Here is a 124,540-nt window from a genome sequence, read left to right as displayed (position 1 = left end):
ACAAAATGATTCTGGGGATTAAACCCAGGCCCTCGCTCGCTCTCACAGGCAAGCTCTGTAGTGCAGAACTGCAGCCGCGGTGGAGAAGGGAGCTGGCCATGTTCCTGTTCCCATGCCGTGAGGTGAGGCGGTGGGGGCTCAGGAAGCTGGGCTTATCAACGAAGTCTATCACCCACCCACAGGCAAAGCCCACAGTTTGTTTCTTTGAACTCCCCAGCCACAGCTGGAGTTGATAAAATCAAAGACCTCAAAGCCAACTGACTCTAGAGGCACACACCTGCAATCTCAGCACGCACGAGATGGAGGCAGGAGGATGGTGGACCCTGGGCTCCATGGAGAGACCTTGTCTCCACCCCCTGCACAACCCCCACCCCCCCACCGCTGCCCAGAGAAAGACTGCAGCATTGGGGAGGCCCTGTGCCGCAGGAGTGCGTGGGGACACCGTGTGTGGGGACCCGGTGTGGGGCAAGCGTCTTGAGGCCCTCGATAGGGTTAGGCTAACCTGATACCACGCACGTGTGATGTGATGATCTAAAACTGGAACCTCGGGGATGTCCCACAGCAACACGAACCCCAGCAATATGCGGGGGCTGGGGCAGGGTTCTCCATCTAGAGATGGGTGGGGAGCTGGTGGGGCGTGGGGAGCCAGGCTTCTGAGGGTGGTGGGTAGAGTGGGCACTTCTGTGCCACTGGTGTCCTCCAGGAAAGGGGCAGTGAAGTGCTGCCGTGCTCACACCTGTAATCCAGGCTCCTCAGGTTGAGAGCTGAGGATCACAGTTCAAAGCCAGCCCAGGCAGGAAAGTGTGGGAGACTCTTACCTCCGATTATATGGCACAAAGCCAGAAGCAGGGCTCAGGTGGGGCAGTATCATTATTGAATGAAAAAACAAAGCAAGAGCAGACGTCCCTGAGTTCAAGCCCAAGTGCAGGCCCCCCAAAACCCAAACAGACAAAACAAGAGCAAGGTGGCTATCGGCACAGTGCTTGGAAATGTGAGGTTCCCCAGAGGATGCTAGGGGATGAACCATTTCCTCCTTAGCAAAGAAAATGTAAATCTGTCAATTCCAACTGTATTTTTTTTTCCAGCCAAAGGGGAAAATGCTCCACAGCCTCGAAGGAAGCTTTGACTAACACTCGTTCCCTTGAGCAAAATGTGCTACTACTGGAGAGAAAGCCAGGCGGGTCCTCACTCACTAGGCCGGGGACCCAGTCCAGAGCACCATGCCGCCTCACCACCAGAGAGTCAACCCCACAAGACCCATCTTCTCCCAAGGGACTTTGTGTCCTTTGTTGATGGTGGGAAGCTTCTGGAATGTACTCTGCCACAGCCTGTAAGTTACATGTTAGTGGGCCTCTTCATCAGTTCTTGACCATTTTCTATTTGTGGCATAAGTGGAGATGTGGCTCAGGTGGTAGAGCACCCACCTTGACTGAAAAGCCAGCAAAGGGCTTGAGGCCTTGAGTTCAAGCCCCAGCATCAGCATGGAAATGAAAAGAATCTCCACACAAGTATTCATGAATGCACGTTGGAGGATCGAAGACAGAATCTGATGAATTTTTCATTCTGTACCCAAAAAAGGTATTTTTAAGCCACCAATTCTTTCTGTGAGAAAAAAAAAAAAGTCTGATCTGCTGAAGGGAACATATTTCAGAGAGAATAAGTTGAGGGTGTCCAGGGACCTCAGGATCCATCAAAAGTGGAGAAGCAGAGCCGGAGACGGTGGGCACGGGAGCTGCATGCTGGGCCGCCGCCCTCACTCTCTAGGACAAACAGCAAGTGCCTTTCACGAGGAAGATTTGCGCTGATGGGTCCAGTCTGAGTGCATTGTGCTTGTTTTCTCATGTTTAATGTTTGAGGATCACGTCCTGCGGGAAGCCTTTCTGCAGTGTTTCCGTGGACTTTAGGGTGATGGGCCAGCCATTTCTGACTCACCAACCTAGGCCTGGCCTCCCACCTCTCCTAGGAAGCCCAATAATTCCATAATTCAGAAGATTTACCGATGACGGAGAATCTGATGGGGTAAAACAGGAGAGCGATGGTAGCTCTTCTTAAGCTTCAGTGAAATAGGGTCTCAAGAACAGGGTTTCCCAGCAGAGCATGGTGGCACATGGCTGTCATCCTAGCACTGGGAAAGCTGGGGTTAGCAGGTCACAAGTTCAAGGTCAGTCTGGCTGCCCTTGCCCAGTGCTTAGCACCATCTTAGAAATGCTTTCTGACACCTTGTCAAGTGAGCTTTGTCCTGCTAGGCCCACAGATGAAATACTTGTCAGCATTTGTTTCATTGTTAAATCTACCCTGGACCATTCACAAGATGAACTGAGCTCGTGGCCAGCAGGCGCCTTCCTTATGAGTTCAGATAAAGGCCTGCAGAGATTTGTTCCTTCTATCTTTTGTTGTTAGTAAAAAGGGGTTTTGTTTGGTGATATTTACAGCCATGCACATAATAAGGCACTTTGGTTAAAAATGCCTGGCTATACTACTTTTAAACTCTCAGCCCTCCCCTCCAATTCTCTTTAACATTTTTTTTTTCTTTGTGCCAGTACTGGTACTTAAACTCAGGGCCTGGTGCTGTCCCTTAGCTTTTGCACTCAGGGCTACACTCTGCCACATGAGCCACAGCTCTACTCCCAGCTTTTTTGTTGGTTAATTGGAGATAAGAGTCTTTGGGATTTGTCTGCCTGGTCTGGCTTTGAACCTTGATCCTCAGATCTCAGCCTCCTGAGTAGCTAGGATGACAGGTGTGAGCCACAGCACTTGACTGTCCTCCATCACTGAGAGCCACCCCTGGGGTTTCTGGAGTGTGAGCCAGGCTGGCTGGGCCCACTCGCAGTGTGGGGCTGACTGCAGGGGTGCAGTGGTCCGGCACACTCTGGCCGCTCCCTGCTGCTGGTTTATTAAACATGTGGGGCAGCCCAGGCTCAGAGGGAAAAGTTTTATTCATGGAGGTTAAACCAGGGCCAACTGATTACAAAACATACATCATCGCCAGGCACTGGTGGCTCACGCCTGTAATCTCAGCTACTCAGGATATGAGTATCATGGTTTGAAGCCAGCCTGGGAAGAAAAGTCTGTGAGATTCTTATCCCAATGAACCAGCAAAAGCTGGAAGTGGAGCTGTGGCTCAAGTGGTAGAGCACCGGTCTAGCAAGCCTGAGTCCTGAGTTCAAACTCCATGGGCTGACAAAAACAAAAAAGACAGCTAGGCAGGCCATAGAGTCATCTAAAAATTCATCAGCTGGTGAGCAGAAACACAAAATGAGGTATGTCCCGATCATGGAATATTATTCAGCAATTAGAAAAGGAGCCACTGATCTTCATGCCTTGTGAGTCTGGTAAACAGGGGGCTGGGAAGGGTGGCACAGAGGTGCCGCCGCACGTGGCTCTCCTTTAGCTGAAATGCTAGCCGTCCTGGCTCCCCCACCAGCCAGCCGGCCAAGCCTGCACCAGCCTCAGAGCACTGGGCGCCCACAAGAGATGGGGCCAGCCTGAAGGAGAGCCACAGGACCAGGGTGGCCAGCAGGCCAGGGTTATGTGGGTGATGGTGAGGGCCCAGCTGCACAGGGACAGCCTGGCAGAGCACCTGTGCAGTTGTAGCTGCACAAGGTGGAGGGAGGAGAGCCTGCTATGCTTTCACTCTTGTGGAACCCTCCCCTTCCTCCTCTCTCATCCCTTGTGGGACCCTACCCTTCCTCCTCTCTCACCCTTTGTGAGATCCTTCCCTTCCTCCTCCTCTCACTGCATCACCTCCAGGAAACCCAGGGAGGGAGAGGAAAGACTATGGTGATCGGGCACAGTCAGTCCTTGGGGCCCAAGTTAATGATAGGAACTGCCCACCGTCCCTTGGTGTCTGTGTGACACAGCATGCCCTGCAGAGCCTGCGGGCAGCCAGCCCACACGTGCCCACGATGCTTGTGTGGCGGAGAGTCACATTCACACGAAAGCTGTAAGTACCTTCCACACTTGTTATAGAAAGGGTCACAGGGGGCTGGGAATATGGCCTAGTGGCAACAGCGCTTGTCTCGTATACATGAAGCCCTGGGTTCGATTCCCTAGCACCACATATATAGAAAAGGCCAGAAGGGGTGCTGTGGTTCAAGTGGCAGCGTGCTAGCCTTGAGCAAAAAGAAGCCAGGTACAGTGCTCAGGCCCTGAGTCCAAGCCCCAGGACGGGCAAAAAAAAAAAAAAAAAGGGTAGGAAGCCAGGTTGTTTCCCCCACTGACCCAGTACTGGGACTTGAACTCAGGGCCGAACACTCTGCACACTCTGCCTTGGCTCATCTGCTTAAGGCTGGCACTCCATCACGTGAGCCACAGCCCTACTTCCAGTTTCCTGGTGGTTCACTAGAGATGAGTGTCTCACAGACTTTCCTGCCTGGGCTGGCTTTGAACTGCAAGCCTCAGATCTCAGTAGCTAGAGTGACAAGTGTGAAGACACTTTTTAACAGATGAGAAACTGAGGTCCAGAGCAATCACCCTGCTTGACGTCACAGTGCTGCACTACAGCCCTTCACACTGGCCTGGGGCCTTGGCTCTCCACTCCGCTGCCTCCTCCTCACCTCTGAAGAGCCCCCCCCCCCCCGCTGCCCCTTCCGCTTTGCAGCTGGACTCAGGACCAGGCAGGGCCACGTCTCCGGGCCTGTGGTTTGTCGTCCTATTTGTGTTGAGAATGGCCCTCTGAAAGCCTGGGATTTCTTTCTACAGAAATCTTCCAGCCTCCATGAGACAAGGGCCTGGCTGCCGGCTACTTCCAGGCCGGTGACATCGAATCAGGTCTGAGTAAATATTTATGGTTTCTCTGGAAATGTGACGATTCATGACACAGTAATTAATTTTACGGTAGGTGACTTTGAAATGGCTCTGCTAATGTATAAGGAGGTGTGTAAAATGTTTAGAAAGCTTTTCAACAACAAAAAAGAAGAAGCCCAAGGCTTCCGTGAAACCTTAGTCAGACAAGCAGGGAAAGATAAGATTGCAATTCTAATTTTGTTGATAGAATGTTTGCGGAAGCCAGGAATTTTAGCCACTGCTTTTTATTGCGGAAAATCAGCACCTGCCATGTATTTGATGTACTGTCCAACTGTCAGAACTTCAAACACACCTTTCAGAAATGCATGCTTTGAGCAATGTGAAGAAAACGGGCTTTGGCTTAGGGAAAAAGCTAAAGAGAAATTGTTTCATACTTTTGCAAGGGACTAGTGGGGTATTTTCTCCCAAGTCTTCTATTTCTGGACCCCCACTTTGGTTGGCAAATCTTATATTTCCTACTTAAAAACATAGCTTGGGGCTGTGAATGTGGCCTACTGGTACAGTGCTTGCCTTGCACGCACGAAGCCCTGGGTTTGATTCCTCAGTACCACATACACAGAAAAAGCCAGAAGTGTCACTGTGGCTCAAGTGGTAGAGTGCTAGCCTTGAGCAAAAGAAGCTCAGGGACAGAGCTCAGGCGCCTAGTTCAAGCCCCAGGATCTGCACTGGGAAAAAAAAAAAAGTAAACTGGGAGAAACTCCAGGAAGATCAGAAGCGCTGTGTCTGCATAGCCATGTACTAATTTTGTTGTTGTTGTTGGTGGTGGTCATGGTGTTTGAACTCAGGGCCTGGGTCTGTCCGTGCGCTCTTCAGCTCAAGGCTAGTGCTCTATCACTTGGCCACAGCACCACTTCTATTTTTTTCTGGTGGTTCATTGGAGATAAGCATCTCACAGACTTTCCTGCCCAGGCTGGCTTTGAACCACGATCCTCATATCTCAGTCTCACAAGTAGCTAGGATTACAGGTGTGAGCCACCCACACCTGGCTGCTGTGTACTATTTAAAGGATGGCAATTTGGGCTGGGAATGTGGCTTCGTGGTAGAGTGCCTGCCTAGCATGCATGAAGTCCTGGGTTTGATTCCTCAGTAATACACAAACAGAAAAAGCTGGAAGTGGTGCTGTGGCTCAAGAGATAGAGTGCCAGGGACAGCTCTCAGTTCAAGCCCCAGGACTGGCAAAAAATGAAGCAAACAAAAACCCATAGGAGAAATCTGACTACTCCTCACACTCCACGTGTGCTCCCTATTGGGGCTTACGCCACCCTGCTTCATGACCACCTTCCCATGGTTCTAGCACTGGGCCTCCAAGAGCTCCTCATCCCCACTGCCTGCCTCCCCATCCACCCTGCGCCTCCTGTGGACACAGCCACAGCCCCCCCAGGCCTCACCTGCTGTATGGCCCCCTCTGCCTCCCAGTTGCTGGCTCCCTCCTGTCTCGGGCCTTCAGCACTGCCTACTGTCTGGCAGCTGTGCCTCCAGTGCCTCCCTGCATGCCTCAACAACTCCCCACATGCTCCAGATCCTCCCTACATGCCCCAGCTCCTCCCTGCATGCCCCAGATTCTCTCTGCATGCCCCAGCTTCTCTCTACATACCCCAGCTTCTCCCAACATGCCCCTGATTCTCTCTGCTTGCCGCAGCTTCTCCCCACATGCCCCAGCTCCTTCCCACACTGGTGCCTCGTCTTCTCAGGAAACCCCGGCTGACCTTGCCTTAACATGCGCGTGGCCTGTCCCACCTCCAAATTTCCATCCCCTTTGCATTATGTTGTTTCTTGAGCACTTGCCACCATCCATATTTAATGACTTTCATATTTAATCTGAATACCTGTTTTATTTATTACTCCATTCATGGTACCTAGAATAGTGTCAAATCAATAGTAGGCATAAGAGTCCATGTATTTATTTACAGATGGAGGGACAGAAGGATGGTGGCTGGTAGCAGAAGACAGTGTGGAAAGCGGGAAGGAGGCGGGATGGGTGAATGAATGAATGAGTGATGGATGAACAAATGAAGGAGCAGGTGAATGGATGGATGAGGGATGGGTGAATGAGTGCTTGAGTGCTTGAATGGATGCAAGAGGCTTTGGTGCAGTGGTGGATGGAGGTAGGGATGGAAGGGTAGATGGTGATGGATGGATGGAAGCAGAAACGACTTCTGTCACTAGGCCAAGTACCCCGTTGGGCCTTGAAAGTGGAGGGGTGCAGGAACCTCTGGCGGGGGTCCTCCGTGGGAGGAGCAAGGGAAGGGTGGCTCTACCTGGGCAGAGGCTCGGAGGGAAGGTGACTCCCAGGGTCAGGGGTCCTCTCGGGCTGTGGAGCAGGACCCATGCAGGACTGTAACTCCATTAGTGTCGGCACCGACAAAGGTTGATTTCAAAACCCCCAACCCCGGTGCTGTTTTGCAGTTCACAAAGAACTATTGCACAATGACACAGAAAAGTGTTCCCGTGCAGGTACTTCGCTCGCACTTGGTCTGCTCTGGCGCTGGTTTACTGTCCCCAAGAGCTGACCCACTCAGCATCATTTATTGAGCATCTATGATTTGCCAGGCAGGGTTCAAAACTGGATGGTCCTGCCTCTGGGGCTCAGCCAACAGTCCCACAGAGGGGTCTAGCGGCGACTCACAGTGAACTGCTGGGTGGCCTGGATGGGGTGAAGGCAGGAGACACATGGGCCCCGGGACAATCAACTCATGGCCCCAAAGATCCCAGTTTTTCTGTTCCTAAAATCTGTAAAGCTCTTTACTCTTTTCCTCTATGGAAGTCATTTTGCCAATATATTTTTGTTGCTGTATTTTTATTCTTCAGAGCCTGAAGTTGGGCTAGAAGCTGTCCTGGGAGGGGCTGTCCTCTCTTAGCTCGCCTTGCCTTGCAGAGTCCTTTCAAAGAAAGCCTGGGCCCAGCCCTGGGGTCTCACCCCTGTAATCCATAAACCCCCAGTCCCCCACTCGGTACCTCCCTTCCACCTTCCAAAGAAGGATCTGCCCATCCACCTTGCGAGTAAGTAAAGATGGGGTTTTTCTAGAGTTTCTGGCCTGGGCCTCCTGATCAAAGCCCTCTGCAGGCCAACCCCAGGTCCCAGGGCTGCCCTATCACCTGGGCTCCTTGATGAAGTTGTCCTGCCTCCTACCCCATATGGGGGTCAATGGCCAGCTTTCTCCACTCCTTTCTGCCCCTCTCTCGTATGTCTCCACCCCTCTCTGTGTCCCCACCCCTCTCTCCCCGCCCCTGTCTATGGTGTCCCCCCCATTCCCATGCCCCCCTGACCCCCTTGGCCCAGGGTGTCAGGTAATGGGCACGCAGATAGATGACATTTCCACAGAGGCCCTGGCTGGTGCAGAGGCCTTTCCTGCAAAGCGCAGCAGGATGGTTCGGAGCAGCTGCTGCCCAGGCCACCGAGGCAGAATGCCTGACTCAGGTTAGCAAGGGGACAGGGTCGCCCACAGGTGGAGACTCCCTCGAAAGGAACTAACCAAAAAGAGAATGAAAACATCTGCCTCTTCCTAGGAAAGATGTGGGAGAAAACAACTCCACATTTTATCTGTCTCCTTCATTCTACCACTTAGATGCTCTTGTCATTTTTATTTAGTTTTGAAGTGTTGAGGATTGAACCCAGGGCCTCGAATTTGCTATGCAAGTGCTTGAACACCTGAGCAAACCCCCTGATTCGCAAATGCTCCTTTTGTGTGTATGTACCAGTCCTGGGGCTTGAACTTGGGGTCTGGGTGCCATCCCTTAGCATTTTCACTCAAGGTTGGTGCTCTACCACGTGAACCACAGCTCCACTCCTGGCTTTTTGCTGAGCCACACAACCCTGGCTGCAGTCCAACATGTGAGTAGCCACTGGCTTTCTACCAGAGTCAGTGTGAAAACCAGTGTGATTCATCAAAGAATCAGAGAGACCTTGGGGCCGGGGGCAATGCGGCCAGCCTCAGGGCTGTGTGCAGCGGGCCTCTGGGCTAGGTGGCAGCCTCACTGGTCGCCCCTGGGGAACGTTCTCTGAAAGTGAAGTGGAAATTCTGGAGGCATTGTTTGTGAAGACTCAAAGGCCTCCTCCAACTCGTGAAGGAAAACTGAGCCGGGCACCGGTGCTCATGTCTATAATCCTAACTGCCCAGGAAGCTGAGACCCAGATAATCAAAGTTTAAGCAAGCCTGGGAAGAAAAGCCTGAGACTCTTAATACCAATGAAGCTGCAAAAAGCCAGAAGTGCAGGCGTGGCTCAAGTGATAGAGCACTAGCCTTGAGCAAGAAAGCTGAGAGAGGGGCTGTGAGCTCAAGCACAGGTTCTGGCACAAGGTAAAACGATCTAACTTGGCTGGGAATATGGCCTAGTGGCAAGAGTGCTTGCCTGGTATACATGAAGCCCTAGGTTCGATTCCCCAGCACCATGTATATAGAAAACGACCAGAAGTGGCGCTGTGGTTCAAGTGGTAGAGTGCTAGCCTTGAGCAAAATGAAGCCAGGGACTGTGGGGCCTGCCCTCCCAGATGTCTTGCATCGTTAAGAGGCGGTTCTAGCTGGCCCCGTCTTCCAGCCTTGGGACCACGTATAGTCAAGATGGCGCCTGGTGGTGAACTTGGAGGTGGTCCTGTGGGCCATGACATAGATGTAGGCCGCCCCTTAGGGAGGTCTCTTGGAGCTCCACCCTGATGGACAGCTCAGGCATCAAATCCCAGTAGGTGCACGTACCCCTTCTCTTCCGCCACCCTCTGGCCCCTTTAAAAGAACAGCTTATTGCTGCCATTAAACGAGTCAGCGCTGACTGGCTCCCGGACTGTCTGTGTGTCCTCAGTCGAGAGGGGGGCTGGGTGGCAGTCTGTCAGCCCTCTTTCTTATCCTCTTCCTGGACCTGTCTGCGTGGGGTGTGCTATCCTGTCTCTCCTGCAGGACAGGAGAGTGCGGGAGGCTAAAAACCCCCAACAAGGGACAGAGCTCAGGCCCTGAGTTTAAGGCCCAGGACTGGCAAAACAAAAAACAAAAACAAACAAACAACAAAAAAAACAATGTAACTCTCAGGTAGGTGGTAGGTAACGAATAAGATCACTACACCTTTTCTGAACTTTGACTCCATCCTTAGTTTCTCTTCTCAGTGGAATCTTTCTTTTTGTGTGGGTACAGGGCTTGAACTCGGCCCTGAGTTCTTGCTTGGCTTTCCCCCTCAAGGCTGGCTTTCTACCAGCTCCACTTTGAGCTATCTGCTGCTTAATTGGAGATCAGATCTCACAGCATTTTCTGCACAGGCCAGCTTCAAACCATGATCCTCTCATGGCTCCCGAGTAGCCTGGGTGGTAGGCGTGAGCCCCTTGTGCACCCCTTGTGCCAGTGTGCTCTCTCTCTTGCTCTCTCTGTGTTTCTCTCTGATGTTATTTTCTGTAAATTCTCTGAGCATCCTGTTATATCTAACTCAATACAGAAAACAATGATCAGCTGTGTCTCCCCCACCTTGGTGCATACTGGAAGTACCACCTCTGATGGCCTTTTGGCTGGTCACAGCCACCACCATTTCTCCAGGATTTCCTGCGAATCACCAAACAACCACATAAGTGATGTGTTTTGCACATCAATAGGTCCAGGTTGGATGGCCCAGAGCTTCCATGGAAAATGAGGTAGAGGAATTTATATACCTAATTACAAGGAGCAAAGCCTAAAATCTAGATCCATAAATTCACTTTTAGAGTTCTGATTGCTCAGAGGCTAGCAAACGAAAGAGATTTGGGGTGAGAGGTCATTTTTCCTCTGTCAGTTGGAATCAGCCGGCACTTGAAAAACAGAAAAGCTTTGCTGGATATTAATCAATCTCACTTACAATAAGAACTATAAATGTAATCTTAATTTTATGACTACTTATAAATCTGATTTATGGAAATCCACCTGGGAGACAGTGGCCTCAGAGGCCTAGTGCAGATTTTACTTGAGATACGCACGTGATTGTTTCTCTGAGAAACTTTGGAGTGTGCAAAGCATGGCACATAATGCTGCATCACGGCTGGTTGCTCTGGCCTTGTGTTGCTCCATTTTATTCTCCTTGTGGGACTTGCCGAGGATATAAAATTAATGCTTAATCACAAACATAAACCGGGATGACATATTCTGTCTTCAGAAGGCTCTTAAGACCAGGAGTACCTTAATATTCTCTTGGGAAGCTGGGCGTCAGTGGCTCACGCCTGTCATCCTAGCTCCTCAGGAGGCTGAGATCTGAGGATCCTAGTTCAAAGCCAGCCCAGGCAGAGAAGTCTGTGAGACTCTCATCTCTAATTAACTACCAAAAAGCTGGAAGTGGAGCTGTGGCTCAAGTGGTAGAGGGCCAGCCTTGAGTGGAAAAGCTCAGGGACAGTATCCTGACCTTGAGTTTAAACTGCAGGACTCTTGTGTGAGCATGTGTGTGCGTGTGTGTGTGCACGCGCACACACACACACACACACACACACACACACACACACACACACACACAACTTGATGCTGGGGCCCACTCTGTCCACCTCTGGTTCCCAGCTGCAGGCTCAGTGTTTGGCACAGAGCAGGGTTCCATGAACCTGGATAAGTGAATTCTAGGACAACCCCCCCCCCCCCATTCAGCCCTGACAACCCAGTCACTGGGTGAGTTATCAAGTGTCTAGAAGCTTCTGAAATGATGCTATGGACAGTTATAGAATTTGCATGTTTTGTGTCTTCTGACTATAGGACTTCAGTGTGTGTGTGTGTTTGTGTGTGTGTGTGTGCATGCCTGTGCATGTGTTGGTACTGGGGCTTGAATTTAGAGCCCTATGCTCTCACTTTGACTTTCTCACTCAAGGTTGGCTCTCTACTACTTGAGCTGCAGCTCCACTTCTGGCTTTATTTGTTCATTGGAGGTAAGAGTTTCATGGACTTTCTTTTCTGGGCTGGTTTGCATGGTGAGCCTTGGCTCTCAGCCTCCTGAGTAGCTGGGACGACAGGCTCAAGCCACCAGTGCCGGGCAGGATCTGGTCTCCTCCCTACTTGAAGGGAGGGTTTCAAGGCAGAGGCTCTGCTGGCAGGGGTGGAGGGTTCAGAAGGATTCCAACGAGCTCGGCCAGTACATGTGCTACCGGAAGGAGGCAGGGCCTCGGCAGCCAGGTCGTCTGAGGGTCTCCAAGGTGGCTTTGAGCGGGAAGAAGGAGGATGACCGAGCTGTCCATGAGGTTCCCTAAGCAGGTGCCTGCTGAGCATTAGGTCCACATGACTCAGTCGTGCTTGCAACCTGGAAAATAGAGTCGCAGGTGAGGCAGTTGTTGGAGATGGGATGGGGGTGGACAGGCCAGCACTGGCTGTAGCAGAGGGCCCAAGGCATGGGTGTGGTCCTCCCTCCCTCCCTCCTTTTCTCCCTCCCTCCCTCCCTGCAGGTGCAACAGGCCTGTTTCTGTCTCCTCGCTGACTGCACCTCAGTTCCCCCAGCTGCATGGTGCCCTGGACACAGTCTCTCTCCTCCTCCTGACCTCCACTGCCCTGTGGATAACTCCATACTCAAGGCAGATGAGGACGTGAATCCATGCTGAAACACTGCGCAGATGGGAGACAGAGGGCTGGCCACAAGGACGTGGTGGAGGCTCCGCTCCTCTGCTCAGCCAGTTCAAAGCATTTGGGGAACCAGCACTGTGGTCCTTAAATGCTGGCACCACTGCACCACTTTAAACCATGCCTCTAGCCTGGCTTTTTGTTGATTAACTGGAGATGAAGACTTTTCTACCTGGGTTGGCTTTGAACTGTTATCCTGCAGATCTCAGCTTTCTGAGGAGCTAGGATTACAGGTGTGAGCCAATGGTGTCCAGCTACTTCGTGTGTATGTGTGTTTGTGCGTGTGTATGTGTGTGCATGCACACACATGCCTGGACTAGGACTTGAACTCAGGGCCTTGTTGTCTGGTGTGGCTTTTTTGTTCAAGGCTGGTGCTCTACCACTTGAACCACAGCTCCACTTCTGATACTTGATACTTTTTGTGCTCCATTTCCTTACAGAAAAGAACTGGAGGGGAGCCTAGAACAAATGACACAGAGTGACCCAGAGCTAAGAGTCTAAAGGTAGCAGCCACGTAATTAAAGGGAGATGGTGGCAGAATGACTATGCTAGAAACTCTGGGGAGAAGGACTCGACCGGAACACAAAATAGCTGGAGAACGGAGCAAGAATAACACTGGGGAGACTAAAATGAAGCAGTAAATTGTATGGTGTCAGCTCGAAGAGTTCAAGGTGCTGCTGTCCAAGTTCAAGGCAGAGTTTGATGCTTTTCCTTGCTTGGCTGTGGGCAGGGCCTTCCACGCCTCAGCTGCTTTTTCTGGAAAACAAGACGAGGGCCTAGGAGGAAGCTGACAGAGGCTGTGTTCATATGTGGTGCTCAAGTCTCTACTTAAACGTCTGTTTCTGTCCTTCAGGCAGAAAGGACAACAAAAAAGCCATGGAAGCTGGGGTCTGGTATTCTGGTTCTAGCTACTTGTCTTTGGGCAAGTGGCTGGCACTCTGGTAATCCTAGATACTCAGCTGAGATCTGAGGATCACAGTTCAAAGCCAGCCTGCACAGGAAAGTCCATGAGATTCTTATCTCCAAGTAACCAGCAAAAAGCCAGAAGTGGAGGTGTGGCTCAAGTGGTACAATGCCAACTCGGAATAAGAAAGCCAATTGAGAGTGCAAGGCCTGGAGTTCAAGCCCCAGTACCAGCATGACCCCCCCCCCCCCAAAGAAAAACCTCAAACCCCAAGCCTCATAACCTTGAAAAGTCTTATGTAAATCAGAGCCCTGATCACAAGAAGAGAGGTTTAGAAAGTTGGCATGGGGGCCTTTAAGACTCTGAACACTGAATTCCCGCAGGCCTTCTTTATCAGTATGCTGAGAGCTTCTTTTTGCTGTCCTCCCCACCCCTCCCCAAAAGCACTGGCAGGGTTACGTGACCTCTGTAATGGGATCTATGGACCCTGCCCTACCCCCTCACAGCTGCTGGGGTGAATGGAGCACATAACAATATTGTGTAACTATCATCTTATAACGCAAATCATAGCTCAGTCTCTCTCCTGAACTCCACTCGTGTCTTCAATTGCTTTTACTTTTTATGTTTATTTCTGGCAGTGTTGGGGGTGGAACTCAAGGCCTTGCACTTGATTGGCAGGTGCTCTACCACCTGGGCCATTCCACTAGCCCTTTGTGCCTTGTTATTTCTTTCCAAGAGGGTCTCCCTTTATGCCTGGGGCCAGCAGGGACTGAGATTTTCCCATTTATGCTTCCTGAATCAAAGGGATGGCAGGTGCACGCACCATGTGAGATGAGATCTGTGAATTTTTTGCCCGAGCTGGCTCTGAACCAAGGTCCTCCAAATCTCTTCCCTCCAAGTAGCTGGGATTACAGGGTTGACCCATGCCTGGCTTGCTTTCTCTCCTCCTCCTCCTCCTCCTCCCTTCCTTCTCTCTTCCTCCTCCTTCTCCCCCCTCCTTCCCCCTCCTCCTTCCCCAAGTCATGGGGCTTGAACTTGGGGCCTGGGCACTGTCCCTGAGCTCTTTCCCTCAAGACTAGCTCTCTACCACTTTGAGTCACAGCACCACTTCTGGTTTTCTGGTGGTTAATTGAAGAAAGTCTTATGGACTTTCCTGCTGGGGCTGGCCTTGAACCACAACCCTCAGATCTCAGCCTCCTGAGTAGCTAGGATTACAGGCATGAGCCACCAGTGCCTGGCTTTCAATGCCTTCTTCAACTCTGTGTCTGGTTACCTAATCCCTATCTCAAAATGATGGAATCAAAGGTGACCCCTTTTCATTGCTCTCCCACTGGGCTTCCTTGCCGTTTCCTGTCTCAAAGTTCCACTTCTTCTCCACCTCTCATAGTCACCTCTAAAATACTCTCCAACCTAAGTCCAGAGCCTCCCCTCCTCCCCTCACCACTTCGGGCCAGCATCTTGGTCCTTCCATGGGGAGGGGCTTGGCTGCTGGGCTGGCCTTTAGGTCCTCCCCAGCGAGCTGTTAAAGGCAGACCCAGTTTCTCCCTGGCTGGAAACAAAAGCGGGTGCTGGCACAACAGCCAAAAGTGCCCAGTCCCTCCTGGTGGGTGTTTTCTGATTGGTCATTCCTCGCTCCACCCCCCACAGAGGCTCAATGACTGCTTGAAGCGGGAGCATCCTGATTGGCTGTTCAGACTTAGAGAAGCATTCTGATTGGACGGAGAAGTAATATGTTAAAATTTAAAAATAATAGCCAGGTGCTGGTGGCTCAGGCCCAGAAGGCTGAGGTCTGAGGATCGAGGTTCAAAGCCAGCATGAGCAGGAAAGTCCAAATAACCACCACAAACTCAGAAGTGGCACTGTGGCTCAAACTGGTGGAGAGCTGAGGGACAGTGCCAAGACCTACAACCCCTCTAAAAGTAAGATATCTTGAAAACTGCTGTAATCAAGGCTGGGCTGTCAGTACCTACTGCTGACAAAATTGACATTCAGTAATGCTAAACTGCCAGGATGTCAATCAAGCTTCTACACATCCTGCATTGTGTTTATGAACAGAAACATCTAAGTGCACTTGAAAATGCACAGTATGTCTGGGAGAGGTGTGTGATGGTTTCAGTCTCTAGGTAGTCCTGTCCTCAAATACGAAAGCCCTGGCAGCACCCAGCGTGGGAACAAGGCACACTGCCAGGATGAATTGGCGCCTTTCAAACCAAGATTGGAAACAGCTCCATTCTCCTAAGAACAAGGACAGTGTCAAGTAAGGTACCACAGTTGGGTAGGATTTCACAGGACACTGAGAATTTCAGATCACAGAAGGAGAGGGTCTTGCTCTGTGAGATGCCCTGGGCTTTGATCTTAGTATTCTTTCCAGGGACTCATGAGCTCAGGGGATCTGGAATTAAGCAGAGCTGAAGAGTCAGGGTGGTCTTTCTATCTTCATAGTAGAAAGGAAATTTGTCCCAGCATGGGACTGAGCTCAGTGTCCCAGACTCAGAGAAAGGATGGCCTGGAGTGAAGGGACCATGGAGGGCTGAGGCAGCTCCAGGCCTGGGAATGCTGCCACTCACATGGGTGTAGACACTCAGTAAGGATGCATGTATGGAGCTCCTACTGTGTGTGGGCACTGCTGGGTCTTTCCTTGGTACCATTGTGCTTGGTCTTCACAACAGCACTATAAGGTAGAGGCCTTTCTGTCCCCATCAGAACTGGTAGATGACAAGAACTGTCCACAGTTAAGGGAAAGCCTAACCAAGGCAGGGAAGAAGGGGCCACCTGGGGGCCCGGGCTCCTGGGATTCTGTGGGAAGGGCCTAGAAGCAAGATTATTTCACTGCCACTTTTCTTCTGTGCTAGTACTGGGGCTTGAACTCAGGTCCTAGGAACTGTCCTTAGCTTTTTTTACTCAAGACTGGTGCCATACCACTTAAGTCACAACTCCACTTCTTATTTTTTAGTGGTTAACTACAGAGAAGAGTCGCATGGATATTCCTGCCTGGGCTGGCTTTGAACCACAATCCTTATATCTCAGCATCTTGAGTAGCTGGGATTACTGATATGAACCCCCAGTGCTTTCCACTTACTTATTTTGTCGTGAGGCGTAACCTTAGGGCCTGGGTGCTGACCCTGACCTCTTTTGCTCAAGCCTAGCACTCTATCACTTTGAGCCACAGCACCACTTCTGGTTTTCTGGTAATTGTAGAAAAGAGTCTCATGAACTTTCCTGCCTGGGCTGGGCTGGCTTCGAACTACCATCCCTAGATCTCAGCCTCCCAGTAGCTACGATTTCAGGCATGAGCCATCAGTGCCCAGCCTCCCACTTACTTTTATTTAATAAATATTTTCCATTTCTTATATTCAAGATGTGAGGAAAACATCTACCAGAAAATGACATCATAATGAAAAAAAGGAATCCAGAGAAGCTGAGCTTCAATCATCAAAAGAGTAAATAAACGATAAATTTAATCCGTTTACTAAATCATAAGTAGACCTTTGAAAGAATTATTCAAAACTCTATGCAAAAAATCCCCTCAACCCACTAGATACTTTAAAAGAAGTTCTGCCAAAAACAGGACATGGTCTTAAAGCTTGAATTTGCAGAATTTATAAGTTTCGTATTAGGGAATTAAAATTGTATATCAGTAGTAAAAATGACTCTCCTTAAAACTTCAAGCAGACCTTTAAAAAAATCCCCCATCCAATTGAGTTTTTTCATTCTCCCAGAAAAAAATTCTTCTGCAGAGAACGATTTATTCCATGAAGCTAGCTTGTCACAGTCCTGTTAGAGGGCAAGACTTTCTACTTAATAAGACTGAATGTTTGAACCAGTTCTGTGGAATTTGGAAACTTTTCGTGTGTGTGTGTGTGTGTGCATTTTTGTTAATTGGAAACAAAGAGTTAGCTATGACAACACCAATAAAAGCAAATGCACCATTTGCAATAACTGCTTAACTTGACGAGTCTGATCTGTATGTACTCTTTCCTGTATGTACTCTTTGCCAGAAAATGAGTTGGGTCCATCTGAGGGCCTGAGGAGGTAAGAAAGGAAATCTCTTGCTTTCTGGAAGCCTCAGTGTACCCGGCTGAGGTTTCTATCAAGGGGCAGGGAAGATGCCAGCACTTTGGTATTTTCAGGTGACATCAACACAAACTGTCTAGAAAGGGACAAAATTAATGGAGGATGTTGCTCTGAGGATGAGATGCTCAAGCAGAAATGAATCCTTAGAGGGACTAATAGATGTCACTAGCCTACGTGGTGTGGGACCGACTCTGGGCCTACACAGGACCAAGAGTAGAAATCATGATCGGTGAGTTGGACTCATGAGGACAGAATGTATTTCTCACTGTCCCCCCTGCACCAGGCAGGTGCTGGTCTGGGAGGCCACAGGGAAAGTGGCTATGTGTTTCTTTCATACTCCTTGATCCTCCACTTTCATAGCCTGGGTCATCTTTGTGGAACAATAGATTTTCCCAGGGCTTCATGGGTCCACAGCCTCCAGGGCCGTTATGCACCTGAGGCCTCGCCAAGTGCCTGAGGTGGCCACGTCCCACACCACAGACCCCCTCCCTCAGCAGCTCAGGAAGACCACCTCCTCTCACGAAGAATTCTAGAAGACTCTGGAGGCCACTCTCTGGGATGATTAGTTTTATATGTCAATTTGCCTGGCCTGGAGGACACCCAGATATTTGAGCATACATTATTCTGGGTGCTTTGGTGAGGTGTTTTTTTTCACTTAAATCTTCAGCCTAAGGCAGTTTGCCCTTCCTAGTGGGGGTGGACCTCTTCTCATCAGTGGTAGGCCTTAAAAGAACACCTAATAGACTTGCCCCAAGTCAGAGAGAATCCCCCCTGCCTACCATGGCCACTAACTACACTGCGTACTTCACCTTACAAGCCTCAGCTGGGAATCTTGGCTTGGAAGACTTGGGCCACAAACAAAACACACATAGCCACAAAGAATTCTGGGACATTTATAGCTTTTCAGCTAGTTAGTTGAGGAAGGCCCTATGGAAGGGGTTGGCAGCAGCCTTGAATGACATCAAGTCGATGTCAAGCCTCTAATTGTGGGGGACACTTGGCTCTGCGTGCTGCTCCTGCCGGGAGGGCAGAGCATGTCCCAGTCGGGCCAAGCTGAGAAGAGATAGGGCTGCCGAAATCCCTGCCCGCCCCCAGCCCCCCTTACGTTTAAGAGCAGGCACTGGACACGGAGATTCCGGGGGAGCTGTGTGATGGTCTACTGGCTTCCAAAGGGTTTTATTCAAGGGTAAGGTTTATATAACAGTAATGGCGGCAGGAAGAGGAGGGATTAACTGGGTATTAATGATTGGCTAATGAACTGTCATCACGGTGATGTCGCGGAACTTCCTCTATGGGCGGAGACCACAGCCCCCCAAGGACCGGGCCTCTGGGGTCTCCGCGCCATTACGAGACATGTGCTTGCAGAGGACAGGGTGGGGCTGGTTTGGCATCTCTTCCGGTGGAAGGAGATGGGAATGGCCAGCAGCCAGGTCTTAAAGGTAAAGCCATCCCCTACACTGTGTCATGTCACAGGCACGTGGGAGGAACGTGTGTGTATGCATGCATGTATGGGGGGCCCTACTCCAGGTTGATCCTAACTTTATGTGTGGCAGGGGCCTCAAAACCATCCCTCAGCAGCCTTCAAATCCTGGGACTCCTACAGGCCTGGGGTGTTAGGGACATAGCTGTCAAGGAGAGATTGTGGGGAGACCTCCCCAACTCTCACCATGCAGGACCCTGCACAGCCTCGGGGTTCTGCCCATGTGGGGCGCACTACAGATGCAGCCCTTGACCTTGGCCAGATCCTGAGTCAGAGCAAACCTGAGCCCTGTGTCACTCTCTCTGTGGGGGAGAAAAGACTGTGTTTACATCTCAACAGCAATGACATTTGTCCACCTCCAAAGATGGTCCTTGGTTTATTTCCACCAACAATGCACAAGCTGTGCCTGGTGCCTCACTCCTGTATCCCAGCTTCTTAGGGGGCCGAGAGAGGACTGAGGGTGGAAGCCTGGCAGAATAAACAAATCTGAGAGACTCTTAGCTTCTGTGGCTTAAGCGGTAGAGAGCCACCTTTGAACAGGAAAAGCCAAATAAGAGCTTGAAGCCCTGAATTCAAGACCCAGTCTGAGCACACATACACACACAAAGAATTTTTTTTAAATGCACAAAATGGTTGATTCTCTTCACCATTACCAGTTCCAAGATTATTTTAGTGACTGTGTGACATTCAATCATAATATGTGGATAATTTATTTAATCAGTTCTCCTGATCAAACATTTAGTTCTTTCCTTCTCTCCCCTATTATAAACAAGACAAAGGTGAAGAAACCTCCTGGCAGGTAAATCCTTTCACACTTTTGTGATGGTTTCCTAAGGGTAAATTCCTAGAAGGAGAACTTCTTTTTTTTAAAATTTAATTTATTTATTAATTGAACACAAATTTTTTTGACAAGGTGTTGTGCAAAAAGGGTACAGTTACATAGGAGGGCAGTGTGTACATTTCTTGTGATATCTTATGCCCTGTAGAAGGAGAACTTCTGAGTCACAGACTTTTAAGATTGTTGAATATATCATGTCAAATGATTCTGTAGTAAGTAAAAACTTTAATTTTGCGGAAGGCCCCATGGGGTCTGCTGGAAACCGTGTCCTGTGATCATACCCAAGGCTGGGCTGGGGCCTCACTGAGAGAAGCGCTGGCACCGTGTGCTCTTCTCGGTCGGAACATCTGGCAGGAGAAGGTTAGCACAGCCCACTTGCAAGGGTTCTCAAAGCTCTGTGTGTGTGTGTGTGTGTGTGTGTGTGTGTGTGTGTGTGTGTATTGGAGCTTGAACTCAAGGCTGTCCCTTAGTTTTGTGCTCAAGGTTAGTACCCTACCCATTGAGACTTTTTGCCAGATATGGCTTTGAACTGAGATTCTCAGATCTCAGCCTCCTGAGTAGCTAGGATTACAGGTGTGAGCCACCCGGGCCCCGTTTCCTAGGCTTTTTCTGAGCTCTTTATTTTATTTTTTCCTGGTCAGGGCCTTTTCTGAGGCCCTGCATTTCCCCAGCTACTTGTCATTCTTCATCTAAGTAAAGCAGAGGTAGGTAATTCAATTCGTATGCTAGCTCAGGCAAGTGTAAACACTGTGACTTGTGTTTGTAATGACTGCTGCTGAGTGACAGGCTTTTATTTAGCTTCAGCTTGGATTCTCCAGGCTGACTGAATTTTGTGATACTTGTTCACCTTGCATGGATAAGTCTGCACAATCTTAGGATAAAAAGGCAAGCGATTTTCTTTCCTAAGAAAGTACTACGAGGCTGCATGCTGGTAGCTCACACCTGTAATCCCAGCTACTCAGGAGGCTGAGATCTGAGGATCGCAGTTCAAAGCCAGCTGGACAGATAAATCCCCAAGACTTCTCCAATTAACCGGCAGAAAAGCTGGAAGTGAAGGTGTGGTTCAAGTGGTAGAGCTCCAGCCTTGAGCGAAAAACCCAAGTAAGTGAGAAGCCCTGAATTTGAACCTTAGTACCGGGGCACAAAAAGAAAGTGCTGTAATGGTTGCTTCTTTGTGGTCCTTTTGGCATATTACCTAGAACTGTATGTGGAAGCAAACTGACTGGGTAACAAGAAGGTAACATAGCCTAAGTCAGCCAATCTACAGGTGGGTGGGAGGAAGAGCGGCCTCCCAGATCAGAACAGGAAGGTGACTCAAAGTGATTTCCAAAGGTCAGATTCACAGCACCCCAAGAGTTCACTGTCATCATCCCCAAGATAAAGCCCCAGGAGTCCTCCAGCTCTGTGGTAGTTGTGGTTGAGTGTCAGGATTGTGTGCTCTGTGTTGTTGGTAGCAGGCGGGCTGCAGGCTGCTCCTGGTCACAGGATTAGAGTATATAAGGACAAATCTTCTGTGTCTGACAGTGCATCTTTGCTGAATCTAAGGCTAAACTCTTTTTCCATGTGATGGTAGACTCTACTAATGGACAATTTTAATTAATCAATTAATTTATCTTGATTGATTTTTAAAATTTGTTTTTGTGCCTGGACTGTGGCTTGCACTCGGGGCCTCACAATTTCCCTTAGCTTTTTTGCTAAAGGTTGGCACTCTATTCCTGGAGCCACAGCTTCCCTTCTGGTCTTTTGTTAGATAACTGGAGATGAGATTCATGGACCTCTCTGCCTGGGCTGGTTTTAATCTTGGATCCTCAGATCGCAGGCTTCTGAGGAGCTAGGTGTGAGCCATCCGTGTCTGGCAACCTCCTTAATTTAGGAGTGGTTTTAAAGAAAATAAGAACTGGTTACCTAAAATCACCTTTTCTCTGGAGCTCTGAGAGATGGAGGGCCCAGCGCCCCTAAGGCTTGCAGTGCTGTTGAGGGGTTGGGGTGGGGAACCTGGAGCCCAGAAGCTGGAGTTCAGGGCCTCCCACTCCCACTTCACTTCTGTGCTCAAGGCTGGTGCTCTACCACTGGAGCCACAGCTCCACTTCTGGCCTGTTGTGTTCATTAAAAGACGAAAAGGATAAACATGTGTGCAGCTCACAACTCAAAGGCTGCAGAGCTTTTGGATGTGGCACAGAGCACATGTGGGTGCAGGGCCAACACGGGCAGAGTGGGCATGGGGCAGACTGAGCGGGTACAGGACGGGCAGAGCAGGCACGGGACGGGCAGAATGCACACGGGATGAGTGGAATGAGCGGGCAGTACCAGATGAGTGAGCCTCGCTTTGACTCCCATCGCCTCCCCATCAGCAGTGTCAGAGCAACCATGAGGGTAGATGCAACCCTTGGATTATTACAAAATATTGTTTTTACCTTAAGGACCACCTAAGATGGGGAGTCTCGGGCCCCCTAGACAGCTTTGGGGAGCCTAGGACCCCCCTAGTTGGCCTCTGGGAGCTCAGGATGGTCTGAGGGAGCCCCATATCCCCTAGATGGCTTCAGGAGTTCCTGGGCTTTCAGCCCATGACGTTCACTTCAAGGCTATTGTTGAGGAATTTAGATGGAAAGAATGGACACGTTACATTATTTTCTAAATAAAATGTTCTCGAGCTTGGGGAAGTTTGTGTGCTTCCTTCTGGGAGCTTTGCTTCCCTCCTTTGATGGTGCTGCAGGCTGGAGGAGAGGTGAGCTGGGCCTGGGCTCTTCATGGTGGTCTTGTCCTGGCCCTTCCTGTCTGGTGGAGGCAGGTGACTCTGGGGACCTGGGTTGCCCCAGGCCGTGGGACTGCCCCCAGAGCAGCAAGGGCTGTCACAGACCCTGTGGGCCAGCCCAGCGTTGCCTTGCCATTGGCTAGGATCACTGTCATTCTGAGACCCTGCTTTCCCCACTTCCTAGCTGTGTCTCCAGACCCCACAGACTATCCTCTGCCCCCAGAGCCTGAGCTTTCAAACCCTTCTGTCTACCCTTCACTCAAGGGGTGAAACCAGAAGTCTGCCCCATAGATATTTGTTTTAGAGTTTTGAAATAATTGCCAATATTTAAAAACCTACACATTTGTAAACAACTATACTACCCATCTTCTCTTAAAACAGCACATCTGAGGCGTGTCCCATTTGCATTTCTACCAGGGCACTTGGCAAGTGCCCTGAGGGGGCCCCGACCACTCCGCATACATTCCAGAGGACTACCAGGTGCCTGTGCTCACAACTATAATCCCAGCTACTCAGGAGGCTGAGATCTGAGGATCCAGGTTCAAAGCCAGCCCACACGGGAAGAGCTGTGAGACTCTGCTCTCCAATTAGGCAGCAAAAAGCCAGAAGTTGAGGTGTGGCTCAAATGGTAGAGCACTATCCTAGCATTGAGTGCTGAGTGTGTTTGAAACATCTGCTGGCTTCAGAGCTCCATGGCACCAATGAAAACCCAGGCTGCTCACTACTGTCCAGCCCTGTGCAAGGAAGTCTTGTTTCAGCACTGTGACAGTGTCCTGCCATCAGTCCTGAATGACAGTGTCCTGGTATCATCCCTGAGTGATGGAGTACTGGTGACAGCCCTTAGTGACAGTGTCCTGCTGTCATCCTTGAATGACAGTGTCCTGGTGTCTGCCCTGAGTGACGGTGTCCTAGTGACAGCCCTGAGTGACGGTGTCCTCACGTCAGCCCTGAGTGACAGTATCCTCGTGTTAGTCCCCGGCTGTTCCTCATGGTGTAAGTGTTCTGATTTTCCTTCAGCTGGGCTGGGAAGAATCATGTCCTCTTAGACCCAGCAGGCCAGGGCTGGGTGGTTATGAACAATCTACGTCCTTCCTCTCGAGTAGCCCATGGCTTATTTCCTGGCCCCTAGTCCCTGCCACGGTCTGTACCTAGACCAGGCAGCTGAGGGAAATGAGATGAAGGGGAGAGGCCAGGGAGCCCGCACCTCTCTTTCTCTCTCTCTCTTCCTTCCTTTCCATCTCACTCTTTTCTCCTTCATCTTTCTCTCTCTTCTTTTTTTTTTTTTATAAGATCAATCTCATGCCTAATTCATTTGAAATCTTTCTACTTCTCTGTGTGTTTTTTTGGTAAAAATAGAAGTCTCTAAGGATTGCAGACTCCTGCTGAATTTTATGAGCAACTTTTCAAAGCTTGGTAACCAGGTTCTTCTAATCTTTCCTTGAGTGAATTAGTCACCAGTGGGAGGCCCGCTTTCTGGATGACTGCTTTGAATGAAAGACTTTTTAGCGATGGGGGTAGGAGGCTTTTAAGGTCAATCAATCAATCTGTAGACCACAGAAAAGTACAACTGAAGCAGTGCACAGGTGGGCTTCCAGGTGTCTGCTCCCATCCCCATCCCCTGCTCACATCCCTGTCCCCCTGCTCCCATCCCCGCCCCCCTGCTCCCATCCCCATCCCCTGCTCCCATCCCCATCCCCTGCTCCCATCCCTGTCCCCCTGCTCCCATCCCTGTCCCCCTGCTCCCATCCCCATCTCCTGCTCCCATCCCCGTCCCCTGCTCCCATCCCCATCCCCTGCTCCCATCCCTGTCCCCCTGTTCCCATCCCCATCCCCCTGCTCCCATCCCTGTCCCCATCAGCTCCCATCCCTGTCATCAGCTCCTATCCCCGTCCCTTGCTCGCATCCCTGTCCCCCTGTTCTCATCCCTGTCCCCCTGGTCCCATCCCTGTCCCCATCAGCTCCCATCCTTATTCCCATCAGCTCCCATTCCCATCCCCTGCTCCCATCCCTGTCTCCCTGCTCCCATCCCTGTCCCCTGCTCCCATCCCTGTCCCCTGCTCCCATCCCTGTCCTCATCAGCTCCCATCCTCGTCCCCTGCTCCCATCCCTGTCCCCCTGCTCCCATCCCTGTCCCTCTGTTCCCATTCCTGTCCCCCTGCTTCCATCCCTGTCCCCCATCAGCTTCCATCCCTGTCCCCTGCTCCATCCCTGTCCCCCACCTGCTTTCCATCTCTGTCTTCCCCCTTTCTCCTTTGCTCTATCCATCCATGCCACTTCTATTGTTCCAGCCATTAATGTCTTTGCAATAGACCTCCAATCTTCTCTAAGCTCGTCTAAGCTTTCTAAAAGACACATACAGCAACTTAAAACCCTTGGTCTTCTGTTTGTGCAGGTAACTTACAGCCTGTACTTGTTAGGAGGCTGAGATCTGAGGATCATAGTTCACAGCCAGCCTGAGCAGGAAAGTCCATGAGACTCTTATCTCCAGTGGACCATAAAAATGCTGGAAATGGAGTTGTGGCCCAGGTAGTAGAACACCAGTCTTGAAGAAGCCAAGTGAGAGCAAAATGACCTGTGTTCAAGCCCCAGTACTGGCATAAAAACAAACCTTTGTGTTTCTCTTATCTAGGCATTTCCATGGTGTTAGGTTACCTGTGACAAGGAGAAAGAGCGGGGTGAGGCTGGGCCTGTGGAGGCCTTGTCTCTGTGTGGTTCTATGTATGGTCACATTGAGATCGGGTATGCTGTCACATCTTCTGGCAGTGTGCATGTCGCTGTACACCTTCCTGAGGTTGGTGGTTTCGCATTACCCTTGAAGGGGAAATGAAGAATGTGGTTGGTGGTTTCATATCCCCCGTGAAGGAGAAGGGAGGCATGGTATTAGGCATGGGGACAGGGCCGTTGGGATTCCTGGAGAGAGTCACTGTGTCAGCTTGAAGTCCGAGTGTCAACCAGCAAGTCTGTCTAATGAGTGGTGCCATCCCAGCAGAGGGCTGAGATAATGGCTATTCCAAGAAGCCTCTGGAATCCATTGTACAGGCTGTGGTTTGGGTTGAGTGTGGAAAAATATTACTGGCCCAGTTCCCATGGAAGACGGGATTTGATATGGAGGGAGGTTGATGAGCCGTGGGCTCAGCTGGGTGTCAGCTTGTTCATTAGGAAGATTGCCTGACATGTGAGATGGGATGGGAGCCCACTGGGACGTGAGCCCAGAGGGGACAGGAACCCATGGGGACGGGAGACCACGGGGGATGGGAGCTCACAGGGATGGGAGCCCATGGGGATGGGAGCCCATGGGGGACAGGAGAGGGGGACAAGACCCCACAAGTTCTAGACACTGCCAGACCTTCCTCGGGTCATGCTTGAGGAGGGGCCTTTATGGTGGTGAGCACCGCTCTGGAGGAGGCCAGGGTGTGGGCTTCTCCTCACTGTCCCAGAGGCGCTGAGGCACGAGGTGGGGGAGGAATCTGGGTCACAGTGAGCTGTGGGAGTGGGCAGAGAGGAGATGGCTCACCTTGTGGAGTGAGTCACTTGCTGAGCAGTTGCTGTCCTTGGAGTTTTTGCTCATTGCGTTTCAGGGGAAGAATGTTCTTTGCTGTCTGGATCTGTTTCTACTCCCTGCCTGGGGTGGCTCACCACGATGGAGAAATGGCCCTCTAGCATCGCAGCTGAACCACACGGTCCTGGCGCCTGGGGATTCATAGAATTTCCCTCCCTCCCTCCCTTCTCTCCCTTCCCCCTCTCTCTCTCCCTTTCCTTCCTTCCTTCTCTTTCTTTTCTTTTTTCTCCCTCTTCTTTCTCTTTCTGTCTTTTTCTCCCTCCCTCCCTCCCTCCCTCCCTCCCTCCCTCCCTCCCTCCCTTCCTCCCTTCTTACCTCCCTCTGCCTCTTTTATTTTCTTTCTTTTTTTCTTGTGCCAGCATTGGAGCTTGAACTCAGGGCCTCATGCTCTCACTTGACTTTTCACTCAAGACTGGAGCTTTACCACTTGAGCCACACCTTCACTTCCAGCTTTTTGCTGGAGATGAATATCACAGATGTGCCTTCCCAGGCTGGCTTTGAACTGTGGTTCTCAGATCTCAGCGTCCTGAGTAGCTGGGATGATGGGAGTGAACCCAGGGTACCTGGTAACCCATGACCCCTGATGTTTGGGCACAGTCGCCTTTTGACAGAAGATAGGAAGAACATTGTCGGGGAACCCAGGAGATAAGAAGAGGACGGTCCCAAGACTTGAACCCTGTCCTTCCAGGAGACGCATTTGTTCATGATGATGTCTTGTTCAGTGCAGCACTGAGTCTGACATTTCCTTTGTGTTTGAGGTGTGTGTGTGTGTGTGTGTGTGTGTGTGTGTGTGTGTGTGTGTGTGTGAAATGTGAAGATGCTGGCTTCTCTTAGTCTGGAACAAAGGATGACAGGAGTGGGTCTGCAGGGCTGCTGAACTGAGCGTGAATGCGGGTCATTAGCGCTTTCTTGCTCTCTTGCTGAGCAGCATGCCGTTTGGTTGCCACAATATTAGGACTGCGAGCAGCTGGATAGTGTTCAGGAGCAGTGAGGCTGCCTGAAAGCCCTGGGCAGCACTGGAGGGCGGAGCGGGAGGGCGGAGCGGGAGGGTGGGGCCGGAGGGCGGAGCTGGAGGGCGGAGGGCAGAGCTGGGGGGCGGAGCTGGAGGGCAGAGGGAGGAGCTGGAGGGCGGAGGGAGGAGCTGGAGGGCGGAGGGCGGAGCTGGAGGGCAGAGGGTGGAGCTGGGGGCGGGGCTGGAGGGCGGAGTTCCCAGGCACCAGAAGATCCACGCGCCCCAGGACACTACTCTGCCTCCCCTTAATGACTGGAGGACAGGTGGACACAGAGAAAAGAGCATTGAAGCCCGGCCCCAGCCACTTTCCATAGAGACAGGTCACCGGCATCGGTGGCGACGCCTGTGAGGTGGGCATCAGCCCAGACGCGTGGGTTTACAGTGCCGCCATCGAGCCGCACTGCAGGCCCAGCCCGGCGGGCAGCCGACCCCACACAGGCTCAGCTCCGGGCAGGTCCTGTGTGTCCACGCCATGGGAGAGCAACATGGCCAGGAAAGCACGTTGAATAAGCAGGGGAACCAAGGTGGAGGCTGAGTTCTTCAGGCCCTTCCCGGTGAGGCCTGCGTCCCTGGGCCTGGGGATATCTGCAGCTTGGGTTATTGGTGAGGTCTTTGGGTGTGGTGACTCCCTCCTGTAATTCCAGCTGCTTAAGAGGCAGAGATTGGGAGGATCTAGGTTGGAGACAAGCCTGGGCAAAAAGTTCACAAGAACCCATCTTAACCATCTCAACTGGGTGCTGTCCTGTGTGCCCTTCACGCCAGTTGGAGGGAAGGGCAGACAGGAGGATTGCCGTCCAGGCTGGGAACTTACTTCAAAAACAATGAAAGAAAAAGGGCTAGGGGGCACGGTGCCTGCCTCAATGCAAGCATAAGAACGTGTGTGCGTGTGCGCGCATGTGGGCACTGGGGCTTGAACTCAGAGCCTCATACCCTCACTTGGCTTTTTTGCTCAAGGTTGGCACTCTACCACTTGAGCTAGACCTCCATGTCCAGCTTTTGGCTGGTTCATTAGAGACAAGGGTCTCTCAGATTTGTCTGCCCCGCTGGGCTTCATACTGAAACCCTCAGATCTCAGCTTCTGGAGTAGCTAGGATTACAGGTGTGAGCCTGGCGCTGGCTCAAGGATCTCATTAACTGAGTGTTGGTTAAATCTGGGGAGCCCAGAGCCAAAAGGAAAACCAGCCTGGGGGGAGGGGAGGGGATGAGGAGCTGGGGAGGAGCCGGTACTGCAAAGAAAAAGCCAAATGGAAACCATCAACCAGAGCAGCTGGTACCTGTGAACACTGGGAAGCTGTTACTTTGAAATAATAACAGGACCACACAGTCTCACTAGCGGCTCTAAAGGGGCCAGAGGAGGGACTGTGGCCAAGCTCCGCCCTCGTCCTGCAATGGCCAGCGGAGTTAGAAAGTGTCACTCCATAGGTGTGGAGTCCTTCATCCCACCACGGCCAGTTCCTTCATTCCTCACCGCTCATTCACTCACTTGCTCATTAACTTGCTCACTCACTCACTTGCTCACCCACTCACCCGCTCACTCATTCACTTACTCAGTCACTTGCTCACTCATTTACTCACTTGCTTACTCATTCACTTGCTCACCCACTCACTTGCTCACCCACTTGCACATTCATTTGCTCACTCCTCACTCATTCACTCACTCGCTCGCTCACTCGCTTGCTCTCTTGCTCGCTCACTCGCTCGCTCACTCGCTCGCTTGCTTGCTTCCTGGGCTCTACAGCATGTTTGGGTTTGGAGGTGTGAGTCAAAGGGGTGGCAGAGCTGCCCTGTGCGCTGGCTCCACTCAGCCTGCCGGCATCGGGTGTGCAGGGAGTGGGATGAACGGGGTCTCACTGTGGTGCTGGCCCAGGAGCCGGGCAGGGCAGACGCAAGGTGGAGTGGCCCTGTGCGCTGGGGGGAAGCAGAGCGGCAGCTGCTCAGGGCGGGGCTGCTTGATGTTCACATTAAACACTCCTCTCAAAGTCTGCGGGACCCCAAGCTCGTGCCATTAGCTCTGGTTGTTGTTTGGTTTTGTTTGCACATTTCTCCTCAGATCACCCTTCAGGGCCATTGGGTCTGGTGGAGCCCTAGATTGTCCACTTTCATCCTGGGCTCCAGAGAGGCTGGGCAGAGGTCTGGGCACACAGCAAGCCTGTGGGAGGCAGAAAGTCTTCCTTCCAAACAGCTTGTTTGGTTAGAGTTGTCTTCCTTCTCACCCTGTCTGTTTACACACACAGGCACACTCCATATACTCAAGCACCATCCCAAACAACCCTACCACATTGACACACACATACACACACACACACACACAGAGCAATGGACCTCACAGCACACGATACCTGGCACACCCTGTGTACATACCCCTCCTCCCCCATTGCCACCACATCACCAGGCCCACAAAACCCCATTCCCCCGACCTCTGTCCCCTATTCCCCATCGCCCTGTCCTGGTCACCCGGTCACCATGTCCCCCATCCCCTAACCCCAATCCCCCCCCTCCCAGTCTTTGCCCCCTCCACCCCGCCCCCCAGGTACCATTACCCTGCCCTGCACCTCCCCCACCCTCCTTAGCCCAACCTCCAGCCACCTTGAACTTTAATAGATAGTTAGTGTGGAGACACAAATGAGGATGGATGGGCCCTGGTCCGCCTCATTCCCATCTTTGCAGGGGATGGGACTCTGCTGTGGATCACAGGATTAATTAAAAATTAGTGATGTTTGCTGGAGCCATCTCTCTGCTCGCTCCTTGTGCAGCTCGAGGAACTCAAGCTGGAGCAGATGGGGTTGAGGGCAGATGGTCAGAGCCGGACGAGAAGGACCTGGAAGCAGCCATGCTTCCGGTTCCTTCCAAGTTCCTCCTTCAAAGATAAAGAGATTTCAAACATGAAGTCTCCACAGTACACAAGAGCTGCCACTACACAGCCCTGCTAACTAGATTGTTCTGATCTAATTGGCACAGCAGCAGCCTTACAGATGATTGGAGGTAGCATTTCCCGCCACGGTGGCTCCTAAGCCCTCGCCCATGCAGCCGGAGTGTTCTCAGCAACTGAGGAATGTACATATACATACATTTATTTGTGTGTGTGTATGAGAGAGAGAGAGGGAGGGAGGGAGGGAGAGAGAGAGAGAGAGAGAGAGCAAGCTGATACTGGGGCCTGAACTTGGGGTCTTACATTCTCACTTGCTTTTTCACTCAAGGCTGGTTCTCTACCACTTGAGGCACAGCTCCACTTCTGGCTTTTTGCAGGCCAATTGGAGATAACAGTGTCACAGACTTTTCTGCCCGGGTTGTCTTGAACTGTGATCTTCAGATCTCAGATCCTGAGTAGCTTGGATCAAGCATCTCCATCTGCTTTGATTACAAGTGTGTTCTAGGTTTCTGGCTCAGAACCCTCCTTTAGAGCTGCCCTGGCCCTGTTCACCCTCTGCAGGAGGAAATGGCTGTCAGCGTGCTTCAGAGACTAGGTCGCAGAATGTTCCCTCATCTCCATCTCCCTGTCCTGTCACCAGGGCACAGAATAGTCACAGTGTGTGACCAGCAGCCTTCCAGGGGGACCCCCTCTCTACCTCAGCTCTCACTCGTTACGCTGAGTCGGCAAGTCCTTATTACTATAGTGATTCCTGCTGTCACAGCTGGTAGCTCTCCACAGTCAGTTATTATTATCATGCACTTGGTCAAGGGACAAAGTTGCAATTTGTAAAGGCCAGATAAAGCAGAAGAGTAAAACTTGATAGTAACAGCCACTGGAGTTTCCAAGATGCATCTACTTTTTAGCACATAGGAAGGGGTCCAATGTACACCCTTGACTGGGAAATCCTGGCATTGCACCTTAAAAACCACGCAAAAGGCATTAGATGTAGTCATATGTGTCCACCTATATGCGATACATACACTCTGTGTATACACATATACACGATATGTGTATAATGTACATGCGTGTGCTCCTGCTCCTCCCCGTGGATTCCCCTCATCTCCTTTCATGCCAGTCCCATCGTCACCACTGTCACCTGCCTCCTGGTAGGCCCAGATTCCTCTTGTGAGTGAAAATGCCATTTTGTGAGCATTGTGATCGTTTGGCTTATCTCACTGAGCATCACAACCTCCATTTCCATGAATTTTCCTGCCAGTGACAGATTCTGATCTTTCTGGTGGTTCACACCTCCGTGGTACACGTGTGCCACCTCTCCTTTGCCCCCAATACTTGCTGGGCAACTGGCTTGTTTGGGCAGAGCTGGGCACATGTGGGTGTGTGGCACCCCTTTTCCACATTGATGTAGGTGCACACCTTGGGGTACATACCCAAGAGTGGCGTGGGGAGGGCATAGGCGGGGCTCGTTTAGATTTTAATGAGCCTCCGTGGTGATTTCCAAGTGGCTGCGCTCCTTTCTGCTCCCATGGCAGCATGCAAAGGCTCCCCTTAGCTCTTGTTCCTGACTGCTGTTCTGACTGGGGTGACATGGGATCTAGTGTGGTTGGGATTTTTTTTTTAATTATTTAGCAGGTATTATACTCCTTGAGCCACATCTCCAGTCCTGTTTCTTGTTGGCGATTTTCCTCCCTCCCTTCCTTCCTTCCTTCCTTCCTTCCTTCCTTCCTTCCTTCCTTCCTTCCTTCCTTCCTTCCTTCCTTCCTTCCTTCCTTCCTTCCTTCCTTCTCTTCCTCCCTCCCTCCCTTCCTTTCTCTATCTCCCTCCATCTCCCCCCTCCCTCCCTCCGTCCCTCCCTCCCTCCTTCCCTCCCTCCCTCCCTCTCCCTTTCTCTCTCTCTTTCCTTCCATCTTTCTGTTCTGAAACTGGTACGTGAACTGTACCTGATGCTTTGCTTCTTGGCTGGTGCTTTACGAACTGAGCCATGCCAACAACCCCTCCACTGGTGATTTTTGAGATAGTGCTCCCTTATGCAAAAAGCCAACCCCACCCCCATGCCTGAGCTCCCCCACCCCCTATGCCTGACCTCCTCCACCTCTATGCCTGAGCTTCCCCCACCCCCCATGTCTGGGCCCCCATCTGTCCCTCACCCTGTGCCGGGGCCTTGGGCTGCCTACTGCTTCTGAGGTTCCGCATGGACGCCGGTGAGTCCAGGATGTCTCCTCTAGGCTGTCCTTCATGTGTTTATTTGCCATTTGCAGTTCTTGCTTTGAGAACTGTCAGTTCAATTCATCTAGCCGGGATTGTTGGTTCCTTTGGTGCATAACTTTTTGAGCTTTTTGTATATTCTGCATATGAGGCCTTGTGCCTTTCGTTCTGTTTGGAGCCCTGAATTTTCAGCTCACATGGTGCTTTGAGAATCTCTGCACTGCCTCCTCCTCCCGGTGACAGTGGTGGGAGCCGACCAGAGCTGGCTGGGGTGAGATGGGGCGGCTTCCTCACAAACACGTTCCTCTGGCCCCAAGGAGGCAGCTTCTTTATGACAGCCATGTATTATTTACAGAATGCTGCAGGTGAACACGGCCTTTTATGAGGCTCAGAGGCCAGGTCCCTGGCCTGAGGGCTGTGCGGTTTTATCCAGTGTGCGTCTGTCTGGGCTGTGAGCACAAGGCAAGCGGGGAGGGTGGAAGGAAGGGCTTCTGAAGGGGAATTTAAGTGGGGAGGTAGAAGCTGGTGCCACACAGCTCTCAGCATCATGGGGGAGCCAAGGCTGAAGGCTGTCCTGCATTCCAGCACAGGGAAGACAAATTCTGCCCATGGGCCTGGCCTGTGGGCGAGGAATCCAGTCAAAGACTCCAAACACTCTGGTTGGTTTTTTGGTCTCACCTTGCTTTGCAGAGTGGTAGAGACAGGGATCAGCATTTCATTGTTTAAAAATGTATTAAAAATGATGAGATCATAGTGTTGCTTCAAGCAGACTCATTTCCCTCCTCATGAAGGGGGATGTCAGGCTCCTGCAGCCTCCGTTTCTCAGGGACCTCTACCAGGCAGGCCTTGCACAAAGCCATCACCTGTGGCGCTGCCCTGTGTCCATTGCACTGAGCCTGGCTGAGCAGCCTCAGCTGGAACAATGACCAGGCTGAGGCCTTGTCCCTCAGAGACGAGGGGTCAGGGATGTGGACAGACAGAGGCCGGGCTCTGTGGACATGTGTGCCTCCCTGGCTTCCAGTCACATCTGCTTGGGCCATGCCTGGTGCCTAGCCCCTGGAGCAAAGGTGCAGCTCCAGGCGGCTCTGACATGCAGCCGGGCGGGGGAAGATCTGCTGGCATCCTTGGCTGAGTGAGCTTCCTGCTGGAGCTCAGTCCTGGTCCAACACCAGGCAGGTCTGGCAGCCAGAGACACATAGACACTAGGCTGGCAGTGCCAGGGAAGCAAAGCGGATTCTGAAATATGCTGACTCGTGTCCCAGATGTCTCTGCTTCCTACAAGCCCTGAAAGGCTGATTAACAAAACCCACTGCCCATGGCCACCACTACCACCACCACCACCACCATCATCACCATTATCATCACCACCATCATCACCATCACCAATCATTATCATGACTACAATCACTACGATCTTATTGAAGCCTTCAGATATGGCATTCCAGAGCATTCTGAGTCTGATGTCTAGCTGACCTATCTCTGCTCTCTTGCCCCCGCCCCCGCCCGCCACTGCCCGCCATCTCCTCATCACGTCTGTGCCCTCCTACAGCCCTCTATCCTTTTGTCTCATTGCACTCACCACCCTGTTCCATCTTCATATTCCCTTCCTCTTTTTTTTTTTTTCCTGGATTGTAAAGCTTGGGCTTAGGGCTTGGGTGTTGTCCCTGAGCTCTTCAGCTTAAGGCTAGTGTTCTACCGCTTTGAGCCATAGTGCCACATCCAGTTTTTCTGGTGGTTAATTGGAGATAAGAGTCTCATGGCCTTTCTTGCTTGGGCTGGCTTTTTAAAAAATTTTTTTATTTTTATTTTTGCCAGTCCTGGCCCTTGGACTCAGGGCCTGAGCACTATCCCTGGCTTCTTTTTGCTCAAGGCTAGCACTCTGCCACTTGAGCCACAGCGCCACTTCTGGCAGTTTTCTATATATGTGGTGCTGAGGAATCGAACCCAGGGCTTCATGTGTACGAGGCAAGCACTCTTGCCACTAGGCCATATTCCCAGCCTCCTTGGGCTGGCTTTGAACCACGATTTTACATCCTGAGTAGCTAGGGTTACAGGCGTGAGCCACCAGAGCCCAGCTTCCCTTCCTCTCTTCAAGCGTGGCTCTCACTTCTTTCATGTCAGACTCTTCCAGGGAGTGTGTTAATGTTGCAGATTTCTGGGGCTCACCTCCTGCCCTGTGCCAATTCAGAATGCCCAACAGTAGTTGATGGACATTTGCATTTTTAATGGCTTTTTGTCCCATAGTTTCAGCAAGAGTGACCCACATTCTTTTTTTTCAACAAGTGCCAAAGCCTTGGTCTCTGAGCTTCCCCATTCCAGGATCTGTACCAGACACTGGTGCTGGGGGGTCGCCTTGGCGGAGAGCTGGGCTAGCTTGCATAAGCGCAAAGCAAAGTCTGCGGAGATGTATACACAGGCTGTGACCCTTTAGAAGCCAGCAAGTCAGTGGTGCAGGGGTTTTTACACCTTAGAAGCCACCAGACTTGATACATTATAGCCTGTAGTTAAGCAATACTGTGCGCCTAATACTGCCTGCCTCAGGTCCAGATGCACAGGCCTGTATAAGGTCCTGAGCCAGTGGCTGATGTGGGCCGTGGGAGGCCCCATCCCCTTACAAACCCGCCATGCCTGCCGGCCTTGACCGGACGTTCTGGCTGCTCTAGGAGCGGCCCATCTGTGGCTCTGCATCACTGAGCTTTGGTCACAAGGGCAGGTCCAGGCTCCCCTAAGCAGAAAGGAAAGGTGGACCTCACTCAGACCCAGTGAGGGCAGAGGACATTCTGGAAGCAGAGGAGGGCCTGGCCTTTTGGGGAAGTGTTGGTGGTTGAGCCAACTTCCAGCTCTCTTTCCAGCCTTGTTCGCTTGGCTCCAAACTAGGAGTCTTTGTCTGGTCACCCTCAACCTGCGCTCACTCCTCCATGGGGGTAGCCTGGGCTTCCTCCACGGCCCCCAAGATCTCTTCCCACCAGCCAGGCTCCATTCCCCTGAGAAGAGGCAGCAAAGGCTAGCGAGCTAAAGCTACCACACACACATGCACACCCATGGGCACACCTGCGCCCATGAAAACACACACACACACACACACACACACACACACAAATGCATTTGGCTGGGAATTCCACTCTTACCATCAGGCTGCAAACGCCAGTGGCATCAACACTGGTGGGTATTTGTGCCATGCTATCACATGGTGGAAGGTGGGCAAGAACAGATGAGTGAGAGGCCACCAACCCACTCTCAAAACAAGCAGCCCAGCCTCATGACAGTGACCTTAATCCATTCATGCTTCCTGTTAGGTCTTGCTGCTCACACTGTTGCATTGGAGTTACATTTCTAACACAGGAACCTTTTTAAAAAACCTTGTTGTTATTATAAAGGTGATGTACAGAGGGACTGCAGTTACACAAGTCAGGTAATGAGCACATTTCCTTTCCTACAGAGTCTTCCCTTCCAGTCCCTCCCATCCCTCCTTCCTGGCTCCACCCATGGGTTGCATAGTCCACTTTCTTGAGTGTCTAGTGAGCTCCACTGCTGAGCTTTTCCCCCTCGAGTTCTGTGCCTTCCCCACCCCAGAAGATACGATAGACACATGAATAAGCCATCCTGGAAGAAAAGGAAACAGAAACAACAAAAACCCTCTTGTTTCCATTCTTGAAGTTTATATACATAATGATCAGAGACACAGAGGCATTGTGCCTTTCTGTTCCTCTCCTAAGAGTGTCCTTCTTTGGTCTCCTGTGAGTGAATGCCTAGAGGCCTATATAATTTATCATGTCTTGGTGTATTTTAGATCTGCTTCCACATATAAGAGAAACTATGCACTGTTTGTCTCTCTGAACTTGGCTTACCTCACTTAACATTTGTTCTAGCTCCATCCATTTCCCTGCAGGTGATATAATATTCTAATGGCTGTGTTAAGTTCCACTGTGTATAGGTACCACTTTTTTATTTTTTAATTTAATTTAATTTTTAAAATTTATTTTATTAATTAAATTTTGTTGACAAGGTGTTGTGCAAATGGGATACAGTTATATAATAAGGCAGTGAGTACATTTCTTGTGATATCTTAAACCCTCATTTTTCTTTCCTTTCCCTAGATCAGGTAGGCATATATACAATATCCAGTGTACCAAAATCATGTACAGTAACCACGTAGAGTATGCCAAAGGGAATTTACCTAGAACTTTAAATGTAAAGTCAACAATAGAATCTTACTGTGTCCTTCTCTTAGAGTTGTTTTTGCTTATCCTCGTCTTACATGATCATGTATACATAGCTATTGAGCTATTGTGATCCACTGATAGGTCTATTCTAGTTTTTTGCCTACCCTGGGGCTTCGACTCAGGGCCTGAGCACTGTCCCTGGCTTCTTTTTGCTCAAATTTAGCACTCTATCACTTGAGCCACAGCGCCACTTCTGGCTTTTTCTATATATGTGGTGCTGAGGAATCGAACCCAAGGCTTCATGTATACGAGGCGAGCACTCTACCACTAGGCCACATTCCCAGCCCCTGATGGGTCTATTCTAGACCTTTTTATGTTTAGTAGTTTGATTTTAGATACATAATGTAAGGTCACTGACCCAAACCTGTGGAAATACATTTGAAAAGAAGTTTTTTGTTTTGCAGACTTGGTCTCTACTGTCCCCTCCCCCACTTCGCCAACAGTCATATATCAAGGAGGCCATGCCCCTTTGTTCTCTGTGTTCTAGGCTTGTCTTACTCAACATTATTTGTTTAAGTTCTGGCCATTTCCCTGCGAATACCAATATTTTATCATTTCTAATTGCTATGTAGTATTTCATTGTGTATAGGTACCACAATTTTTGTATCCATTCATCTGTAGTGGGGCATCTGGGTTGTTTCCATATTTTGGCTATTATGAATTGTACTTTTTTTTTTTTTGCTAGTCCTTGTTACCGGGGTAAGAAATGTTACAGGGTTCGAGGGAGGGGATTCCCCATCCCTCCAAGAGTCCATCACTCAGAGTCTCAAGCAAAAAGATTTATTGAGGAAGCAAAAAGCTAACTGACTGGCCAGGGATGCAGCACAGACTCAGGAGCTGAATTGTGACAGTGAAAAGCGATCTGACCAGCCAGGGACACAGTGCAGACAAGGGAGCTGCCACCATGATCCCGAGCAGTCCTAAAATTGGGGTTTATAAAGGTAAAAGTGTAGCACAGATATAGGGGCTTGACGCAGGGGGTAGAGCAAGCAACATTAACAAGCAAGTGTGGCACAGATGTAGGAGGTTGACACAGGGGGTAGAGCAAGCAACAAACAAGCAAGCCATTTACAGAAGCAGAATTTTTGGGTCAGATTGACCTAATCTACTCCCCCAACATTTCCTACCATGTTTCCCTAATCAAAATGGAGTCAGCTCTGCTCCCTACAACAGTCCTGGGGTTTGAACTCAGGGCCTGGGCCCTGTCTTTGAACTTCTTTTACTCAAGGTGAGTGCTTTACCACTTGAGCAACAGGCCACTTCCAGCTTTTTCAGACATTTTATGGGAGATAAGAGTCTCTCAGACTTTTCTGCCCAGGGGTTTTGAGCCCTGATCCTCAGATCTCAGCCTCCTGAGTAGTTAGGATGACAGGCGCGAGCCACAGGAACCAGGCAGTTACCACATTTTTTTTGATCCACTCATCTATTGTAGGGCATTTGGGCTAACACAGGAACTCTTGAGGGACCACCCTAGCAAAGAGGTGTGGCTCTTGTGTGTGTCGGAGGGGCCTCCTTGGGGGGGCGGGGGTGACCAGTGCTTCACTGTGGGTGTAAGGGGGATGCCGCAGGCTGTGGGCTCCATCCCAATGTGGATGCAGGTTATTTGAAGCAATAACACTAAGCCACACATATCCTACTTAAAGATGACACAACCTGGTGCTGAGGAACAACTGGACAAATTGGCTAAGATCTCAGCAAGGTAGAAATAACAGGTGCTAGGCGGGCCCTGGTGCCTCAAACCTGTAAACCCAGCTAATCACCAGACTGAGATCTGAGGACTCCTGTATGAAGTCAGCCCAGGCAGGAAAGTCTGCGAGACTCATATCCAATTAACCAGCTTAAGCTCAGGGAGTGTCTAGGCCCTGAGTTCAAATCCTAGTACTGGCACAAAAGGAGTCCAGGATCCTGAGTTCAAGCCTCAATACTGGTGCACACGTGCACACACACACACACACACACACACACACAATCACATACATTAGACATTCTAGTGTAGGAAATGCAATGACAGGTTCATTTTCTCTGAGATTACACCAAATCTTGTGTCCAGGCCAAGTAGGACTGTCCCCTGTCTCCAAGCCTGTCCCCAGGCCATGCAGGCAGGAGCATCTCCTGTCCCCAGGCCATGTGCTCCATGCCAGGCCTGAACAGCTAAGAGGCTCCCAAGGAGCCACCTTCAGAAGGTGCCAGCCACACCTGGCACATGGACAGGGTGGCGGCTGGTGCTGAGCTGGGAAACTGAGTCACTGGAGAACTTGGGCAGGACATGGGGGCCCTGTGGAGTCTGTGGAGATGTGAGCTGTCCTCATAAACCCCAAGGGCTGCTGTGTGAGGAGGGAGCAGCTATGCCAGGGACTCCAGATGGCACAGCAGGACTAGGAGGAGAGACAGGAAGCTGGTTCCAGAGCCGGTTCAGGAAGAACTTTCTAACAACCCGCTGACTGCCAGGGTGGCCGCCTCCCAGGTGCAGTGGAGTCAGGCTGGGATGCAGACCCCAGTCAGCAACACAGAGGCCCGTGCACCACCGCAGGGGGGCGCTGACCCCACCACCCCAAGTCTCATCCAATGCAGAGGTAGAAACAGACTTCTGACACAAGGGTCACAGAAGTATTCAGTGTGAGTGTGTGTGTGTGTGTGTGTGTGTGTGTAACAGTCACACCCTGGGTAATTATTTTATCTTACTTTATTTTTGAGGGGTTGATACTGGGATTGAACTCAGGGCCAGTCTCTCTTGCTTGGCCTCTCCCCGCAAGGCTGAAGACACAGCCTCTTTTTTTTTAATTTAATTTTTTTATTAATTGAACACAAATTTTTTGACAAGGTGTTGTACAAAAAGGGTACTGTTACATAGTAGGACAGTGTGTACATTTCTTGTGATATCTTACGCCCTGTTTTTCTATCCCTTCTCTAGGTCAGGTAGACATATATACAATATGCAATGTATCAAGAACATATACAGTAGCCACGTGGCCACGCCCAAGAAAGTTCGCCTAGGGCTTTAAATGTAATGTCGATATTAGACCATATGTCGACAGTAGTCTTATATGAACGTACGTACATAGCTTTTGAGCTATTGTATTCCCCTGAGAGGTCAATTTTTGACCTTTATATGTTGAGTAATTGTTTGGTTTTAGTTACATACTGTTGGGTCGCTGCCCCAATCCTGTGGGGAGTACTATTTGACAAGCAGTTTTTGGTTTCACAGACTTGGTCTCTACTGTCTCTCCGTCTCCCTTTGTTAACAGTCATATATCAGAGAGATCATGCCCCTTTGTTTTCTGTGTTCTAGGCTTGTCTCACTCAACATTATTTGTTTGAGTTCTGACCATTTCCCTGAGAATAACAATATTTCACCATTCCTAATCGCTATGTAGTATTCCATTGTGTATAAGTACCATATTTTTTGGATCCATTCGTCTGTGGAGGGGCATCTGGGTTATTTCCATATTTTGGCTATTGTGAATTGTGTCGCGATAAACATGGAAGTACAAATGTCTTTTTGATATCTTGGGGTTTGCTGTTTAGGATAGATGCCTAGGAGTGGTATGGCTGGGTCATAGGGTAGGTCTATATTGAGCTTTTTGAGAAACCTCCATACTGTTCTCCAAAGTGGTTGTACTAATTTCCACTCCCACCAACAATGGAGAAGGGTTCCTCTTTCCCCGCACCCCCTCCAGCATTTGTTGTTGTCTGAGTTCAGAGTATAGGCCATTCTAACTGGGGTGAGGTGGTATCTCAGGGTTGTTTTTATTTGCATTTCCTTTACTGCCAGGGATGTTGAGCATTTCCTCATGTGTTTCTTTGCCATTTTTATATCTTCTCTTATGAAGTCTCTCTTTAGCTCCTTTGCCCATTTCCTAATAGGTTTATTGGGCTTGGAGGGGCTTAGTTTTTTTAGTTCTCTGTAGATGACAGATATCAGGCCTTTGTCTGTTGCTGTGCTGGTATCCTTTCCCATATCGTTGGCTGTCTTTCTATTTTGGTGGCTATGTCCTTAGCTGTGCAGAAACTTTTTAATTTGTAGTAGTCCCATTTGTCGAGTCTTTCCCCTATTTGTTGTGCCCCTGGGACTATATTCAGGAAGTTCCTTCCTGTGCCTATAAGTTCTAGCGTCTTTCCTACTCTGTCCTTCAGTAGTTTCAAGGATTCAGGTCTGATATTGAGGTCCTTGATCCATTTTGAGTTGATCTTGGTGCATGGTGATAGGCTTGGGTCTACTTTGAGTTTTCTGCATATGGCTGCCCAGTTTTCCCAGCACCAGTAGTTGAAGAGGCTATGTTTATTCCATTGTATGTCTTTAGCTCCTTTGTCGAATATCAGCTGGCTGTAAGAGTGCGGTTTTATTTCTGGATCTTCAATTCTAATCCATTGGTCTTCTGATCTGTTTTTATACCAATACCATGCTGTTTTTGTTATGATGGCCTTGTAGTAGAGCTTGAAGTCTGGTATTGTGATACCTCCTGCACTGCTTTTTTTTCCTAGAATTGCTTTGGCTATTCTAGGTTTTTTGCTGTTCCATATGAATTTATGGATTGCTTTCTCTATTTCAGTGAAGAATGTGGCTGGGATTTTGATAGGGATTGCATTGAATTTGTATAACAATTTGGGCAATATGGCCATTTTCACTATATTGATTCTACCTACCCATGAGCATGGGAGGTCTTTCCATCTCCTTGTGTCTTCTTTGATTTCCCTTATTAGATTTTTATAGTTTTCATTAAATAGGTCCGTCACGTCCTTGGTTAAGTTGATCCCTAGGTACTTTATTCTTTTTTTGGCTACTGTAAAGGGAATTGTTTCCATAATTTCCTTTTCTGTTTGTATATTGCTGGTGTACAGAAAAGCTGCTGACTTTTGTGGATTGATTTTGAATCCTGCTACTTTGCCAAATTGGTTTATTAGGTGTAGGAGTTTGGGTACTGAGTTTTTGGGGTCCTTCAGATATAAGATCATGTTGTCTGCGAATAGGGATAACTTGATTTCTTCCTTGCCGATGTGGATCCCTTTGATGTCCTCCTCTTGCCTTATTGCTATGGCTAGGGATTCCAGCACTATGTTGAAAAGAAGTGGGGAGAGTGGGCACCCTTGTCTTGTTCCTGAGTTTAGGGGGAATGATTTAAGTTTCTCTCCATTTAATATGATATTAGCAGTTGGTCTGTTGTATATGGCTTTTATTGTTTTGAGGAATGTTCCATCTATTCCTGTTCTCTCCAAAGCTTTAAATAGGTATGGATGTTGTATTTAAGACACAGCCTCTTGAGACACAGCTCTGCTTCTGCCTTTCTGGTGGTTCACTGGAGATAAGAATCTCAGGGACTTTCCTACCTGGGCTGGCTTTGAACTGTGATCCTCAAATCCCAGCCTCCTGAGTGGCTGGGCTTACAGGGGGAAGCCACCAGTGCCTGGTAGAGCCTAGATTTTTTTTTTTTTTAAGTCAAGCAGACACTGCCCTAAATTTACTCTTTGAATGTCCATCAGCAGCTCTGGGTCACGGCATCTGAGGCAGGCAAGGGCCTGACAGAGAGCTGGGAAGTGGAGTCAGGAGCCAGGGGGCCATCCCAGCAAGTCTGCAGGGTCCAAGGGAGCCAGGGAGGAGGCTCTGCCCAGCCCTGGTGTAGAGGCAGGGGAGGTAGAGCACTCCCCACCAGCCTGGCACAGCTGCTGTCCTCAGGTTTCTGACCCCATGCAAAGAACTCTCTGAGTTGACTCACAACAGGCACTGAACTGAGGCCGAGTATGTGTGAAGAATGGAGGAGAATGTATGGCGAATGTGCTTCTTGGTTGCATGAACACAGCAGAAACAAACTCTCATCTGTGCTTGAAGAGAGAGTTCATGGCGAGACCCATAAGACTGGAGGCGGCGCTCTGGTTTGAAAAGGGTTTATTTGTTCTGAAAACCATGTTGAAACTTAATTCCCACTGTAAGGTGGGATTAATAGAGCAGAACCTAGCCCAACCTTGGTGTTGGGGGTGGTGTCTGAGGGGACTCATGTTTCACAGGTCATCACGATGGCCCTCATGGTTGTACACAAGTGAGAGAACACACACAAAACACATGCCTGGCTTCTGCCAATAAGACCACCATGGCTAGCTGGGTGCTAATCACATACCTGTCACCCCAGCTACTCAGGAGGCTGAGATCTGAAGATCATGGTTCAAAGCCAGCCCAGACAAATTTGTGAGACTCTTATCTCCTCCAATTAATCATCAAGAAGCCTGGAGTGGAGCTGTGGCCCAAGTGGTAGAGTACCAGCCTTGAGTGAAAAAGCCAAATGAGACTGCAATGCCCCGAGTTCAAGCCCTAGTACAGCATGTGTGTGTGCACGCACACACACATGCACACACAGATTCCAAATTCTAACTCTGTACTTTAAATCTTCAGTTAGTTCTCATCACACACTGAGCGATTCAGCCATTCTCAATTAACCTCTGTGTTATCTTTATGCAATCTAAAGAATGCTGTCTCGTGAGGGGAGCGAGCCGGCCCACCTTTGCTCGCAGGATGTTGGCGTCCAGCGTGGGCTGTGCACAGCCTCTGGACCAGCAATGCACCTGCCTCCTGACCCCCACCTGCTGCCTCCTGCCTGCCCTCAAGCCCCAAGAATGGAGAGTCCCGGCAGCCACGTTGGTGGCTGAACAATCTCTAGGCCAATTAACAGGCGAGTCCCATTCCAGTTAGGCAACATGTCTTCTAGTGCTTAGGCAGTGACTGCTCCAGTGTGATAAGTGAGGGTTCAAAACTCCCCTGCCCAATGTGTGGAGTGTGAGTTCAGCACTGCTGCCTCAGGGCTCAGCCATGCGGAAGCTGCGGTCTCAGTTCCCCGGCCGGCAGTTCCTCTGAGCGGCGAGTGTGCCTGTCTTCTTCATCGTTTTTCTGTTGGTGAACTTTTGGTTGTTTCCCCCTCTTGGCTATTGTGAACAACAAACTCTGACTCTCCCTCTTCTTATATGATACTACATTTAAAATACCCAGAAAGCAAGATAAGGAATTGAGAAAATAAAGCTCCTGTTTGCCACAACGGCAGGAAAAAAAAAAAAAGAAAGAAAAGGAAGAAGAATCTGCTGCCTACTTTGTCACTCATTTTGGAAGCTGCTTGCTAGTGTGAAAGTTATTTTGCATAAAATTATTAACTCAAAGCTTTCAACTCTATTTAAAGCTTCACTTGAAAGTTTAACTTTTTTTTTAGTCCTTCTGAAGTTTTTTATATAAAAGAATTCAGAATTATCTCCATTCATATGCTATCTTCAGCATGCTTTATTCTTGAGCAAGGGTATCCTGTAATTCATACTATGATGTGAGTGACTACTGGACACCTTCTCCAAACAGCTTGAGTTTTTAGAGCCAGTATTTCTTCATTTGGTGAAGAGAATGGGTATTGAGGAGGAGGCTGTGGACAGAGATCTTTCCTGAAATCAACAGCTCCCAACCCTTCACCAGTTGGGTACACAGGCCAGGAAATCTCCCATGGCAGGGCGCAGCTCACCACAGACCATGCTTGCTTGCTTTAACCCCCACTCAGAAGGGCAGAACCATTACAACTGAACACACTGAGTGTTGTGGTAGGGATAATTCCACATTTTCTCTGTATTATGATTATTGCTAGTACTGGGACTTGAACTCAGGGCCCTAGGCTCCCCACTTCAAATATCATCTAACCTCCCGACAGCCATTTTGTGAAACTGTTCATTGTTCAAAGATTTTGTATTGTGGAAATCCACCCCAGCCAGAACCATACATCGGAGCTGGGTGGTGTGTGTGCATAGGAGCCTGTGTGAGTCTCTGTGGAAGCTCCATTTTAGAGTCACACCCACATGTGAGATGAAGCAGGCTCCCCTGTCCTGCGGGCCCTGGCTTCCATTGTGTGTGTGTGTGTGTGTGTATGTGTGTGTGTGTGCACGCGTGTGTCTCATGTTTCTCCATCCACTCATCCATTGTGGGGCGCTGGGCTGTTCCCACACACTGGCTGTGGTGAACAGGGCAGCCATGAATGTGGATGTGTGAGAGTTTTTACTGCTTCCTGACTTGTAATCATTTGGGTGCATGATGGACCATAGGGTAGTTTTATTTCTAGTTTTTTGAGGAATCTTCGTACTACTTCCCACAGCACACTCCCATATTTTAAGTGTGAAGGACACAACTTAAAGAAAGCCACATCACAAACATGTCATCAGGGTGACAGCAGCCTGCTTCACAAATGCTGGGAAGGCTGGCAGGGCCAGAGCCAGGGGCAGGGACCAGGGCCAAGGGCAGGGGCAGGGCCAGAGCCAGGGGCAGGGACCAGAGCCAGGGGCAGGGGCAGGGACCAGGGCCAGGGGCAGGGGCAGGGGCAGGGCCAGAGCCAGGGGCAGGGGCAGGGGCCAGGGCCAAGGGCAGGGGCAGGGGCAGGGCCAGAGCCAGAGCCAGGGTCGGGGGCAGGGGCTGGGGCCATGCCCAGGGCCAGGGCCAGGGGGAGGGGCAGGGACAGGGACAGGGGCTAGAGCCAGGGCCAGGGCCAGGGCCAAGGGCAGGGCCAGGGGCAGGGCCAGGGCCAGGTCCAAAGGCAGGGGCAGGGGCAGGGGCAGGGGCCATAGCCAGGGCCAGGGCCAGGGCCAAAGGCAGGACCAGGGCCATGGCCAGGGCCAAGGGCAAGGGCAGGGCCAGGGCCAGGGCCAGGGGCAGAGCCAGGGGCAGGGGTAGGGGCAGGGGCCAGGGCCAGGGCCAGGGGCAAGGGCAAGGGTAGGGGCAGGGCCAGGGGCAGAGCCAAGAGTAGGGGCAGGGCCAGAGGCAGGGGGCAGGGGCAGGAGCAGAGGCAGGGCCAGGGCCAGGGCCAGAGCCAGGCACAGTGGCTAGGGCCAGGGCCTGGGGCCAGGGGCAGGGATAGGGCCAAGGGCAGGGCCAGGGGCAGGGCCAGGGCCAGGTCCAAAGGCAGGGGCAGGGGCAGGGGCCATAGCCAGGGCCAGGGCCAGGGCCAAAGGCAGGGGCAGGGCCATGGCCAGGGCCAAGGGCAGGGGCAGGGCCAGGGCCAGGGCCAGGGCCAGGGGCAGAGCCAGGGGCAGGGGTAGGGGCAGGGGCCAGGGGCAGGGGCAGGGGCAAGGGTAGGGGCAGGGCCAGGGGCAGGGGAAGGGCCAGGGGCAGAGCCAAGAGTAGGGGCAGGGCCAGAGGCAGGGGGCAGGGGCAGGAGCAGAGGCAGGGCCAGGGCCAGGGCCAGAGCCAGGCGCAGTGGCTAGGGCCAAGGCCTGGGGCCAGGGGCAGGGACAGGGCCAAGGGCAGGGGCAGGGGCATGGTCAAGGATAGGGCCAGGGCCAGGGCTGGGGCAGCCACTCCTCTTGGCTTCAGCTCCCTGCAACTTCAGTTATCCCCTTAAACCCAGCTGACAGTCCCCACATATCCAGAGCTAGGATAACGTGGTGCTAGGGGTACTGTGCTTGGCAGATCATCATGTGTAAAGTATGTACTGCAGGGGCAGATAAACGTGGCTGCAATCCCAGCTCAGCGACTTCCTGGTTTCTTTTTCTCCTGTGTAAAACAGACTTAAAGACCTTCTGCTTGGCTGGGCATTGGTGGCTCATGCCTGTAATCCCAGCTTCCTGGGAGACTGAGATCTGAGGATTGTGGTTTAAAGCCAGCCAGAGCAGGAAAGTCTGTGAGACTCTTATCTCCAATTAACCACCAAAAAGCTGAAAGTAGAGCTGTGGCTCAAGTGGTAAAGTGCTTGGTTTGAATAAAAGAGCTCAGGCTGCCACCCCACCAGAGACGCCCCGCCCAGGGGCCACAGGACCAGCCGCGTGCGCACTGTGGACCTGCCACCAGCCTTTGGCCTTTGGGCACACGCAGTATCCAGGACTCCTGCCTTTGTCCGCCCCCCACCCCCAGTCCCCATGGCCCGTGTGGGGTGGGTGCCCTAGGCAGGATGGTTGAGGTAAGCTGACTCAGAGGGGCGGGAGGCATGGTCCTGGGGCACAGGCTAACCCCCAGCAGGGCACCAGTGGGCCAAATCCTTTTGGTTGGGCAGCTGGCTGAGGGGCTCAGTCTGCCCCAGTGTTCTGAGCATCCTGCCCAGGCCCCCGCCTGCTTCCACAGGGAGGCTCAGTCTTCCCACCTTCTCTTCTCATCTCCCCTTTTCTCTCTCCTCTCCTCTCCCCTCTTGTCTCCCCCTCCCATCCTTCTGGCAAGGACTAGACAGCCAGCAGCCTGGTAGCTGGTAGCCCAGTGGCTACCGGGAGACAGGCCTTGGAAGAACTGCTCTGCCCTATCTCAAAAATGAGCTCAAAGCCAAGGGCACAGCTCCGATGGTGGGCTCCGATGGTGGGGTCTGGGCCCAGAGTTCCATCTCCAGTGTGTGGGGTGGATAATTGCAGAGGAGATTGAGTTGCACTGATTTTTGCCCCCTACTGGTGTGGGGAAGTACAGCCCCTACTTCATTCAGTGTGGCCTTTGCTCCCGCCCCAGCCCACGCAGGATGGGGCTGCCAATGTCACCCCTCCCACTGCTCTGCAGCTGACTAGGAGCCTGGGAAGGGGTGCGCACACCCAAGAAAAGGGGCAGGGTGCTCTCCCACCTCCTCTGCCCCCTCTGCCCAGATTGCTCTGCACCTCTCATCTGTGGTGGCATTGCTGGGCTCTGCCATCATGCAATGACATCGCATTCAGACATTTAATAATGGTGTGTGCATTCAGAGCACGCACAGAGGTAAGGGGTCAGTTTGGAACCAAGACCTTCTGTTGTGCAGGCCCTCCCTCCTCTCTAGTCTTTCTGCACCTTGGGATGGTGTGGCTGGGGCAGCCAGTGACTGTGAAGAGCCCATAAGACAGGAGACTGCAAGGTGGAGCCAGGGCATGGATGGGCCCGGAGGGGCCTCAGGCTGGGGCAAACCTCAGAGCCTGTTTGTTTTCCTGCTGGTACTAGGGCTTAAACTCAGGGCCTTGCATTCCTCTGAGGCTTTTTTGCTCCAGGCTGGTGCTCTTCCACTTGAGCCACAGCTCAACTTCCGGCTCCTTGCTGGTTCATTGGAAATAAGAGTTTTTCTGCCCAGGCTGGCTTCTAACAACAATCCTCAGATCTCAGCCTCCTGAGCAGTTAGGATTACAAGTTGTCGTTAATTGGGCAAGGCTTACAACAATGGACTTAAGGGCTGCCTGGGAAACTGCCTAGCATTGGAGTTCTGGCTCCTTTTTGGGGGCTGGATCCAAATGAGGGGGAGGGCCAGAGGGACAGCTGTTTCTATGCCCCTGCTGCCCCTGACCTCGGGTCCTATGTCACCATCCACTGAATGTGGGTGCAGCAAATAATTTGTTACTATTAATACTTACAGCCCAATTTGGAAGTTATTTGCTTTTCGAATAGATCAGATACAATAGCCCGGCACATATATTTGCATAATAATTAGCTTCCCTGATCAGCCCAGAAAATCCTGGGTAACATCAGCCTGTGGCCCAAGCCTGAGCTTTGAACAGCCCATGCTGGCCTCCCACTGCAGACGCTCCTTCCTCTGCCTCTGGAGGGCTGGCTAGCAGCAGGTACATTAGTATGCCAGGTTGCTTTGCAGACAGATGTGTCCTGAGAGTGAATGGCCCCTTTACAGTTAGTTCCGCCCTCACTGGGTATGGGGTGAGCCCTGAGCATGCCAGTTTGGGGGATAGATGAATCTGGTTTTTTTTTGTTGTTTGTTTTTTTTTATCTGCTTGCTGTGGTTTCTAAGAGCTTAGTTTGCCAGAGCCTTGGCCTCTCTCAGTCTCAGTGGCCTCATGTGTGCGTCATGTGCTGTAGACATTGTTGACTTGAAGACGGGAGGCTGAATTGTAGATTGGAAAGGCCTGCATGGGGTCTGGTCGCCCTTGACCTGTGGCAGGGAGCTTGGGGCAGGGGCAAGGGCAGGGGGTGGAGGGCAGGGGCAGGGGGGTGGAGGCAGGGCACTTTGGCGGGAGCTGGTAGAGGCAGAGGGCTGGGGCAGGTAGTGGCTGAGTGGCAATACCCAGGCTGGGCCTAGCTCAGTGAGCTGCAACCCTTGTCCTCCTGGCTACCTGCCCCCAGTGCCCCATCCGCAGGAGGCTCCATCTTGTCCCAGGCAGTTGGACACCAGGGACTCCTGAGCTGCCCCACCTAGGACACCGCTGCAGGGCTTGTCCTGTCCTCCTGGTTTAGGCCAGGCACCACACTTACCAGGCCAGGCACTGTTTCTGCAACATACCATGCTGCCTTTGAACCCAGGCTCAGTGGTTTCCCTCTGTACAGACAATGGGCGAGTCCCTTGTCTGAGCCTCAAATTCTTACCTGAAAAAGGAACACAGTGACCCATCCCTTCCTACCCACACTTATTGTTGGTGCTGGCACTTGAGGTTGAACTCAGGACTGCATGCTCACCTAACTTTTCTGTTCAAGGCTGGCACTCTACCACTGGAGTCACACCTCCACACCCAGCTTTTTGCTGGTTTATTGGCGATAAGAGTCTCATGGGCTTTTTTGCCTGGGCTGGCTTTAAACCATAATACTTAGATTGCAGCCTCCAGAGTAGCCAGGGTTAAGGACATGAGCTACCAGCACTACCTCGGGTGTGTTTGATTATAAAGATTTCCAATATTCACAGAAACGGTAAAACTTCTAAAATGGATAATGAACTCAAACTATCAAGAAGTAACTCATGAGCACTTGACAAGTGCTCCATCTATCCGTCCATCCATCCATCCATCCATCCATCCATCCATCCATCTTCTCCTGATTTTTAGAAAGAGCATCAAATGATGTGTGACTCCATAGCAATGTGAACACAGAAAGCATGAGCTGAGAAACAAAAGACAGTGTTTAATTAGGCTCTAATTATTCATTCGTGGTGGGCCCCTAGCACTAGTTCTGTTTTCATTAGAGGAACATCAATGCCTCATTAGTGACCAGAGATGTGTCCTGTTTTGGCCTGTGATGCTTGAAAGCAGTAGCTGTAGAGAGTAACGGCCATGTTCAGGGAAGGGACGGCTGATGGGCAGGGAGGGATGAAGGCCCAGGAGGATTCCTGTGAGATGTGGGAAGCAGCCTGGGGGCAAAGGTCAAGGAGATGCAAGGTGTATTGTGCTGAGGACATGGGCAATTTGGCCTATTAGTATCAAAGCTGAGATTTTGTTCAATCATTCATTCATCTTTAGTGCCAGTATTGGGACTTGAACTTAGGGCTTTATGCTTTTGCTTAGCTTTTTCTGCTCAAGGCTAGCGCTCCAAGACTTGCACCATATGGCTTTTAGCTAGATAAGTCTCATGGACTTTTCTGCTCAGGCTTAGAACTATGATCCTTAGGTCTCAGCCTTCTGAGTAGCTGGGATTATTAGCAAAAGCCACTGATGCCTTGCTGGGAATTGATTACTGCTCTTATAGAAGAACAACTTTTTCCAGTTAAACTGCTTTAAAATGGAATGATTTTTCATGGAGGGGACTGAGTCCCTTGTCACACGAGAAACCCAAGCCACACGCAAATGAATAAGTATTTGGGCTACAGAGAGAAAACAAATTCTAAGCATCTGAGTTCCTTTTCAAAAAATCTCTGCTTGTCAAGTAATCCAGTTCATTCTGAAAGGCCTTTCATTTTTCTTAATTTGGTCCCAGTTAAAAAAAAAATCCCGGGCTGGGGATATAGCCTAGTGGCAAGAGTGCCTGCCTCGGATACACGAGGCCCTAGGTTCGATTCCCCAGCACCACATATACAGAAAACGGCCAGAAGCGGCGCTGTGGCTCAAGTGGCGGAGTGCTAGCCTTGAGCGGGAAGAAGCCAGGGACAGTGCTCAGGCCCTGAGTCCAAGACCCAGGACTGGCCAAAAAAAAAAAAAAAAAAAAAAAAATCCCTTGCACCAACCTTACCCATAAATTTTTTTTTTTTTTTTTTTTTTTTTTTTGTTGCCAGTCCTGGGGTGTGGACTCAGGGCTTGAGCACTGCCCCCTGGCTTCTTTTTGCTCAAGGCTAGCAGCACTCTACTTCTTGAGCCACAGCACCACCTCTGGCTTTTTTCTACATATGTGGTGCCGAGGAATCGAACCCAGGGCTTCATGTATACAAGGCGAGCACTTTACCACTAGGCCATATTCCCAGCCCCCTTAGCCATAATTTCTAAGCTTTTGTCTCCAAGTTGAAGTCAAGGACTCTAAACCAGATCTGAGCCAAATCTCTCTGGATAATTCAGTGAAATGTATTCTTCTAAAATATGAGCTAGATAAGCAAAATAGCTTTTAGTCTCTTTCTTGAACATCCTAGAAGCTACCGCTTTTAAAGATTGAGCTGTCAGAGTCAAAGGCTCTGAATTTAATGGAATGAAAATTCCTGTCATTTGTGATCGATTCCTGGCCTTGTTAATGTGTGAGAGTCTGAGGCCTGAGCAGAACGGAAGCTGCTGGTGGGGAGGTTGTTCCTCTGACACGTGTCCTGACCACACCTGTATGTTGCACACTGGGGAACAAAACAGTCCAAGCTGGAGACAAGTCAGAGAGAAACCAATGATGCCATTTAATATTCAAGTCAACAATGTGAGCAGCATTAAAATGTTCTTCCATTTTAGACAAAGGGAGAAGGAACTTGTTAAGGGCAAAATTAAACACAAAGTTGCACTTTGTGGAAAGCAGGTATTGAATGTTGTAACTCCTCTGCTCCTGAGAAGAGATTGTCAGTGTTAATGCATCCTTTGGTGCTGCTGAGGAAATCACATCCCCCTCCCTTGCAGGTCTCACTCACAGCTCCTCCCTGGGCGTCTAGAGGGGCCCCATCTTCCTTGGTCTTGCTTGAAGCTCACTAGGATCTTAAGCTGTCAGGACGCTTCTTCCTCCCTCTGCTTCAGACACCCCGCCCCAAAGCCATCTCATTCAGACTGCCTGAGCCACTGCACGCTCACACGCATGCACACAGACACACACACACAGGCACACACACCAAGACACACACCACACACACACTACAGACACACATAGGCACACACAGTACAGACACACACCAAGACACATACTACACACATATGCACACATACACTACAGACACACACAGGCACACACAACAGACACACCAAGACACACACCACACACGTATGCACACATACACTAGAGGCACAGCACATACACACCACACACCATAGGCACACGCACATGCACACACTACAGACACACATACCAAGACACATACCACACACACACGCACACACATACAGATTCACCAGAGGCACAGCACATACACACCACACGCCGTGGACACACGCACACACATACATGCATGCACACATGCATTTGCCCAGACATGCACATGTGCACATGCATGTTGGGGTCAGCTGCACCTTTAAGGGGCCACAGCTGACCTCAGCCTGTCCTCCCCTTCCTGTCTTTAACAGGAAGAGAAGGAAGTCTGACATCACTTGAGGGACAGCCCCTTGGGACCAATCAGGGGCCCCTCTCTTGTGCCCGCCTTTGGGGTATATCTGGGAGGCTCCTCATTTGAATAAACAGAAGCCCTAGAGGTTTTTCTCCAGGGGCCGCGCATCCGTGTCATTCTTGGCAGTTTTGGGGCACCCTGCGACCACACGCCACCGAAGCTACCCGAGGCCATCGCTCCCGCGTGAGCGATAATGGACCACCCAGGAAGGGGCTTCCCCTTCCCACCCAAGGGAGGGGAAGTCGAGAGAGAGAGCCCACACATGCACACACTGCAAACATACCACAGACACATACACACATACCAAGATACACATATATCACACAAGCATGCACACACCCCACAGACACCCCACAAACATGCAAACAGACCACACACATAAACACATCACATATGCACACACATCACACACCTGCAAACATATAACACATGCACATACATATATGCACACACCACATGCACACACAGATGTGCACACACCACATGCACACACAAACACACACGCAGGAACCCACAGAGCTATTACTATGGACACCTTCATGAACAACCCTCTGGCTCTACTTTTGGGAAGCAGGCTGGCAGCCATGCCACTGAGCTGACAAGGGGGCTGAGAGAGTTTTGCAAAGGTCAAAAGGATTAGGGGAACCCAAGGTGGGGGGGCTGCCCCTGAACTCAGTATAATCCTCATCACAGTGAGAGAATTTCCTGCCTAAGAAAACCCCCACAAGGACCAGGGTGGATGAAAGCAGAAGATCCAGTTCCGGGCTTTGCTGGCTGTGAGCAGAATTTGCCCCCCAGGGCCTCGCACCAGAACCAGACCACCCAGCAGTGGGAGTAATTAATCCGGAAAATGTCACCGATTCATAATTTATTACAAAAGGGCTCATCGAATACCCAGCTGCCTCTTGACCAGCCTCGGTGTGGAGGGCAAGGCCAGCTGGCTGGCAGGTGCCGCTTCCCTCACCTGGGCAGATTTCGAGGGCAATGTCTGCTGTATGGGCCTTGCTGTACCAGTTTGATGACGCCTGTCCCTGACGGCCGGCGCTGGTGGCTCACCTCTGTCATCCTAGTTGCTCAGAAGGCTGAGATCTGAGGATTGAAGTTCAAAGCCAGCCTGGGATGGAAAGTCTGTGAGACTCTTATCTTGGATTAATCGCCAAAAAGCCAGAAGTAGATCTGTGGCTCAAGTGGCAGAGCACCAGCTTTGAGCAACAAAGCTAAGGGACAGCATCCAGGTCCTGAGTTCAAGCCCAGGACCAGCACTAAAACAAGACACAAAGAAGGCAGGCCGAGTGTTTTTGCATCTAGGCCTGGCCTTGTTGGGGAGCAGAGGGTGTCAGAATTGGGGAACTTGCTTGGCCTTGGCAGTGCTTTCTTGGCCAGCCATCCTAGCCTGGCTGAGGTGCTCTGCTCACAGACCCAGAGCCCCAGGCCCCCCGGCAGCATCTCCCTTCCCAGCTCGGTTACAGTTAGAGTGGCTTCCAGAGAAAGCAACAACTCTGCTTTATTGTGCGGCTCGGCTCCAACTGTTTACTCTGATGAATAATGAAAGGCCTGCCAGCCCCTGGCCCCCAATGCAGGCAGTGCAGGGTGAGCGAAGCAATCAGGATTTGGCAATTGTTCCTTGCAAGAACCCGGAGAATGGTCTAGAGAAAAACCTGGCCAGCTGACCCCTCAAGGATGGTGGGTGACAGGGGGCTAGGCCAGCCTTGCCCCTGAGCCTCCACCTGGGCTGGCCTGCCAGTCATCTCCTCCCAGTGCCCTAGGCTAGTCCTTGCCCATGGCCTTCTCTGCCTGCCCTCTTCCACAGGACTAAGGAGGGCTCCATCTTGTTCAGCAGCTGATGGGCTGCTCCATGCACGGAAGCCACCTCAAGCAGATGCCCATGTGGGCTCCAAGCACCTCCGTGGCTTTGCACAGTAGGTTTTAAATTTTCCCCATGGGGATGGGAGAGTGTGGAGGTGATGGAACATTCCAGGTGCACTCAGGAGCCTGTCTGGATGCCTGTCTCTGTCACTGTCGCTCTCTTTATCCCTGACTCTGTGTATGTGTGCATGTGTTTACATGTGCGTGTGTGTGTGTGTGTGTGTGTGTGTGTGTGTGTGTGTAGGAAACTAATTACTCAGAATGAAGTGGAAAGAAATATGCTCCCATCAACCTGCAGCTAAACTGAGGCAACCTCCCCTCCCCCAGCCCTCCCTTACTCCCTTCCTCGCCCCCTCCCCCAAGCCTGTCTCCTCACCAGCCAGAGACAAGGCAGCTCTGCCGATCCAGCCAGGTACCAGGTAGGGGGCACCAATCTGACTCCACCCCACCAGCAGCCCTGCCCCAACTTTTCAGCCATTATGGTGCCCACCATCAAGGCTAGCTCTCGCCTCCTCCTCCACACCCATCCTTCCTGGCTCTCCCAGCTCCACTGGCACCTGGTTAATTTGGGAGAACCCTGAACCCAATCAGGCAGTGCCAGTCCCACCTTGAGCTGTCTCTCCAGCACAGGGACAGAGGGAAAGAACACTTGGACAGAGAAGAGAACAGGGAGTTAAAAAGGGAGGGTGGGAGTGGGAACAACCCCACCTTTCTCATTAGCTGTGCTAATTGCACAGTAAGGACTCTATTATTATCAGAAACTTACCCTGGCAAACAATCTGCTGTCTTGGCAGACACAGGATTCACCACCACGCCCATATCACCACCATGCCATCACCACCACGCCCACATCACCACCATGCCCACACCACCACCACACCCACATCACCACCACGCCAACACCACTATGTCCATATCACCACCATGCCATCACCACCATGCCATCACCACCACACCCACATCACCACCACGCCCACATCACCACTATGCCCACATCACCACCATGCCATCACCACCATGCCCACATCACCACCATGCCATCACCACCACACCATCACCACCATGCTCACATCACCACCATGCTCACATCACCACCATGCCCACACGCCACCACGCCCACATGCCACCATGCCATTACCATCACACTCACATCAACATCATGCCCATATCACCACCACGCCATCACCACCATGCCCATATCACCACCACGCCATCACCACCACGCCCACATCAACACCACACCATCACCACCATGCCATCACCACCATGCCTGTTGGGGATGCCTATACCTTTAAGACCTGGGACTGCTGGCTGTTATCCACTCCCACCTTCTCCCCGGGTCTGGAACCTCCCCTGCCCTCCATCTGTAAGCACATGTCTCATAATGGCGCTGGCCTGAGCCCAGAGAACCGGTCCTGGGAAGACTGTGGTCTCCCCCTCTGTGGGAAGGTCCATGACATCACCGTGATGGACATGCTCACCAGCCTATCGTTAGCACCTGGTCAGTCCCTCCCTCTCCCTCGTCATTACTGTTATATAAACCCCTCCCCTGAATAAAACTTTCGGAAGTCGGTAGTCCATCAGATGGCTCCATGAAATCTCCGTGTCCAGTGTCTGCTCTTAAACATAAGGGGGGCTTCGACGACCCTACTCCATCTCAGCTTAGTCTCAACTGGGATATGCTCTGCCCTCCCACCAGCGGGAGTAGCGCGCAGAGCCGAGTGTCCCCCACAATTTATGTAGTCCGACACACGCCCACATCACCACCACGTCCACATCACCACCACGCTCACATCACCCCCACGCCATCACCACCAGGCCATCACCACCACACCCACATCACCACCACGCCCACATCACCACGCCCACATCACCACCACAACCACTTCAGCACCACGCCCACATCACCACCACGCCATCACCACCACACCATCACCATCACACCCACATCATCACCATGCCCACATCACCACTACATCCACATCACCACCACGCCATCACCACCACACTCACATCACCACCATGCCCACACTGGGGAAAATGAGCAATTGATTCTCAGAAAGAAACTTTTCACAGAGCTGCAGCCAGTGCTAGGGGTATTGTAGGGCAGGCTTTGGCCTCCCCCTGCCTCTTGTCTTACTTCCCAAGCCAGTCCCCTCCTTTACCTTGTCCTTTATTTTTGCTCTCAGCAAGGAAATAAATTAGTTTCCTCCTCCTCCTCTTCCTCTTACATATCACACACACACACACACACACACACACACACACACACACACACACTCTGCTGCATTTGGCCTAGCAGTTCCTGCAGCCTGGAATAGGTGCAGCCACCCCTCCAGACCTTCCAGTGCATCTCACCTCACAGCTGAGTGGCATGGCTCACCCCTGTGCACCCAGCTACACATAAGGCTGAATTTTGAGGATGAGGATTTGAAGCCAACCCAGGCCAGAAAGTCTATGAGTCTACAATTAATCAGCATAAAGTCAATCTTTCTTTCTTTCTTTTTTTTTTTTTTTTTGCCAGTCCTGGGCCTTGGACTCAGGGCCTGAGCACTATCCCTGGCTTCTTCCCGCTCAAGGCTAGCACTCTGCCACCTGAGCCACAGCGCCCCTTCTGGCCGTTTTCCATATATGTGGTGCTGGGGAATCGAACGGAGAGCTTCATGTGTAGGAGGCAAGCACTCTTGCCACTAGGCCATATTCCCAGCCCTAAAGTCAATCTTTCTGAGATCCCCATATCTCACCTCTTTAGTAGCCACATCCTCTTTTTCTTTTTCTCCTTTCTTTGTTTCTTTTTTTTATTTTTTGTTTTGATGCAGGTACTGGGGTACTGGGCTCAAACTCAGGACCCCTCACTCTTGCCTGATATGAAGATGCATTGAACTCACACACTGTCATGTTGAATGTGCACATCTACTTAAAGACAATTTTAATTTTTTAATGCCATAACCCATATTAAGCAAGCAACAGAGAGCCTGGCACAGAATAAATATTTGAATATATTTAGAACTGTAGCTATTAGTATTAGTGTTCAGCATTTGGAGCCTCAGTCACCCAGAGTGGAGAGACATGGGGAATTCAGGGAGAAACTGAACTACAGAGAAGCCAGAGGGGAGGCAGAGGGAGTGCAGACCTTGAAGAGACTGGAGAATTCTGTCACAGACGTGAGTTTTGCAGCCAGGCAGTGATGCAAAGGAGAGGTCAAAGAGCTCATTTGAAATCAATTTCACAGGTGGCCTCTCTGCTCCAGCACGGCCCTCCATGGGGCTCAGAGCTCTGCAGGCCCAGCATGGAGGGCCACCGTGGATGAGGACTGACCATGCATGACACCCTCCCCAGTGCTGGCCGACATGCATGGGATCTTCATAGTGCCTCAACAAACACCAGGTGAGCCGGGTTTGCGAGCTCACACCTGTGATGAGCCTGTGAGATGCTTATTTCCACTTAACCAGGAAAAAGTAAGAAGCAGGGATGTGGCCCAAGTGGCAGAGGGCCAGCCCTGAGCAGAAAAAGCCAAGCAAGAGTGCAAGGTCCTGAGTTCGAGCCCCAAAATGAGTACAAAAAATACAAAACAAAACTAACAACACTGGATGGGTGAACAAGGGAAAGAAAGATGTGACGAGAAAGAATTGAGCTCTGGCTCTGCTCCATCCTAGCTGAGTCCTGACCACACTCTTTTCAGCCTCTGTGGGACCACCTGAGGGAAACACAGGAATGGTAGCTACCTCTTGGCACATACTAAGTGAATGGGCAAAGTGTGCCACGCTTCACAAATATACAAATGGCAGTGTTGGTGAAGACCAGGACAGACCTGCAGGCCAGTGGGGAGCCCTGCAGAGAGCACAGATGCAGGTGAGGCTGGGCAGGCACTCACTCGTGCACTAGAAGCCCGTGGACATTTGTTCCCTCCAGGGGCCCCCACACCCTGACCCACAGCATGCTCCGCTGATTCTTAAAGTCTGTTGAAATCAAGAATGAAGACCTCCTAGTTCTGGCAGAGTCCTTTCCAGATCTGTCACATTAATTAATTTTGGCAGTTTATCTGGTTTCCTTTCATTAGTGGAGCAGCCAGAGTCCTGGGATTGCAAACTCTCCCTCCGCAGGCTCTGTGGGCAGAATCTGGCGTGGGGGAGGGGCTGGTCTGAGGAGCATCTTGGCTTAGCCCTTTCCTGGAAGCTAGCCTCCAACCACAGGAAACAACCCACGTGGGGCAGAGATGCCCTACACTGCCCTGAGAGCAAGTCTGGTTTGGTCAAGAATGAAAGCCAGAAGCCAGGAGCAATGGCTCACGCCTGTAATCCTAGCTATGCAGAGGCTGAGATCTGAGGATTGAGATTTGAAGCCAGCCTGAGACTCTCATCTCCAATTAACCAGCAGAAACCAGGAAGTGGCTCTGTGGCTCTGTGGTTCAAGTGGAAGAGCGCCAGCCTCAAGGGAAGAAGCCCAGCAAGTGCTGAGCCAGGAAGCTCGGCAGCTTCACCTTTGTGTTTCTCCTTGATACTCCCTCTAGGCCTGCAAGCCGGGCCAGCAGGCAGCTGGAACAGCCAATTCAGAGTTAGAACTTTTCAAAGAGGCACAGGCAGAGATTTTTTACTGCCCTGTAATTTATTTCCAAATATTCATTTATTTCTTACAAAGCTACCCTAACAATATTATAAATATTTTAAAGAAAAGATGATTTTTTTTGTACATTCCGTCTACCTTCCTCCTGGAAAAAGAAAGGCAATGAGCAATGGTCAGAGGTACCAGACAATGGCTAAAGGCACCGAGCAATGGTTAGAGGCACTAAGCAATGTTCAGAGATACTGAGAGATGGCCAGGGGCACTGAGTGATGGTCAGAGGTACTGAGCGGTGGCCAGGGGCACCAAGCAATGGTCAGAGGTACTGAGAGATGGTTAGAGGCACTGAGAGATGGTCAGAGGCCTAGATCCTGTTCTCTGCCACCTCCCGGCTTCATTTTCTCATCTTCCTGGTGGATAATTAGCACCTACCAGTTCTGCTGCGCAGCCTCAACTGAGATAGGTCCCTTCCTAGGGGCTTTGCTGGGGACAAGTGCAGGTCAATTCTGGACACTGTCTTCTGTGCCCCCTGCCTCAGAAGCAGGTGAGCACAAAGAGAGGCCAGGGCCCCTCAAGGTGGGGTCAGAGTCCCTGGCTCAGATCTGCTTGGCAGAATGGAGGGGGGTGGTCCTTGGTGTCTAGCTGGGAGTCTCTTCCTGCAGGTCAGATGACCTGCAGTCTGAGTCAGACTGAGTCTGGTCAGGCAGCACATCTTGGGGTGGGGGGCAGCAGGGCAGGGGAAGGAGGAGAGGGAGGAGAGGGAGAGGAGAGGGAGAGGAGAGGGCTCCTTATTTAGAAATTGCATTGAGATGGAAAGACAACATGACACATCAGCTCATGTCAGAGGAGCTTGCTCTTCCTGCCTACAGCATTAGCAATTTCCTACCAAGGTTAAAAAATTTATAAATTATTTTTGGTCTTAATTTACTTGTAGTCTAACTCTACAAGACATTGCTGCCCAGTGTAGGGTGGGTTCAGGCCAAGGGTAAAGACTGAGAGTGGGGATGGGGTGAGCAGGTGGGCTATCTGAAGAGAAAAGAAGGGGCACTCTCACTTCTGCTTTCAGCCCCCCACCACTGAGAAGTTGGACTGGGTGTTCTGAACTTAGTGCTCCTGCCAGCGGCAGGAGAGATGTGGGGTGGGCACCACCGAAGGTGAATGGAACATCTATGAAGCCACTGCCCTCCCCTTCTTCAATATGGTGTCTGCAATGTGTGTGGAGAGCCCTCAGCCCAGACAAGCAGACGGAGGCCCAGACTGTGGATGCATCCGCCTCCTGGTGCCTGGTCCCAGAGCCCAGGCCTCCTGGCACTGCCTCTTTACCTCCTCTCCCCCACCCTGAAGCCTGCCCAAGCCCAAATTCAGACAGAGTCGAAGGGGGACAATTTTGTTTCTTCATACCTTCTTCCTTCTCTAGGTCTGGGTTCCAGATCTGGTCTTTTCATAGGGGAAAAGCATAGATGTGTTTTGGGGGTTGGCTTATAGGGAAAGGACTTTGGAGAGGCAAAGTTCCTGGCTTTCCAGGATTTATTTTCCTACATTGCTGCTGGTCATGTGACCACCATGGTCAGCAACAGATGGGGGGTGAAGAGGACCTGGGCAGAGCTGTACTCTGACGTAAGACAAAATGCTTGCACGTTTCTTCTGGAATACATCTATCTATCTATGCCTGTGTTTCTGTCTCTCTTCACCTCCCTTATTTCCTGGTGGTCCATGGCTCTGTCTGTGTTTGTCTGTCTCTGACTCCCACCTGCCCTGGCCCCCAGGAGCCCAGCAGCTCACCCCTAGCCGGTCTGTGTGGTCAGGCACAGCCTCCTTTGCTGTTCAGCTGAGAAATGCTGAGCTGCTGCCGGAGCGCTAGAAACGCTGCGGAACTGCCGGCCCACCCGCCCTTGGAGGCCGGATTCCAGAACAATGAGAAATGATCCGTTCATCCTTGTCTTCTGCCACCTGCTCTGCACCAAGCAGACTCCCTTTGCCTTTGGTGTCCATGCAAATTCCCCCACTCCATGCAAGCAAAATATTGATTCCCCTGCATCACAGGCCTGGGCCCTGGGAACAGTCCTGTGTTGTTTTTTTCATTCTCTGCAAAGGCAAAACAGGCGCTTTGTTATGTGAATTTCCCCAGGAACTGGAGAGGCGGAGTGACAGAGCTGCCGTAAACACAGGCAGAGAGAAGTTGTTTCCCTGTGTTTTACATAAACACAAACCTCCACTTTGGAAACTGCTAATGGACTGTGGCCAGGGGCTCCAGGCTCCTGTTCCTCCGCACCGAGGTCTGCACTGAGGGACCCCCCTCCCCTCTCTGGGTTCCTCATGTGGGCTTGAGAATGACCCAAGAGGAAAGTAACCCCAGACCTTACCTGTTCCTAGAACAGAAATCCAGCACCACCTGCAGAAAGTTGATTGCATGGTGTCCCTGGGTCATTTACACCTGCAGCCCCTCACTCTGCGTTCCCAGGCCTCCCAGGGGCTGGTCTGGGGTATAAGCTGGACCCATCTTCCTCCCCTTGCTGGTGCGCACCGGGTGCTCACCACCACCTGAGCCCACCGGGTGCTTACACCAACCGAACCTTCAGCACCCTGGACAGCGCCGAGCCGGCATGGGCTGGGCTACCCGTGGCCGGTCCCTGCTAGTGGAGACCCGGTCGGTCCGGCTCCCCTCACCCCACCTCTCATGACCAGGAAGGACCTGGCTGCACCCACAGCCCCGGGGACGGGGACCCGGGGGTGGGGGTGCGCGCCCCCTGCCCACTCCCACAAAGGTTCCCCCCGTCGTCATGGAGACCGCGGGCCGCGGCTCCCGTCGCCATGGCAACGCGGATGCGCCCCGGAGTCTCCGCAGCTCCGGGGTCTTCGCCCGCCTGGCCCGAGCGCAGCGAGGCTCAGCGGACCCCGGGCAAAGCGCCCGAGTCCTCCCGCGGCCCCCACCCGCGCCCTGGGCTGCGGCGGCCACTGCGCTTCCGCAGCGCGGGATGTGACCTCCCTTTACCGGTTCCCTGAAACCCTATAATTAAGACTGGAGGCCAGAGGTCAGCCGGGCCTGGGTCTTTCTGTAGCCGGCCGGGCTCGGGACTGCGGGGCCACAGGCTCCAGACCTAGGCAGCCCGAGGTGGGGCGGCCCGGAGCGCGGAGGCCCGAGGTGGGGAGGCCCCAGGACCCGGAGGCCCGGAACTCGGCCTCGTCGCGGGAGGCCACGTGAGGGGCGGGACCGCGAGGGGATTAAAAGCAGCCCGCGCCGGGGGCCGCTGCGGTCGCCGGCGGCTGGGTCCCCGGCATGAGCGGGGGCGCGTGGGGCGCCGCGGGGCCGCGGTGCCGGGCGGCGCTCGCGCTCGTGGCCTCGCTGTGCCGGGCCCGGCCGCCCCCTCTCGGGCTGGACGTGGAGACTTGTAGGAGCCTCGAGCTGCGGGCCCCGGAGCGGCGGCCGAGTGCGGCCGACGCAGGTACGGGATGGGCCGCGGGGGTCTCCTGGGGTCTTCCCGGAGACTCACCTCCCCAAACGCCAGAAACCGAGGGGTTTCGGACTCGCGGCCCCGCGGCCCCGCGGCTCCGGGGCGAGCAGAGATGGGAACTCGGCGGGGAGCGGGCCCGGGCTGCGTCCCCCGGTCCTCAGTTTCCCCAGAGGCGCTTGGCCGGAGAAGGGGGCGCCCGGCCGTCCGGCCCGGGTATCAGGGCCCTGGGGTCTCCGCCCGGGGGCGCCGAAACTTGGGTCTGCGGCTGGCTGGGTTCTTTGTGCAGGGAATGGGGCGCCGGCGGCGCTCCGGAGGCAGGGAAGGGGTGGGAGGGCGGTGGGGAGGGCGGGGAGGGGGTGGGAGGGCGGGGAGGGCTCGAGGCCCCCTCCTCCCCCGCCGCCCCCCTCCACTCCCCTATAACTCGCCGCCCCGGTGGCTCTGACTCACTCGGACCCGGCTCGCCGCGAAGCGGGTCCTGCGCGGTCCCCGCCGCACCGGACGCCGTCCCCGCCGCCCCGTGCGCCCATCCCGCGGGTCAGGCCGAGCCGTGAGTCCCCGCCGTCCCCGCCGCCCTCGCCGCCCCGTGCGCCCACCCCGCGGGCCGGGCCGAGCCGTGAGTCTCCGCCGTTCCCGCCGCCGCGGAGCCCGGTGCGCCTTTCCCACCGCGGGTGCTTCCCAGTCCTCCCGGACCCGGGGCCGCTGGAGTCCCGGAGCTGGGGGTCGGGGTCAGAGGTTCTGGAAGGGGTGGGGGGCCGCCTGTGGTCACTGGAGGTCAAGGGTCAGTTCGGGTCGGAGCAAGCGGAGCCCGGGACTTGGCGGGATTCGGGGCGCCACTCCTCCCTGGCTGATCCCGCAGCCGGAGAGGCCCGGGCCCGACCCCGGGGGAGACCAGGCGGGCGCGACTCCGGTCAGCCGAGCCGTGAGCACCCTCGGGCTCGGGGGTCCCGGCCCCTCCCCACCATCCCCGTCTCCCTCTTTTCTCCCGGTGGTCCTTCTCCAGCGGGCTGGGCCGAGCGCACCTGTGGGTCCCGGCGGAGCCGCCCCGGGCTGGCAGTCCGCGTCCCGGTCCCACCCACGAGGTGCCGGTGCCGACCCTGAGAGACGCCCTGAGTGCGGGAGGCAGGTCCGGGAGCCGGGACGGGAGAGGAGCCGAGGGCACGGGGTGAATCAGGCCCCGGCCCGCAGGCTGATTCACACGGCGGGTTTGAGTTGTCAACCCTGGGGAACTTTGGGCTGCTGAGTCACACGGCCCCGCGAAGCCCAGGGGCCCGGTGGGGAGGCGGGGTTGGGGACACGGGGCTGGGGATGCCTGGCGTATGTACGGCATATGGGGGTGCGATCAGGACCCGGGCCCCAGGCTTCGGTCTCTGCAGCTCCCTGCCTGAGTTTGGGGCCTCCAGCCAGAGGAAGCTGGGTCTTCCCACCTGCACTTTTGTGGAAAATGCAAGCTCTCCCTCCTGGTCTTAAGCCTCCCTGGAACTCCTCCACCGGGGCCTAGCTCACCGAACAGAATGGAGATTCAGACTTTGCTATCTTTTGTCAAGCCTCTTGGGATGCAGAGTCTATGCAAAAATTACTCCGAAAATCTCAGTCAGCCCTGCTGTGGAAATAGCTGTGCCCAAAGTGGCCAGACGGAAAGCAAACCCTCCTGTTCATTAACCTCTCCAGAAGCGAAGGATCTGCATAGGCCCCCACCCAGGCACATCACTTTCCCGTATGTGGAGGTGACTGAACTTACTCCGCAGGCCACGGGGTGAAGGGAAGTTGTGGGTGGTAAGAGTGATCAGCATAGGGTTTAAGCAGAGATCAGGTTGGCTGCCGTGCCAACCGCTCTAGTACCCACCTGCTCCCATCCCCACCTGTTCCCAGTCCAGCTGGCAGCCAAGGGTCCATTCCTGGTCTATTCCCACATTACCTGGGGCCATGAGGTGTTTGTTAGGTCTGCTAATGACTCTGAAGATGCTCTGGGGCTCAGTCACTTGCCTTTGAAGTTGGCCTTTTTTGACACAATGCACCCCCCCCCCCCCATTTCTACAACAGAATAGCAGCACTGCTGTCCTTGCTGGAAGGAGAGAAGCCAACAGAACACTCTGCCTTCTTGGAGGAAGAGAGTGAGGAGCCCAGGGGAGGGAAAGGGCTCCAACTGCATCTGTGCTTTAAGGTTCTTTCAGGTTTGGAGGCTTGAACTCAGGGCCTGGGAGCTGTCCTTTAGCATTTTCACTCAAGGATGGTGCCACTGAGTCCACTCCTCCTCTTCTGGCTTTTTTGTTGGTTAAAGAGTCTCATGGACTTTCCTGACAGGGTTGGTGGCTTCAAACTGGGATCCTCAGATTTCAGCCTCCAGAGTAGCTAGGATCATAGGTATGAGCTAGGTGTGTGTGTGTGTGTGTGTGTGTGTGTGTGTGTGTGTGTGTGTGAGAGAGAGAGAGAGAGAGAGAGAGAGAGAGACAGAGAGAGAGAGAGTTAAATCTAGGAATCTTCTGGGCTCTAAGAATTGTAGAACCTTTAGATTCTATATGTTTCCAGAAATTCTCTTCTCCCTTTCATTGCGGTAACTTTCAGTTTCAAACAGAAACAGCTTCTTCTCTTCAGGCTCTGTACAAATACACATTCATTTTCTTCCAGTTGTTCTAGGTCTGCCTTGCCTTCCCTGCCACAGAATTGGGGTTAGAACGTGTGGCTGGCACTGAGGTCTTGGGATCAGGCCAGTTCTCCTGATGCCTCTCCTGTAGGGTTGTAGGAAGAGTCCTGACCAGATAGGTGGCCCCTGCATCGCTCTCAGGACAAGAAGCCTCTAAGGATCGATGGTTCTCGGAAACTGCTGTTTGCTGCACCCCAACAAGCACAGGGGTGCTGAGGTAGACACTAGGGCATGGGGGCAGCATCAGCCTCCCTTCTGTCTGTTGTGGACACTGAATTCTTTTCTTCCTGCCAAAGGGGCTCTCACTGATGCAGATGGAAACCATAGAGGAACATAGAATTTGTCTGTCTGTCTGTCTGTCTGCCCCTCTCCTCCTTCCCACCCCTCAGCCTTAGGCCCCATGCACTGGGACCCATGATCCCTGACTGGCCAGCAGAAAGGTGCAATTACCATCTGCCAAATTCATGATAGTAATTATTGCCAAATTAGCACGAGTGCTCCATTAGTTATAATACTCCACGTTCGTCTTCGATTTATCTCTGAATCCCTAATGATGGTCGAAGTGGGCACCCAGTCACAAAGCTTGGTGCGGCCATAATGAGCCTGCCATTGTCTCTGCTCATCACGGCTTTCAGGAGTATTAATTCCTGCTCTATTTGGACTCTGCTAATTATTCCCATTGGTGGCACAGCCTGGATCTCTACAGGAGAGGAAGCAAAGGCCTCTGCTCCCCCTGCCCCAGCCCTGAATTTTAATTACACCCCATTCTCCTAATAATTTACAAGCCATGATAGAGCCTATTATTAATGGACCATGTCTGTGAGCTCTAAATGAGAACAGAATAGTTTTGTTCTCCCAACACACACACACACACACACACACACACACACACACACACATACACAGACAGACATACACACTCACAGACACGCATATACACATCCCTCAGCCTAGCATCCCTAGCATCTCTGCTAGGCTTTTCAGAGGCTACTGGTTATTTCTTGGAGGGTCCTGGGTGACCTGCAGAGAGTGTACTTTTTTAGGAAACAGAATGATGGCTGGGAAGCTAGTTATGCTCACGGCAGGGTTCGGCCCAGAGTTAGGGAATCAGCTGAAGAACAGGAAGCGTGCACCTTCTCGTCTCTACTTCTAAGAAATGCCCCCCCCCCATTTTTTCCCCCTCAGCCTTTCACTACAACTCCAATCCACTCTCAATTCCCTGAGATACCTGCTTCTAGACTCTGCACTTTGGCCTCAGGAAGTCCCTGAGTCCCTGTCCTTAAAAAATTATCTTTAAGAGTTGTACAAAGGGGTTTCAATTCAACATATCAACTTATGAGTACAATGTGTCTTGATCAGGGCCACCCCAGGAAGTCCACATCCCAATCCCAGCTCTTCTGCTTCATGTACAGTCCCCTTGAGCAATTTACTTAGTTAAATCTCTCCACTTAGTTTATCCTTTCAGGAGTGAAGACCAATTTCTTTCAGAGGCTGTAAAGATTAAATAAGATAATACAAAGAGCACCATGCTTACTGCATAGAAATGAGGCAGCAAATAATATCATTAGGATTCGCAAGGATGGCTCTCTCCTTGTACTAAACAAAATGCTGCTTCTTCCTGGCTGTGGGTTCTTTCTGGTCTCTGGCTGAGCTTTGTCTAGGTGTCAGCCTGGGTCTGGATAAGAACTCAGTTGAGGCAGCCCCTGCTCCTGTAGACTGAGCACTTGAATATCTGAGAGTCCATCAGCAAGTCCAGGCCTTGCAACCAGCTTCTCTGACTTGGAGTAGGTGGGGAAAACAGTCCTTCCTGTTTTATTCCATCCCCAGTTCATATTTGTGTGTGTGTGTGTGTGTGTGTGTGCACATGTGTGCGTTTGTGTGTGTTGGTCCTGAGACTTGAACTCAGGGCCTTATACTTAGCTTTAGGAGTCAAGGCCAGTACTCTGCCATTTCAGCCACAGCTCCACTTTCAGTTTTTTGGTGGTTAATTGGAGATAAGAGTCTCACAGCCTTTCCTGTCTGTGCTGCTTTTGAACATTGGTCCTCAGACCGCAGCTTCTTGAGTCACTAGGATGACAGGTGTGAGCTCCAGGGCCCAGCTAGTTTCTCTCTGCAGTTACAATCTGTTATCAAGTATGTTTGTTGCAGTTGCACATGGATGTTCCTGATCTGGGGAGTCCATTAGAAAACTGGGAACAATGGCTATTGGTGATGTACCACAACATCCCGGCTGGCCAGGGGGCCTGTGTCTGGAGCTGAGACCTGAGCTGCTCATGAATACTCTAGCATTTTCTGGAAGAGGAAGGGGTCATGGGCTATCACCCCACCAGATAGTCTCATTTATGGTGCTGAGCAGGTCTTCACAGACGTCCTCTGGGGAGGGAGGCCGAGGTGACTTAGGCTCTGCCTTGTGGGCTGGCTTTGCCACTGAGACTGAGTTTGGGGTCTGTTTTGCTCATGGTAAATGACTGTCCTCTACCAGAAAGGAAAAACAAAGAATACTAGCAGATTTCATTCTGGGAGCATGCCATGTGTCCCAGGGGCTGTGCCGAGCCTCAGCTCGTTTGCTACTTAAAATAATCCCGAGGTTGAGGGGATTAGAACCCTAGCAAACAAAAGGAGAAGCCAGGTGTGGGGCAAGCTCTGCACCTTACTGGAGGTCACCCAGCATGAACGGTCTTGGCGTGGCACATCTGCAATGCCTGTCATGTTTCTCTACATTGGTATCCCCATGCCCCACAGAAAACTACCTGGCCCCAAACCATGTTACTGCTGTCTGCAGCTCTGTTCTCTCCCGGAGGCTGCGGGGAGGGGGGGGGGGAGCAGCCGCACCTGCGGCTGCCCAGTCAGTGCCCATAGGCCACTGGGCACCTCTCATGACCAGTATTGAAGTAACTTCTTCTTCTTCCTCCTCCTCCTCCTCCTCTTCTTTGTCTGTGTCTTCGTCTTCTTTTCTTCTACCTCTCCTCCCACTCTCTCCACTCCACAGTGCTAGGCCACCATAGCCCCAACAATGGCCCCATCACTTTTAACTGAAATCTCTGAAGCTGTGGCCACACAAACCTTTTCTGTTTGTAAGTTGATTGGTACAGGTGTTTGTTCTAGTGATGGAAGGCTGACTTGCACACAGAGGATGATGGCTGGCTGAGTTCAAGGCCATGCATACAGTGGTTTTAAAGAAGCCAAGTCCTTGACAATCGCATTCTCCCTGGGCCTGACCCGCTGTGGCTGTCTCTCCTCCCATGCCCTGTGTTGATGAACCCTCTCAGTGTCCACAACTGAATCTCCTGACTTCTCCATCTCCCTGCCTGGGAGACGCTAAAGGCAGGCAAGGAAGATTCTCTGGCTTGGGCTGGGCCTCCCGGCCTTACATAAGCAGTGTTTGTGCTGGTGGCTGTTTCCTACTATTCCACATGCCTGCCCCTCTGCCTTCCCCAGCACAGCTCCCACGGAGCACGGCTGGGCATGTGGAGAGGCACTGGCAAAGGCAACTGTGCCAACCGTGCTGAGAAAGACGCCGGCATAGGCCGCCCCTCCCCCACCCCACTTCATTTATGAATTCGGCTTTTTTTTTTAAGTCAGGCTGCACATTTAAATGCACTCTATGCTCTCTTCGATTCCTCCTCATCCCCCCCCTCTCTCATTAAAATTCTAATTACCAGAGCAAGTAAAATGTAGGATCAAAGGAAAGCAAGTAGAAATACCTTTTGTTTTAAGGTGACTCAGAGAGTACACCAGGCACAGCTGCAACCAGGGACAGATGGGAAGGGCCTGAGACAAAGACCCTGACCTGGACGCCCAGGAGGACAAGGGCCCCTAGCCACTGGCATGAGTCATGACAGAGGAGGTGCTGCCTCTGATCTCTGCTTATTTGTCCCCAAGTCTTGTTCTCCTGAGGTGATGGCACAGATACACGGCTGGGCTCAGTCTGGTTCTGGCCCCAACTCATGTGTGACCTGGGCAATCTAACCCCTGTGTGTTTCATGTCCCCAAATGCTGCCTGTGTGTGGAAGAAATTAAGGGAGTGATTGTATCACAAGTACTTTTGAAGCTGGGGCGCTGGTGGCTCACCTCTGTAATCCTGGCTACTCAGGAGCTGAGATCTAAGGATTGTGGTTTGAATTCAGCCTGAGCAGACACTTCTGAGAAACTCTTATCCCCAGTGAACCAGCAAAAAGCCAGTAGAGCTGTGGCTCAAATGGAAGAGCCCTGGTCTTGAGTGAAAAAACTAAGTGAGAGTATGAGGCCCTGAGTTCAAGCCCTAGTCTGGCACAAAAAGCCTTCTAAATCTTGGACATACTAATGCTGCAAAAAATTGACTAAACTTGAAAATAAAATATCTTTACCAACAATATCACACTTATTAACTTATTTTTTGCCAGTCCTGGGGCTTGCACTCTGGGCCTGGGCACCACTTCCAGTTTCCTGATGGTTAATTGGAGATAAGAGTCTCATAGGCTTTCCTGCCCAGGGCTAGCTTTGAACTGTGATCCTCAAATCTCAGCTTCCTGAGTATCTTAGGATTACAGGCATGAGTCATGGGTGCCTGGTTTTAAATTTTTGATTTCTTAGATGATCAGTCTGAAAGTAATTTTGTTTTTTTCTCTTGAGCCCTTGAGGACATGCATGCCACACTGGAGACTTCAGCTTGGACATGGGCTTAGACCTATCCCAGGTCCCAGGTCCCTGAGTGTAAGTCCTGAAGTACTAGCCCCACTCTGCTCCTGGGAACATTCCCATGTGTGCAGGAGGGGCAGGAGTGGGTGTGGGTGGCTGCGGCCCTGTGCAGATCCCTCCTCTGGACCACTGGGGCTTAGACTTGTTTGGTCACTTCTCACCTGACATCCCGAGGTTTGCAAGGTACCTAAGGTAGCTAAAGCAGGGCTACAAGCTCACAGGCCTGAAGGGCCAGGCCATGCACACAGGGTCTGGTGAGGACACATCCAGCTCCTACCAGGCAGGGGCCCAGGTCCAGGGGTGCCAGCAGCCTCTTTCAGAGGGACTGGAAGCTGGGGGTGGTGTTTGTGAACTCTGTGTGTGCATGTATACACACATGTACATGTACATGTACGTGTGTGTGTGTGTGTGTGTGTGTGTGTGTGTGTGTGTGTGTGTCCCGTCTTGGGGCTTAAACTCGGGTCCTGGGCACTGTCCCTTAGATTTTTCACTCAAGGCTGGTGCTCTGCTCCTTGAGCCACAGCTCCACTTCTGGCTTTTTGGTGGTTCATTGGAGATAAGAATCTCATGGACTTTCCTGCTCAGGCAGGCTTTGAACCGTGATCATCAGATCTAGCCTCCTGCAATAGTTAGGATTACAGGCATGAGCTACAAGTTTCAGACTCAGTTGAAGAACTTTGCGGCTCCTCAGACATTGACAAACTCTCTGCTGGCTTGTCCACAATGGCCCCCCTGCAAACCCTGCTGGCCCAGCCTCAGACTCCGGCTGAGGCATCTGCTCAACAGTGGCTCTCTCCCAAAGGGAGGCATCCCTCTCTGTCCCCTGGGGGTGGGCTCCCCAGGTGTCAGGGGTTGGGCTCCAGGCAGCAGATCACAATGTTCCCAAGTAGCGGCTTCCCTTCATCACATCTATCCTCTAGACACAGACAGCAGGGAGCCATGCACATTTTGTATTTAGCTGTGGCATGCACCGTGTGAAAGAGCCAGATGACGTAGGAGTTGTGGAGCTCACTCCAAGTGGACAGACTCAGAGAGTACTAGGAAGCCAACACCTGCCCTCAGGACAAACCTCTGTGGGGCACCAGGGATTCATGCTGTCATCCTAGCTGCTCAGGAGGCTGAGATTGGAGGATTGCAGCTCAAAACCAGCAGGACAGCAAAATCCAAAACCTGGAAGTGGAGCTATGGCTCAAGTGATAGAGCACCATCCAGCCTTGAGGGAAAAAGCTAAAGGACAATGGCCCTGGTCCTGTGTCCAGTTCTAGTACCAACACAAAGAAGGAGAGGGAAGGAGGAAGGGTGTGCATGGTGGGGAGGTGGGTGCCCCCTCTGCAGGACTCTGGCCTGTGGAGGGGAGAGTGCTATGCTATGCAGAAACCACCGTTGTCATGGTAGAGTATCAGCTCTCCTAAAAATGGAATCCATGTCCCAACACAAATGCTTCCCCAATCTGTACATGTGCTCCAATTGCCACTGGCCTGCCCCCACCCCTGCTCCAAGCCAGTAGGCATGGGGTGTCCAGGTGTTCCCAAGCAGGAGGGGCCAGGGGCAGGTGGTGCTGGGGTAGGGGAAGCAGGCCCAGGCAAGCACAGCGCCGGCAGCTCCTGTCCCCATCAGCCTCTCTCCCTGCCCACTGGCTCCTGACCATTCTCTTTTCTTCTGTCTCTGTCGCTTCCATGTGGCCCTCTTCCAACACCCCCTGCATCTCCCTCCACGGTGTGTCCTGTGTCCCCGCTGGCTCTGCCCCTGCCCGGCTCCGGGGGCAGGTGCCTCTGCCAGTCCCCTCATCGTGGTGGTCATCGTGTGTGGCGTGGCCCTGGTGGCAGTTTCTCTCTTTCTCTTTTGGAAGTTGTGCTGGACGCCCTGGAGAACCAAGGAAGCCTCTGGCCCCCCTCTGGCTAGTGCCCCCTCAGAAGTCCCCCAGAGCCCCTGCTCCAGAGGCAGCATGGCGGACAAGCTGAAGGAGCCCGGCGCCCTGGGCTTCCTGGAGTCGGCTGTGAAGATCAGCCACACGTCCCCAGACATCCCCGCCGAGGTGCAGAAGTCTGTCAAGGAGCGCGCCATGCGGCATGCGCGGCTGCAGCGGCAGACCACAGAGCCCGCGTCCTCCACCAGGTGAGGGCCTCCATCTTACTCATGCCATGCCCGTCCTCAGGGCCAGGGCCCGGGAACCACGGGCACAGCCCCTAGGAGCCCCAAGGGGCACCCCTACCTGCCGGGCCCCTCTCCAGGGCCACTTAAATATTTATAACATCATCTGAGGATCACGGAAAATGATTGGATCAGACAGGTGGGCCACGGGAGATGACAGAAGGCACACACGTCTGTCCTGCCACGTTCCAAATGAGTGTATGTGTGTGCGCGCGCACGTGTGTGTGCCAGTGCTAAGGCCTGAGCTAAGGGCCTGGGTGCTGCCCCTGAGTTTTTTCAACCAAGGCTGATGCTCTACCACTTGAACCACAGCTCTATTTCTAGTTTTCTGGTGGTTCATTGGAGATAAGAGTCTCACAGACTTTCCTTCCCGGGCTGGCTTTGAACTGCGATCCTTAGATCTCAGCCTCCTGAGTAGCTAGGATTACAGGCATGAGCCACCAGTGTCCTGATAGGGGTGGAGAAGCTTTTTGCTCCCCTTTCTTGAAACAATAACCACAATACATAATGACAAAATCCTTGGATTCAGAAATGCTTTTAGAAGGTGCAGGGCCCAGGCATGCAAGTTGCTGGGGACTGTGGCACCCTCCCCACCCTGACCCCCTGCCCGGCCCCACCACACTTGGGGCAGGGAGCCTGCACCTCATACTGCAAGCCAGGGATGAAAGTGCTGGCTCACACTGACAGAATTTGCCATGTGGCCTCAGGCTGGCTGCTCACCTGCCTGCGCCTCACTTTCCCAACTGTGAAATGGGGAGAATGGCTCCTGTTTGCTCATTACAGGGAACCATGAAAGAACCCACAGGAAAATGAAAACTAACACACACAGTGATTAATGCTTATGATACAGCTGCCTCTGTCCTAAGCATTTGTAAGAGGGAATTTATTTTACCCTTACAATTCTATGCAATTACAACTTTATCTGTATTTTTTATTGCCCAAAGTGGCAAGGCCAAAATTAACCCATTCAGTCACTCTCCTGAGTAGCTGGGATTATAAGTATGAGATATTACACTTGCCTAAGCCTATGCTTTTTTTTTTTTGCCAGTCCTGGGCCTTGGGCTCAGGGCCTGAGCACTGTCCCTGGCTTCTTCTTGCTCAAGGCTAGCACTCTGCCACTTGAGCCACAGCGCACTTCTGGCCGTTTTCTGTATATGTGGTGCTGGGGAATCGAACCTAGGGCCTCATGTATACAAGGCAAGCACTCTTGCCACTAGGCCATATCCCCAGCCCCTAAGCCTATGCTTTTGACCACTCCATTGCCTGCTGTATGATAGATACTCTATAAAGGGTGGTGGTGAAGATGGTGGTAGTGATGATGATGGTGATCATGATAACGGTGGTGCTGATGGTAGTGGTGATGGTGGTGGTGGTGGTGGTAGTGATGGTGGAAGTGGTGGTAGTGGTGGTGGTAATGATGGTGGAAGTGGTGGTGGTTGTGGTGGTGGTAGTGGTGGTAGTGTTGATGATGGTGGTGGTGGTGGTGCTGGTGGTGGTGCTGGCGGTAGTGATGGTGGTGGTGATGGTGGTGGTGATGGTGGTGGTAGTGATGGTGGTGGTAATGGTAACAGTGGTGGTGGTGATGCTGGTAGTGGTAGAGGTGGCGGTGGCAATGGTGGTGGTGGGGGTGGTGATGATGATGGTGGTGGTGGTGGTGGTAGTGAAGGTGGTGATGGAGAGGGAGAAAGAATGGTTCTTCTGCTCTGGGGACACCGGCTTTACTGGTGGAATTGGAGTCATGCACACTGGGAAGGAGCCCAGAAAGCAGATGGCAGAAGGCAGGTGCCACCTCCACTAAGTTTGCCCCTCAGCAGGCCTGTCCATATGCATGGGAGGTGCACGCAGCACTCGCAGCCACAGTGCAGGGAGTTGGGGACGCCAGGGGAAGGAAGGAATGGGATGGCCCTGGCTGGGTCTCCCACCCACTTCTTCAGGGCCCCAACCCTCCTCTTGCCTGACCCTCCCCTGCCTTGACCCTCCCATGCCTGCCCTGCAGGCACACATCCTTCAAGCGCCACCTGCCCAGGCAGATGCATGTCTCCAGCGTGGACTACGGCACTGAGCTGCCGCCGGCAGCCGAGCAGCCCACCAGCATTGGCCGCATCAAGCCAGAGCTCTACAAGCAGAAGTCGGTGGATGGGGACGACGCCCAGCCTGGGCCTGCCAGGAGCTGTGGGAAGATCAACTTCAGCCTCCGCTATGACTATGAAAGCCAGACCTTGATCGTGCGCATCCTGAAGGCCTTCGACCTTCCGGCCAAGGACTTTTGCGGGAGCTCTGACCCCTACGTGAAGATCTACCTCCTGCCCGACCGCAAGTGCAAGCTGCAGACGCGGGTGCACCGCAAAACCCTGAACCCCACCTTTGATGAGAACTTCCACTTCCCGGTACCCCACGAGGAGCTGGCAGAGCGCAAGCTGCACCTCAGTGTCTTTGACTTTGACCGCTTCTCCCGCCATGACATGATCGGGGAAGTCATCCTGGACAACCTCTTTGAGGCTTCGGACCTGTCCCGGGAGACCGCCATCTGGAAGGACATACAGTACGCCACCAGCGTGAGTACAGCGCCGTGCCCAGACCACTGTGCACACACCGGGGTCAGGGGACTGTCCCCAACATCCTGGGCCCCAGGGATGTGTGGGCCTCTTGTGTTGAACAGAGGCCCTGGACACAGTCCATGGTCCAGTTCACACTGGGGATTCTGCATCCTGGCCCAGTTCACACTGAGGACCTCTGTACCTTGGCTCAGTTCACAATGGGGAACCCTGGTGTCCTGGCCCAGTTCACACTGGGGACACTGCATCCTGGCCCAGTTCACACTGGGGAACCCTGTATCCTGCTCTGATGGCTGGGGTGGGAAGAGTGCCAGGGAAGGAGAGGGAGATTCTGTCGTTTGTTGGAATCACATGTTCTGGGATGGTTTTCTCTACCTGCCAGGCCTCAGGTTCACCACTTGTGAAGTTATGGGATGTGACCTTTTCATCAAGGGTAAGGACTAGGCCAGATCCATAGACAAAAGCAGGACCCAGTGGGCATTGTTGTGTATTCGAAGTGTGACTAATAAGCAAGGCAGGCGAGATCGGTCAGTGTGAACCAGGTTCTGCTGTAACAACACAGGCCCAGGAACCTGATCTGGGACAGCTCAGCTAAGGCATGTTTCTCGTTCATGTTTGCATGTGCTTTGCAGCTTGGCTGGGGTCTGAGCTGGACCCACAGTGGGTCCTGGGCACATGTGCTCCAACAGCTAAACATCAGGAAGAGGACATGGAAATCCCATGGAGAAGTGACACACTCACCTTCATTCACACTTCATCACCCAAAAACCAGGGTAGCTCTTTATACTGAGGAGGCAAGAGGAAGCTATGCCAACAATGACTGCCAACTACTTAGCACACAGCAGTAGTGACTACACAAACTTACCTTATTTTGGGTATTGTCCTAGCATTGCATTCTGGGAGATGGAGGAGGTTGACTTAAAGGATATTGGAGAGGGGCACATGCCCTGGACTGTTCATGGACAGAACTAGCCAGGAAAGTCCCTGAAGTTCAAGTTGGCTTTGTTTGTGCATGAGTGTGTGTGTGCATGTGTGTGTGTGTGTGCGCACGCATGTACATGTGCCAGTGTTGGAGCTTTGAACTCAGAGCCTTGTGCTCTTGCTCAGATTTCTTTCTTTTTTTTTTTTTTTTTTTGTCCAGTCCTGGGCCTTGGACTCAGGGCCTGAGCACCATCCCTGGCTTCTTCCCGCTCAAGGCTAGCACTCTGCCACCTGAGCCACAGCGCCCCTTCTGGCCGTTTTCCATATATGTGGTGCTGGGGAATCGAACGGAGAGCTTCATGTGTATGAGGCAAGCACTCTTGCCACTAGACCATATTCCCAGCCCCTCTTGCTCAGATTTCTTAATAAAAAATTCCTCTGCCAGGCTGGCTTGGCGCTATGATTCTTAGATTGCAGCCTCCCGAGTAGCTAGGATTACTTACAGGTGTGAGCTGTGAGGGCCCATCTCAAGTTGGCTTACAAGAGAAGGGAGGACAGGTTTGGCACAGAGACCTAGCGAGGCCACCCCCAGAACCAAGGCTGGTGTGCAAGTCTGATCTGTTGCCCTGGGCTGCGGGCTGGCCCAGCCCCTTGGGCCGCTGAGGGCCTTGCGGAGGCCTCATGTTGGTGGTTTCCAGTGATCTTCAGTGCTAACTGGCCAAGTGTCTCCTGGATAATAATGCTTGACCCTGAGGGGTGGGCCATTCTGTCTGCAGACCCTGCCTTTGGATAGTCCATTCTCATAGTTTCTGTCTTGCATTTGTAAGGAAAGAGGCTAGGGAATCTTCTGACTGGCAAAGATAGAAAACTTGATTTGTTCAAAGAGAGAAGGTTGGGTGAGCTCCAGGGGCACGGCTGGCTGGGGGGGAGGGGCTCTTGTGACAGCTGCCTCCCATCCCATGTCCTTACCTTTGTTCTCCTGAAATTACATGACCTAGGGCAGCAGGAGCAGCCGGTGGCAGGTCCAGCAGGACAGGCAGACAGGGTTGAGCAGCTGTGTGCCAGCCAGCGCCCAGAAGCCCGCATCACCTGAAGTTCACATCATGGCCCCCACGGAGGAGTCAGGAGTCAGGAGCTAGCCAGCTCCCCTGCAATGGGGCCAGGGAGGGCAGAGTCCAGGCTCTGCTTAGCCACCTTGGTCCTGTCCTGTACCCTTATCCCTGAGTACGTGGTCTGCACCTGAGCCCCCCCCCCCCCCGAGCCCTGATGTGACCCCCCTCATCCTGGGGCTTCTCCACCCCCCATGGGCAGACCTTCTGCTGTTGGTGGCCGTCTTTTGTCTCCTCCTAAGAATACGGGGACTCAGGGGCCTCTGACCCTCAGGGCTGGTCATGTAGTCACAGAGGCTGGCAGCACAAGCTGGCATAGCCCAGGCAACAAGGGCAGTCAGAGAAGACCCTCTGGGGAAGAACAGACGTGATCCAACCAGAAGCAGAGGGAAGCCACTGAGGACCTTGAGCCAGGGCCTATGCTTGCAAACTGGTCCTGCTTGAAGTCTGTCTCAGGTGAGCAGGAACAAGTGCAGATGCAGGCCCTCTGGCCCAGGTGGGAGCGGGAAAGTGAGCAGGCCATGTATCTGGCTCATAGTGCTAGTGGTGAAAATTTAATTATTTGGGGACCAGAGAGCCCCCAGTCACTGTCACCGGGAACAATAAAAAATGAGCAGCCAGCATGGTGGGAACAGAGGAGAGCAGCCACAGCAGCTCTATCTCTTCCCAGAGGCCTGATTTAGTCCTCAGAGCTGCAGTTCTCCTGCCGAGCTCAGCATAGCGGCTCATCTGCCTCAGCCAGACCGGTCCCACAACGCAGCTGCCCTCCCGGCCTCCCAATTGTTCATGGCCTCTTCTAGTCCTGACCTCTGTGCCCAGCACAACCACTCCACTCTCACAGCCTACGGAAGGCCTCCTCCATGCAGCATCCCCAGCCTCCCAGCCACCTCGCCTCTGAGCCTCAATCTGGGAAGACTCAGGCATGGCTGTGTCCCCACCAGGCTGAGCCAAGCATCCAGTGTGTTACTGAATGACTGGCAGCTCATTTAATGCCATTAAAGTCATACAGCTATGCAAGGACAGGAGTTGGGTGGGGTTCACCTGGGAAGATTTCCTGGAGGAGAGGCTCCAAGAAGTCTTTGGACTTGGGGGACAGAGACCCAGCCTGTATATTTGACATGATTCAAGCACTTGGATTATTTTGGGGTGGCAGAAACTTGCCAGCCAGACTGATTGCTTTAGAAGCCTAGATGGAGCAGATGCCAAGGAGCTCCAGCAGAGCTAAAGTTCAGGCACCATAGCTCCAACTTACTTGTATTTGTGCTGGTCCTGGGACTTGAACTCAGGCCCTTATGTTCTTACTGAGCGTTTTCGCTCAAGGCTGATGCTACTACTTGAGCCACAGTTCCACTTCTAGGTTTTGCTGGTTCATTGTAGAGAAGAATTGCATGGACTTCTCTGCCTGGGCTGACTCTGAACTGGGATCCTCAGACCTCAGCCTCCTGAGTAGCTGGGATTCCAGGCCTGAGCCCCCTCCCCATGCCTGGCCTGGCGGCTTCTTGAGCTTGGGTGGGGTGGTTTGGCGGTGGGCCTGGCCAGTGGAACTGGGCAGGCCCCCCTCAGCGCCTGAGCTGGTTAGAAGAAGCAAAGGCTGAGTGTGTGTGGCTTTCTCCCAGCCCCCAAGCACAGAACTTGACACCAGGGCTGGAAAGTGCGCTTTGGTAGTCCAGCTCTTCATTAATTGCAAATGAAACCCACAAGAAGCCCCGGTCTCCCTGTCTCTGTGAATCCACAGCATCCAATGCCAAGGGCAAACGCAGGCAGGCAGGGTCTGCGGGGCACTTGGAGCCCTCAAGTTCAGTCCAGAAACCTGCCGTGGGAAGGAAAAGGAGGGAGTTCATGGCATCCATTTCAGCCCTGGGCAAGGCCACCCTGAGGCTGCTTGGCCTCCCTGCCAGGTACCACTAAGTCTCGGCTGGGCTTGGAGTCTTCCCTCCCCCTCAGAAATGTTATTTCTAGGGCTGGAGATATGGCCTAGTGGCAAGAGTGCTTGCCTCGTATACATGAGGCCCTGGGTTCAATTCCCCAGCACCACATATACAGAAAACGGCCAGAAGTGGCTCTGTGGCTCAAGTGGCAGAGTGCTAGCCTTGAGCAAAACAGAAGCCAGGGACAGTGCTCAGGCCCTGAGTCCAAGGCCCAGGACTGGCAAAAAAAAAAAAAAAAAAAGAAATGTTATTTCTATATCAAGCTATGGATATGTCATTATAATGGAGGCGCTGCCAATACCTTCGCTGGTATCTTTGTAATCTTGCAGTGATGACCACAGAGGCCTTGGGCCCTAGCGCTCACGGTCATTCCTGTGCCTGCCCCACTCTTTCATTGCAGTGGTCGGAGATGAAGCCTGGACAGGAGCCATAAAAACACCCTGTGCCACCTGTTGCTAATGGGCTTGGCCATCTTCCTGTCTGCATGGGTGCCCACCCTGGTCAAGTGTGCGCGTGTGAGCCAGGTACTGGCCACTCCGGTAACCCTGACTGCACAGGAGGCTGAGATCTGAGGAATGTGGTTCAAAACCAGCCCAGGCAGGAAAAGGTCATGAGACTCTTATCTCCAATTAACCAGCAAAAGGCTTCTGGCTCAAGTAGTAGAGCACCAGTCTTGAGCACAAGAGCCACATGTGAGTGCAAGACCCTGAGTTTAAGCCCCAGTATTAGCACACAAAAGAGAGGGAGGGAGGAAGAAGGAAGGGAAGGAAAGAAGGAAGAAAGGAAGGAAGGTGGGAAGGAAGGGGAGAGGGAGGGAGGGGAACACAGAAGGGAGAGAGAAAGAAGGAAGGAACCATAGCCTTTGTGGTTGTCCTCAAGTAAGCTCAGAAATAAAGGCACAGCACTGGATGACTTAGTAGGGTCAGCCACAAAGAAATTGGGGTTTTTGGATTTGAAAGCAAGCCTTCAGTGGCACCCTGGCTGGGACCCTCATACAGCTAGAGGAGGGCAGCGTGGCTGGGTTACTCTTCAGGCCAGGAGCTAGACACTGATGTTGTTCTGGCCGCTGGATCTGTCTTTGTGGTTAGCTGAAAATATGTTTCTTGTGTTTTGTTTTGTTTATTTTTAGGGGAGATAGGGGCCACTTTTGAGCTGGCACATGGATAACTTTAACTATCTCCAGTGTCTTCCTGTAAACATGGGCTTTCCTGCTCATTATTCTCTTGTTTAACCTTCATTGAGTGCAGCTGTGGACTGGGCGGTGGCCTCACTGAGCTCATGTTGGATATGGAGCCTTGTGCTGGGCCACAGGAAAGATGGCAGAACCCCCACCCCCATATCCATGTGCCCAGGTTACCTGGAACTAAAGGCATGCCTGAGAATTGGCTGGTGGTCACCCTGCAAAGCTCCCAGAGGGGCACTGGCCACCTTTGAAAGGTTTGCATGGGGCCCCAGGCTCCCAGGTCTGCCCTGGCCTCGAGGGGCAGGAGGGAAGCGTCCATCAGGAGCCCATGTCCATGTCTTCCATGAGCCCCAAGGGACAGACCCAGGTCCAGGAACACGTGGTGGGGAAGAACAAGCACTCTGTGGATGAGCACTTGACCAGAAGTTTCAAGCAAGTGAAAAATGTACTCAAAGGAACACTATTGTGTAAATGGGAAAAGGAAAGAGAGATACAAGCAAGAAAAAAGCCAAGTAAAAATACAAGGGCTTGAGGTCAAGCGCCAGGCTAGGAAAAAATAAAATAAAATAGATTAAATAAAAAGAAGTGAGATAGAAAGGGAGCAAGAAAGCCCGTGGGCTTCCATGGTCCAAACAGAACTGGAAGATACCACCATTTCCAGTGATGTGGTAAAAGGGAACTGGAGCTTGAACAGGATGGGGGCACATAGAGGACATGGCTGATTTTGAAGGGAGAGTGTGCTGACTATTAGAGGGTGAGCAGTGCATGTGAATCCTAAGTAGACTTTGTGGTTTCAGGCCGGTCACTTGGGATCCCATTGGAGGGTGGTTTCTGTGGGGACATGGGCCCATGGAAAGACAGCGAAGGAGCCAGTGAGACAAGAGGCGGGCCAGAGGAGGACAGGGGCCATAGGGAAGTGGGGGGTTGTACTTGCCATGGACAGACCCTGTGCCCAGCTGGGAGAGGGCCCTGGGAGGCCTAGCTAGAGCCTGTGTGGGGCAGGGGGAGTTGTGGTGCCCAGGGCAGGGCTGTGGTTTTGGGGAACACTTTCTGGAGAGGAGTGAGAAGTAAGCCAAGCAAGGCTGGTTGCGCCCAGGCCAGTAGGGCGGTTGCACACATGGGCCATACTTGAGGACACATTGGGAACAGGGCCAGAGCCAGGGGAAAGCAGAGACAGGGTGACTAGAGTGAGAGATCCCAGCACATTTGGGCACCCAGGCCAGCCCAGTCCACTCCATCAGGACCCAACAAGCCTGTGACCTCCCAAAACTCTGCCTCCCATCCTCAAGAGTCTGGATGCCTGCATGCAAGATGGAGCCAGGACAGAGGCCAAGAGGGAGCTTTCCAGAACCCCAAAGCAAGTCAGTGATGTAGATGCCCCGGGGGGCACAGTGAACGCATCGCCCTAGTGCAGCCCAGTCCGCCCTGTGCCTAGAACACCCAAATAACATACAAAGCTGGCCAGCCACATCCTGCTCATGAAGCCCCAGCAAGCCCTGGCTGCAGCCTTACCCAACCCACCTAAGTCAGAAGCCACAGGGTTACCAGTGGGCAGTAAGGGTCCCTTGTGTTCTTGTATCTCGGCAGGAACCATTGCTGCCTGATTGCCACTGCTGGCTGCTCATTTACCCCCCACTCCCTCGGGCCTGGCCTCATTATCTTCATTATTCTCCAGATTGCTCTGCTCTCCCCGCACCCTCTTCCCTGCTTCCCCATCTTCCCACACCCCCCAAAGCACAAAACCTAGGTCTGGAAATGGAGTGCCCTGTGTGTGTCTGGCCTCCCCAGGTCAAAGCCAGTAGAGCCCTGGCTTTTCTGGGACTAAAACCCACCAAGGACTAGGAAGAAGAAGGGGTGTAAGGCCTTTACCTCCACCCAAAAGGTGGGCCCAGGAGGGGCTTCCCCCTGCTCCCGGAGGAGCTGAGACTCCATGTCCCCCTCTGCACAGGTAACTTGATGCCCTGGTCCATACCTCCGTAGGGCAACTGGGGCATCAGCCACTGTTGCAGAGCCCCAGGAGTTAGAGCAACTGAAACAAAGCTAATTGGTGCAGACAGGGTCCCGACCTGGCCTTAAACAGAGCTGCTCATAATGCTGTCCTGGCTGGGTGTGTTCTTGTTGAGTCCTTTCTGACCCTGGCCTTTTACAATGGGCCTTCCCTGCAGTGTCAGGGGAAGCTACCTTTCCACTGCCCAAGAGCACTGTGCACCGCAGAGCACAGGAGGCCGCCCTAGCATCCAGACAGCCCTGGTTCCTGGTGCCCTGTCGCAGTCCAACTCCCCCAGGGCAAGCATACCACAGGCCCCAGCTGGTTACCACACAGAACAGGCTGGGCAAGCCCACCCAGGCCTAGCCTGGAGCTCTGGGATCCTGGTTAGTATTCTGTGCCTCTCGGTGGGACAAATATCCTGAGAGTGAGTGGGAAAGTATTAGACAGCTAGCCAGACATCATGGAAGAACTCTTCCTTCCTCCAGCCTTGAGATCTGTGCCTATCCTCATCCCACAGCACCATCACCTGCAAACAGTGACAGTGCCTCCCAGAGGCAGCAGCCAGACATCGCCGGAGTCACTGTCCTGGATGTCATTGGGGGGGAGGGAGGGAGGGGAAAGGGACTGCATTGGACTCTTTAGAGCAAAGACAAGGGCTAGGGGTGGGCATGGCCAGAAGTAGCCACCAACTTGGAAGTGTTGGGTCATTTCTGGGGTGTGGGCTGGGTTCTCATGTGCTTGTGCAGTGATCTGGCTCCACGTTCTCACCCTCTTGTGCAGTGATCTGGCTCTGTGTTCTCACGCAATCTGGCTCCATGTTCTCACACATTTTTGAGGTGATCTGGCTCTGTGTTCTCATGCACTTGTGTGGTGATCTGGCTCCGTGTTCTCGCACTCTTGTGTGGTGATCTGGCGCCATGTTCTCAGAGACCTTGGGGAAGTCAAGGCCTGAACAGGCCTCAGAGGTGATCTGGTCAACCTTGACCTAACTGAGCTGATAGAAGTCACACAGCTTGCCCAGGTGACTGGGTGCCAGTCTGATGCGGGGGGCTCAAACCTCATGAGCCCTACTATGTGCCTTCTAACCACCCTAGAAATCTAGGATACTTCCCCAGGGAATCCTTTTGACCTAGCCTTTTCCTCACTCCTCATCTGCTTTTATGTCCCCAGGCCTCTGTCCACTAATTGCCTTCATTCTGTGCAGTGGCCTCTGTCCTGTAGGGAGGAGGGAAGGGGAGAACCTGGAGAGTCAAAGGGCCCTCCCCACACAAGGCCGCTAAGACTCCAATTAACCACCAAAAAGCTGGAAGTGGTAGAGCACCAGATGTGGGTGAAGAAACTAAGGAAGTGTGCCTAGTGTGAGTTCAAGCCCCAGTATCAGCATGAGCATGCACACGTGCACACACACACACACACACACACACACACACCAAGCCCTGCACGATATGCCCAACTCCTCCTCTTCTCCCCCTCAAGGTGAGCCCCCAATCCTCTTCTACTTTTGAAGATGCTCCCCAAATCCTTCTCTTCTACTCTTCAAGATGTACCCCAAATCCTCTCCTACCCCTCAAGCTGGCTACAAGAATCCTTCCTAAGGTTCTTGTGCTGGTGTAGATGCTCAGTCTCTGCTGGTCCCTATTTCCAGGCCTTTCTGAAATTTTAGTATCTTCTTTGTGCCTGTGCATGTGTGTGTGTATGTGAGTGTGCGCATGTGTGCTGGTACTGGGCTTGCACTCAGGGCTTTGCACTCTTGCTTAGCTTTTTCACTCAAGGCCAGTGCTCTAGGGCTGAGCCACAGCTCCACTCTGCCTTTTGGTGGTTAATTGGAGATAAGGGTCTCACAGACTTTTCTGCTTGAGCTGGCTTTGAACCACAATCCTCAGATCTCAGCCTCCCGAGTAGCTAGGATTACAGGAGCAAGCCACCGGCATCTGGATTTGAGGTGGCTCTTGAAGGGAAACCATGAAAAACAAACTTTTCTTGTTGTTTCTGGGTCTGTAGAGTAGGTATTTGGAGAAAAGGCAGCTGGGAAAATCTGGCTACAAATACCTCTGTAATTCAAAATCCTGCTGACAAAGCCTTTTATTTTTATTTTATTTATTTTTTTAAAGAAAATTCCATCCAGGCTGGGCAGACACCCAGCTCCTTTAGGGAGCAAGTGTTCCCTAAGGAAGAATATTTCCTGGCCTCCTAATGTGTAGAATTTTAAACCAGAGAAACTCTGGCTGAACTCTCTTTGTGCACACACACACATACTACACACACACACACACACACACACACACACACACACAGAGCACACACATTTGGAAGCAGTTTTCATGATTTTTTGTGGGGGAGGGGGGTGCCGGTCCTGGAGCTCAAACTCAGCTTGGACGCTGTGCCTCAGCTTTTTAGCTCAAGTCTGGCGCTCTACCACTTAAGCCACACCTCCACTGTGGCTTTCTGCTTGTTAATTGGAGATAAGAGTCTCATGGACTTTCTTACATGGGGTGGCTTTGAACCGGGATCCTCAGATCCCAGTCTCTTGAGTAGCTGGGATGACAGGCGTGAGCCATTTGCCTTCCCACGCTATTCTGTGGGCCCCTCTCTCCCCTAGGGGGATGTAGCCATTGGTGAAGAGGGAGCTTTTTGGTTCTCATAAGACTGCACCTCCAAGAGAAGGATTTCCCTACTGCTGCCATGGCTTATTAGTATGTGCAAGGGTATGTTGCTACCTGCAACCTGGGACAGCACAATGGCATACCAGAGTGGAAGAAATGAGAAAAGTCAGAGAGAAAGAACGTGGGGGCCGGGGGAGTCCGTGCTCATAGGCTTCTGAACCCCAAGTTCCCATAAGCAAGCTTATCAAGTTTAGCACAGGGGAGGTGATGATAGGTCAAAGCAGGCTATTTGTTTAGAAAACAAGGGTTTAATCCATCTTGTTGTTATGGTCCCCCGGCATAAGACAGTGTTTACGTGCACAGTGGTAACGGACTTTGGGCGGAGAGAAGCAGGAAATATATTCACACTGTGTAGCTGTGGACTTAGATGTTGCTTGTTGCTGCCCACCCCCCCCCCCCCCCACCCGCCGCCTTGGTTTCAGCCTTCATGGGGTCCAGTTCTCAGCCTTCTGAGTGCTGGCAAGGTGCCATCCAGCCTCTTACCGCTTTCCTGATCTGACAGCTCTGCTGCAGAGTTTGCCACAAGGCCGTCAGAACAAGCCCGACCCTGTGCACTCAGGGTTGTCTCTGGAGAGACAGCAGGAGCACCAGTGAGAATGGTTCACAGGCCTGTGGGTGGCAGCCGTGGCCCACAAGGCCCACAGGCCTGTGGGTCCTGGGATAGACCTGACCCAGCCTTCCAACAGTGGGGCTGAGCAGGCCTGGGCTCAGAGTCGGGCCTCAGAACAACCTCCACCACAGGGCTGGGGGCAGTAAAGCTGGGCTCTCCTAGGTTCTGGTTAGCTTATGGCTCGTGGAGCTGACAGAATAAGAGCTGTGTGTTTATTAAGAGCTCTTCAAGTTCAGTAGAACCTTAGCTCTTCTCAATTCCACAAGAATCAGCACTTACATTGGGTTTCTTTGTTTTCCTTTGGTAGTACTGGTATTTGAACTCACCTTTCTTCCTGTGGCGTGCTGTATTTCCTATAGATTCTAAAATATCTAAGTAGTGTAATACTGTAATAGTTGACCTTGAAACACTCTAGGGAAGGGTTTCACAAGCACTGGAAAAACCAAAACACCAGTCAATGTGAGTTCTGGCTCATTTCTGCCTGGGCCAGCCTTGAACTGCGGTCCTCCAGCATCCCCAGAGTGCCTATGATTACAGGCATGTACTACTACTCCCGTCAAAGCCTTAGTTTCCTGATTTGACACTGAGGAGAGATGCTTGGGCTCTAACGCCTCTGTGCCACTGCCAGGGATCTGCTTCCTGGCAGGCTGGAAGTCCTGAAGGAGGCTCTCGTGAGGTGGACCTGGGGAGAAGGCTGGAATGGAGCTGTCCAGTGCCTGTGGGTGATCTGATCGCAGGTTCGGAGGAGCCACCCCAATCCAGCAAATCTGTGACCCCCATTCCGAGGCTTGGGAAGAAAGTCTGGATCTTCCAGGAAAGGGGAGGCTTTATTCCTGGTTGGGGCTGCTTCCCTGAGAAATGCCCCGCAGTCATGGATGGTGTGGCTGGGGCTGGTGTGGTGGGAGAGGCCGTGGCTGGAGGAAGCAGGAAGAGGCAGAGGAAGCAGAGGGGTCTGGGAAGCGACCAGGACATGCCAGGCCTCCCAGGGAGGCCCTGGGAGAAGGGGCCATTGTGACCAGACCTCCAGGCCTCTCCTCAGCAGCTGGTGCCGCATCTTGTCTCTAGCCAGTGGCTTTCCCAGGCTCTTCAAGCCCCATGGTGGTCCCTTTAGAAGAGGGAGGGATCTGAAAAGTTCTGTGTGAGGCAGCCCCAGTGGTGGCTGTGGTGCCCAGGCAGCTGTGGTACCTGGCAGGCAGCACCTCCCAAGTTCCTGGTCCCTCTCTCCCCCAACCCCATCACTCAGCCTCTCTGCACCCGGTGTCTGGAAAAGAGGAAATAACCATTAATATCATCGGCTCACTGGCGGGCACCATTAGCGGGCTCTGGCAGAACACGCAGCCTATAATTTTTGGAGGAGTTACAATATTAGAGGCAATTTGGCATCTCAGCATCATTCCTGGGCATGCAGAGGGAAGGGGCCCAGGCCCCCTCTGCCCTCCCACCCCCCTCCACCAGCACCTCCTGCCAGGGATGCCAGTCCCTCCTGTCAACCATTAGACACAGCTCCATGCCCGGCCCAGCAGGGAACGCTCCTGCATCCTCAGGTCCCCCTGATCAGATGGGGCTGCTGGTCCCGTGGCTGGGTTCACAGCTGAGCTGACACCAGCCTGAGAGGCTCAGACTTGCTGCAACCCAAGCAGCAGGAAACGAGGCTTGAGCCGCACCTGGCCTCTGGGAGCATTTCCTGCTCCTCTGTCTCCAGAGCCTGGAGCCTGGCATGGGCTGAAAGTGTTCTGTGTTCTGGAGCCCAGAGCTGGGAGGAAGAAAGAGGCAGCCTGTAAATCAGAGCAGCAGCAAGGATTTGAACCCCAAGCCCCATGAAGGGCCCACTGGATGTGTGTGCTGACTCCTGCAGCAGACCCGTGGCCTCAGTTGAGTTCCTGCGGCCCTGCTTGGGAGCTGGAGCTGACTGGTCACCTGGGATGGGAATTGCCTCGCTGTGGTCCTTCAAGGTCCATGGGAGGAAGCAGCACCTTCAGAAGCCTGGAGGGGGGAGGCGGCCATGTCCTCACCCTATGCAAGACCTAAGGAAGCAAGTCAAAGCCCAAGCCAGCACCAGTAGCTTATGCCTGTAATCCCAGCCATTTAGGGGCCTGAGATTTGAAGACTGCAGTTCCAAGCCAGCTGGGTGGAAAAGTTCACAAGACTCTTTATCTCCAGTTAACCAGCAAAAAGCTGGAAGGGGAAATGTGACTCAAGTGGGAGAGTACCATCTTGGGCAAAAAGCCAAGGGAGAGCTTGAGGCCCTGAGTTCAAGCTCCACAACAGCACATAAAATAAAATTGTCCTGTTTGAGCTCCTGAGCCACCTCACAAGGTCAGAGTGCCCCCTCCCACTCCCCACCCCCAGCTTCTGACAAGACCCAGCAGCCTCTGTGGGGAGCACTGCCTCCTCTCCCTAAGGGAGGCCCCAGTTGTCTGACACCTCCAAGACTACCTGAGGCCAGACATGAAGGCAGAGTTTCATCCCTGATTTTCTCTCCCACCCACCTAGCTGTCCAGCAAGACCCAGGGGCAGGCCTGGGTGGAACCCTGGGCCCGGGACCTTGATCTCCAAGGGACCAGAACCCAGGGCTCCCTGACTTGACCAAATCAGAACTTCTCTCCCAGAACTCCCCTCAAACTGCTCTCCTCCTGCTCCTTCCACCCCCTGGCAGCCCTCCCTCTCCACCCACCTCCATCAGGAAGGGGCCTTCGCCTCCCAGGGATAGCTGACTCACAGACTCTGCCCCAAGGCAGGTGGGAAGCAGCCTGTGCGCAAGGGCAAGTTCAGAGGGGAAGCTGAGGACAACGCGGAGAGAAGCCACCTCTCCTTTCCTCCATCATCCCGTCCCTGAGTCGTCTCCCTGCATCCTGTCCCTGCCCCTGTGTCCCATCCCTGCATCCTGTCCCTGTATCCTGTCCCTGCCCCTGTGTCCCTGCCCCTGTGTCTCCTCCTCGCATCCTGTTCCTGCATCCTGTCCCTGCATCCTGTCCCTGCCCCTTCTTCCTGCCTGGGTCCTGCCCCTGTGTCCTGCCCCAGCACTGCTTCCCCTTCCTGCTGTCACTCACAGTTATGTATTGAACACTTCCAGGCACACCAGCCTTGCTTTTGGCACAGATCACCATCTACCACCCTTGCAACCGCCCTCAGAAGCTGTGTCCTGACACACACAGCTCTCTGGATACTTCTTTACCCACGGGGCCAAACTGGCTTCTGCTGGCCAGAGTAACTCAACAGCACTTTCCGCCAGTGCTTCTGGATCCTTCTAGGTCCCCAGCGACTCCTGTGGAGGATGCACCTTTGCTGATGAGGAGAAAAGCCAATAGGCCACTTAATGACCGAGGTAGATGTATTTTCCAGGAGGCCAGCAGTGGCCTCTCCTTTTGCTCAGCCTGGATGGACACTGCTTGCTGTTGTCTGTTCAGGAAGATGGCCAGAGAAGATTTGTGGCAAAAAAAACAACACATAAGCAAAGGTGTGGCTTAAGTGGTAGAGCACCAACCTTGAGTAAGAGAGCCAAGTAAAAGAGCAAGGCCCTGAATTCAAGGTCTAGTACTGGCACAAAGCAACAACAAAACCAGCCCTCTCTGTCTCTGTGCTCAGGAGAACAATGCCCACTTGTGCCACTAAGCCATACTAAGTGCAAGATGCAGGTGAGGAAAAAAACCTAGTGACTTTTGTGAGCTGTGCAGGCCAGAAGTGCTACAGGATGGGGCAGGGGTGCTTACTGTGGGGACAATAAGTTAGGGACGGGGCGGGGCAGACAGACCCTGGGGCCTGCAGTCAAGTACAGGATCATGGAGGCATGGAAAGGGGAAAGTCACCAAATCCACATCAGCCGTGTGGAGCAGAGGTGGGCAGAGGGGAGGGGAGGCAGGGCTCGTCTGCCCTGCGTAAGCTGAGGCACTGCCTGCAGCCAGAAAGCAAACCGAGAGGCATTTGCTGGTTCTGAACTTCACAAGGCATCATTCGCTTCTTCTGGGGTTCAGTGGGGATCAGGGTGCCTACTTCAGAGGTTTGTGCTAAGGACCACTGAGAAAAAAAATCAGCCAAGCCGTCAGCAGAGGAATGTATACAATGCTCCAGCTGCTACTGAACTTGGAGCGGGTGGAGAAACTTTCGGAGTGATTGAAGGAAAGAAAGGGAGGTCCGGTCCCTGGCTCACGCTTGTCATCCTAGCTCCCTGGCTGGGAGGATCATGGTTTGTGGCTAGTGTGACAGAAAAGCTTGTGAGCTCTTAGCCAATTGCTGGTTCGGTGGCACGTGTTTTTTGTACCAACAACATGGGAGACTGAGTTCTGGGGGATCTCAGTTCCAGATCAGCCTTGTCAGAAAAGTCCATGGGATTCCATCTCAGTGGAAGAGACTGGGCCTCATAATGTGTGTTTCACAATAGTTAAAAGCAAAAATAGGAGGACTAATGTCCAGGTGTGCAGCCAAGCAGGCAGTGTGAAAGTGCAAAGCAAGTGTGGATGTTTTTATAGGTCTTGAAGGTGCACCCTGAGGTTCATGCCCCAGCACCACTGGGGCTGAGCAAATATGGGGAACAAAGGCCCCAGTTCTTGCCATCCACAGCTGCCAGGAGCTCCTTCTCCCTTCCCCCTCTCCTTCCCTTCCTCCTCCCCCCCCCCCAGGCTGTGCTTGGACAAAGTCCCACAGGATGCCATTTTATAGGTAGACAAAAAGAAACATTGGGGTAGGAAGAATGGGAGCCAGTGCCACCTAGAGGACCACATGAGGGCCACATGCTCTGGCTAATTCTCTGCTGGGCCAATATTCCAGAAATTTCCAGTTGAAGATGGGCTTCCTGGGACGCAACCTTGGTGTCACCCCCAACTCCTCTTTCTTGGAAGTCAGGAAAGCTTTCCCTAGCTAAAACTTCAACAGCTACAACTTTCTCCAAGGTCATTTTCTATCTCCCGTCTCTGCCTGAAATTTTTCTCCTTGGAATTTTTGACTAACTTCATTTCCTTTTCCTTTTTAATATTCATTTCCCTTTTTAATATTGTCCTTGGCTCCTGTAAAATGTAAATTCTATAGATGAAGGGATTTTTCTCCCCTATGCCCAGCATCTAGATCATGTACTTAGTACATAGCAGGTACGCCACAAAATTTGTTAGCTGAATAAGTGGATTAATTAATTAATTAATATAGAGACCACGTAGAAGACTATTTTGAACCAGGAACTTCTGGGGAGAGGGAATTGAGCCTGGCATTTGAAGTCAGAGCACCCCCAAACCCTGACCTCCTACTCCAACTTAGCTCTGGGAACACTAAAGCAGGCACCTCTATATCTTGGGGACCCTCCGCCCCTGCCTCAGTTGTGGGGTAGGAGAGAGCGTAGCCTGGCAGGATACTATCTAGTATAGAGGATGGATATGTTTGCCATCTTTCAAGGAAGGTGGTGAAATGTAGGAAAAGATGATCCCCTGTCCTCTGAGAAACCTGTAGAGCCCCCTGGCCAGTGGACTCTGCCCCTCATGAAGTTTGTTTCTGAAAGTCAACCACAGTTAGGGAGGAGGGACGAAATCGATCCATGGCTAGGCATCAGGCATGGGATGGTGAAGGCTTATGGCTGGCATCCTGTTGTGCCCCTCCCCATGTAGAGAAGGTGGAGCCAGGAGAGGCAGGAGGCTGTGGAGGCAGAGGCCTGCGACCGCCTGACCGCCTGAGCCCAGAGGCTAAGCTGAGAGCAGAAAGGAACTACAGGTGTGCTAGGAGAGGAGCCGCCTGCAGGCCGCAGCGTGAGTCCTGCCCAGGACCACTGTGACCACAGACCTGGGAGGGGTGGCTTGGTGAGGGGCTAGGGGAGAACCGGAATGGGCCAAGGGACTGGGCCAGGGAGTGCACACAGGGCAAGTCAGACCAAAGCAGAACGCAAAGGACCCAAATCGGATCAAAGCATGAGGGACATTGAAGGGGAAAATGTTCTACTGATGAGACCTTTGATTCCTAATGTCTCCCACAGTCCATTTCTTTGGATTTTAAACAATGCTGCCATGGCTCCACAAGGCTCCTCCTGGGCCCCAGAGAGGGTGAGGCCTAGCCTGCGGCTCTCACTGCCCTCCTGTCTGCTTCCTTGCAGGAAAGCGTGGACTTGGGTGAGATCATGTTCTCCCTCTGCTACCTGCCCACAGCTGGCAGGCTCACCCTCACCGTGATCAAATGCCGCAACCTCAAGGCCATGGACATCACAGGGTATTCAGGTACTTTCCTACCGCTGTGGGCTGCCATGAGCCTCCCCCCCCCCCGTGGCCTCCACAAACCTCTCCCCTGTCCCTGTGGGTGCCACGAGCCTCTCCCCTGTCCCCGTGGGCCTCCATGCTGCCTTCCTGAGTCCAGACAGTAGGATTTGGGAGTGTTCAGGACAAAGGGCAATGATAGCCAGTATTTTTGAAGTGAGAACACCAGCCTAGCAGCAAACTACCTCCATCCAGGTTCCACTTCTGCCTCTTGCTCCCTCATAAAGACCAAGCTTTCCGCACTGGCGCTCTGCAGCCATTGCAGACTGTGCCTGCGGTGACTGTTGAGAGAGAGAGGCGCACTTCAGCTTGCTGTGCCAGGGTTCTTAGCCCGCCAACACCTGGTCCTGGTGCTGTGGGCCGCGGCTGGAGCACCTGAGGCAACTTGACTTCAGAGCAGGAAGCTAGGGGAGGAAAACCAGGGCTGAGGTCCCAGTAGCCGGACCCAACCCCATGACTTCACTTCCTTCCGTAGTCCACACCTCTGAAAGGTTTCACCACCACCCAGTAGTGTCCAGGCCGGGATCAAACCTTCACACACAGCCTTTGAGACATCCTCTGTCCAAGCCACAGCAGTTTCTTGATCTGAGAAATAGGTACGCTAGCACCTGCGTTGACTGTACTCGGGATAAATGAGCAAATCCAGGGAGATGCTAAGCTTTGTTCCATGACATCATAAGCACTCACTGGTAGAGCAGAGAGGAGAGGGGAGGGAGGAAAAAGGAAAGCAAGGGAGGGAGAGAGGGGAGGGGACCCTCAGTTCCCAGTTTTCCTGCAGAGGAAGGAGAGAAACAGGGAGAAACATAGGAGACACACACCTCAGGGAAGCCTTCTCCATTTTTGGATTGGCCCGGACTCCCAGAAGGGTCGCATGGCATTGCTCCAATAAATGTCTGCCATCCACTCAGGCTCGGGCCACAAACCCGCTGAACAGGAGGCAGGTGTGGAGAGCCACTGCAGAGGCCCGCATGCCGGCCATGATGTCAGGGTAGGACTGCATACACGCATGTGCACACGCATACACACAGGCACACACGCACATATGCACACACACTTCTCACAAAGCTGCAGGGGACAGTCTGACTGTGAGGATGGAGAACATGGGAAAGGTCCTTATTTGTGTCCTCCAGGAGGCCCTTCTCTGATTTTCATGTCCAGTGTCAAACCACTCGGGAGATTCCTTGAACTCAGCGGATGGAAATGATGGAACTTGCCCCCTAGTTCCTTTGTATTTATTATTTGTTTTCTGAGAGGCTCTTAAGTATGATCATAGATGCCACAAAGAGGTCATTCTGGGCCAGGCACCAGTGGCTGTGCCTGTCATCCCAGCCTCAGGAGGCTGAGCTCTGAGGATCAGGGTTTGAAGCCAGCCGAGCAGGGTTATGAGACTCTTAGCTCCACTTAACCACCAAAAAGCCAAAAGTGGAGCTGTGGCTAAAGCAGTAGAGCCCCAGCCTTTAGCAAAAAAGTTCAAGGATGGGTAACCAGTACTGGCACACACCAAAAAGTCCACTGAAAATCCAAAAGGCCTCTGGAAAAGGGGAAGACACCAAGAGCAGGTTGGTTAAATTCCCCTGGTCCCCCAGTTCCTCCATAAACCGAAGCATGGAGTTTGTCTAGCTACCTGTGGACATGTTCCCATCTAGTTACCTGTGGGAATGGCTTCACAGCTTGGGCTTGGGGCCAGGGCTGAGATTCCTCTAGTTTATGTGGAACATGTGTGCTAGGGAGCAGGAGGCTAGTGGGGGCTCTGTGCACAGGAACTATACCCTAGCAATTGCAGGGTGGGAGGGTGTTGGACTTATCTTACACTGCTCCGTGCACACAGCTGGAACAAGGTGCCTCAGCCCCTTGGTGACTGAAAGCTATTATTACCTGCCAGCCGTTCTTTCACTTCTTGAGCTGGGCAGCATAAATACTAATTATGATGGTGACCAAAACACCTGTGCCATGCGATACAATAGGCGTCACTTCGTCTGGGTGAGTGGAAAATTTCAGGGTAGAAAGACGACACGAAATCCCTATTCAGAAAAATAGGACGAAGAGACAAGCGCGCAAGGATTTTTCAAATACCAAGACAGCTGCTGGCAGCACAGCGAGAGTCCAAGGTTCCACTGAGGAAGGACTGCCAGCCAGCCAGCCTCTAGCGGGAAGCCTCCTCTCCTGGGTCAGCCTTGCTCTCCCGGGGTGGCCTAGCTCACTCTTCTGACCACAGTTCCTCCACTCCACTGCTCAGAAGTGGCCTGGAAATGGCTTCTTGCTGACAAATGCAAATGAGAGCATTGAGATACTGGGACCCAAATCATGACGTCAGCTGGAGGATGTGACTCATGGTTGCTTCTTGAGCATCATGGAGGCCGCTTTTCCCCTCCTTGATCCTATGCTTAGCAAGGCTGTGAAAACCTCCAGGGAAAACTGTCTCCTAACGGATGACAGAAATCCTGGATCACCTGTCATCCTAGCTACTCTGGAGGCTGAGAGCTGAGGACCACCATGTGAAATCAAGCCCAGGGAGCAACATGCGTGAGATTCTTATCTCCATCTTACCAGCAAAAGACAGAAGTGGAGGTGTGGTTCAAGTGGTAGAGCACCCACCTTGAGCTGAGGGACAGGACCCAGGCAAGAAGAAGAAAAAGGGGAAGGAAAAAGAGGAGAAAGAGGAGGTGGAGGTGAAGGAGGAGGAGGAGGAAGAGGAGGAAGAGGAGGAAGAGGAGGAGGAGGAGGAGGAGGAGGAGGAGGAGGAGGAGGAGGAGGAGGAGGAGGAGGAGGAGGATTAAAAAGGAGAAGCCAAAAAGGGAATGGTGTCATTAGTTTCCATTCCTTCTGAGCCAGCCAGGTGCTACGGGACTGAGGTTTAGGCAGTGCTTGTCTGATTGGGGCTAGCTTCTCTATGTTTACCTCAGGGAAGAATTCTAAAGATGCTGGAGCCCCCTTAGGGACAGGGGTGCCTCACAGGTAACTTCAGGTGGCTTCGGTACTTCACCCCCACACCCTCTTTCCTCTGCACTGTCCCCATCGCACAGATCCCTATGTCAAGGTGTCTTTGTTGTGTGACGGCCGGAGGCTGAAGAAGAAGAAAACCACCATTAAGAAGAACACTCTCAACCCGGTCTACAATGAGGCGGTCATCTTCGACATTCCTCCAGAAAGTATGGATCAAGTCAGCCTGCTCATCTCGGTCATGGACTATGACAGGTAGGTACAGTCCAGGGACACAGGTCCTGCCTCTTGGGGGAGGGGGGCAGCACAAGCTTCTTGGCCTAGGACCTAGGGTTCAGGATGCAGGCTTGGCCCACCCAAGGATACAGGAACTTGAGGGAGAACACAGGCTCCCCTAGCAAAGGACTCCAGCTTCCCTCCCAGCAGTCTGTTTCCACCCATCACTTCCCTGTTCTTCCAGGTGGTACCATGTCCCATCACCTGTCCTTTAAAATGCCTCTCTAGCGAGCTGGGCACCTGTGGCTCACACCTGAAATCCCAGCTACTCAGGAGGCTAAGATCTGAGAATGACCATTCAAAGCCAGCCTGAACAGGAAAGTCTGTGAGACACTTATCTCTCATTAACCAACAAAAAGCTGAGGTTCAAAAAGCTGTGGTTCAAGTGGTAGAAGTCCAGCCTTAGGCATAAAAGCCAAGTGAGAGCATGAGACCCAACGACAGTGACAATATGACTATATCCTCTCCGCTTCAGCAGCTGTATAGACTCTGGCGGATTCTGCCCCAACTCAGCCAATAGACAAAAAACACATTTTCCTGAACACTTTCTCTGGATCTACCCTTCTGAAGCTCCTGTTGTTGTCCATATCTTTCCCCTGGACTCTAAAGACCTTCCACAACAGGGCCCAGCGCATCCTCCCAGCTGATTCCTTTTCTGGAGTGCATTTCTTCTTACTTTCTGATTCTACTCCCCATCAAGGCCACCTCAGAAACACTGTCCAGCGCCTGTGCCCTTGTGAGTCCTTCTCTCCAGCTGTTCCTTGACTGAAGGAGATAGAAATCTGCACGAGGGCCTCGATCCCAGATTTTTCTTTCTTTTTGAGGGGTCAGTACTAGGGCTTGAACTCAAGGCCTTGCTCTCTTGCTTGGCTTTTTCTGCTCCAGGCTGTCACTCTACCACTTGAACCACAGCTCCATTTCTGGCTTTTTTTTTTCTCCAGTCCTGGAGCTTGAACTCTGGGCCTGGGAGCTGTCCCTGAGCTTCTTTTGCTCAAGGCAAACACTCTACCACTTGATCCATAGAGCCACTTCCAGCTTTTTAAAGTAGTTTATTGGAGACAAGAGTCTCATGGAGTTTCCTGCTTGGGCTGGCTTCAAATTGTGATCCTCAGATCTCAGCCTCCTGAGTAGCTAGGTTACAGGTGTGAGCCACTGGCATCTGGCCACTTCTGGCTTTTTGCTCGTTAATTAGGTATAATAGTTCCTCAATTCATCTTCGCGGGCTGACTTAGCACCTGGGTCCTCAGATCTCAGCCTCCCAAGTAGCTAGGATTACAGGTGCACCACCAGTGCCCCATTCCCATCCTGGGTTTTGAACACAAGTTCAGGCCTGATTGATATTGGACTAGCATACTTGAGTGATGATGGATGCTCCTGTGGGAGTGAATAAATCTCAGCCTCATTGCTGAAGGAGAAGAAGTGCTCAACATAGCTGATTCTCTCCCAGTGCTGCTGTCTCTGGTTGTGAAGTCCTAAGAGGCCTCTGCCCCATCGGGCTACCTGCCACTGTTTCCTGAGGTTCCAGGCACGTCTGTAGCCCCTGCTTATTTCCCTGTGTATGACAGAGGCTGAGCAAAGCCTCATAGACTCTGGCTGCTCAGGGCCTGGCCCAGTGTTGCCCTTTAGAGCTCTCCATTCTCCCTTCCAGAGAGCCAGTTGGGTGGCCAATGGGGGGGGGGTTCTCTGTCTCTTCCTCAGAGTGGGCCACAATGAGATCATCGGAGTATGCCGAGTGGGGACCAGTGCCGAAGGCCTGGGCAGGGACCACTGGAACGAGATGCTGGCCTACCCTCGCAAGCCCATCGCACACTGGCACTCCTTGGTGGAGGTAAAGAAATCCTTCAAAGAGGTGGGTGAGGCTGCCGTGCCCCGGCACATTTACTGCCTGGAGGCTGGGGCTGAGAAAGGCCAGTCACCTGTGGAGAGCCCCCCAGCTGCAGACAGCCAGAGCTGAGAAGGGCCAGTCACCTGTGGAGCGAACCCCCACCCCCGCCAAGTCACCGGTGAGGGTGCAGGGGCCACATGCTTCTCGGGTGTAATGGGCACTGAGATAGAGGCTGCCTGACAGAGCCCTTGATGTTGGATGTTTCAAAAGCAATGCTGGAGGTTTTCTTGTATTCTGCCTGTCTGTATTGGTACTGGAGCTTGAACTCAGGACCTAGGCGCTGTCCCTGAGCTTTATCACTCATGGCTAGTGCTCTACCACTTGAGCCACACCTCCACTTCCAGCTTTTTGTTGATTAATTGAAGAGAAGAGTCTCACAGACTTTCCTGCCTGATCCTCAGATCTCAGCCTCCTGAGTAGCTGGGATTATAGGTGTGAGCCAACTGTGCCTAGCCAACTCTGAGTTCTTAATGGAAAATGAAAACTTTGAAAAAGCCTTCCCAGCAGCCACTGTGCCAAGCCTGAAAAGCCTCTTTGGAGCTTCTGAGTTATGTTAGTCTATTAGGAGGAACCCCAGAGGATAGTGAGATCAGAACCTGGCTAGGACTCCGTGCCCATTGTCAGAGCACTGAGTCCCCAAGGCCCCAGGCAGGCCAAGTGTGGCATTTCCTCTGTGGATGGATGGCAGGTGGATGGCCAGAGAGCAGATCTCTTACTAGAGGTTTCACCGCCTCTCATGAGAGTCATCTAGCAGAGCCCCGGGCTGGGCTGACAGAGGTCAGTGGGCTGCATCTCCATTTTTGGCCCTTCCTCTGGAGCCCACGGCTTCTCACTCATCTCTAAAGAAAACATCCCTTTAGCCAGGCACTGGGGGCTCACTCCTGTGATCCTAGCTATTCAGGAGGCTGAGATATGAAGATCGCAGGTCAAAGCTAGGACAGGAAAGTTTGTGAGATGTTCATCTTCAATTATTTAGCAAAAAGCCAGAAGTGGAGTTCAAATTATAGAGTGCCAGACTTGAGCAAAAAGGCTAAGGGACAGCACTCAGACCCTGAATTCAAGCCCCAGTATTGGCACACATGAACATGCGCGTGCACACGCACAGACACACACACACACACACACACGAAGAAAGAAAGAAAAAGAAAATGTCCCCTTGACTGCTGTCAAAGCTTGCATCTGACAAATTTAGATCATATGACCTATTTCCTTGGTGATCTCCTGGCCTGCTTTTCTCAAAGTGATTGAGGAATAGGTGGTCAGAACAGACTGAACCTCAGCTTCAATATCACAGCCCCATCTACATGAAAAGCTAGATGCTCTACAGAACTGTGTAAAGTGCAGAAAATCTAATACAAAAAGAAAGATTTGGGCTGGGAATGTGGCTTAGCAGTAGAGTGCTTGCCTAGCATGCATAAAGCCCTGGGTTCAGCAACCAGCTTAATACAGTGCATAATCAGTTATTCAGTAAATGGTTTCTCCTAGTAGGTGGGATAGAAATGAGTGAGAGTACAGGTGAGATAAAGAAAACACCGGGCTAGGAATATGGCCTAGTGGTAGAGTACTTGCCTTGCATACATGAAGCCTTGGGTTCAATTCCTCAGCACTACATAAGCAGAAAAAGCCAGAAGTGGCACTGTGACTCAAGTGGCAGAGTGCTAGCCTTCAGTAAAATGAAGCCAAGCCAGGGACAGTGCTCAGACCCTGAGTTCAAGCCCCAACACTGACAAAAAACAAAACAAAACAAAAAACAAAAAAAAAACCGCACAAAAAAAACACCTCACCAAAAAAAACCACTTCTGTCTTTCTTTTCTTTTCTTTCTTCCCCCCCCCCCTTTTTTTTGGTGCTGGGTCTGTGGGTTTTTGTTTGGTTTTTTTTGGCCAGTCCTGAGCTTGGACTCTGGGCCTGAGCACTGTCCCTGGCTTCTTTTTGCTCAAGGCCAGCACTCTGCCACTTGAGCCACAGTGCCACTTCTGGCCATTTTCTGTATATGTGGTGCTGGGGAATCGAACCCAGGGCCTCATATATATGAGGCAGGCACTCTTGCCACTAGGCCATATCCCCAGCCCCGGGTCTGTGGGTTTTAATACAAGGTTTGGGTGCTATCTCTGAGCTTCCTTTTGCTCAAGCCTGGTGCTCTACCACTTGAGCCACAGCATCACTTCTCTTTTTTTGGTAGTTGCAGTAGAGATAAGAGTTTCGTGGACTTTCCTATCTGGTCTGGCTTGGAACTGCGATCCTCAGATCTCAGCCTCCTGAGTAGCTAGGATTAAGGTGCAAGCCACTGGCACCTGGCAAAAAGAAAGCTTTTGGTGGAAATGTGGCACCTTTAAAAGATGAGGCAGAAAATGTCTGCCCAGCCAAGGACCCACAGGGCCCCTTCTCATGCCCGGGTGCCACACCCATCTCACTGGCGTGAGTCCCACCCCACCGCACCCCAGCTGCAGGTGAGGCCACTGGGAAGAGCTGTGGGCTCCCACAAGCCCAACCTGCAGCCCTGGGCCAGCTGCAATGAGCCTTCTTCAATCCTGTGGATACACTGAAGAACATCGATTTAGGGTGGCTTCACAGTGGGCACAGGGGGCTGTGAGAGCCCCAAATAGTGCACTGCCTGCCCAGGGCCTTGATTCTGGATTGTTGAGGGGTAGGTCCCTCCTGCCTCTGCATTCTCCGAAATGCTGACCCTCAAGGACAAGGTCCAGCCTGCCTTCCTCGAGCATGCAATCACATACCCTTGTTGCCCTGCCTGGCCTTGGCAAAGGACGTGGGTGGCAGAGTGGCAGAAGGAAGGCAGTGCGGTGTACTATAGAAGTGCCAGGATGGGGTTCCAGGATCTTGATAAATGCAATCTAATTAAGCCAAGTAATTGATTCCAAATCTGTTTCTTTGAGAACTCTGGACTCACTAGTCCAGACAAAGAGAAAGAAAGATAAAATAGAATCAAGCCCTTGAAAGTGAATATTTGGTGGGGCAGTAGCATTAACAGTCTATGGAAAATAGAAAGAGATTTAATTGATTCATATCCTTTGGCTTTACTTTTTTTCTTGACCTGGCACTTGAGTGAGCGAGACAGTGAGCAATTGAGTGCGCACAAGACTGCCCTCTCCCCCCCTCCCCTCCCCTACTTCCCTCCCACTCCCTGCTCGGCTGATCATTTCTCTGTATAAAGAAGCTGAAAATGGACATTCGTCTTGGCGACTGAGGATTTCAGCTGTATGTACTGATGTGGAGTCTTCACTGATGCTTTTGTAAAAATACATTTATACATCTAGGTGTGTGCTGGTGGCTCACAACTCTAATTCTAGCTATGCAGGAGGCTGAGATGTGAGGACCACAATTCAAAGCCAGCCTGGGCAGGAAGTTCCTGAGACTTAGCTCCCATTGACCAGCAAAAAGCTGCAAGTGGAGCTATGGCTCAAGTGGTAGAGTGCCAGCCAGGGGCAAAAAAAAGCCAAGTGAGAGTGCAAGGCCCTGAGTTCAAGCCCCAGTACACACACACACACACATACACACACACACACACACACACACACACACACAGAGCTAAAAACTCAGCAAGCTGATATGAAATAACATTCCTGTGTTCATGTGGCACATTGTGCTGAGCCTCCATCCTCACAACCATCCTCACAGCTCAGTTCTGGATGCTGAGAGCTTTGCTCTTGAAAGTTGAATCTCCCTCCCATCTGCATCCTCCATAAAGAAATGTTCTCCAGTGCCAGGAAGAGAAATGACCTATATATATGTAAAGAGCTCTGTATTTGTCTTGTACCTTTCTTAGGTGAGTTTCAAGTGCTGTGATCATCTCTCTTTTTATTAATAAGAACAGAGGGCATCAGACTGGCTTGCCTGTTAGGGGTTTAAAATAAGGTTGAGGGAAACAAATTAACTGAAAGGGTGTTTTTCCCTGCTGGGATCTCTCATGAATAAAAATTCATTAAGCCACATCAAGCACCCTTGCTCAGCTGTGCGCCCATCCCTTTCCCCCCACATGCTATGTCCTCATCACACACACAGCCTGGCTGACCAGTGTCCTAATCCAAGGTACTTTATTGCAAAGAGATCATCTGCTGTAGATTTTTTTTTTTTTTTTTTTTGCCAGTCCTGGGCCTTGGATTCAGGGCCTGAGCACTGTCCCTGGCTTCTTTTTGCTCAAGGCTAGCACTCTGCCACTTGAGCCACAGCGCCACTTCTGGCCATTTTCTGTATATGTGGTGCTGGGGAATCGAACCCAGGGCTTCAAGTATATGAGGCAAGCGCTCTTGCCACTAGACCATATCCCCAGCCCTGCTGTAGATTTTTATGTGTGTGTATCAGTATGGTGCTTGAGCTCAGGATCTTGCACTCTTGCTTGGCTTTTTTGCTCAAAGCTGATGCTCTCCACATGAGCCATAGCTCTACTTCTGACTATTTTCTGGTTAATGGGAGATAAGAGTCTCATGAACTTTCCTGCCCTGGCTGGCTTTGAACCATGATCCTCAATCTCAGCCTCCTAGCATGCTAGGATGACAGGCCTGCCCTGTGGCCCCTGGCGTTCCATAGATTTTACATCTCAATCAAAGACCTTCTTGTGTGACACAGCTGCCTGGGAACAACAACCCTCCTGCTGGCTGGGGACAGAGGCTCTGCTCTTCCAAAGCCACCTTGCTATGCATTCCAGAATTATCCATCTCTCCATTGTCCATGTACCAATCTCCTCCATTGGTGAATCATCAGAGGAAAAATTGAGGCCTTAGCCAACAGTCCATGTTCTTTCTCCATTCGTTCCAGATAAACCGTTATGCTCTGTGTGACTACACTGGGAGGAGTATAGAACAGGTACTCTGTGTAGCATTTGGTAGCATTCTGTGTTTCCTGCTCTGGCCTGGACTATTGATCCAGCTAAGTGGCTTCTTACCCAGGGAGAAGCTAGCGATGACCAGGTTCCTTTCCCTGACCACCAAAAGTGGTCACCAAGCTCGGTACAGAAGGGTGTACTCTCGAAAGCATTCCTCACAGTCTTATGTCACCTTCTGGGTAAGCAAAACCTGAGTCAGAAGTCACAGGGGGCTCAGGAACCAGGCGTTTATTGATTTACAATATCTTACCAGGGGACCCCTCGGTTGTGATTTCATTCACATGGATGCTGCAAGCAGAGGGACTGCACCGGAGTTAGGAGTAAGTACCTGGTGTCAGGTCATTTCTTGCGTTTCCTATCTCCTCCCTCCAGGCAGCGGTGGGCCTGCGCAGGGGCAGGATGGAGTGGAAGGAGCCAGGAAACCAGGATTTCTGGCTTTGTGTCCTGGCTCTGCTCCTCACTCACTGTCTCAACTTGTTTCTTTATTTTCTTACTCGTAAGAAACAAAAACTGGCCAAGCCCCCACAAGCCCACCTCTACTTTTTTGGCCAGTACTGGGGCTTGAACTCAGGGTCTGGGCATGATCCCTTAGCTTTTTCACTCAAGGATGGTACTTCACACGCTGGAGCCGCACTTCCACTTCTGGATTTTTGCTGGTTCATTGGAGATAAGAATCTCATAGACATTCCTGCCTGTCCTGGCTTTGAACCTCGGTCCTCAGATCTCAGCCTCCTGAGTAGTTAGGATGACAGGTGTGAGCCACCAGCTCCTGCCCACCTCCAGTTCTGACCTAGTGGAACTGGTCATGTCTAGGTCATGGAATGGCAATCAACCCTGCCTGACTGTGGAGGCTTTGGTTAGCTGTGTGAGCCTTCAGGCTGGCTTGCTCAGGAAGTGTGAAGGTGCCTGAGGGGGACGGCAGGAGCTGAGTACAGGACTGCATGCTGCTTTCTCCAGCCCGCCTGGTGTCTCCTTTGCTCTGTAGATTTTCCCTTTATTGTGGAGGCAATGCTGGGTGACAGAGGCTTTATCCTTAGATAGCTTAGCTCTGTCTAAAAATGGCTGTGAGATGCAGGCCAGCTTCCTCCATCCAAACACAGGCTGTAGCTTCTCAGCCCGCCATTCCTCAGGGTGGAGATGAAAGGCCTATGGTGTGAAGACAAGGGTGAGACACAAATTCTGTGAACTTAGGCCGCCCCTAGACAGCTTGAGGATATTCCTGGGAGGAGATCCTTGCCCTGGAGACAAGGCAGGGCCAGGCCTGGCTTTTCCATTTCAGGGAGGGAGGAAGGACTCCAGGCTCCCTCCATCACCCATCACCATGCACACTTCCACAGTGGGTTAGAGGCCCACGGGGGCAAGTGGGTCTACGAGGAGAAAGCTGGGGAGGAAGGAGGGGAAGGGGCCACCTCGCCTCACCCCTCACCCTGCAAGCTGGGTGCAAAGGCCTGGAGGATATATTAAGACTGAAGAAGAGAGCTGAACCAAAGCACTATCCATTGGAGTTCTTTGCTATACTAACAGCTCCTAGGCAAGCTGCAAATAATTCATGAGGGGGTTCATGGGCAGTAAGGCCACACTGCAGACTGCCACTAATGTCATCTGTAGCGAGAAAAATGGTGGAAGCACACAGAAATGGTGGAGTGACAGCACCTCATTTACACGTGCACCTGTACACACGTACATACACACATTCACGCATGCATGTGTGCACAACACCATGTTGTAAAGAAAGCTGAGCTTACCTCTGCAGCAGGTGTTGAGTGGAGTCCTCCAGGCCAGGGCGGAGTTTTGGAGTGGGAGCATTCATGCCCTTTGGCCATCGGCAACTGGGTTTCCTCCTCTCCTCAGTGGCAGGGCCGAGGCGCCAGCTTGGACAGCGAGAGTTCAAGCCCATCGCCGAAGCCGCCTCCGACGCCGTGAGGGTGGCCCAGCCGCACCAGGACTCCGCTGTGTTCCTTCCGCACCTGTCCAGTGTCAGCGTCTAGCCAGTGTCCCGTGCAGCCGCGGCCCCGCCGCTCCTGGGTAGCCAGGCCCGGACGTGTGTCCTGGGGCCCGCTCTGTCTTCGTCTTTCCTGTCTCCCAAGGCGACATTGTTGTGGTTTTTGACTTTGTATGAGTCTGCTGTCAAGACAAGAAGCAACAAGCAAATGAACAACAAACAAAAACTAACAAGTAGAAGGGAAAAGCCAAGGATGGAGAGCCAGAAGTCAGTTCTAGAAAACCAGATGTAAAATAGCAGCCTTTCTACAAGAGCGAATTGACTTTCTGAAGCTTCGTCTCCACCAAGCTCGGCAACCTTGGAGGAGGAGGCAGTGGGTGTGGTCGTGGCCACAGTGGGTGTGGCCATGGCTGCGGTGGGTGTATCCATGACTGCAGTGGGTGTGGTCGTGGCCACAGTGGGTTCGGCCGTGGCTGCGGTGGGTGTATCCATGACTACAGTGGGTGTGGTCGTGGCCACAGTGGGTGTGGCCATGGCTGCGGTGGGTGTACCCATGACTGCAGTGGGTGTGGTCATGGACACGGTGGGTCCATGATTGTGGTGGGTGTGGTCATGGCCACAGTGGGTGTGGCCATGCTGCAGTGGGTGGAGTCATAGAAGGACCTTTAACAAGGACAAGGATCACCTTTGGGCCTCTTTGCTGATGTTATGCAAGCCAAAATCTGAACTCCTGATGTGTTGATGTCACAAGACTTCTGCAGTATACAGACCTGTTCTGCTTTTTTCATCAAGTAGAAACATCTTGATTCCTTCCTCACACTCTTTAGGAATGATCCTGCTTAAACTAATCTTGCCATATGTTTTCTGACGCCTCACCACAGTTAATGATGGCATGTGTTTGAATGCAGGATCTCAGTTCTTGAAAATAAGCTTTATCATAAAGAAAAATAGGTACACATGTTTCAGAATGACTTATGCATTATGCGTAGCTTTTTAATTCCACAAAGTATCAAACAGTTCTCTTAAATGCCTAAAGAGATCAAAGGAAAAAAATATCTAGATACAATGTTCTTTTCCAAATGAAGACTTTGGAAACCCAGGCAGCAGATTGAATCTCTCTGGGAAGAACATCTTCTTGGTTAAAGCCAATCATCTTGATCCTAATTTAACTCCACAGACTCTGGGACAATTCTCATCTTAAACTTGAGTTCCATAATGTGTTAAGTACTCTGTGTTTTTTAGTAGTATTGTTTTGTTTTACTGTTAGGTCTCTACCTTAGGCCAAATTCATTTTAGAAAACAAAAAGCTTGAGCTAGTCTGTATTGTAACTGCACATTCCTATAGAGCTAATAGTGGCCTCCTTTCCCAGGCCCCTCTCAGTCTTCATCCTCAGCCCCGATGAACACATGGGGGTGAGTTTCCATTTCAACTTGAGACTACATACTGCCAGTTTCCAGAGTTGTGTGTAGAACTTGCTAGTAGCCACTGGACTGAAAAACCCCTTCTTTCAACAAAGGTCAAGAGCATAAAAGCTCTTCACACACCTTGTGTCTTATTCTTTATATATGTGTGTGCTATAGGACAAGCAACATAATTAAGCAACCCTCACTTGAAGCCAAGTGATCTAGTTTCTCCACTGCTCTAACTTTAGGTAGTGTCTGCTGCCTAAAACAATGAGGCTGGATATGAGCCAGCAGGATAATGTGGTGGTAAGAAAAGTTTTCATGGACAAAAGTAAACGTAGATAGATCTAGACTCTTCTGTGTATGCGCCTAAGGATAGGGACGAATGTATGGAGATAATTTTTCTCCCTAAATGTGTTGTGATGGACGGACCTTCTTAGGGAGGCAGTCCTGCACTTAGCTGTTCTTTAGGGAGTGAGCAAGAGCAAACTCAAGTCATGACAAGGCTCCCAGCAGGTGACAGACTTCATTAGGCTTCTTGACTGTAGACTGAGCCAGCCATCTCAATCACTGAGTGGATGCTGCAGGCTTGCCTCTAGGAAGGGGACAATTGTGTGTCACTAGGAGCCTGGAGGTTGGTGTAAAAGGATCCTCCCAGAGGCAGTCTGTGAGCCCTCGGCAGGGGAGGGCACCCTCTCACCTGTGGCAGAGAGGTTCTGTGGGCTCTTGGCAGGGGAGGGCACTCAGCAGGAATCTCAGAATGGTATTGACCATGTCATCCCCCTGATGCCCAAGTGCTCTCTACCTTGACTAAGTACTCCCAGTGTCAGAAAAGCATTGCCAGGGGCTGGGGATATGGCCTAGTGGCAAGAGTGCCTGCCTCATATACATGAGGCCCTGGGTTCGATTCCCCAGCACCACATATACAGAAAATGGCCAGAAGTGGCGCTGTGGCTCAAGTGGCAGAGTGCTAGCCTTGAGCAAAAAGAAGCCAGGGACAGTGCTCAGGCCCTGAGTCCAAGCCCCAGGACTGGCCAAAAAAAAAAAAAAAGCATTGCCAGAATAGATTATAGACAGCCCCTACACCACCCCTAACCTACTGCCAGTCTTGATAAACTGGGAGTGGGGGCCATCGGGAAAGGTTTTAGTTCCTAGGTCCCCCACCCCCACCTCATTTGTCCCAGGGGAGACTACCCCTCAACCTGACTTGTGACTAGTGCGTGAATCGTTGCTTATCTCATCACCCAACTCAGTATCTGTCCTGTGCAGATGAGAGTAAGTTGAAACAGAAATTTCAGAATAAACAAATTCAAAGTGGATTCATGTCAGCATCCTCTGCCATGAGAAAGTCCTTGAGCAGTGGTTGTAAGCTTTGCCAAAGTTGTGACAGAGACACTGAACATAGATTTTTTTTTATTTGCTGGTCCTGGGGCTTGAACTCGGGGCCTAACCACTGTCCCTGAACCTTTTTCCTCAAGGCTAGCACTCTACCACTTGAGCCACAGCTCCACTTCTGGCTTTTTTTTGGTGGTTAATTGGAGATATGAGTCTCACAGACTTTCCTGCCTGAGCTGGCTTGGAAGCATGATCCTCAGATATCAGCCTCCTCAGTAACCAAGATTACAGGTGTAATCCACCAGCACCCAACTTGCACATAGATTTTTTTTTTTAAGGAAAGAAAGAAAAGAAAAACAAGTTTCTCATCTTTTGGCAGTAGGTCTGGGTAGAAAGATGCCCCCTCCCCCCCTGCACTTACCTGATGTTAATGAATTGGAATTACTGCTTTGTGTCTTCCCATCCCTGTCAAAGCCTGGAATTTTTATTCGATTAAATTTCTGTCTCTTGCCCAATTCTCTTGTCATTTTATGTTCCTGAGATTCTGCAGGCCCTGCATGCAGCATCATAGTGAAGTTTCTGGATTTGTCTTCCTTTGCTATCAACAGCCACATCCCTTCAGTAGAGGTGGATGCTGGGGGCGGGGGGGGGGGGGGGCGGCTGTCTAGCCACAGCTGGAATCCAAAGTGTTTGGGCCACAAGACAGGGCTGCTCCGAAAACCCTGTAGGCACAGCTGGGCACACTTAACACCTGGGGCACAGTGCTTCCTCCCACCAGGAAGAATTCTGCAGATGTTGACAACACACACCTGCCAGAGTTGTGGGGAAGTAGTAATGCAGACTTGAAAATTTAAAAGAGCCTTCCAACTTCAAAGAATGTCCTCCCATAGAATATCCAGCTCCAAGGGGGTTGTTTTTTGTTTTATTTGTTTGGCCCCCTCCCCCACCAATACTGGGGCTTGAATTTAGAATCCAGACACTATCCCATACCATTTTCATTCAAGGCTAGCACTCTACCACTTGAGCCACAGCTCCACTTCCATCTTTTTGCTGGTTAATTGGAGAAAAGAATCTCATGAATTTTCCTGGCTTCAAACCACAATCTTTAGATCTCAGCCTCCCGAGTAGCTAGGATTATAGGTGTGAGCCACCAGACTGTGGCTTCACCTCGTTATTAATTCTTTAGAAGGTAGCCCTTCATTTCTGCACATCCACACCTAAACTTCTGGCACTCTTCAGTGAGCTGAGTGGAATCCCATGGCTATAATTCTAGCCACGGAGGAAGCAGGTCAGGAGGAACAAGGCTTGAGGCCACCTGGAATAATGTTAGTGAGACGACCCCCTCTAAAACTCAACCAGTAGCTATGTGTGGGGTGCATCTCTCATCTGTCATTCTAGCTACATGGAAACATTTAGGAGAGTTGAGGCAGGCCTAGGTAAGCAGGTAAAACCCATCTAGAAAATAATAAAAGAAGGTGGCACTGTGGCTCAAGTGGTAGAGTGCTAGTCTTGAGCTGAAGAGCTCAGGGGCAGTCCCCAGGCCCAGAGTTCAAACCCCACGACCAAAAAAAAAAAAAGTAAAGTTGGGCTGGGAGTGTGGCTTGGTGGTAGAGTGTTTGCCCTGAGTCCCAAGCCCCAGGACTGGCAAAAATAATTAATAATAACAACAGCAGCAGCAGCAGCAATTAATAATAAAAGTAAAAAACCTTAGGGCAGGGCTTGAGAGGTAGAGTGTTAGCCTAGCAATCACAAGATCACTAAGGAGAAAAAAAAGAATGGTTCAACCCAAAGAGTGAAAAGCAGCTTCAGGCCCTGCCTGGTACAGGTGGCTTGTGCCTTCATGCTAACTACCCAGGAGCCACCAGCATGCAGAGGTCAAGGGAAAGAAAAGGTGATGGGGAGGGGCCAATTCATGGAAATTCCACAAATGAACAGATCAAGCCCAGCACCTGGGGCTCACCCTGCTAATCCTACCTACTTAGGAGGTTGAGAGCTGAGGATCAAGGTTCAAAGCCAAATCAGGCAGAAAAGTCTGTGAGACTCCTGTCTCCAATGAGCCAATAAAAGGCCAGAAATAGAAGGGTAGCTCAAGTGTTTGTAAAACACCAGCCAGGCAAGAGTGTAAGTCAAGTCCTAGTCACCTGCATGCGTGCGCACACAGACACACAGACACACAGACACACAGACATACAGACACACACACACACACACACACACACACACACACCTGTTTTTGCCTTCATGGTATCTTGGGGTTAAATGGAAATTTTAGGGTGAAGGTTTCTATTTCTATTACTATCATTTGGATTTTAGAGATTGCAATGAATCTATGGATCACTTTGCGTATTGACAGAGATGTCACCCCTGAAAGCATAGGTCCCGGCCATCCCAGAGGACCATGCGAAGATAATCACAGGCAGGAGAAGAAGGTTCATAAGGAGGCTTATTAGTGGGGCCATAGTTCCCACGGGAGAGGGAGCTACATGGCGTCTGCACCTTATCCAGGTGGCAGCTTCTCTCTGGGGGTTAAGGGGAAGTAGTTAGGTAGTGAGTAGGAGTGGCTCATTAGGTATGGGTGGATCTGGGGGCTAGTGGGAGGAGCTGAGGACCTGAGACTAGGAAAATGCTAACAACCCCAGGGTGACATGTGCTCCCATTCTGTCCACAGGTTCACCTCCCACTAGGCCCACAGAGGACCCTATAGTTCTGGACCTTAGTGCAGGGCCAGGCACAGTTACAGATGTCAGACCAAACTCTTACCAATAAAACTCAACTGTAGCCATGCATTCGTGACTCACACCTATCATCTTAGCCACTTGTAAGACTGAGATCTGAGGATCGTAGTTTAAAGTCAGCCTAGGCAGAAAGGGCCATGGGACTCTTATTTCCAATTAGCCACTAGAAAACTGGAAGTGGCACTGTAGCTCAAAGTGGCAGAGCACTAGCCTTGAGCAAAAAAAGCTCAGGGACAGTAGCCAGGCCCTGAGTTCAAACCCCACAACCAACAGAAACAGAACAAAAACTTCAGCTCTACAACCTAGCTCCTCCCTCCTGCCCCACCTCCTCCCAGCATTCTCAGGAACTTTAGGGGCTTGAACCCGAGCTCAAGATATCCATTATGGTCTTTTATCTTTTTTGTTTTTACATAGTCACTAATGTATCCAGTCACAAACATGTGTTGAGCACTATAGTATATGTCAGATAATGTTAATTTATACGAGGCCTGAGCATATGCACATTAATAGCAACAATAACTAATAGACAACACTAAATTCTTACAATCTGCCAGGCCTTTTTCTAAGTGCTTGGGATGCATACACTCACAGATTCTGCCCTCAGTCCTAAAGGCTAAGGAACTTGCCCAAGGTCACAAAACCAAACCCAGGATACTAAAACACAGAGCTCACAGCGGCCAGCAGGACGCTAAGCTTATTTCTAATGAAACACAGAGCTTTCAGGAGCTCCAGGGGAGAAAATGGCCACATAAACAGAAACCTGCTCTCTGGGCCATGTTAGACATGCACCAGAGATTGGAGGCCTCTTCCAGAAGGACCTCCTGTGTGCCTGGGCGCCACCCGCCATGGCACACCCGTGGGCCATCTGGTCATGCACCCTTCCTTGGGTGCTCTGGTCTCCTCCCTTCCTGGGCAGGGAGCTCACAATGGCCTCTTAGAGAATCACAGTTACACACATTAACTTGACACTGTGATCTACCCGTTATGGCCAGCCACAGCCAGTCATCATATTTTCTACAGTGTTGGAGGAGAGGGGAAGCTTGGTGCTACCTGGCAGCTCTACCAGAAAGCAGCATGCACCCGGGGTGGGGTGTGTCCCTGCACCACATATGGCTCTAAACACAACTTGGGCCATTGGACCTGGAGAAAAGGTGACCCCATGACAACCCCGGGGGAGAGGGCAGCCAGCATGCAGAGGGCTCAGAGGAGCCCAAAGTGGCCTGCACCACCCCAGTGAGCTTTCACACCCAGTACCTGAGCCATCTCAGCTGAGAACACATGCTGAGAGGCAGTACATGGGCCTTGCCTCAAGGCTACATTTTGTCCCCTGCAGTTTGGTGACACACCAGGTGTTATGGGGACCTGGAGCACCCTGTGGGCAGGAGCCCCTGCCTTTCCTGACATGGCACTGCTTTTCTCCGTGGCTTCATTGGGGAGTCTGTGCCCAGGAAGGTTAGACGTCCCTTCAGGCATGGGCAGTGAGGAGCCAGAAGACGTGTAGCCAGGAAGTCTAGGAGCTTCTGGAGATGCAAGTCTCTGAGAGGACTGAGGAGTGCTTAACCACAGCTGAAAGGCCTGCAGCCCTTCGTTCCCTGAAGAAATCAAAGAACCAGACGAGCCTCATATCTGCATACCTTAAATTGCCTGTAACTTCCTCTTCCCAATCATCCAGATGTGCCTGACTCAGAGCCAAGGTAATCCTGGAGCTGTTGGGCTCCCACCTGATCTGCCCAGCCCCTGCCAGGGATGCAGGGGTGACTGTGGCCCTCAGCTTATTCAACCCCAATGCCTGCCTGTTGTAGAATGCCATGTTTCCTGCCACATTTGCCAGGTAGGGGTGGACTTTACTTTGACATCAATATATTTGGTAACTTCAAGCACCTAGAGCCAGCAATCAAGAAACCTGTGATTCAACTTCTTGAACTCCCTCCATCTTGTTATGGTTTGAATATCCACCATGTCTGATATACCATGAACACACTATCAGATGAGGCTGCCCTGTTCCTAGACTTCTGTCCCACAGAACCGTGAGGCAAATTCTCTCTCTCTCTCTCTCTCTTCTCTCTCTCTCTCTCTCTCTCTCTCCCCTCCCCTTGCTCTCTTGCTCACTGGCTTGCTCTCACCCCTCACTTTCCTTCCTTCCTTTTCTTCCTTCCTTTTCTTTCTTCTATCTTTCTGTCAGTGCTGGGGCTTGAACTCAGGGCCTAGGTACTGTCCCTTGGCTTTTTCACTCGAGTCTGGTGCTCTACCACTTGAGCTACAACTCCACTTCTGGCATTTTGCACATCCACTGGAGATAAGAGTTTCATGGATTTTTCTGCCCAGGCTGGCAGGCATGAGCCACCAGTGCCAGGCCATTTTTTTTTCTTGATAAACTCCTCAGTCTGCAGCATTCTGTTATAGAGCAGAGAGTAGACAGAGCTAGCTGCCCTCCCCAGCAGACCATGTGCCTTCTCTGGGGAGCAAGGGATCTGGCAGCTGTGGCAGTTGAGGTCGGCTCAGTTTTCCGGACAGTCTCGGAAGGCCATGCCTTCACAAGCGGGCAACTTGAGAACCAAGGAAAGAACCACTGTGCTGCTGTACAGTGGAGAGAGGGTGAGAGAAGCAGGAGGGAGGGTGCGAGGAAGAAACCAAGTGGCTGAGTAATTAATTTAGAATAACTTAAGCACTGAGCGCTAACAAAAGTGGTGACATTTAATGAATGTCAGTCGCTATCTCACCCTTTCTAGCCGTCTTTTGAAATGTCAGATGGCTCCCAATTCTGTCTTTGTGGGGCTTGGAAGGTGTGGGCTACATCTCTCAGCAGCCTGGCCTCTGCCCAGTGGGTTAGCATGGCACAAACTCCTGAAGCAGAAGTCACCAGCTGTGGTGATGGAGACGACACCTGGCACCTAGACAGCGGGTGTGAGCCTCTCTCCCCCCCTTCTCCCACCCAACCTCTGCACCAGGAGAGGTGCAGGTGTTCTACCATCTGCCCCTCCATGCCACCACCTATGCCCTCCAACTGTCTCCAAGTTTTCAGGAGAAAACCTGAGCTGAACTCTGGAAAGGAAGCGGGCGATGAGAACCTCTGGAGACTCGGGCTCCAGGAATTTCAGAGACGAAGCAGGTAACAAACATGCTGGAGAAGGACTATGAAGACATAGCACTCCGAATCCTGTCCCACCCAGAGTCCTCAGTCCCTCCACCATGCGGGCTGTAGGGAGAAGGAAGGAACAACTAAGGCTGCAGAGACTGGGGCTCCCTGGCCCTGGAAGTGGCCTAGGCTGTCACTTGCTCACCCTTTTTCCCCCACCTCCACCCAGTATTTATTCTGTCAAGCTGTAAGTTCATTGTTCAGTTGTTTCTATCCTTGGACTGTGGTGAAGAGTGAGTACAGCCATGAACCCAGACATGCAGGGTCTTTCTGCACCCTGACTTGCCATCCTTGGATGCATGAAGGCAGGTTTGGCCTCTTAATGCATACTCCTGCCCAGTGTCCTGCATGTTAGACACAACTCAGATCTCTCTGCTACAGCAGCCTGGGCTGGCTCATCTCAGCCTCCAAAGCCATGAGCTAAATTCATTTTCCTTATAAATGGTTCGAATTTTCTGTGGACTAGACAGCACCATCTGTCCTCCATCTGCCCTGAGTTCTGCCCCTCCATTTTGTCCCTGCCTGTCCGGTGCCCATATCTTCTTTATAGCCTGATTATGTTCTATCTCCCTGCCTGGAGCCACAGCCCCTAGTACTGAGGAGGTGCCTGGCGTGCTGCAGGCATCTCACAAGTGTTTGTGGGAGTGGATGGGTAGGGGACTTCTACAGGCCAAAATAACACTCATTACCATGGCCCAGAATTATCCAGTGCCATCACAGACCAGAGCACCACCTCCGACATTCCAAGTGCTCCCACTGCCCTGCAGTCTTGAATGCCATGGACACCCTACAAGGCCACCAGGAGGAAGGCCACGTTCATCCTACAAGGCCACTGGGAGGAAGGCCACGGACACCCAGGCTTCTCCCATCAGCCCCAATTCGGCCCAGGAAATTTGGCCCATGTCAGGAAGAGTCAGCATACTCCCTCCCTGCCCCAGTTCCCCTCCCTCCTGCCCTCCCTGCCTCAGCTCCCCTCCTTCCTGCCCCAGATCCCCTCCCTCCTGCCCTCCCTCCCTTAGCGGTTCCCAGACCAGCGTGTCTGATGATGGATACTTTCAATATTTTCTCCATTCTACTCAGAAGGTTTGATTACAAACCGGACCATCAGGAGAGGGTAATTAGGCAGCTTTTTCCTGATGAGGTGGGAGGATCCACAGGTGTAAGCAAGGATCTGGGTCCCAGTGTGCATGTAATTAAGTATCTGTTCTGTTCACACATTGGATGCCAGCTTCCTCCCCAGTCCCAATGTGGGTAAAGGAGAAGGCCAAGGGAATGCCACCTTCAAAACACATCAACAAAACCCAGCAGCCCAACCCCTGGCCTTCCTCAGCCTCCTCTGCATGCATAGCCTTAGATTATGCAAAAGAGAACAGAGAACACTGGAGAGACAGCTCAACAACCCAGGCAGACAAAAGGACTGGAGGAAGGGAAGGAATATTTAAACCTCAGCTAGGCGATAGCTTCCAGTCACTCCATTTAAATCCTAACAAGGCCAGTGTTCCGAGATAACAAAGGCCAATGTGTTTAATTAAAGGTATAAATGGTAGAACTATAAGACAGGAGCTTTCATGAACTATTAATGAGGTGGATGGGAAACCTCTAAAAATAAACCAAGACAAGTTGAAAGGGTAATTAGGAGTGCAAAAATAAACAGAGGGTGTCAAGTGGAATGAAGTTCATTGCAAAGGCTTTAGCAACACTCCTCAGTAGGTAGGGAAGGAGAGAGAGAGAGAGAGAGAGAGAGAGATACTTCAACTTGCCTTTGACTTGTGTGTGAACTCCAGACCTCGACACTCTCCCAAACTTTTTCTTCTAAGGCTGGTGCTCAAAATGGGAACCCCACCCCACCTCCACTTCTGGCTTTTTGATGGTTCAGTGGAGCTAAGAACCTCAGACTTCCCTGCCCAGGCTGGCTTTGAACTAACTGTAGCCCTCAGATCTCAGCCTCCTGCATAGTTAGGATTATAGGCGCCTACCTGCCTTTGACTTTTAAAAGCAATTTTGAGTGGCTTCCACAACCATCACACAGAGCCACTGCAAGGCAGGCTATGCCTTATTGAACAGGAAGTCCACAAAGAGACTTGAGCAAATATTAATGATGAGAAACATTAAGAGCTGAGGGATAAAAATCAATCAGACCCTGCATTTGAGTTGATTACTTAGAATTGTCTTTCCGTGCGTGGGTGCAAGGCTGCACACACACTCCACACGCACAAACAAATCTCCATGTGTCTGTGCAGTTTGCAGCCAGGGCCAATTGCACATGAATAGAGTGGGTAGTTGCCACCCCTTGAGGTGGATTTTAGATGCTCTTAATTCCGCTCCCCTCCCCCTCCCAGTATCTCTCCCTTTTCCTTGACTGCAAGCTTGGAAGTTATTAGGAGGCTCCCATAATATTATTCTCTAGCAGGTGCACAGTAAGAACTGTGGTTGAGATTGCTTTCAGTTTGTGTAACTCAAACAATCTGATTGCATAACCTTTATTCCACAAAATACCATCTACCATCCCTACCCACTACCCATCTCCAACTAGTAAAATCAAATGTGGGGGAGGAAGTGAAGCTGTGGCTCAAGTGGTAGAACGCCATCCTTGAGCAAAAAAGCCAAGGGAGAGTATGAGTTCAATCCCCAGTGCCAGCATGCATACACATGTGCGTGTGTGCGCGCGCGGGCACACACACACACACACACACAATGTTAAGCACAGATACCTCATGCCTATAATCCTAGCTACTCAGGAGGCTGAGATCTGACAATCATGGTTCAAACCCAGCTTGAGCAGACAAATCTACAAGACTCTTATCTCCAACTAACCAGAAAAATGCCAGAAGTGGAGGAATAGCTCAAATGGTAGAGCATCAGCTTTATGTGAAAAAGCCAAACCAGAGTGTAAAGGCCCTGAGTTCAAGCACGTACTGGCACAAACAATCATAAAACAAGGTAAATCTGTGGCTGTTATCTGGATGTCCTGACAGTGGGAACTGGATTGGGGGGGGGGTGACTCTAGAGCAGAGGCCTCTTCCTGCCCCAGTCTCCTGGGGTTGGGGGCCACAGGCTCCAAGTTTCCTCTTCAGTGTCAAGAGAAAGCATCTGCTTTGAAGGCTAGCCATTCAGCCCAGACAACAGAAGTCACAGGATCGGCTGCCCTGGGGAGATGAGCACCCCAGGCTCTGGGCTGGAGCACCACAGAGTGAAGGGACCTGAGAGCTGACCCTCCTCCCCATGTCATTGGACAGGCCAAGAAATGAAGGCAGGTCTGTTTCCTTCCATGGATCACCTGACTAGTTCATAGAACCATGTCTCTATACAAACACTTTTAAAGATGCTTTGACCCAATCTGGTTACATTTACAGCTGTGAGTCATATGTGGTTTTTGTCTTGTTTGGGTTTGGTTTTTGTTTCTTGTGCTTGAACTCAGGGCCTCATGCTCTTGCACGGCTCTTTTGCGCAAAGCTAGTGCTTTGCCACTTGAGCCACAGCTCCACTTCTGGCTTCTTTGCTGGTTAGAGTTAAGAGTCTCAGACACAGGCTGGGGTCAAACCCCAATCCTTGGACCTCAGCCTCCTAGCCTGGTGCTGGTGGCTTGTACCTGTAGTCCTAGCTACTCAGGAGGCTGATATCTGAGGGTCATGGTTCAAAGCCAGCCCTGGCAGGAAAGTCCATGAGACTCTCATCTCCAATAAACCACTCAAAACCCAGAAGTGGTGCTGTAGTTCAAAGTGATAAAGTGCTAGCCTTGAACAAAAGAGCTCAGGGATGCTGGGTATTAGTGGCGTAGGCCTGTAATCCTACCTACTCAGAAGGCTGAGATCTGAGACCAATCCATGCAGGAAAGTCCATGAGACTCATCTCCAATTAAGCCAGAAAATGGGAAATGGTGCTGTGGCTCAATTGGTAGACTACTTAGCTTTGAGCGAAAAAGCTCAGGGACTAGTCCAGGCCCAGAGTTCAAGCCCCACAACCAACAACAACAACAAAATCTCAGCCTCCTGAGTATCTAGGATTCCAGGTGTGAGCCACTGGTGCCCAGATAAATCATACACCTTCTCCCCACAGGAGACAACTGGAAGTCATGTTCCTGTCTTCACAGATCACCTCCAAGACTGTTTGCGGGCTCCAGAGTCCACAATGTTCAAATTCCATCCACGCTTGTGGGTGGCTGGTAGCATGTCATAAACTCCTTTTCCTCCCAAACAATCCTTTCCCAATGGCCCAAATATCTATCTCGGTCAATCAGAGCTTTAGCTTTGGCCCTAAAAACTCAATGAGGCAGAAAATTAGGACTAGACCATAGTTTGGCAAGGACTATTAGTCTCCGAACTTAGCTCTGAGTATTCAGAGAGCTCCAGCTACAGGCAAAATAGTCTCCCTGCACCAAATTACATAATCACCCTGCTTTTCCTGTGTGCTGATAGGCAGACGTTCCCGACACAGCACTGACTTTCTGCTGAGAGCCTTTAGCTGAGGTTATAAGCAATAAATAACCCTCTGTCTTCTTGGTACTCCCAAGTCTCCGACCACTGCACCTGAGGGTGCAGGTGGTTGGGGTCTCAGGGCTGACTTGATGGTGACAATTGGTTATTTTTCCATTATAACTTTACAGGCTGGAGATTTCTTGTCATGTAATTTAAATTTTTTTTTTACCTCATTCTAGTGATTTCACAATGAGCTTCACACTGTAAAAAATCTAGAACTTGAAACACCCATTTCTGGCAATAATTTATACTCAAAAGAAGTGCAGTCTAAAAACCGAACCCTTAGCAAATAAATATTTATATTATATGCACACTAGCTATCTATATGGAGAGAGAATCTGACCATGTGGAATCCGTATTTCTGCACCCCAATTCTTCTCCCTTCAGTGCTCCTCCAAGTAGATATGTCTTTCTCTCCTTCCTCCATGTCCCAGCCACATGGCATTGAATGGACTCTTTTCACCTCCCAAACATCTCTTTAATCTAAGCCCCCTCTGCAGCCCTCCCCATTACAATCTTACTGGTTATGTCACAGCAGCCCCTCCATCTGTCCTTTCAGTCCCCATCCCAGGACATGGTGTCTGATCGCATCCTTCTCTGCTTAAAACCATGCAGTGCTCCACTGTCCAGCACCGCTGGACATCTGCCTTCCAGCCCCTGCCTGGCTTCACATTGAGGGCTGTCCTGACCTAGGGACAGCTCTCAGAATTCACATCTGTATGTCCCTAGCCACTCTGTCGCTGATGGCCCTGTTGCTAGCCGCCCTGTTGCTGGCTGCCCTGTTGCTGATCACCCTGTTGCTGGCCTCCCTGGCCCTGGCCACCATGTCGCTGGCCACCCTGTTGCTGACTGCCCTGTTGCTGGCTGCCCTGCTCTGTCCTAGGTGCACTGTGGCACCATTCTGGTTGTATATTGTGTGTCCAGTCTCCTGCTCTATGTATGCCACAGGGACTTAAGTACCTTCAGGGCCGACAGTTTTGTTGTTGTTTGCTGTTGTGCTGGTACTGGGTCTTGAACTTGGGGCCTTATACTCTTCCCTGTGCAAGGTAAGGGTCTTGGGATTTTCCTGCCCAGACTGGCTTCAATCCTCAGATTTCAGACTCCTGAGTAGCTAAGATTAGTCATGAGACACCAACTCCCAGATTCAATAGTTTTACTGAGCAAAAAAGACTCTTTACCTGCATATATATATATATATATATATATATTATCTATAGTCAGATACATGTACTATATAAGCACATACATGATGGTTGTGTCAGACATGTAACAAGCAATACATGTGTCGACATACAATATGTAATATAGGCACTCCATGCAGGCACGTCTTTGCTATTATGATGACTAATGTCCTTGGAGGGTCTTTTATTCTGTGAGGAATAATCACAAGTCATCTCATGGGTCATCCCAGAAAACTCCTTACAAAATCTTCCCAGCCCTAGGACAATGACAACAAAAAAAGGAAGGGAGGGAAGGGGAGAAGAAGAGGGGAGTGCTGCTCTTACTGACCTAGGATGGAAATATTCTTTGAAGGAACTCTACGATTAGCTGTTGATGTGGCCAGGGCTCCCGTAGGCTGGCAGATAGCAGTCTTTGGAGCAGGGAAACGCACAACAGTAAACAAGTTCTTAGTAGAGATATGATTAGCTGGGGTGTGAAGATAGCTCATACGCGTAATCCTAGCTACTCAGGAGGCTGAGATCTGAGGATCACCATTCCAAACCATCCTGGACAGGAAAGTCCATGAGGCTCTTATCTCCGATAAACCACTCAAAAACCAGAAGTGGAGCTGTGGTTCAAGTGGCAGGGTGCTAGCCTTGAGCACAAAAGCTCAGAGACAGAACCCAGGCTCTGAGTTCAGGTCCCATGCACACACATACACACTGTGAACAGGGAGGCTGGGACCCTGTCTCAGGATGGACACACTGACCCAGGTGGGGGGCTATGGGAACGTTCCAGAGCTGGTGGCTGCTTCTTGGCCCCAGTGGCTGGTGTTCCTGCCGTGAGCATGGGCACCTCCATCCCTGGGTGATGGTTTATGATGCTGCCTAGTGGCACATGGCTTTCCTGAGTGAGGATTAGATACTACGCAACAAGCTCAGTGAGTGGCTGAAAAGCCATTGACCAGTCAGGTACAGGGTGACCTAATTTTTGAGGGAACAGCATGACAAGTTAGGCCAAGCAGAGGAAAGAAACCGGAGGTCGGAATGGGCAAGAGGATTAATCCAGGCAAGGTAAAGGGCACCTGCCTGCCAGGCAGGACAAGCTCTGCTTCCCTCCTGTCCAGCTGGACTGCAAGCACTGCTCTAAACTGGTCTTGGCCTCTGCCCCACACTGCTCTTGGCCTCTGCCCCATGACCATGAGGCACTGCTATTGTTAGTGCTTTGGTTATTTGTTTTTGTTTGTTTGTTTTGTGCTGGTCCTGGGGCTTGAAATCAGGGCCTGGGTGCTGTCCTTTAGTTGTTGTTGTTGTTGTTGTTTATCAAGACTGGTGTTCACCACTTGAGCCATAGCCCCACTTGTCTTTTTAGTGGTTAATAAGAGTCTCTCGTACTGGGCACCAGTAGCTCAGATCTGTAATCCTAGCTACTCAGGAGGCTGAGATCTCAGGATTCTGGTTTGAAGCCAACCTGGTCATGAAAGTCTGTGAGACTCTTATCCTCAATTAACTACTCAGAAAGAGCCGGAAGTGGTGCTGTGGCTCAAGTAGTAGAGTGCTAGCCTTGAGCAAAAGAATATCAGGAACACCAGGCCCTGATTTCAAGCCCAGGACTGGCAAGGAGAAAAAAGTCTCTCAGATTTATCTGCCCAAGCTGCCTTCCAACCGAGGTCTTTAGATCTTAGCCTCCTGAGTAGATAGGATTACAGGCATGAGCCACCCACGTGGTTATTATTTTAATGCCAAGACCTTTGAGCATGTTAGCAACAACAACAAAAATCTTTGCACATTGGGGGGAAAAACCTGGCTCCATTAAATAATACCTGGGAAACCAACCAATGCCAGGCGCACAGTGACAGATGCACAGCTCCGTTTGTATTACCAGTTGTAACAAAAGGAAAATGCATGCACTGAAAACAAACAGCTCCCACAAACATCCCTGCCTGAGGCAGATCTCAGGCAGGCAGGAGCTCTCTGCAGCATCCAGAGCTCCCCAAACACTGACCTAGTGGTTCCCCAGCTAGTGTGTGTGCGCGCAAAACTGCTCTGCCCACGGATAAGTCTAAGATTTATATTCCTGGGCTCCACTGCTGAAATACACTGGCACACGGCCTGGTATGGAAAAACCAATGATTCCAGGAGCCAGTACACCAGAGGCTCAGCTTGTAGTGTGGACTGTCCACGTCCTCAAGAGCCCATGGCTGAAGACCCATTCTTCACAGAGGGATTGGGTGCTGGGGCATTCTGAGGGGTGCAGGGACCTCCTTCACATCTCTCTTTGCTTCCTGCTGTCTTGGCGTGAAAGGCCTCCCACATGCTCCAGCTACAACCTGCTGTGACATCACTGTGTCACCAAGGCCATCAAGTGACATGGCCCAAAGCCTCTGAAAGCATGACACGAGAAAACTTCCTTCTTTCTAAGTTGTCTCCAAGCTGACTGGCTGGTCTATGCAGTGAAATTACAGCATTTCCAGTGGGCCCAAACTTGTGAGTATTAATGAACTGTCAGTCAAGCCCCAATTCCCAAGACATAAATTTGACCTCTGTCATACATAATTTGAGAGCCTTGGTTCCCTGCTTTGCCATACCCACTGTGGAGAGCTCAGTTTTTAAGAATGCCAGCCCTGATGTGGAGTGACAGGATGCCATGCTCCCAAAGAGGCCAAGAGCAGTGGACACGCAGTGCTACACACATTCGGGGCTCATGCCATGTAACTCCAGTAGCCCCTATTAATTCTTAAGTGACTAGAACAACAAACACGCAGTTTTTTTGTGCCAGTACTGGGTCTTGAACTCAGGGCCTCATGCTCTCACTTGCTTTTCTTCCCTCAAGGCTGGCTCTCTACCACTTGGGCCACAGCTCCACTTCCAGTTTGTTGGTATTTAACTGGAGATAAGAGTCTCACAGACTTTTCCTGCCCAGGCTGGCTCTGGACTACAGTCCTCAGATTTCAGCCTCCCAAATAGCCAGGATTACAGGCATGAGCACCAGCACTTAGCTGCATGTGTATTTTTGCTTTGGAAGCTTCTCTTGACGTTTCAGAGCAGGAAAGGTGCAAGATGGTTTTATACATGTACACACAGTAATATGTAACTGATATATGTGTGTATGCATTTGTATACATGTATATAATATGCAATATATAATATGTAATTATGTAATATATGTGTGTGCATAATATGTGTGATACATATTCATCATGTAAATTACACATGTATATGTGCATGTCTGCCTCTGTCACAGTCTCCTTTTTACCCTTCTCTTATGATGGTATCACTGTCAGTGCTGCTGTAAAGGCACCAAGCGCCCCTTCCTCTCTCTCTCCTCTTTTTGGAGCAGATGTATACTTTCCCATGGTTTCTCCTGAGCACCCACTTGCCTGAGGAGAGATTAACGTGTTTCAGAATAATGCAAAAAGCAATAAGAAGCTAATGTTTTGTTATTGACATTTAAAATGAGACCCCCTCAGCAAGGCACTGATGTTTTGATTCAGGCTTGAGAGGCAGAATTGCCCTTTTGCTCCGACTCAGGGATCAATTGCTGGCTGACCCAGGTTCTGCACTTGCCTGGGGTATGAATTTCTCTCTAGCTCTGTCTCCTCATCTGTAAAATGGTGTAGGAATTGTGCCCAGCTCGGGACACTGTTAGGTCACACAAAGCATCATTCAACAAATGATTGTCGATTTCTTGAAGAAGCAAGCACATTGCCAGGCACTAGTGGGTCACATCTGTAACCATAGCTACCCAGGAGGCTGAGGTCTGAGGATGGCAGCACAGTTCAAAACCAGCCTGGGCCCCCAGGCACCCCAAAATACAAATTTCATCATGGCACTCTGCCTAAAATGACACAATGGCACTAGAAGGGTTTTCTCTTCTTCTAAGTTTAAATTTTACTACAATTTTGTTTAAACTGTAAAAGGGAAGCTGTGTTAACACATTGTACATTGACCTAGTTTCACAGCAGAAATTACATAGCACTGATTAAAACCTAGTACAATATTTGGAAAGTTAAGAGGAAACAGAGAACGCAAAGAAAAAATAATGAAGGCAAATGAATCATTAAATTATAGCAAATATGTTCCTTTTAACATTACTTTCTCAGTGTAATGAGGATAATGCATGCACTCTGCTAAAGATTTTAATTGCACAAAAGGCCACTCACTCACTGAGCAACGGAGCTTCGGTGTCTCCTTTACCTCTCCGTAAGATGAGGATAATGATGTTGGTGCTGACCTCCTACAAAGGGTTGGGAGATGGTCAGATGAGATCATGGGAACACAAACACTTGGCAGGTTTGCCTGAGAGAGGGGAGGTCTTGAGTTCCCAGAATTCATCACACTCTGTCCTTGCTGCCCAGCAAAGCACACCACAGCTCATCACAGGATGGCATCAGAGAGAGAAAACAAAGTCGGGCACTGGTGGCTCACATCCTAGCTTCTCGGGAAGCTCAGCTCTGAAGATCAGAGTTCAAAGTCCGTGAGACCCTTATCTCCTATTAACCAGTATAAGCCAGACATGCTCTCCAACTATATGGCTGTGACCCAGCAGGCCACTCTGCCAGGTGGACATCTGGCAGGGCTGTAGACCACCAAAGGCCCACAAAACCATCTTGTGTGTGATAATAGATTCTCCGATAATTGTTAATTATTTTGTACAGCCGGTGATTGATATTATTCATTCATTCATGCCAGTCCTAGGGCTTGAACTCAAGGTCTGGCACTCTCCCTTATTTTTCACTCCACCACTTAAGCCACACTTTCACTTCCAGTGTTTTGCTGGTTATCTGGAGGGTCTCATGGATTGTCTGCCATGGCTGGCTTCAAACTGTGATCCTCAAATCTCAGCCTCCTGAGTAGCTAGGTTGGCAGGTGTGAGCCAACGGTGGCCAACAGGTTTCCTTTTATTTGAGATGGGGCTCTCTCTGTGTACACAGGCTGGTCTTGAACTCTGGATCCTCCATCCTCAGCCTCTGTAGGTTTGAATCATGAGCATGCAGCACCCCACCCAGCAGCTCACAGGAGATTTAGTCCCGCAGCTCCTCATCTGCACAGCAGAGGGATGCGAGTGGCTACTTCTTGCATTATCTTGAGTGTTCAATGGGGCCACCAGCGTGAAAGAGCTCAGCGCATGGCAGTTGCACATGTGCAGCCCATGGAAACCAGGGCCCAGCTGGACGTCCACCCCCTGAATCTCCTCCTGGTGCCCTCCTTCCCCTTGGCTCTGCTTGCGGTTCCACCATTCATTCGGGAGAGTGGCAGGGCTCTGACAGCCGGCCACGGCCCTTGGTGGGCAGCACAAAGTTCCTCCCATAGCCAGTGCCTCTGCTAGCGCCAGCAGACCTTGGGTCCTCCTTGCCATGCCTTCCCTGGCCCTGGGGCATCATTCCCCCCCCCGGCCCCCCTCCTGCAAAGGCTGCTTTCTAGCATAAGGCATCTCCAGGTAACCCAGAAGTTTCCATCTGAATGGAGACTGAGGACACTGCCTTGGCATCATTTCCCTAGTCCCCAAGCTCTCTTTTTGCGACCTCTCCTTTCTGCCCACCCCACTTCCATATCCTGCTTCTGGCAGCTCTGCCCCCCTCGGCCGAAGTTCCCAGCCTGAAGGGCACCTGGCTACAGAAATCACCAACACACTCCAGGCCCAGGCCCAGGCCCGGCTGCCAGCTCTACCCATTCTCTCTCAGACCCAGTTCCCTCCCCCACCACCCGGGCCTCCCCAAGCTGGGGTTTGTCCCTCTGTCTGTCCACCCACCCCATGCACCTGAGCCTAAATCCTGGTGAATACTGTGCTTTGAGGCCTGGAGAAATCAGTGTTTGGAATGGTGCTGATCCCATGGTGCTGGTAACCGGGCAACCCACACACGGGAGTCCACAGGGTCCTGCCACTGCTGTGTCCCAGGGCTGCGATTTCTCTGAATTTCCCAAACCTGCAAGGACAACATACATTCCTGCAGGGGGAGGCAAGCCCCCTCCCCCCAACTCCCTCCCAGAAACCAGTGAGAAGTAATTCCACCTAAATCCCAAATCTCATCACCCAGAAGTAACCAGCAGCCAGGCGGCCCTCGTGGGGCTCTCCACTCACCACCCTGCCTCCCCTCCCCCACTCCGCCCCAATTTCCTTCATCTACTTAGCAACCGGAGCCATTAACTCCAGAAACTAATTTGTAAAGAAAACAACGCAAGTAGTCAACATCTAGCTAAGGATTCCCATGGCAGCTCCTGCAGGACTGGGGGGCTGGAGGGCTTAGAGCAGGCACCTGCAGAGAAATGCCCCTTAGCAGCCCAGCCACAGGGTGGCCGAAAGCATGCAGGGGCCACCCCAGGTGGGCATGATTTATCCTGCAAATGGGGTTGCTAATAGCCAGCTGGCCGGAGCCAAGGGAAGCCCATGGGGCCATGCCAGGATGCATGCTTGCTTACTTTGGAGCCCTGCTATTTGGAAAAGGGCTGAAAGGAAAACAAAGCTGGAGCTTTCATGTATTGATGCCAGCAAGGGCAGGCTGGCGGTGTTTGCTAGGCCTCTCAGAGACCACCAACCTTGCAGGAAGGGGAATTCTGAGAAGAACCATTCTCGCTGGACAGGCAGGGACTGGAGGCAGGTAGGGCACAGCTGGAGTCGTCTGTGAGTCACTGGTGCGGGGCAGAAATAGATCATGACCCACTGCCCTTGTCTCAGCCTTCTCATGGCCTCTGTGCCCAGGGCTCTGAGCAGGGATAGCCCCGGGCTCCACGAAGCTGAGCTAGCTCATACTGGTCCTTCCCATTCCAAGGGCAAGTGATTCAAAGCCAAGGACAACCGGGATTGGCCCAGCACTGGTGGCTGCAATCCTAGCTACCAAAGAGGTTGAGATCTGAGGATGATGCTTCAAACCCAGTCCAGACAGTAAGTCTGGACTCTTATTTCCAATTAATACCCAAAAGCCGGAAGTGGAGATGTGACTCAAGTGGTATAGTGCCAGGCTTGAGCACAAGAGCTCAGGGATAGCAGCCAGGCCTTGAGTTCAAGCCCTAGAACCAACACACACACACACACACACACACAACCTTGACCTGCCTCACCTTGGGACCCGACTGAGAAATCAAGCTCAAATATTCCAATACTTCCTGCACTTTTCATTCCCTCCTCGGCTGAGAACACATCTGGCTCCCCTGCCAGTCATTCTACAGCTCTGACCACTCGACTGCTTAGGAAAATGAGATTTTCCTGCCACAGGAGGCAAAAAAAAAACACAACTAAGAATTATTTTTAATTAAATATGTGTTTGATATTATTCTCAGATGCATTACATCTATTTGTAATAAATGGAAGTGGATTTGCATTGCTTGAAAATTAATTTCTTTTACCCCCTTCCCCCCAAGTACTCTATTTTTTTCCTGACCCATTGACTTTGAAGCCTTTCCAAGAACTCAAATCCACAAGCAGGCTCTGGTGGCTCATGCCTGTAATCCTAGCTACTTGGGAGGCTGAGGTTTGGAGAGTAGTCGTTTGAAGTCATCCCAGGTAGAAAATTCCACAAACCCCTTCCTTCTCAACCATAGGACTGGGCACAGTGGCACACATCTATCACCTCAGCAACGATGGGAAGCCTAAAATAGGAGGATCTCAGCAGGAGCATGCCTGAGCAGGAAGCAAGATACTATCGCAAAAATTACACACACACACACACACACACACACACACACACACACACACACACACACACACACAAGCTGGAGGCTTGTCTTGTCAGTAAAGTACCTGCCTAGTGAGTTCAAGAGCCTGAGCTCATGAAAATCCGGGGGGACTGTAGCAGGCAGGCTCAGCAAAGGGGAGCCTTGGATGATGAACTCCAGTCCTGCTGCTAGGACTCTGAGAACATCCCTCACACAGGACACAAGTCTCGACTAGCCTCACATTGTTGAAATGACTCGAGTCTGGATCTATAATATGTTGCTTTCTTTTTTCTTCCTTCCAGAAGCCTGATCGGAGATCACAGAATCCTTAGATCTTAATTACTTAATTCTCAAACCCTGGTAATGGAGGTAGTGGTCCTAGCACTATTTTCAGTTAAGGTATGAATGATGGTGATGATAATGATGGTGGTGATGGTGGTGGTGGTGATCATGATGATGCAGGGTGGAGAAGAAAGGTAAGGAAGAAGAGGAAATGGAAAAGGCAGAGCTGGCATTTCCTGAACATTTACCACTGTCGGGCATTGAGGTAGGCACCTTAGGGACTCAATGACAGGTCCTTCCACAAGCCATTCAGGACCAGTAGTG

At 51.6% G+C, this 124,540-nt stretch overlaps 1 protein-coding gene across 1 annotated transcript; it reads left to right on the top strand.

Annotated features, from left to right (window-relative positions):
• The first annotated feature begins 61,328 nt into the window (after nucleotides 1-61,328).
• Nucleotides 61,329-100,373, top strand: Syt6 (synaptotagmin 6). Its single transcript, XM_048349969.1, has 7 exons — nucleotides 61,329-61,494; nucleotides 70,588-70,936; nucleotides 72,969-73,527; nucleotides 89,999-90,119; nucleotides 93,179-93,350; nucleotides 95,070-95,220; nucleotides 100,348-100,373. The coding sequence occupies exons 1-7, from the start codon at nucleotides 61,329-61,331 to the stop codon at nucleotides 100,363-100,365; spliced, it is 1,536 nt and encodes a 511-aa protein (XP_048205926.1). The 3' UTR covers nucleotides 100,366-100,373.
• The last annotated feature ends 24,167 nt before the right edge of the window (nucleotides 100,374-124,540 follow it).

The sequence above is a fragment of the Perognathus longimembris genome, chromosome 7 (genome assembly GCF_023159225.1).
Source record: "Perognathus longimembris pacificus isolate PPM17 chromosome 7, ASM2315922v1, whole genome shotgun sequence".
In the NCBI taxonomy this organism is placed as follows: domain Eukaryota; kingdom Metazoa; phylum Chordata; class Mammalia; order Rodentia; family Heteromyidae; genus Perognathus; species Perognathus longimembris.
Note: the sequence above shows the minus strand (reverse complement) of the source record. Positions and strands in the feature narration are given on the sequence as shown.

Excerpts from the sequence above, each read along its gene's own strand:
- Syt6 (XM_048349969.1), top strand. The coding sequence starts at position 61,329 with ATGAGCGGGGGCGCGTGGGGCGCCGCGGGGCCGCGGTGCCGGGCGGCG. Across the intron at positions 70,937-72,968 it reads GAGCCCGCGTCCTCCACCAG|GCACACATCCTTCAAGCGCC; the intron begins GTGAGGGCCTCC and ends CCTGCCCTGCAG. Across the intron at positions 90,120-93,178 it reads GGACATCACAGGGTATTCAG|ATCCCTATGTCAAGGTGTCT; the intron begins GTACTTTCCTAC and ends CCCATCGCACAG.